Source organism: Salvia hispanica, chromosome 6 (genome assembly GCF_029641045.1).
Source record: "Salvia hispanica isolate PSC_SH4W2 chromosome 6, Shi_PSC_v1, whole genome shotgun sequence".
Classification (NCBI taxonomy): Eukaryota; Viridiplantae; Streptophyta; class Magnoliopsida; order Lamiales; family Lamiaceae; genus Salvia; species Salvia hispanica.
In genome coordinates, this window is record NC_142697.1 from 26981439 (window position 1) to 27093205 (window position 111767).

Sequence of the window (111767 nt, forward strand, 5' to 3'; positions counted from 1 at the left end):
TTTAGGCTAAAATTGAAACCGAACCGAATCGAAAAATCGAAAAACCAAAAACCGAAAAGAACTTAAAAAACCAAACCAAACCGAAAAAACCAAAATTTCAAAACAAAACCGAAAAACCGAAAAAAATAGTATATTTTAATATATCTTATTTATTTTATTTTATATATACTAATAGAATATAAATATATATAATATAAAATTAATATAATATATATAATATTTATTATATAAAAATATATTAGAAGAATATATATTATATATATGATATAATATACTAAATTAATAGGATAAAAATATATAATAATATATTTAAAATAGACTTTGGTTTTTCGGTTTTTCGGTTTTTTTTTCCGCCCAAACCGAACCGAACCGAAAAACCGAAATTTTTGTATTTTTAAAACCGAACCGAACCGAAAAACCGAAAAAACCGAACCGAATTTCAAATTTTTGGTTTGGTTCGGTTCGGTTCGGATATTCGGTTTTCGGTTATTTTGCTCACCCCTAGTGATGTTGCAGTAGAATGGGAAGGGCTAGTGCTGACGTGGCAGACAGTTTTTGTGGGAAGGGCTAGTGGAGGTCCTAGTGGGAGAGGCGCCACCGGAGACACCCTAAGAATAACATTTTATACTATTACTTCCCCCGTCCCATAATAATTGTCACTATTTTCCATTTTGATTCGTCACACAATAATTATCACACTTTATTTTTACTATAAATAGTAAGTAGGTCCCATATTCTACTAACTCACTTACTCATATTTAATTATAAATTTAATATAAAAAAATGAATCTCGCGTTTCATTAACTTTTTAAACTAACTTTTTGTTACAATTTTTTAAAATTCTTACCCCTAATGTCGCAGCGACAATTATTGTGGGATGAATTATTAAAAAAGCCCTCCCCTTTTTTTTTTTTCATCTTGTACAACCTCGACTTTCAAGGGTTTCAATTCTAAGAGATATAAAATGAAATTTGTACACCTTCTTCAAAAAACCCCTCCTCGAACAAGAGAAAGACTATCTTCTACTCCATCCCCCAACCTTATCTCCCTCCATCCCTCCTTTCTCTCTCATAAAAATCAAATCTTGCTAGGTTTCTCGAGGAAACCCGTCTGAAACCAGAGCAGCGAGGGAGAGAGAGGGGTCGGTGGAGAAAAAATGCAAGGCGTTCTTCAGTCAAAAGGGCTTCTTTCCCTGCCTTCAAACCCAAAAATCAGAGCTTTCATTCCCCAGCCATCGCAGGGTTTGAGGTACAGATTCAGCCCATTAAACTCCTCTTTAAAACCTAATGTGCCCTCGTTATCCGTCAATGGATTCTCGAGGTTTCAAGGATTTGTGGCAAAGCCTCAATTTTTCGGTCAAAAGAGTAGAAATTATCCCATCTGTAAAGCTGAGGCTGCCGCAGCTTCTGCTGATGGGCAGCCTGTTTTTGGGGAGAAAGATGCATCACCTAAGTTTATGGGAATTGAGGTTGAGACACTCAAGAAAATTGTCCCACTTGGGTTGATGTTTTTCTGTATTCTGTTTAATTACACAATTCTTAGGGATACAAAGGATGTTTTGGTGGTGACAGCACCAGGGTCTAGTGCTGAGATTATACCTTTCTTGAAAACATGGGTGAATTTGCCTATGGCTATTGGGTTCATGCTCTTGTACACAAAGATGTCTAATGTGTTGTCCAAGCAGGCCCTCTTTTATACCACTATCCTCCCCTTTATCGGCTTTTTCGGGGCTTTCGGGTTTGTTCTGTATCCTCTCAGTAAGTATTTCCACCCCACAGCTCTTGCGGATAACCTTCTTAATGTTCTTGGTCCGAGGTTTCTTGGCCCTCTTGCTATTTTGAGGATTTGGAGTTTCTGTCTTTTCTATGTCATGGCTGAGCTCTGGGGGAGTGTGGTTGTCTCAGTTCTGTTTTGGGGATTTGCAAATCAGGTATTGGTTTTTCATCATCTCAGTGCTCTGTTTTTGATGACTTTGTGGTTTCATTTCATCTATGCTTTGCTTCTGAGGGATTTATTTTATTTGTCTCTTTTTATAGTCCTGTGTGTGTGAATCCTAGTTCATGCCTGGATTCTAGTTGGTGAAATGATGGACAGTAAATCGATTATCTTGTGGTGATGGCTTTACTGGTTGTTAGAAAATATATGTGTTGATGAAGTTTTTTCCGTATTGATTTGGGGATGGTGTGATATTCTCATTGATATAGGATCAGAACTGATATAGTTTTGTATGTTTTCCATGTATGTTGAATTGTCTTTATACATATTTGTAACACACTGTTCATCTTGGCAGATTACTACAGTGGACGAAGCAAAGAAATTCTATCCGCTCTTTGGACTTGGTGCGAACATCGCCCTTATCTTCTCTGGCCGGACAGTGAAGTACTTCTCCCAAATGAGGCAGACCCTGGCTCCCGGTGTCGATGGATGGGCCATATCCTTGAAGGGAATGATGAGTATCGTGGTGGCGATGGGATTTGCAATTTGTTTCCTTTACTGGTGGGTGAATAACAATGTTCAGCTTCCCGCCCGTAGTCTGAAGAAGAAGGTATTAGAAGTTACTTTTTTTCCTTTTCATTTCTTTTAGTAGTTCCAAATGGTGGCTTTGAAAGACTAGTTCTAGCTAACATATAACATATATTTCTACATGTTTTCGAGAATTCCCTAATTTTCACGCAGCTCACGCTACTGACAGTTTACATCCGACTATTAACTGTGTCTTTTCCATACGTTTGTCTACTTTTAGAGGTCTATTTTTTCTGCTTCCAGTTGCTTATAACTGTGTCTTTGTCCATATCAGGAGAAGCCGAAAATGGGAACAATGGAGAGCTTGAAGTTTTTGGTATCTTCGAAATATATTAGAGATCTCGCCACTTTGGTGGTAGCATATGGTATAAGCATCAACCTTGTCGAGGTTACATGGAAATCAAAACTTAAAGCCCAGGTAAACCAGGCCTTCTCTCCGAACACACCATTTGTTAGCATTTAAACTAACTTTACAATGTATTCATACTTTTGTTCTCTCTAAATTGCACAGTTCCCAACACCAAATGAATACTCGTCGTTTATGGGTGACTTCTCAACTGCTACTGGAATAGCAACCTTCTCTATGATGCTTTTGAGTCAATGGATCTTTGGCAAATACGGTTGGGGAGTGGCAGCAACTGTTACGCCTACTGTCTTGCTTCTAACTGGAGTTGGATTCTTTTCGTTGATTCTATTTGGTGCCCCTCTCGCTCCCACCCTCGCTCAATTCGGGTTGACTCCACTTTTAGCAGCTGTGTATGTCGGGGCGTTGCAGAACATTTTCAGTAAGAGTGCCAAGTACAGCCTGTTCGATCCGTGCAAGGAAATGGCTTACATTCCTTTGGACGAGGACACTAAGGTATGGTTTCACAAATTTCACTGGACGTGTTGTGATCGTGATTCGTGAAAATGTTATCACTCACTAAAAAAACCTTGGGTTTCAGGTTAAAGGGAAGGCAGCTATCGACGTTGTATGCAATCCGTTGGGGAAATCCGGAGGTGCTCTGATCCAGCAGTTCATGATCTTGAGCTTCGGATCACTAGCAAATTCGACTCCCTATCTCGGTGGGATACTTCTCGTTATTGTTCTCGCGTGGTTAGGAGCTGCCAGGTCATTAGACGGCCAATTCACCGCCTTGAGGAAAGAGGAGGATCTCGAGAAGGAGATGGAAAGAGCTGCAGTGAAGATCCCGGTCGTGTCTTCGACTGATAGTGGTAATGGCTCGCTTAATGGTGAGTCGACCTTGAATGCAGCAGGAGGCGACCCGTCAGGTGCTTCTTCTGAATCCTCGTCTCCTCGAAGCGCGTGAGTGTAGCGTACGTTTCATTCGATAGCGGGAGGAATAAGCAACGATGTTTTCGTAAGATTGGCCAGGTTTGAGTCACCATCGACTTGGGGTTGATTTTCCATCCAGTAATTCTTATATTTAGTTCATTTGTAAGATTTTGTTTTCCTACTTATAAAATAATTAGAGAGCTACTTAGTCATGCTACTTTAATTAAGCCCAATGGTTTAATATATAGAATGTTCACTAAATCTAGTTTTCTTGTTTTCTTTTGCTTTGTTAGTTAAGTTTGGAGAGTATATGATTTATGCATTTCATCTTAGATAAAATAAGTGTTACTAGTATATAAAAGTGAGATTTGCATTTGAATAATTTTTTCAAACTCATGATTATTTACATTTCTTGAAAGGCGTCGAGAAAAAAATAAGACTTTCATTTGAAAACAAATAATAAAATTAAAATGAACACAAAACTTGATGATAAACTCCTAACTTTTAACTATTCCTCAATCGCAAAACTAGGTACAAAAAGTAGTACTCTCCCTGTAATTGTACTACTCCCTCCGTCCTGACTAAGATGACACATTGCTTAGCCGGTACGAAATTTTAGGAGTTATTTGTTAAAGTGTTTAATTGGAGAGAGAGAAGGTGGGTAAAAGTATTAAAGTAGAGAGATGAAGAAAGATGAATATTTTAATAGAAGTGAGAAAAAATGGTTGAGTGTATTAATTGGAGAGAGAAAGTTACCAAAAAAAGGAAATGTGTCATCTTAGTTGAGACAGACTAAAAAGGAAAACGTGTCATCTTAAGCGGGACGGAGGGAGTAGTATTTTGTAGTAGTACATATTTTTATAATGATAATGATACATATTATTCAAATCATAATTATGACGTCGGTAAAAATGACTACATAATCAAATTAGTAGAAAAAAAATAGAAAAATTGTGTTAGATTCGAATTAATCGTGTTATAATTTGTATCATGAATTCCATATCTTTTATATTTGATATTTAAAATATGTTTATTGTAAATCCGTTGAGAAAATACAAAGGCCATAAAAACTCGCGACATTTTTATTAAATGCCACTTCTAATTGGGACAACACTTCGGTCCCAGAGATGACATCGCCAGTTCCACACCACAGGCTTCTCTTATGCAATAAAATCTACTAGTGTAATAAATGTTGAAGTAATTGTAAAATAAATAATCCTTTCCCTATAGCTTTCGTCGAGTTATGAATTTGTATACTAGCTTTATAATCTGTAAATTACAGAATTTCTTGTTCTGTTTTGATGAATTCATGTTTTGTTCTGATTAATAAACTATTAATTTATTTTAATTTTTGCAATAGAGCATACCCTGATTTTTTTTTCGACGAATGATGTCATACTTATTCATATTGATTCTCATGTCAAAATTGTGAACAATTTAACTCAACATTTACACACTCGCTATCAATATTAGGCATGCCCCAATTGCAAAAATCTATAAGAACTAAGTAATGATAGGGAACTTGATAACGCACAAATTAACAAAGCATGTTATTGATAGAGTACTTCATCAGCACTATTCTACAAAGTGTAACAGCGCTCTATAGAGCGCTTAAGCATTACATGACCAAATCTCGTTATTGACTATACACTTCATATAGTGTTTTACACTTTGCGAAGTGTAAAAGAACTTTACATAATGATTAAGTGTCGTCTTTATAAAGCGTGTCATGTTTTTTTTTTGTTTTTTTTTTATCAATATTCGAATCAGATTATTAGTATTAAGTTAATAAGAATGAAATGGCTTGGTTGTTGACTATTGAGTGTAACAATACTATAGTATATATAAATATATGTAAACTATGTGTTTTTTTTTTCTTCAATTATGTAATATTTTAATATTTTAACCATGTAATTTTCATTTTTAATGAAATTTTAGTATTTTTCATTATTCAAAAAGTACCCAATTAAAGTATATAAATAAGAAATAAGAAATAATTTCTTAGTGCTCAATGTTGCGAATGACGTTATATAAGGAAATGGCCAAAATTGCAAAATGTATATATTTAAAATTTACCATTGGGAATTTTTACATGGAAGAATACTCGTGAAAAAGATAGAGAGGACAATGGATTTTAATGCAAACTTTCCATGAAAAGACGTATACCATGGCTTATTCTATTTTGCCTTAGATGGAAAGAGAGAAGACAATGCAAACACCCCACATCATATTACCACCCCTCCTTACAATCTTATCCTTCTCTCTCTTACCACCAACGCCAAAAAACAATGATAACTCTCTTCACAATTAAACATCTATTATACCATTTCACAGTGTCTCGTCAATTTCCCCATCCTCTCTTCATAATTGGCAATCATTTATTCTTAGATATTGGCTTATTTAAGATTAACTTGCTCCGAAATTCCTAAGCTTAAATTTGACAAATAATTATCCGAAATTAATTTTGTCACACGAGAAAGTCATAGTCCAACCGAAGAATAATCTTACATGTCAAATACTTATCGATCTCTATAAACTAATCGAAAACATTTGTAAGTCTCAATATTATCTAATCCATCAAACCGAACCATTACTACGTAACATAACTATATAAAGCATTTCCATTACACATGTTATTCCCCAACAAAATGCAGTCGAGCCCGAGCCTGAGCCCATCTTCCGGCAAGCAAGCGGCGTTCTCGGACGAATGCTGGTCCGAGGACGCCTCCGCCTCCGACACCGAAAACTTCGTCAAAACCCTAAACCAAATCCGAGGGAAGGGCGTCCGGCCCGACCTCATCGCCTCAATCATCACACACTACGCCTCCAAATGCCTCCCCGCCCTAGCCGACGACGACGACACTCAACCCGTCGCGGCGGCGTCGCGGCGGAAGAAGAGGCGGTTCATCGAGACTCTGGTCGGAATCCTGCCACAGGAGAAGGACGCCGTCCCCTGCGGCTTCCTGCTGAGGGCAATGCGCGTCGCGGGCGAGGCCGGGGCAGAGGCCGGCTGCCGCGAGGAGATCGAGAGGCGCGCAGCGCGGCAGCTCGACCAGGCTCCGCTGAAGGAGCTGGCGGCGCTGGGCATCGAGGCGGTGGTGCGGCTGGTGAGGAGGTTCTTGAGCGAGGAGGAAGTTTCTAGAAGCGGGGCGGCGCTTTGCAAAGTGGCTAGGCTCGTCCATAGCTACCTCGCCGAGGCGGCGAGTGATCGGAATCTCACGCTGCCGCAGTTTGTTGCTCTTGCTACCGCCGTCCCGTGCCATGCACGCGCCACTGATGATGGGATTTATCGCGCCATCGATATTTACATCAAAGTAAGCTATCTAATTATGTGGAATATTTGGTCAAATTGCCGGAACTTTGGTTGAATTCGGGTCTATCCCTCAATTTTAAAAATTAGTCGAAAAACACTCAAGTTTAAGGAAATCGTGACTACATATATTTGAGTTTATATCTCCCTAAATCTTAAGAGCACTCCCAATGGAGTTCCCTAAAAACTCCCTTATTTCTCCCTAACTCCTGCCACATCAGCGCCACATCAGCACCAAAATTTATCCCCAGTTTTTAGCCAAGTGCTACATTGGTTTCTCCCTTATTTCTCCCTTATTTCTCCCTAACTCAACATTTCATTTTTACATCATTATTTTTTATATTATTTAATTTTCCCTACAAATGTATTTAATAAATAGACTAATAATGAACAATTCATCGTTGTATTAATCATTGGAAAATATAATACAACGAGAAAAAAAAAACTACAAATAAAAAACGCAAATAAACAAAGATTTAAAAAAAAAAAATCTAAGACGGAGGGGCCGGAGGGGCGTCGGGATCGAGCCCCAGCGTACTCTGCAGGTGTTGGATGCATTTCCAGAGGGCCGCCTTTTCTTCAGGGGTCCCGCCGCCGGTGAAGTACAGCGTGTACATCTGGGTCAGATTGGCGACATTGCTCGAATAAGTGGCTTTTTCTAAGTCGATGACGGATTCCGACGCGACTTCCGACGTTGCGCCCTTCCCCTTCCGCCTCCCCTTCGCCTTCTTCACTCCCTCCGGGCGCTCGTGCGGACCATCCCCACTCAAGTCGATGTGGGCCGCGCTCCCCTCGCTCTCCGAAACGCTAAGTCGCGAGCGCACCGATTTCCCGTGCAGCGCGTCGTGCATTCCCGTCCGGAATTTGGGGAGATCCTTCAGCTTATCGTAGATGTTCCAATACTTGAAGCCCTTCGTCGACAAGTACTGGCTACTATACATCCGGATGGCCTCATCTCGGACCATGTGCTCGTTCTGGCCACTCGTCATGTGAGTCATCAAGTTAGAATAAATACCGTTGAAGTGCCCGCAGTCCCTCATGAGGCGCTCCCAATGCCGACGGATCGCCTCGCTGCCATGGTCCTTCATTGAGGCAGTCTTGTGGCTCCTGTACTTCGCGGCAATCCGCTCCCAGAATATGATCTCAGTCTGGTAGTTGCTGCGCTCCGCGTCCTGTGACGTGTCCGCCCAGCAGTCGGCTATCAGCTCGGACTCTTGCAGAGTGTAAGTAGTCCTTACCCGCTTCGGCCTCTCATCGGAACCCGTATCAGTCGCAGCCGACGACGCCGGCGCCTTCCCCCTCCCGCTCCTAGAAGGCGGCTCGGTGGGCGTTTCTTCCACCTCGAAGTCCTCCGCGCTCAGTGTCGCGGCCTGAGATTCTTGGTCGCCTGGGGTTGATCCGGGGGTGTCGAACTGGGGCCGATACACATCGTCGGCTGGAAAGGGCATTCTGCCGGCAGAGTTGAAGTACGGAGAAAGTCTCCGCGCCGGAGGAGTCTGCAAAGGAGACGGACCCCCGTATGGAAGTTGGCCGGGAGGAGAACCCATCGCCAACAACGACTGCATCCACTGCTCGTTTGCTTCATCCGTGTTGGGAATTTGTGAACTCGACTCTTTCCCCTTACCCTTATCCTTACCCGATCGGGAACTTTTCTTCCAAAAGCTCATAATTTTGATGAAAATTGAAGATTGGGAGAAGAGATTGAAAATGGAGAGAATGAAGATTGTGGGTGATGAATGGAGGAAGTGGAGGAAATATTTATAGGGGTGGAATGTAAAATAGCCGTTGGGTTCAAAAAAAAAAAAAAAAAATTTTAATTATCGCCGATTATCGCCGAGCGTCGCCACAGTGGCCGGCGATCGCTCGGCGATAATCCGGCGTTAGAACGCCACTCGGCGAAGCAACGGCAACATTATCGCCGAATTATCGCCGACTTCGCCACAATGGCCGGCGATAATTCGGCGATAACCGGCGATTTATCGCCGAGAATTCGCCACCTCCATTGGGAATGCTCTAACACCTATTTAACCGGTCATCAATTTGAGATATGCACATACCACATCAACAATATACTACAGGCAGAGCATCTGAAAATTCAAAACAATGTGAACTTTAATGATTTTTCTTGTCGATTTTAAAGTTACGGGCCGAATTAGAATTTAACTACTTTCTATGATTTGTTATGACATTTTACCCTTTATATTTTGTGATTATGTCACAAAATCTTGAGTGTACTACATTTCGTTTAGTCCTTTTTCTTTTCTCAGAAACATCACTTTCTGTTATTTACTCCCTCCGTTTCTTCATAGTTGAGTCATTTTTTCATTTCGGGAAGTTTCTTCATAGTTGAGTCATTTCCATATATGGTAACTTTTTTCTCTTTCTTACTTTACTCTCTCTTACTTTTTCTCTCTACTTTATTCACTTTATACTTTATCCTCTCTACATTTTCTTCTCTCTTACTTTTTTATCTATTTATTTAACACATCCAACATTCATTTCTAAAACTCCGTGCCAAAAGGTTTCACCTCAACTATGGAAAAACGGAGGGAGTACTACTTTTGAGTGTCATTGGCACAAGATTCTCATATAAAGATTTAAGTAGAAAATGAAATATCATATGCTACATATCTTTCAACCTCTCTTGCAACTCTGTATATACTTTTCTAGGATACGTGGATAGGAAGTTTACTATATTTAAACTGGATAGATATAAAATGGTATATAAAGTATTTATGCTCTAATTAAGATGGATTGAAAACTTAAGATATCCTAAAGCCCTTAACTATTTACATAATACTACATGATTTATATCCAATTGATAATGCTTGAATTACAGAAATCTTGCAATGAAGATAAAAATTATGGAGTAGTAAATCAAAGAGAAGTCTATTCGGGTGTCAGACTAATATTATACATGCATAACTAAGTACTCCCTCCGTCCACCAATATAAGGTTAATTTTAACCGGATACGGGTTTAAAGAAATGTAGTTGCCAAAGTGAGTGGAAAATATTAGTGTAAGATGGGTCCTACTTTTGTACTTTTATATTGAAATGTGAGTGAAATAAAGTTATTGAATGTAGGACCCATTATCAAAAGTAGTAAAAAAAACAAATGAGACATTAGACACTTGTTGGGATGGAGGGAGTACAAATATTTTCATACAAAGATATCTTCAATTGCAAGAATTATGATTGTAATTTCAGTTATGAATATTTTTTTTGTGCAGGCACATCCAGGATTGTCAAAGCAAGAGAGAAAGAATCTATGTATGTTAATGGAGAGCAGAAAGCTATCGACAGAGGCATGCCTCCACGCGGCGCAAAACGAGAGGCTCCCGGTCCGGGCCGTCATCCGGGTGCTCCTGTCCGAGCAGGACAAGCTGAGCAAGCACATGGACTGGAGCGGGTCCCTTCGCAGCCCGGGAGTGGGGTTAGCCGCTCCAGCCCGGTGCCTCTCGAAGCGTGAGGTGAGGCAGCAGATAGAGATCAGGAGGCTCAAGGAGGATGTGGCCATTCTGCAGGGGCAGTGCCTGATCATGGAGAGGCAGATTGAGAAGTTGTTGGAGAAAAAGAAGGGATATTTCAGCTGGAAGAGGCTCGGCGGCACCGTGTTCAAGGCGAGTAAGATTGGCGAAACTGTGGCCGGAGCGAGTTCCCCATTTTACAGTGGCGGATCCAGAACATAATCTTTTCTTGGGGGACGGATCCACTGGGTGAAAATGATTTGCAGCCTGAAGTGAACGACACGATAGGAGAGAAGGAAAAAATCATTTTTCTCTTTCTTTTTTTACTTTAACTAGGGGTAAAATTGTTATTTTTCGATACAGGTTAAAAAACTTAAACCAATCTCGTTTGACATTTTACTCTACTTTTTCCTTTTGGGGTTATGCCGTTTCCAGCTGACCCTATATGGAAAAACTAGGCCCTCTTAACGGGCCGGGAAGCGAATGATCCTCCTAACCGCTAACGTTGTCGATGCCCTTGCAGGTGATGAACGGAGGGACGACTTCTAAGTTTAGATAGTTCATTTATGTTTGCACGCTCGACTTACTTTTTATATTGACAGTAGATAGGTCACGTTTCTCTATTTTGGATTGCCAATAAAATTAATTAAACACTTTTTTTACATGTGCTAAGCTTTTATCTCTAATTCTACTCCTATAACTAAACTATTTCACATTAAAACTTGTAATGTTCATCGCCAAAAATATTGGCTAGAGTTTGTGCACGTAATAATTTTGGCTCAATAGATATTTTCTTGAAAAGGTGGCAAATATGGCGAGGTAAAAGTAAATGAACATTATATTTTAATAAATTTGTATACTCTAGGGTTTGTAGATGTAATAATTTTGGCTCAATAGATATTTTCTTGAAAAGGTGGCAAATATGGCTGAGGTAAAAGTAAATGAACATTATAATTTAATAAATTTGTAGTACTCTAGTTATACTTCATCTCATTCAATGTGAGATAGAGTCCCTTCCCTATTAGGTCTTCACCATTTATGAGAGTGATTAAGTTTAAGGTCCCCTATCTGACCAAGGATCACATTAATTGCTATAGTAGTGTGTGGCAAATTCATATCAAAAGCTTTTGAAAATATTTCGTAATTATAGTAGTTGTTAGTAAAGTTACATACTTTGTTCTATCTGATCATACTCATAACAATCTCATACTTTGCACTCTTTCGTAGATTAATTAATTACCTATGTTTGGGTTTAATGAGATGGTTCATCTTGATTTAATTATAAGACAGTTCCATCTTTTACCTTAAAATGAAAATTAACAAACTAGGATTATTAACAACGTACTTATATTACTTAGAAAATAACAATAAGATAGTTCCATCTTTGATTTTTCTTTTCTTTTTTGAAAGCACCAACTTGAGTGTAAAAGAAAAGCATATGCATGACGATATACAATAAGATAATATTGTGATAATATTCAATTGTCAATAAAAGTGGAGTTAAAAATGGTACAAGAGTATATATCAAAAACAGAATTTATTGAGGCTCGGTTTTTGTTTCGGTTTTATTCGAAAAGAATGTATTGGCAGGTTTAAAATTATAACTATAGTCTATAGTTATTAATTTTGCTAAAAAATTTCATATTTTATATATACCATGTATATTAATTTATCATCATTATCTATTTGTCATATTAATTTTTCTATCCATAATGAATCATTTTCTTGATCTAACTAGAATATGTATTTGTAAGTAACTACAGTATTTCGTAGCTAGCTATATACATATTAAATATATTAATCTACTCTAGATTACCCAAAATATGATTCTCTAAAAATTTTAGGGACTGCGTGGAACAACCTACGAGCACAAATATTAATCCCAATTAAATATTAGTAGAGTACTCCATTATCAATCCTATATATACAAATAACTAATCCAAATTAAATATTCATAGTTGTCCATTATCAGTACTACATACAGTTACAAACTATCTACTTTGTTGTCCATTATTAAATCAAGTGGTTATGATATATACACATTAGATACATATAAGGTTGGGGATGTGATCAAATGCAAACTGTAAATTTTGTACAAACTATAAACTATAATCTGGACCGTTAGAAAATATGAACAGATGACAAATTTATATCAACAGAAAATGTCAACACAATATCAACGGTTGATGTTGTGTTGAAAATATGTTGAAACTGTGTTGACATTTTATGTTGATGTATTTTAATCATCTGTTGACATTTTCTAACGGTTCAGATCATAGTTTGAAGTTTGTACAATATATAAGTTTGCATTTTATCACTACCCACTATAAGATTAATAGCAATTCTTGATAAAAAGGCTTAAATATAATTTTAATTTATTACTAGTAGAAATCTATGTATATTTATAATTATTAGAGGCATTTATAATTAATTACAACCACACAAATTTATAATGAATTACTACAATTATAATATTAACCCTATATGTATCATGTATGTAATGTATATCACACTCTTTTACAATTATAAGTTGTATACTAGTAACAATTAGGCACTTAGATTTTATTTTGTGAGATCTTGCTTTCCTTTTGTGCGATCGAAGAGCGGAAGGGATCATCTCATACATAGCATAATACATTTTATAATACACTACTAAATCTTTGACAAGTGTATACCATTTTATAGTAAAAAAATTATTTCTAAAAATTATTTCCTTAACTTTCTCACTACTATATCTAATTAAAATAAATTTGTTAAACTCTTGTTAAAAAATATCGCAGGTCAAATTTTACTTTTTTAAAAGATCTATATAAAAAAAGTGTAATTTTTACGAATTCCAAAAATGTAAAAAATTTTCCTTTTTATTTCTTTTTTTTTATTATGATGATTTACTTTTAATATCACTAAAGAACGTCCATAGCTCTTATATAAAATTGTAATAAATAAAGCTTGATCAAATACTATGTTTTTTATATAGCTTTTATCTCAATATAAAATAATATAAAATTTTATTATATATATTTTATAAAAACTATTGCAAAATTTTAATAAGTTAAAAAAAAAGTTGACATAATTAATTAGTTGACTATGTTTTTGTAAAACTTGGTCTCATTATAATAGAATCAACTAATCATGTTAAACTTTTTTAATTAATTAAATATTCAAAATTACTTTTATGGAATACTATATTTTGTATGTATATTATTTTATATTTCGATAATAGTTATATAAAACATGAAATTTGGTCAATATATAGTTAATTACATTTTCTTTATAAGATTATCATCTTTTACATATATTAACAATTAAATAATCTCAATAAAATTAGAAAAGAAATAAAAAGGAAAATTTTTAATTTTGTTGGAATACATAAAAATTTAATCTTTTTATATAAATATTTTGAAGTAAATAAAAATTTAACTTATTAAATATTTTTAACAACATACGTAACTTCCTTGATTAATGTAATAAGTAAAAGTGCATGAATATAGTAGTGAGAAAGTTAAGGAAATAATTTTTAGAAATAACTTTTTTACCATAAAATGGGATACACTTGTCAAATATTTAGTAGGTATTATAAAATGTATTATGCTATATATGAGGTGATCGCTTCCGATCAACGAGATAACTACACCGCCGGTTTCTACTAACAAGAATAGAAATTTATCATAATGGCTTCCACTAAATAGTCTCATCCTTGTCCTAAATGTTGTGTAGTTACGTTATTCAGAAAAACAAAAAAAGGATAGTGAAATTAAACAACAATAACTAACCATAATGAAGTTGCTTCATTGTATTAGCCCCTAACTTATGTAGACTGGAAAATTTCCCTGTTCTAGGAGAGGGACAGACGCAGCATGACTTTCTATCTACAAATAAATACACTACTAACTAATTACAAAACTGTTTAAGGCTATACATATCGAAAAACGTGAATAACACATTTGATTTAATTTATGGTCATTAAAAGAAATTGGATTTTTTTTGTAAAATCAGTAATATTTGTAAATTACTATCATGATTTATTCTAATTTCACAACTAATCAAGATTTTGGTGCTCATATGTCTTAATATAAACCTAATTAACCAATGAAATTATTTTTGGTTTGTTCAAACAAAAAATGTGACTTTATTTTAATATGGTAAAATCCCGTGCCGTCCGAGGAAGGGGTCATCCTTCTTGGGACGGAAGGAGTATAATATGATATTGTTTCACTGCTTAAAATGTGACTTTATTTTAATTTGCATCCTAGTGTCACAAAGTGTCATAAGTAAGTAATCAAACTATGTCAGCATTGAAATCTTGAACAGTTACAAATTAGAACAAATTAATAATTTACGAGCAAATTTTAAAGTTGATATGCAAACCAGAATTTGAAATTTTTTTATGAATTTAGATGCATATTACCCAAAGAGAAATACTATATATATATCCTTCCCTAATTAAGATTAGACGTTTTCAACGGAGCCACGTTTTATCCTTCTATATTTGCATGACAATCTTGTTTGTATCTTGGAAAAGGTTGAGAGAGAGAAATGGAGATCAGCAACAGCTTGAGAAGAAGTTCCTCGGCATGGAGGAGCAGCCGGCTGGAGATGTTTTCTCAGTCGTCGCGAGACGAAGACGACGAAGAAGCTCTGAAGTGGGCTGCCCTTGAGAAGCTCCCCACGTTCGACCGTTTAAGGAGAGGCATCTTGCTCGGGTCACGGGGTGGGGCCAACGAGGTTGAAGTGGCTGATATCGGGTATCAAGAGAGGGCGAAGCTGGTTGACCGGCTTGTTAAGGTCGCGGAGGAAGACAACGAGAAGTTCTTGATGAAATTCAAGAACAGAATAGACAGGTAGAAGATGATGGCTTAGTTGATGCTTCCATTTGTGTTCTTGTTTGGTGTTTTGTTGATATGTTTTTCTCTGTTTGTTGCAGAGTTGGGATTGATTTGCCGACAGTTGAGGTTAGGTTCGAGAATGTTAAGATTGAAGCAGAAGCTTATGTTGGAAGTAGGGCTCTGCCTACTTTCCTCAACTTCTTCATCAATATTGCTGAGGTATGTGTACGATTTTCTAATCTAGTGCAAATCGATTGTGTTTATATCTCCTGATCATAGGATGAGTTGTCTTGTTTGGTCTGTAAAACGCTTTAGTTGAGAGGTTGGACGAATGATATTGCCTCATGTTACATACACCAAACAGGGGAACACATTCCATAAGATTAGCCTATTAGGAGAGGGAACCCGATTCCTACATATGCAGCCTTACACAATCGATGATCTATAAACCCCATATAAGTTGCACAAATTAAATTGAACATCTTGTGGAAACATCCTAATGGATTTTTTGTGTGTTGAAGGACTTCTTGAACTCTATTCATATCCTCCCCAGCAAAAAGAGGCCCTTGACAATCCTAGACAACATCAGTGGAGTCTTGAAGCCTAGGCGGTAATAACTAGCTAGTTCATTTATTTGTGGAAAATTTCTTCATATTTCATGCTTTATTCATTTATTGGTCGTGGGCGCAGTATGACGCTTCTTTTAGGACCTCCGAGTTCCGGAAAAACAACACTATTGTTGGCTTTGGCTGGAATGCTTGATCCTTCTTTAAAGGTAATAATTAATACAAACACAACCTATGTAACTTTTTTTTTTTTAATGTTCTTATGCCAAGAAATTAAAATTTAATTGCAATTCATGATGATCAGTTTTCAGGAAGTGTGACATATAATGGACATGGGATGAATGAATTTGTGCCTCAAAGAACTGCAGCATACATAAGTCAGTATGATGTACACATGGGAGAATTGACAGTGAGAGAGACATTAGCTTTCTCTGCAAGATGTCAAGGAGTCGGAAGCAATCATGGTTCGTACCGTGTTTTTTTTTACACGTACTATACTGATGATGTCATATTATACACGCGATTTCTATGTGCAGATATGCTGGCGGAATTGTCAAGAAGGGAAAAAGAGGCGAATATTAAGCCTGATCCTGATTTAGATTTTTACATGAAAGTAAGATTTTTGTAACTCCAATAAATGGATTTTCCTTTATAACTGAATTGTAGTACTAATGTTGTAATCATGTAGGCAGCAGCTACCGAGGGCCAAGAAGCAAATATTGTGACAGATTATATTATTAAGGTAATCACACATGAAAATAGTTTTAAGGGTTAATTTCATGCATGTACTATAAGAATTGGTCTAGCTAGCCACAGAAACTAGAAATAGTGTTTACTTTTGGTAATATGATGTATAGATTAATTTATTTTATTATGTTAAGTGAGATGATTTGTTTTGTAGATATTGGGATTGGATGTTTGTGCTGATACTCTTGTAGGAGATAGCATGATCAGGGGAATTTCTGGTGGGCAGAAAAAACGAGTTACGACAGGTTCGTTTTTATAATTGATGGTAAAATTTAATCTGATTATTGCACCAATTTTATCCAAAATAGTAATTTATAAACATGAGACAGCAAGATTAATTATTAATTAATTAGTTATTAATTTGAGGTCAAATAAAGTCTAGTAAAATTAATACTTCTACTAGTACGTATTTATTGAACCAACTACTAGACTATATAGAATTCAATTTCGACGATTGCATGCCGCCGTTTTCATTACATGCAATTTAAAATGAGTGATCATAATTCTGTTTGAAATAAATATCAGTTAATTTAGTAAAATATGAAATTCACTTGGAAAAATTTAATATTCTCTCCGTCCGCGGATTTGAGTCTCATTTCGGCACGGATTTTAGAAAATGTAAAAAAAGGTGGGTGAGAAAAAGTTAATGAAATATGAGTCTCACTTAGTTTTAAATGAAACGTGAGCAGAATGAGTTAAAGAATATGAGATCTATATTCCAATTATAATAAAAGTGAACCAGGACTCTTATTCATGAATGGACCAAAATGGAAAAACGAGACTTTCATTCGCAGACAAGGGGAGTATTTCTCATGAATTTTACTACACCGAATAAATTTTCGTCAATTATATAACTGTTCTAGAACCGAGAACATATGATTAATTAATTCGGTTTCAAATATTGTTTCACACAGAAAATAGGTTTATGTTGTGTTTTTAGGATAAAGTTGTTTATACAAGTAATAATTGAATAAAATATAAATAAAAAACTGCGTGCATGATGCACGCCTTTGTGTGAAAGCACGCTGAGAAGGGCCGGGTACCCGCACATGATTTTTACGTTATGACGCATTGAGACGTGAAAAACATCCGACGTTGCTAATACACTTGTACATTTTTTTCCTGAAATAATGCAGGGGAGATGCTTGTGGGACCGGCGAAAGCGCTATTCATGGACGAGATATCGACCGGGTTGGACAGTTCGACGACTTACCAAGTGGTGAACTCGATCCGACAATCCGTCCACATTCTCAAAGGCACAATCCTCATGTCACTCCTGCAGCCCGAACCCGAAACCTACAACCTCTTCGACGATATCATTCTCATCGCCGAAGGCCATCTTGTCTACCAAGGCCCCCGCCACCACGTCCTCGAGTTCTTCGAATCCATGGGCTTCAAATGCCCCGAACGAAAAGGGGCAGCAGATTTCTTGCAAGAAGTACGCCCATTTCTCAATATTTTATGTTCACACTACTTTAAGTACCGCTCTTAAATTTTCAGTATTTGAATCGCTGTGCAAACTCCCTATCATCACCACAAAATTTAAGAAAATAGTAACTAAAAAAATTAAGAATATATAGTCCCTATCAAATTAAAACAATTTTTCATAACTGTAGAAATATATAGTCCCTATTAAATTAATTTTTATTTTGCAGTCATAACTGTAGAAAGGGTAAGAGGCTTAACCCTCATTTTTTTTTTCATAGACTTTTCAAAATTATGTAAATTGTTAGGTAAAAGCCTCTAAATCACCTAAAAAATTATTATTGAATAAATTTTAGAAAACATACTCATACCAATATTTTTTTCTGCGTCCGCTCATAACTGCAGGTGACATCAAAGAAGGATCAACAACAGTACTGGGCAGAGTCCGAGAAGCCATACCGATACATCACGGTGAGAGAGTTTGCGGAAGCGTTCAAATCATTCCACGTGGGCCTGCAGCTGGCGTCGGATCTCGCCACCCCTTACGACAAGAGCAAGAGCCACCCAGCCGCCCTCACCACCAAGAACTACGGCGTCAGCAAGATGGAGCTGCTCAAAGCCTGCGCCGCCCGAGAGATCCTCTTGATGAAGAGGAACTCCTTTCTTTACACCTTCAAGCTCACCCAAGTTAGTACTCATCACCATTATATAAATTATTTTTTATTTTTAGTTTTTGTAAAAAAAAAAAAAAAAAACTGTTTTTATGATTGGGGGGTGCTGCAGCCCCCCAAGCACCCGATGCCGATATTGATGGTGCTTTTGCTCCTTTCTCAGCTTAGCGTGATGGCTCTGATCGCGATGACGCTCTTCATTCGCCCGAAGATGGATAAGGACAACTTGACGGACGGGAGGATATTCGCGGGATCGTTGTTCTACTCAATCACGACCGTCACGTTTAACGGAATGGCTGAGATCGCCATGACCATCCAGAAGCTTCCGGTCTTCTACAAGCAGAGGAACTTCTACTTTTTTCCGGCGTGGACGTATTCGCTCCCCTTGTGGCTCGTCAGCATCCCCATCAGCGTTGTCGAAGTCTTCTCATACACTGTCTTAACTTACTATGAAATCGGATACGATCCCAATGTCGGAAGGTACCAATTCCAAAAAACCGAATATTCGATCCGAACCAAACTAAAATTTAAGCTTTGGTTTGTTTTTTTATGGATATGTTAATTGTCCAATTTTTATTATTTTTTTGGAAATATTTTTGCAATTTGGATCTTTCATCAGTTTTTGGAGTTTAGATTTTGGTTTCACTTTTTCGGATAATTCGGTTCGATTCAATCTTAATTTTCTAAAAAATTAGTTTTTCCATTCATTTCGATTCAATGTTGGATGTGTGGCAGATTTATCAAGTATTATCTGGTGCTGTTAGTCCAGATGCAAGCAGCTTCGTCCATGTTCAAAGTGATTGGGGCGGTGGGGAGGAACATGATCATCGCGAACACGTACGGGTTCTTCGTGCTGCTCATGATGTTCGCCATGAGCGGTTTTGTCCTTGCCCGGAGTATGTAAAAATACCGCATTCTCGTATTTGATCAAATAGGAATAAAGATATGACATTTTCTCTAATATGCAGAGAGTGTGAAGAAGTGGTGGTTGTGGGGATATTATGCTTCCCCTATGATGTATGGAGACAATGCCATCATTGTGAATGAGTTCAGAGGCCACAGCTGGAAACATGTGTGTTTTTTTCTTCATCATATGTGTGTGTGTGTTTATTGAACTGTGGATGTGATGGTTGATCTGTTTTTTTTCTCTTGACAGGCTTCTCCCGAGGCAAATGTGACGCGTTCTTTGGGGGTCGCGGTTATAGAGTCGATTGGCTACTTCCCGGGCTCGTATTGGTACTGGATCGGAATAGGTGCATTGATTGGCATGATTCTGTTGTTCAATGTCTTATCCACTCTTGCTCTTACCTATCTCAACCGTGAGTAAATCTTTTGTTTTTTGTTTATACTATGATTTGGTGTCTTTGGGAAAATTGGAAGGATTTTGGGTGACATACTGTTGTTGATGTGGTGACAGCTTTGGGAAAAACAGTTGCTATGATAAGTGAAGATGATAATGAGACATCAATTGGTAAGTTTTAGCATTATAGAATGATTTAGTAACTCAATTTGTTTATGAGTGTGTTCACTTGAGTTAAAATGATGCAGAGAGAAAAGATGAGAGAAGACAGGGAAATGTGGTTCTTCCCTTTGAACCACACTCCATAGCATTTGATAATGTCAAGTACTCTGTAGACATGCCACAGGTACTCGATAAGTCAGATTCGAGATCTCACAGCAGTAAAATTTGATTATTTATGTAGTTCACTCTTTTAAATAAAATGCAGGAAATGAAGAATCAAGGGGTGAGTGAGGATAGACTAGTCCTCCTCAAGGAGGTAAGTGGCGCTTTCCGGCCGGGCGTCCTGACCGCTCTAATGGGCGTCAGTGGCGCCGGGAAAACGACGCTTATGGACGTGTTGGCCGGCCGGAAAACAGGTGGCTATATCGAGGGAAGTATCACCATCTCCGGATATCCCAAACGACAGGAGACATTCGCTCGGATTTCAGGATACTGCGAGCAGACCGACATCCATTCTCCCTGTGTCACGGTTTACGAGTCCTTACTTTTTTCAGCTTGGTTGCGCCTGCCCCAAGACGTGGATGATGAAACCAGAAAGGTTCAGACACGTATTGAACTTGTCTGATCATGTAACCTTCATATATTCAATTTTTTGCCATATTGTGGTGACAGGCGTTTGTGGAGAATGTGATGGAACTCGTGGAGCTGACTACATTGAGAGACGGGCTGGTTGGGCTACCCGGTGTGAGCGGTCTATCGACAGAGCAGCGGAAGAGGCTGACCATAGCCGTGGAGCTGGTGGCGAACCCTTCCATCATATTTATGGATGAGCCGACTTCGGGTTTGGATGCCCGAGCTGCGCAGATTGTGATGAGAACGGTCAGGAACACGGTAGACACGGGTAGGACCGTGGTCTGCACCATTCATCAGCCCAGCATTGACATATTTGAAGCTTTTGATGAGGTGAGACTCTGTTACTTACACTAATATGATTCAATCCTTTTCATTTTATTGATTGTTACATAGTTTTGGTGGGAAATTTTGCAGTTGTTCTTGATGAAGCGAGGTGGACAAGAGATCTATGTAGGACCAGTTGGGCGGCAGTCCTCCCAATTGATCCAGTACTTTGAGGTTGGACCAAATTTCGTGATTTAAATGGCTATTAACCTTAATTTTTAAAAAATTGAGTTAATGCTGTGCTATCAAAATCCAGGCAATTCCAGGAGTCACAAAAATTAGGGCCGGCTATAATCCAGCGGCCTGGATGCTTGAAGTGTCGTCTTCGGCCCAAGAAAGCGTGCTGGGCGTAGATTTTTCCGAGCTTTATAGAAACTCCGAACTTTATAGGAGAAACAAAGCTCTGATCAGCGAGCTGAGCAACCCGCGTCCGGGCACAAATGACCTACACTTCCCAACGCAGTTTGCTCAGCCTTTCTGGACTCAGTGTGTGGCCTGCCTCTGGAAGCAACACTGGTCCTATTGGCGTAACCCTCTCTACTCCGCTGTCCGGATCATCTACACCGCCTTCCTCGCTATCATCTTTGGATCCATGTTTTGGAATCTCGGTGACAAAAAGTAAGAAAACATAGCAAACACATTTTGGGGCTTGCGGGGGCTCGAGCCCCCGACAATATTTTTTTTCTTCTTATACAAATAAAATTGCCAAATTTTGTTATTTGCCCGAAACATATCAAAATCATAGGAAAATTAAAATTTATAAAATACATCCGCAGTCGAAATTAATTTTTTCCTGCATTCGACCCTGCTCGTTACATTGCAACATGTATTGGCGTTTAGGGATTCTCAGCAGCACATTTTCAACGCCATGGGCTCTATGTATGCCGCGGTCTTCTTCCTCGGCGTCCAGCTGGCGTCGTCTGTGCAGCCGGTGGTGGCGGTGGAACGGACCGTCTTTTACCGCGAGAGGGCTGCAGGGCTGTACTCTGCCCTCCCCTACGCCTTCGGACAGGTGCCACATGGTTCAATCATAGTTAGATTCTGATTAATCAATGTTGTTGTTTAATCTCAATTTTTTTGCAGGCTGTGATAGAGATACCTTATTGTTTCATCCAAGCGATTGTGTACGGAACCATAGTGTATGCAATGATTGGGTTTGATTGGACGGCTAAGAAGTACTTTTGGTATATATACTTCATGTTCTTCACACTCGTCTACTTCACCTACTATGGCATGATGGCGGTGGCGCTCACGCCCAACGAGAACATCGCCAACATCGTCTCCTACTCGTTCTACGCTCTCTGGAACCTCTTCTCAGGATTCATCATCCCACGACCCGTAAGTTCGAATTTCACCAATACATTTAGTGCTTAACCAAACAAATTTTCATCGACAACTCTAGTAGTACTATGTTAGAATTAGACTATTGTATACAATAAGTCATGTTGTTTATATAGTAACTATTTTACGATATACTAGTAGGAGTAGTATTAATTTATTTATCATTTCTATAATATAACATGCCACTTTATTCACCTACATACATTTTTTTTTGTTAATAACACCATTTTTAAGGCGAGAGTCATTTTTCTACTTAATAGAATATTTCTATCCACTTTTTACTGAAATTCCGTGGGATATCATTTGATGTACTTTTTAATAGAGAACACCGGGTTGGTGGAGATGGTACCATTGGGCGAACCCCGTGGCTTGGACATTGTATGGTTTAATTGTGTCGCAATACGGTGAAGAGATGGATGTGTTGGAAGACACGCATGTGACTGTCCGACGTTTTCTGAGAAGTTACTTTGGATTCCGACACGAGTTTATCGGAGCCGTGGCTGCCATGGTTGCCGGATTTGGAATTGTTTTTGGTGTGATATTTGCTTTTGCTATAAAGGTGTTTAATTTCCAAAAAAGGTAGTGTATTGAAATATACTCCATATTTATAATTTTGTACTCCTTGATTCATAAATAATAGTAGCATTAATTATGGTATAAATGTTCCGAATGGAAAATGAGTTCCATCGTAAATGTAGTAGTATTAGAAATGGAAAAACAAAATATTGATTTTTGAAGATAGCGCTTGTGGAGTGCCATTGTCTTGAGAAAAATACTAGACTTAAATATACAAATGAATTAGAATGAAGTATAATTTTGACTAAAGTCATTAAGAATAATAAGAAAGACTTAAATATACAAATTAATTTAAATAAAGTCAGTACGTACGGACGTACCTAACAAATTATGTTAGAACTTAGAAGGCTTAATTACAAATATTGTTCATAGAACAAATAGTCACGAACTTTGCATTCAAAGGGCAACTAAGAAAAATACATTAAAAAAACAGTAACAAAACCAAATTACCAAAATTTCTAAAACAAATTACACTAATTAGGCTCTATTGTGTTTCAAAAGATTAACATAAAGAATACAAATAAAATTCACCAACAAAAATAACACATTGTAAAATCAGATAATTAATTGATCAGCGAATGCATAGAGGCATGAGAATTCGATATGTACATTTATATCAAATAAATTCGAATTAGGCTTGTTGGACCGGGCTACTAGTTTCAGGCTATTAGACAAAATAGGCCCATATCCTACCCATTGACAACAAGCCCACTTCATCTATTTAGGTAAAGTTATAGAGAAAATTAAACAGTCCGAGCTTTGTTTATGAAGTGTTAATAACGCCAATAATAATTTTCATAGACAATGCTTATCATGGCTAGTGTAACTCCAAGTTAGCGACGATTTCTGCTAACGTTTGAAACCCGAGATGCACCTAGACATGTGTTCACATGCATGGTCGCTCGAGGGACGTACCTAGAAATGGGTCATGTCTGATTGGGTGTTTGTTGTGCGACGTACCAAGTGCTAACATGAACTAATTAAAGACCAATAATAGTATGATTAAAGTATGTAGCGTAATATTTCTCTATATATATCCGAGACCCATGACCAAGCTAGATCAATTTGACTAATTAGCATATACCATCAAATTAAATGCAATCAACCTAAGGAGTGTGGTCAAGTGTATAAGACTTATCCATCCGAATTCAAATGGTTAGGTTGTTCGATTCCTGTCTTGGGTTACGAAGCAACCTTAAATTCCTTGGTCTAGCTAGCAACAAAAAAATGTGATCACGTAAAATATATTACACCTTGTATAGCATACATGTAGCAATTAAAACCAAGTAGTATTATTGATGAGAGCATTTACACAAGAAGTTTGCTATAAATCAATGCAAGCAATTAATATTTAGCAAATCCAAGATTAAATATTCCAAAAAGTCTGCACCAGAATGTATTTATGCCATAGGCTTTGCATTACCTAAAAACTAGAATATTCAATACTAATAGCTTTGAGAATTCACACGATGCTACAAATAAATGAATCATTATTCTTAAAACACATAATTATGTTAGGGTTTGAATAGTTGTGCTTCAAGAGATGGACATGAGTGAAAGTTTCAGAAGAAACTCTTCTCTTTGGAGAAACAATGGGCTGCAGATGTTCTCAACCTCGTCGCGGGGAGAAGACGACGACGAAGAAGCTCTGATATGGGCTGCCATAGAAAGGCTTCCGACGTTTGATCGTCTGAGAAGAGGAATCCTTGTGGGATCAGAAGGTGGTTTTGGAGAAATTGATGATGTAAGGAATCTTGAATTTCAAGAGAGGAAGAACTTGCTTGATAGGCTTGTTAGGGATGCTAGAGAAGACAATGAGAAGTTCTTGTTAAAGCTCAAGAATCGAATTGATGCGTAAGTATATTTTTTACTATTATAGCATTGATTAAGCTTGAATTTTTATGCAAGTTGTTAAATTAGTTATGTTAATATTAAGATATTAAAATCAAATTTAATATTTAAAACAAAACAAATAATGTAAACTACACAAAACCGATATGTATATCATAACATTTTTTCTCTATATGATTTATGTTCATAAATTTTACAACTCATAAACACTTTATTTTAATTTGTCAACATAGATTCTTATGTTTTGCATGTGATTATAGTGTGGGAATTGATCTACCAAGTATTGAAGTTAGATTCGAGAACTTAAAGGTTGAAGCAGAAGCTTATGTAGGCCGCAGAAGTTTGCCTACTTTGATCAACTTCTTTGCCAATATTTTTGAGGTAATAATATTACATTCATTGATAATATAAGATCAATTAATTTTAAAAAAAAGAAAATTAAATTTTTTATATGATCACACTAGGAACTATCAAGCTACACTCGTGTTCTTTCAACTAGAAAAAGGCCGTTCACGATCCTAAAGGACATTAATGGAATCTTGAAACCCGGACGGATGACTCTTCTCTTAGGGCCGCCAAGTTCCGGAAAGACAACGTTGTTGTTAACTTTGGCGGGAATGCCTCATCCCGATATGAAGGTAATCCAACTTTCTATTTATACTCATTCGCCCGTTGTTAAATACGCGTATTGATATTATATTGATAATTGGGATGTACGCTATTAAATGTGTCATTTCACTTACTTTTACTATTTTCAGTAAATGAATCTCAACTCCCACTTACTCATTTTACTCACATTTATTGAAATTTATGAAACCGAAAAAATAATAAATTGATTGGAATATTCAAAATTGCTTGTATTGTGCCACAATTTTATTTTGAAAATTTTCAACTGGTGTAAAATTTGCTAGTGATTTTTATACTCTAAAAAGTTTCTACTAGCTACAAATTAAACACAAAATGATTTTTTGTGAGCAGGTTAAGGGAAATGTGACATATAATGGACATGAGTTGAAAGAATTTGTGCCTCAAAGAAGTGCTGCATACATAAGCCAACATGATGTCCATTTGGGAGAAATGACTGTCAGAGAAACCTTGGCATTCTCAGCCAGATGCCAAGGAGTTGGAACCAATCTTGGTCCAAATTCATCCTTCACTTACAAAAATCAAATCTTTGATTTTTATAACCAATGAGTAATCACCATTGAGCTATTAATGAATGGTTTTTGTATGTCAAAATTCTGCAGAAATGCTGGCAGAGCTGTCAAGAAGAGAAAAAGAAGCTAACATCAGACCTGATCCTGATGTGGATATTTACATGAAGGTAAAGCCTTTACTTTTATTCAAAAAAAAAAAAATCTTGCTTTTATTGAATAATAATGTAGAAAACTATATCAGAAAGAGGCTATTACAAGGCCAAATTCTTTTTTGTAGGCAGCCTATTTGAAAGGTCAAGAAATAAGTATTGTCACAGACTATATTCTCAAGGTAAAAAATCTTGATTTTGTTCTTACAAGCAATGTTGTTATTAGTACATATATATAAACTTAATCAAATTTGCAGATACTAGGATTGGACATGTGTGCTGATACTGCTGTAGGAGATGACATGACTAGGGGCATCTCTGGAGGACAAAAAAAGAGAGTTACATTAGGTAAGATAAAAAAAAACAGTTAAGTTAGTTATGAACACATCTTGTTCATGTGTAATTTGTGAAAATATATCTCAGGGGAGATGTTGGTGGGACCAGCAAAGGCTTTCTTCATGGATGAAATCACAACAGGATTGGACAGTTCCACAGCTTACCAAGTGGTGAATTGCATAAGAGAATCCACACACATTCTGAAAGGGACAGTTCTGATGTCACTCCTCCAGCCGGAGCCAGAGACGTACGAGCTCTTTGACGACATCATGCTCATCTCCGAGGGCCAGATCGTCTACCAAGGCCCCCGTGAGCATGTCATTGGCTTCTTCAGATCCATGGGGTTCAAATGCCCGGAGAGGAAGGGCGTGGCCGACTTCTTGCAAGAAGTGAGCTTTCTGTAAAAGCCAGCCTTGTCTGATTTGGGAGGGGCAGAGGTTTTGTTCTAGAACTTTCTTTTTTCGTTGTGCAGGTGACCTCGAGGAGAGATCAATGGCAGTATTGGGCGGATAAGGACAGGCTTTACAGGTTTGTTACAGCGAGGGAGTTTGCTGAATCCTTCAGGTCGTTCCATGTAGGCCAGAGGCTAACGGCTGATCTGGCAATCCCGTTTGACAAGAGGGAGAGCCACCCGGCTGCTTTGACAACGAAGCACAGTGGCGTGAGCAGAAAGGAGATCTTGAAAGCTTGTGCCTCAAGAGAGCTCTTGCTGATGAAGAGGAACTCTTTTATGTATATATTCAGGCTCTTTCAGCAATGTTTCATGGCTTTTGTTACAATGACACTCTTCTTTCGGACAAAGATGAGGCGAGACAGCCTCGTGGATGGAAGGAAGTTTGCTAGCGCGATCTACTTTGTTTTGGTCACTGTGATGTTTGGTGGGCTGGCGGAGATGGTGATGGGGATTCTCAGGCTGCCGGTATTCTATAGGCAGAGGAATTTCTTCTTTTTTCCTGCTTGGGCATATGTTCTTCCTCAGTGGATATTCTCCATTCCTCTGAATGCTTTTGAAATGCTTGTGTTTACTGTTCTCACTTACTACGAAATCGGATTTGATGCAAATTTTGGAAGGTAAGAGTAGTAAGAGTCTGTCTCTTTCTCTTGTACAAATGAGTACTAATGTAGTGTGTTTTTGCCACAGATGTGTTAAATATTACCTGCTGCTATTGATGCTATTGCAAGCCTCGACTTCACTGTTTCGTTTGATTGGAGCGATTGGTAGGGATATGATCGTTGCTTTCCTGTACGCCTACTTCATATTACTCCTGGTTATGTCTCTGTGCGGATTTGTCCTGCCTCGAGGTATTGAATGTGTTCCTTCTCGAGGTGCTGCTCGTTTCATATTTGAGGCTTTCATGAATTACGTTCTCGACAGGGGCCATCAAGAACTGGTGGATTTGGGGTTACTATATTTCACCAATGATGTATGCAGAAAATGCACTGATGGTTAATGAATTCCGAGGTCATAGTTGGAGACATGTAAGTTTAGATATCGATATCATCCATTTAGTAGCATTGTAGGAATACTGATATCTGCTTTTTATTACTGTATTTCAAAGGCTTCTCCGGATGCAAACATGTCGTTGGGAGTCGAGGTTTTGAAGTCTCAAGGTTACTTCCCAGGCTCGTATTGGTATTGGATCGGAATAGGGGCATTGATAGGGATGGCCTTTCTGTTCTACTCTTGTTACATTCTTGCTCTTACATATCTTAACCGTGAGTGTGGATAACATTTTTCGGCTATTTTTTTTAGCATAACATGAATCCCACTTGTAATCAAATGGTGTCATGTTTTTTGTAGCTATGGGAAGATCTCAAACCATATTACCAGAAGATGAGAATGAGGTTTTAACTGACAAAAATGGTGAGTAGAATTATTTTACTACTTCAAGTTTGATTTTGTCTGAAAAAAAAACTTGTTTCTTACATGTGATTATCTCATGATTTTGCAGAGAGAAAAGAGGAAGGAAAGAAGAGAGATGTGGTTTTACCTTTTGAACCTCACTCCATGGCTTTTGATGATGTGAAGTACTCAGTTGACATGCCACAGGTAACTGAAAAACACACAAAGTGTGTGAAGACTAGGAAGAATTGACTCATTTGAATTCGGCTTGCAGGAGATGAAAAACCAAGGCGCGAATGAGGACAGATTGGTGCTCCTGAAGGGCGTGAGTGGGGTGTTCAGGCCAGGCGTGCTCACTGCCTTGATGGGGGTCAGCGGGGCTGGGAAAACCACGCTTATGGACGTGCTGGCTGGTCGGAAAACAGGTGGGTATATCGAAGGAAACATTACTGTCTCTGGCTATCCGAAGAAGCAGGAGACCTTTGCTCGGATTTCAGGATACTGTGAGCAAAACGACATCCATTCCCCATGTGTCACGGTCTATGAGTCCCTTCTTTTCTCAGCTTGGCTGCGTCTCCCGCCTGAAGTCAATTCTGCAACCAGAAAGGTAATGCCATTGTGTGTGATGAGAATTTTGGGTTAGTAAGTATGTTGATTCTGTGTGGTGGTGTTGCAGCTGTTTGTCGAGAATGTGATGGAGCTCGTTGAGCTGACTCCGATAAGAGACGGACTGGTTGGGCTGCCCGGGGTGAGCGGCCTGTCAACAGAGCAGCGCAAGAGGCTGACAATAGCAGTGGAGCTCGTGGCGAATCCTTCCATCATATTCATGGATGAGCCTACTTCGGGGCTGGACGCGAGAGCTGCTCAGATCGTGATGAGGACGGTCCGGAACACTGTGGAAACCGGGAGGACTGTGGTCTGCACCATCCATCAGCCTAGTATTGACATCTTTGAAGCTTTTGATGAGGTAAGTCTGTGTTATACATTCATACATTGATTTTCTTGTTTCTCCATCTTCTGCTCGTTGTTTCTGCAGCTGTTCTTGATGAAGCGAGGCGGGCAGGAGATATACGTTGGCCCGGTGGGGCAACATTCGTGCAACTTGATTCACTACTTTGAGGCGATACAAGGAACTCAGAAGATCAGAGATGGATATAATCCAGCAACTTGGATGTTGGAGGTGTCGTCTTCGTCCCAGGAACAGATTCTCGGGATCGATTTTGCTGAGATTTACAGAAACTCGGAGCTGTATAGGTGCAACAAAGCTCTGGTGAAAGAGCTTAGCACGCCTCGCCCTGGGACGAAGGACCTACATTTCCAAACCAAGTATTCTCAGCCTTTCTTCACTCAGTGCTTGGCATGTTTATGGAAACAGCATTGGTCGTACTGGCGCAATCCTACTTACTCCGCAGTAAGAATGGTGTACACCGTCTTCCTAGCCATCATGTTCGGGTTGCTCTTCTGGGATCTCGGGTCCAAACGGTAAGCAGAGACGATATCCTTTTGGTCATAGCCTCATCAAGTTTTAATCTTTGTTTTTGAACTGTTACATATCAGGGGTTCTTACCAGGACATTTTGAACGCTATGGGGTCGATGTATAGTTCCGTCTTCTTTCTAGGGGTTCAGATCGCTACATCGGTGCAGCCAGTGGTGGTGGTGGAACGGACTGTGTTCTACCGCGAGAGGGCTGCAGGGCTGTACTCGGCCTTGCCATACGCATTAGGACAGGTGAAGTCTTGATCATTTTGTGTTGTTTGGAGAAATGGAACTCATTCATAAACTTTGCAGATGGTGATGGAGATTCCATACTGTTTCGGCCAAGCTGTCGTGTATGGACTCATCGTGTATGCAATGATCGGTTTCGAATGGACTGCTGCTAAATTCTTCTGGTTCTTGTATTTCATGTTCTTCACCCTTCTATACTTTGTGTTCTACGGCATGATGGCTGTGGCTATGACGCCTAACCACCACATCGCCAACATCGTGTCCTACACGTTCTACGGAATCTGGAATGTGTTTTCAGGGTTCATAGTGTCCAGACCGGTAAGTCTGATAACGAGAACTTGGTTGACGACACATGGACAATGAAAGTAACAGTTTTTTTTTTTTTTTTGGAATGACAGTTGACGCCGGTTTGGTGGAGATGGTACCACTGGGTGAACCCTGTTGCTTGGACTGTGTACGGTCTATCTGCATCTCAGTTTGGTGACGTGACGGATCAGTTCGCGTCTGGACAGTCCGTTCGAGAGTTTGTGCGAAGTTACTTCGGATTCCGACACGATTTCATCGGTGTTGCTGTTGCTGTTGTTGCTGGTTTTGGGGTTGTGTTTGCTGTTACATTTGCTTTTGCTATCAAAGTATTCAATTACCAGAGGAGATGAGAGTTTAGCAGAATGCAAGATTTTTATAATATGTGCAAATCAGGCTAATATATTTGTAATTGATGAACATTTAGAGATCAAATTCTAAAACAATGTGTGTAATTTGTTATTGATAAAGTACATCTATTCAGTAACTGTAATACTGAAATAAATCAAGGCATACACTGTCAACAACTGAATCTAATCCCCTAAATACAAGAAAAGTCTAAATGATGTGACAAAAGTAATACAATTTTGACATGTATAGAAAAAAAATACAGAAAACTCCCAGATCTAAATAAGGTATTGCAAAAGATTCTATAATGAGAGGATTATAAGTTTATAACAAAGGCCTTTTTTCATCCATATGAGGGCGCAAGGCATTCAGCGACCATATCAACGAGGTTAGGATTTTCTAAAGCTGCTGCCACGCGTTCTTTGTCGTTTAGCTGTTTGTTTACTGCAGATAAGCAAATTATCTTTAGATTATTTTTTAGAACATGTAACAAAGTGTGAATTACAGTTATAATAGTAGTAAACCAGATTTGAATGTCAATAACTGAGTAAATGGCAGGAGCAACTAGGATTAGTCGAAGGATACCAAGATTGCAGTTCATGCTCAATGGAGAGAAAAATATTACTACATCTTATCGGTTTACTTCTACAATTCTTATTTAGCTTAGCGTGACCACATATCAGTGTACTAACAGTATCCAGAATCGCAGATGTGAGAGAGAGAGCGGACATGTTAATGCATATACACAAAGAATCGATAAAAAACGGGAGGGCAATATGACTAGATCAAAGAGAGAAAGAGAAAGAGAGACAACCTGCAGCTTCAGAGGCATGAGAACCAGGTGCTACTCTAATATCCACCTGGCAACAACATAAAAATTGAAACACCATGATTGGAAGAATAGTATCCTCAGAAATCATGCGGTGATTAACATATTATAATTAAACATTTAAATTCAGGAGGCTGAAATTACTATAAGTAGAACAATAGAACTCCCAATATGACATTACAGGCACTCTTTTAAATACAGATGGTTCAAATTACTAACATTCATCAGGTTAGATTCCAAATTATCCTTCACTAGATGGATTTTATGATATTTACCTTGTAACGTTGTGGCAAAGAGCGCATGAGTTTGACCCGCAAGCATAAGCCAATTACTGTCGCCATGCTGCAATGCTCTACGGTCGGAGTAAATGTGACCCTAAAGCAGATCATTTCTAGTAAGTTGACATAAACTAGACACAGTCAACTAAATGAATACACATAGGATGTACTTTTCACTTTTATACCTCACGTAGCTACGCTTGTCATCAACCTCAATTGCATCTTCCGTTATCACTTTCAACTCTTCCAATGAATAAGGATGCTCTGGATCTTTTACGTCTCTAATATGCTGTAATAACATTAAGGATACAAAACTCTAGCAACTAAAAAGTTCCCAAGAAACCCATTCGTGTAAAACAAAATAAGGTTCTCATGTCTAAACTCCTCAATAATTACATTTCACATATTTGAGGAACAGTGTAAAACATCTCCATCTTTATACTGTAATATCCTTTTAGTGATTTTCCCTCAGCATGTTTTTGCTTCATACATTAGATTATTGGTAGATTAGTCCACCAAAACCAAACACGAAAAAGAAACTGGAATGGTTATGGATTAAATTCAGCCTAGGTAAGGGATTAATAACTGCAGATTACGGTTCTCGTTTCTCATTCAGCATTTTGAGTCTACCAAAAAAAGATATCTAATTCTAACTCGTGTCAAAGGATATCAAAAATTTCTAGCTGGTCAATTGCCTCAACTGCGTATTCATCCACATCACCTGGTGCACTTCGAGTTTGTCGCTCCTTTCTCTCATAGACAACAGGGTTCGCGTTTATTAATCCCGACACCATATTGCTAACCTGAATCACAGTTAAATTAGATAAACAGAACACAATGAACTTACAGAATACTAATTCCCCAATAACTAGGGCAAAATTCCATTGTTTTAATTGCATCATTCAATTGAGAACTTAACCACCATCTTCTACAACGCAATGTTGACTCCTTACAACAAAAGAGGCCTAACTAAACTCTTCAGTCATCACGAAAACAGGTAAAAAGGTGAGAATTACTACCGATTGTTTTCCATTTACAGAAAGCAAAAGATTTCAATTTAGCAACTCGAACCAATTAAGTGAGCTTGATTGATCATAAACGAGCCCGAATAAACAAATATTCGGCTGCAGATGCTACCAACGTCCTAATTCATAAGATTTTCAATTGCAGATTTCAAATTAAGCAAGCCCTAGCAAGCAAAATTCTAATACACCTCAAAACAAAGATCGATTTACCAATAATTACATCTTAGAATACGCCAAATTAAGAAAAACACAAAGAAAGATGAATATGCGACGATAGCCAACCTTGGAGCTATTCAAAAATTCACTGACGGCGGCGCGTGAAAGGGTTGGCGGCGAAAGGAGACGGAGAACGCCGCTGGCGTCTTCTGATAAAGGATGAATAAATTAGTCAATACAAATATACTCCGTATCATATTTTTTCTCTTTTATTAAGCATACGAAATGAAATAAAAATAACTTTATTCTAAAAAAGCAAGAAAATAAAACCAATAATAATCCCTGTCCTCTAAATACTCCCTCCATCCAAGAAAGATGGCTCCTTCCTTGGATGGCACGAGATTTTATGTAACTTTATTTTGTGCCGTTAAGTGGAGAGAGTAAAGTAAGAGAGAGAATAAAATAAAGATAAAAGAGTTTCCATTTTAAGTAATGAGTCATCTTGATTGGGACAAATCAAAAGGAAAAGTGAGTCATCTTCAATAGGACAGAGGGAGTATAATATTTTTTGAAACGTCAAAATTAATACTAACTCCGTCCCCCAAAATTTGCTACACTTTGACCCGATACAGGTTTTAAGAAATGTAATGGAAAGTGAGTTGAAAAAGTTGGTGGGATGTTGGTCCTACTTTTAAAGTATTAGTTTTATAATAAAATGTGAGTAAGAATGAGTTAGTGGAATATGGGGTCCACTACCAAAAATAGTAAAAGTGAAAGTGTATCAAATTTTCAGGGACGGACCGAAATGGTAATATGTATCAAATTTTCAGGGACAGAGGTAGTAAAATAAAAGAAAAATAAAAAGGAAAATGTGTTATGCCTGAATTACCGAAAAATGAGTCTCGTTTATTAAAGAGAGATAAATTTAAGAAGAGTTATGTCTGAATAAATTCATTAACAATTTTAATCGATCCCATCTAATAAAGTATAAAACCGAACCAAATTTGAATTTACTTCTGTCATTTTGACTTAAATTACACTTTACTAAAAAATTAGTTATGCAATTAAGTGCAAACTAAATGAGGAAAAATGATTAGGAAGGAAAGAGAAAAACAATAATGAAACTAAGTTGACTAAAGCTTTTTATGTCGAAAATGGAGTTGCCTTGACTTGAACTCCACACTTTTGTCAGCCTCTGATCCCTATCCAGTCACTGTTCACTTGCAAAAATCTCACCAACTAAACATCTTCAACCTCAAGTCGATTTCATTTTTCATTTTAAACCCATCTTTTCACAAAAATGAGTTTCACTCCAGCAACGGCGATTGTAGAAAATTGCACCGGTAAGTCTTGAAATCTCGGAATTTAGCAGCGTTTTTAATTTATTCTTGTCGAATCTCGATGGGAGTGTTAAAGATTTGATTTTGTATACCAATGTGCAGTTGAAACATCTTGAAAACACCATTCCCCCTTTTCCTGCGGTGTTAATTGATTAATGATGCCTGCATCTTGGATTCTACTTGGGTTTTGGTTGATTTCATGTTTTAGGTTTTCGAATTCTGATAGTTTTGGAGATAGAGGGAGTAAGCATTCTGTGAGCTACAGCTATGATAGGATTGGTGAAGTGAATAAAGCTTGTGCATTTGTATTGAAATCTGCTGCTGTGTTGAAACCTGATGATAGCCGTTTGTATACAATAAAAGAGGAGCTCTCTTTCTTGAATGGTGATTGGTGGCAGGAATTGAAAGGGGGAGCTGCTCCATTGATGCCCTTTGATGATAGGGGGGTTTCTGCTGATGATGATCTTCGGTCCCCTATAAACTTGGCCTCCTTTTGGGTTACCGACGTTGGTCGTCGTCTTCATTCGAAGAATTCGATACTTGTTAGTGGGATTTTGCAGTTGGGGATGACTCTTGAAGGTTTGCTCTCAGAAAAGCCCTTTGAAGGGAGCCCTAGGTTTGATATATGGCCTGGCCATTCGCAGCTCTCTGTTATCTTTCAGGGGATCTACACTGAATCAGATGGGGAGAGGGTGATGTGCTTGTTAGGGAGTGCAGTGCTGCCCTCTCGTCAGCCTGATTCGGGTGATCCATGGGGGTGGGTGAAGGAGTCTGGTTATACTAACCAGCCACTTCTCTCACAGGATGATCGGATCGTGCTCGTGCTTCGTTACCCTAAGATGGTGTCATTGAGGAGCAGGGCGGTCCATGGCAGCGTGAGAAGCTTGAATCCAAAGTCGAACCTCAAGTACTTTGATGAGGTTCACATCTCTTCTTGGTTGAGATCTTCTGCGAATTATCAGTTTGATTCTGGAAATCTCGTCTCCAAAGCGTGTGAGCCTTATCCGTATAAGGATAGCTCGGTTAGTGGTGATGTTGATGTGTACAAAGGGCTTGACTTCTGCGACATACTCGGGAGGTTCACTCACCAAGAGGCTCTCACTATTCTGCCAAACTGGAAGTGCAATGGCACGGATGAGTTCTGCAGTAGGTTAGGTCCGTTTGTGTCGGATAAGGAGATTAACGCCACGGATGGGAGCTTCAAAGATGCCAAGCTTGTTCTTCAGGACGTTCGCTGTGAGAATATGACTTCAAGTGACAATAGTAGGCTTACGAGGGTGTCTTCCGTGTTCAGAGCTGTTCCTCCCTCCGAGAATCGTTTCACTGCAGCACAGAGGACAGGGCTTGGTAACATGACTCTTTCTGCTGAAGGGATATGGAAGTCTTCGTCCGGACAGCTCTGTATGGTTGGTTGCTTGGACGGAAGTGGCTGTGATACGCGCATTTGCTTGTATGTTCCTCTTTCTTTCTCCATAAAACAGCGTAGCATAATTATTGGTACTATGTCGAGCATTGATATCTCTCATTCGCCATATTTCCCTTTGGCATTCGAGAAGCTAGTCCGTCCTGCTGAGTTATGGGACCAGTTCACTTCCACTCATCCATATTACAAGTACTCGAAAATTGACTCTGCTGGTGCTATACTCGAAAGAGACGAACCTTTTAACTTTGGGACTGTGATCAAGAAGTCACTCTTGAAGTTTCCAAAAATGGAAGACATGGGAAACTTTCATTACAGTCTCTCTCTTTTAGCTGAAGACCTAACTCTTCACATAGCTGCTGTACCCGATCCGTTTCCTAAAACTTATTTGGCAAAAGCCGACTTGGAGATGGAGATTCTGTCGCTCGGCCCTTTGTTCGGGCGTTATTGGCCGGGAAAATATGATTCAACTTTACAGAAAGAAATCCCTTACTCTGATAAAGGTGAATACACAGAAAGCCAGCTCCTCCTCAACGTTTCCGGCCAGCTTACTCTCGTTGGAAACAAGTATTCCAACTTCTCTTCACTATTCGTGGAGGGGATATACGATCCACACGTTGGAAAGATGTATCTTGTTGGTTGCAGGGATGTTCGAGCCTCGTGGAAGACCTTATATGAAAGCATGGACCTTGAGGCCGGGCTGGATTGTTTGGTTGATGTGATGATTTCATATCCCCCGACTACAGCCCGGTGGCTAGTCAATCCGACTGCCAGGATTTCCATCACTAGCCACCGGACTGAAGACGATCCACTCTACTTTATCCCGGTGAAACTCCAAACAGTTCCCATTATGTACAGAAGGCAACGCGAGGACATCATATCACGTAGAGGCGTGGAGGGAATCCTCCGCGTTTTGACACTCTCCGTTGCAATCGCTTGCATTCTGAGCCAGTTGTTTTACATCAGAGATAACTCGGAATCCATTCCGTATGTATCTCTCGTGATGCTGGGAGTACAAGCTCTCGGGTACAGCTTCCCGCTCGTTACAGGGGCGGAAGCTCTGTTAAGAAAGGCATCGACCGAGTTCAGTGAAAACCAAACCGATGACCTACAGAACAGCCAATGGCTGCACGTTATCGACTACACGGTAAAGATTCTAGTACTCGTAGCATTTTCGTTAACCCTCCGGCTCTGTCAGAAGGTGTGGAAATCGCGCATCAGACTACAAACACGCGCCCCTCTCGAGCCTCACCGTGTCCCAAGTGACAAGAAAGTACTTATCACAACCTTAACTCTACATGTTGTTGGATACATCATTGCTCTCACTGTCCACTATATGAGTACAAGCTACAAACCTCTTCAAACAGCGCAATTTGTCGATTCCACGGGATATTCACACGTGATACGTGAATGGGAGACCGAGCTGGAGGAGTATCTCGGCCTAGTTCAGGATTTCTTCCTCCTTCCACAGGTCATTGCTAACTTGATGTGGAGAATCCACGTCAAACCCCTCCGGAAACTTTACTATATCGGGATAACCTCAGTCCGGTTCCTCCCCCACGCGTATGACTACATAACATCACCCATACCGAACCCTTACTTCTCTGAGGAGTACGAGTTTGTGAATCCGCGGATGGATTTCTTTTCCAAGTTTGGTGACATTGCTATACCTGCTATCGCAGTTCTTCTAGCGGTTGCTGTTTATGTTCAGCAGAGATGGAACTATGAGAAGCTCAGCGAAACGCTTCGGTTGGGCCGAGCAAAGTTTCTGCCTTTGGGTTCCAAAGTGTATGAGAGGCTGCCCTCTGTTTCTCATGAGGCTGAGCTTTCTTCGGGTGTTAACAAGAACTCGAGGCACGAGGAAGGGCGCGGAGTGATCAAGATTGATGTCTGACTTGTCTGACTAAGGTGAGGTTTACATGTAAATGAAATCAGTTCTAGCTTTAAGAGCATGGCCAGTTTCATTCTCTTTTGCTTTCTTAAAATGTGCTTTATAGGTCATGAGATATATTTATATCTTCTAATTGCTGGCCTAATTCCACACTGGAACATGTTGTTTTTAATGATGTCTGTAAATTGAAATGGTGGTTATGAGATTTTAGTTTTCTCCTTCATTTACCTTTGATCACCCTGAATTTGGTGACTTGTGTCTGAAATCTTATAGTACATAGAAGGGTAATTTTGTCAAACTGTAAATTTAGAAAAAAAAAGGAAAGACTAATACTTAGATTTATGGGGGATGTTATATTACTAACTCATAACTTAATTGCTAACTATAACTAAATAATAGCCATTAGATATTCAAATTAAGGGCTTAGATCATCAATCCTTAAATGTCAATACGATAAACGAAAAACGTCAATAAGGCCATAGGATTAATTTAAAAAAATAGTAGGGGTATTAATGTCAATTAACTACATGTTTAGTTATAACTAATTTTTAAAAGAAATCCCAAAACGGTAAATTCATATAACATATATCAAATTAAAGATAATTTCATAAGGATTCCAACGATATCCTACATGCATATGTTCCGACGTCAAAATTTGAAAAAAAATTCAAAAATTTTTAATTTTTTCGTACAAGCAGAAATGTCAACATACTATATAAAATATGTCAATATAATACATGTAGAATGTCAATATAAACAATGGGTTAACATTCTTAAAGCATTGTGTTGACATTCTCAAAGCATCGTGTTGATATTTTCGAAACACTATATTGATACTTTCATCCAAAACCCTAATTTGAAGTTTTTTTTTTATCTTTTTTTATTTTATTAATAAAAACGAAAATTACACGTGGCAAATTGTAGACCACACGTTTTTTAAAATCCTATGGCCTTAAATTAGTTGTAGTTAGCAATTAAATGATGAGTTAGCAATTGACCACTCCCTTAGATTATTACCGAGTGAACAACTATTATAAATATGGAATTAAATTGGAATAAAGGTAAATATGGAATTAAATTACATTCCGTCGTACCAAGCATATCTTTAGTGACTAAGTTACGTAGTTTTCAGCTCCTAATCTATTATTTCACCTAGAAATTGCACAATTTGCGTCTTGGTAAATAAATGTATAGTACTGCATGTTCCTATTCAAATACTCCCTCTATACACCAAGAACTGTCTCATATGTCATTTTGGGACTTTCAACATTAAATATTTCATTTCACTTTTGTTTTTTTTTAAATGCATCTTACATTCCACTAATCTTTTACATCTATTTTATTTATATTTTTTAAAATATGTTTGGAGTCAAAGTCGGACGACGGATGGAATATATGTTTTCTTTGATTTTTAGTGAAGTTATTGCAAGATGTCACAATTATAAATGTGTTTTTTAGCAATCAATCCTTTTCTTTTGGTGGAAAAAATATTTCAAAGAATTGCGTCATATTTTTTTTATTTAATTAATAGTACTATTTCAATTTTTTAAAGGGCAATATTACAAATCGTACCAACTTACCAACCGAGTCAAACAAAAGCGATAAGATATGTATGTTTAAAACCTTCATGTTGTTTTCACTCATATAACGACCTACCAATTATATAACCCAGAAATTATCATTTTCAATTTTTACATTTCTAATCTATCAGCCCATCATAATAATTTAACTATGGTATCTAGTTATAAATAGGTGTTGTTTCTTGAAATTGATCGAAAACACACTCTCTCTCTCACACACACACACAACATCAATCAATCAACCATGGGATCGGAGACAGTTCACAAACTTGCTGTGATAGAATTCACAGACGAGAACACAAACCCTGAGACAGAATCATGGTCGGAGACATGTAAAAAAGTAGTTGATGCTCTTGAAAAATATGGTTGCTTTGTAGCAATTTACGACAAACTCACCAAAGAAATACACGAACAAGTGTTCGAATCCTTGCAAAGCCTATTTTCTCTCCCAACTCAAACCAAGGTCCAAAACAAGTCCTCCAAGCCCCTCTACGGCTACGTCGGCCAGATCCCCTTCCTTCCTCTCTTCGAAAGCATGGGCATCGACGACGCCCACACCATCCGAGGAATTCAAGATTTCTCAAACGTCATGTGGCCTAACGGAAACCCCACCTTCTGGTACGTAAGTGTGTTCTTGTTGCTTGTTAGTTAGTCACTTTGAAATTTCAATTTTTTCGTAATTGTTTCATCAGCATACGAAATAACATCTTTTGGTGATGCTCAATACAACGTTAACATAAGTACTTTGGATTTTCTTTTTTTTTCGTTGTTACTTTATTTTCTTCTCTTTTTTTTATGAAACGACTTTTATTATAGCATCACCAATAGACTGTTTTCAACCGTTATAGGACAGAACAAAATTTGACCAAATTTCATGACTTAAATGACTATTCAGTGAAAACCTAGTTGCGTACACAAAGTTGGCAGCGGAACTGGAGAAGATCGTGGTGCGAATGGTGTTCGAGAGCTATGGTGTCGGAAAACACCACGAGTGGTACGTGGGATCTGCCAACTACCTCTGCAAAGTGATGAAGTACAGAGAGCCCAAGATCGGTGAGAACAAAATGGCATTTGTTTCACACACTGACAAAAGTTTCATGTCAACTATCCATCAAAACCAAGTTGATGGCCTCGAGATCAAAGCCAAAGATGGCGAATGGTTTGGCGTCCGCGGGCTTCCTCTCTCCTCCATCGTTGTCATGGCCGGTGATGCAATCATGGTCAGTTTATCAACTTGGCAGTTATCATGTCTCTTCTATATATTCGTCAATAATCTTTTCTTCTTATGAGGCATTTTAAGGGGATGAGTTACTCATTTTACGAACTTTGTTTTGGAATAGGCATGGAGCAACAATAGGATAAAGTCCCCTCATCACAGAGTGACTATGGAAGGGAGTGAAGCAGCAAGATACTCAGTTGGGCAGTTCTCATTCATGGAGAAAGATATGGTGGAGACGCCCGAAGAGTTCGTGGACGATGAACATCCTCTGAGATACAAGCCATTTGATCATCTCAAGTATCTTGATTTTTTCAGCCAAGAAGAAAACAGAAGGCTGGAGAGTGCTATAACTACCTATTGTGGTGTTTCACAATGAGAGTGTGTCATTTGTATAATAAATTTGTGTGGTTTTTACATAAGTTGAATGTTGTGTTTAAGGAAATAAACTGTTGTGTGTATTGGTTGATTTCCAGTGTTGTTGTTTGAAAAATGTAAGTCAAGTATTGCTATTGATAATATTGTTTTGGAAACATTATGAATGACAATTTTGTTTTCATTAAAATGAAGGATATTGTAGATTTCTAAGAAAATAAAATTTAAGGGAAGTAATTTAACAAGTCTAAAATTACATCTAATACTCATGTATGGTCATAAGTTCTTTTATTTCAAATTACGAATTACTTACATCACCTTAAACTGCCAATTTTCCTCGTAAACAAACTTGTAATTAGTCTTAACTAAAATAAATAAATTTTATAGTAAACTGCCATTTTTGTTATCTAAAAAGTAGTACAAGTATTATTTTGCTTTTTTAAAAAGAAACGCTTTTTAACTATGCATTCGAATAAAAATAGTATTCCCTTAACTTAAGCGAATCAACTACTAGTATAATATGCAAAAAGTAATTACTCCACATAATTTTCTTGACAATTACATTTATCCTAACAAACCGGCCGATCTCATTAAATTTCAATTAAATTAATTTGAAGATCTCTTGCAATTGTATTTTACCCAAGCATGCATGGACAGATATATACCAATCGCTGCATTTTTAATTATTAATCAATAATGCTAATTTAAAAATTGGTGTCATGTTTGTCCTTTTATCTTCGTCTACTTTGATATTGTTCTACAGGCCAGCGTTTAATGTTACCTTTGATTATTGATTAATACTATCATTTAATTAGAAAAATTCACAATTATGTCCCGCTTCTCAATTCTAGTTCTGGATAGACCTTAGAGCATCCGCAGCGGCGCTCTTACCGCTGTCTGTCCGTCCGTGCCGCTGAGCAGGCGGCGTCCGTCCGCCGCTGCATCTCGTCTGTTCGTGCCAACGGCACGGCGCTGCTCTTAGCTAAGAGCACGTCCGTGCCGCTGAGCAGCCCTACGTGGCGTCTTCTTATTGGCTAACGGCATAGCCGTTGGCAAATTAGATTTTTTATTTTTATTTTTTTAAAAAATTCAAAATTTATTTAAAAAAATGTTTTTAAATAAAAAAAAATTATTTTCCCACTTCCCAAAAAATTATATCCGTTTTCTACCCACTTTTAATTTATTTTCCCCAAAATTCACATTTTCATCTATAAATACCCCCACTTCAACACAAAAAAAATCACATTCTCATCTATTCTATCATCTACATTCTCTCATCTTTTTTCTCATATTCTCTCATCGAAATTCCCACCACACTATTGGGTCAACTCTATTTGAACGATACATCTAAGATGACTCCGGATCAACTTGCAACACATGAGCAAATGATCCGGGGTCTCAAGAGGCAATTGGGGATATAGGACTAGTCTTCCACGTGTGTAATTTTTAATTTGTAGGATTTTAATTATATATTTTTTTATTTTCTAGGATTTTAATTATGTATTTTTATTTTTTAAGATTTTGATTATGTAATTTTTATTTTTTAAGATTTTAATTATGTAATTTTAAATTTTTAATGCAATTTAATATCGTGGAAATGTTTTTATTTAAATTAACTAATAAAATGATGGGACCCTTGAGCTTGTCCTTAGCTAAAAGCACGGTGTGGGTATTATGCTCTTAGCTAAGAATAAGGAGTAAAAGTGGACTCGAGTCCACTTCCGTGCTCTTAGCTAAGAGCACGGATGAGGATGCTCTTAAAGGGCCCGCTAAATGTTAATAGTGATACTCAATAATTGTCGTTTTAATAGTGATACTCAATAATTGTCGTTTTTTTTCTAGTGTACGTGGCACATGCATGTGATGTGGAAATAGGCTCTTATTTTCTTTGTTTTTAGTGAAGTCACTCAAATATCACAATTTTAAATATGTCTTTAATCAATCAATCTACACACAAACTCACCCAAGAAATATAACTACAATTTTCTCGACAACTACTTTCCTCCTAACAACTACGTATGCATCACTAAAATTCACTTAAATTGATTTGAGGAAGATCTCTTACGCTACTGAGTTATTCATACATGGACAAAGCTATTTTGTTTCATCGTACAATACGACCCTAGGCTGTTATATGTCATTTTCTAGATGATATCTCGTATCAAATAGATAATATATACATGTCCCTTAATGTTTGGCTTCTAGTAAAGTGACATCTTAATAAAAAGGAACTCGTGCTTCACATTTGATATAACTATTAAGTCTAGCTAGCTAGTATTTTTCATTTTCAATATCTTACCATATAAACCCATAACAATCTACCATTTTTTCAAACCAAACTTGCATCTCCAAAATCAGAAACAAAGTAATAATAATGGGTTCCGAAACTACCCCTGAGCTTCTAGTAGTAGACTTCAACAATCCAGAAATGAAGCCAGGCTCAAATTCTTGGTCATCTGCCTCCAAAAACATAAGAGAAGCATTTGAAAACCATGGTTGTTTTGTAGCATTATATGACAAAATCTCACCCCAACTCCACAAATCCTTCCTCAAAGCAACTGCTGACGCGTTCAATCTTCCCGTCCAAACCAAAATCCGAAACATCAACGAAAAACCCTACCATGGACACATTGCTCAAATTCCCATGGCACCCCGCCACGAAGCCTTAGGCATCGACTACGCAGACACTCTCGAAGGAGCTCAGAGCTTCACCACTCTCATGTGGCCTCAGGGCAACCAATCTTTCTGGTTACTATTTTTTTTTTCATAAACCCTAATTTTCTTTTTTGGAAACCCTAATTTTTTTAAGTTAACTCTAGTGAGACCATGATGAGCTTTGCAAAGACGGTCGCAGAGCTAGATAAAATGGTGGTGGCTATGCTGTTTGAGAGCTACGGCGTGGAGAAGCACACAAAGTCATATGGCGACGCGACCACTTATCTTCTCCGGTTGATGAAGTATGGGGTCCCAGACGAGGGAGAGAATACGTTGGGTCTTCCGCCACACTCGGACAAGAGCTTCATCACCATACTCTATCAAAATCACATCTCCGGCCTCCAAACTAGGGCAAGAGACGGGCAGTGGATTAATGTCCAGTTCCCGCCCGCCTCTTTTGTAGTCATGGCCGGAGATGCTTGCAAGGTTAGTATATTCGTACATAACCAGCAGTCTTATTTTTCTATTTTGGCCTGTACATGTATAACAATTAGCCCCCTTAAAATTTTGGTAACCTATTTTCTTTCAACTACTCCCTCTGTCCCTAAAATTTTGTCACATTTTTCCATTTCCGTCCGTCCCACAAAATTTGTCACATTTCAGTTTTTACCATTTTTGGTAGTAGACCCACATTCCACTAACTTATTCTCACTCATATTTTATTATAAAACTAATACTTTAAAAGTAGGACCCACACCCTACCAACTTTTTCAACCCACTTTGCATTACATTTCTTAAAACCCGTGCTCGGTCAATCTGTGACAAAATTTGGGGGATGGAGGGTGTACTAATTAACAATACTTCAATAATTTTTTCTGATTTCGTCTGGTGATAAAATAGGCGTGGAGTAATGATCGGGTGCTTTCTCCGATCCACAAAGTTACGATGGACAGTGAGGGAAAGGAAACAAGATACACAGCTGGGCTGTTTACTTTCGTTACCAAGACTGTGGAAGTTCCAGAGGAGTTGGTTGATGGTCAACATCCTTTGAAATTCAAACCCTTCCTTCACATGGATTTGCTCAAGTTTTACGAAACAGAACAAGGTCGTCGATCCCAGAATCTGCTCCAAGATTTTTGTGGTGTTTGATTAAAGTAACCATGTATTTTTATATTTATGGTGATTGAACTGCAATAAGTCAAATATTGTGTGTTTGATTTGGTGGTTTATATATCAAAGTTAATGTCAGTTTTTTGCTTCTATATATGGCTATCTCTTACCGAGTAAAATATAGTACTGAATATTTCTAGATTTATTCACAAGCATAATAAAAATGACTAGTAATATCACTCTTATTAATTTCATGTGTTTATTTCTAAAATGGGTCATGAGATGGATTTGGCCATTTGGGTTAGCTTGGGCCGCGCTTTATTCGGATTTGGGTCTGTGCCAATAAAAATATGAACTAATTTAGTTTGAGTTCGTGGTCCTGAGTTGATACCGTTACTTTCTCTCGAACCATAGTAATAATACTTTTTTATTGAATTATTTATTCCTCTTGAAATTATTCCTTGTTTCTTCTTTTATTGCTTTCCTCGTGGAGTCGGCCGACCCCACCGCCGGTCCGTGAATACCTCCGAGAACCTCTCAGAATAGGCCGTCGACCCATGGCTGCTCCGGCTCCGACCCCATGCTATGGCTGCTTCATCGACATGAAAGAGAGAAGAGGAAGAGAATTAGAAGAATAAGCTTCTTGAAAAGTTTGAAAAAGAAGAGAGATGTGACGATAATGGAGAACGAAGAGCGGCGGCGCAGTGCTCTAATTTTCTTTTAGTAAACCTAGGTAGTTGAAATAGTTTCTAATATTGATTAATGCAACGTTATTTTATTTCTTTGTTTAAGTGTAAATGTAATTAATAAGATAAGATATGCTTGATTAGTTTAAATTATATTTTATCATTAGAGTCTTAAGTAATAAATGAGAGTGATTGCTAACTCATCACTTAATTGCTAACTATAACTAATTTAAGGCCATAGAATTTTAGAAAATATGTGGTCAACAATTTGCTATGTGTAATTTTTGTTATTATTAATAAAATAAAAAAAGATAAAAAAAACGCCAAATTAGGGTTTTAGATGAAAATATCAATATATTGTTTCGGAAATATCAACACAATGCTTTGAGAATGTCAACACAATGCTTTAAGAATGTTAACCCATTGCTTATATTGACATTCTACATGTATTATATTGACATATTTTATATAGTATGTTGACATTTCTGCTTACCGAAAAAATAGAAAAATTTTTAATTTTTTTTTTAAAAATTTTGACGTCGGAACATAGCATGTATGATATCGTTGGAATCCTTATAAAATTATCTTTAATTTGATATATGTTATATGAATTTAACGTTTTGGGATTTCTTTTAAAAGTTAGTTATAACTAAATGTAGTTAATTGACATTAATACCCCTATTGATATTTTATGGAATTAATCCTATGGCTTTATTGACGTTTTTTGTTGATCGTATTGACATTTCGTGATTAATGATCTAGGCCCTTAATTTGAATATCTAATGGCTATTATTTAGTTGTAGTTAGCAATTAGGTATTGAGTTAGCAATATAACACTCCCCCTTAAGTAAATTGGTCTAAAATATTTATTACAACTAAATAAGTATGATTGATTTAGAGTTAAATTTTTATTTGTAGTTGCAAATAAAAATAATATTTGTAAAATTACAAATAAAACTAAATAGTAAACTTAGACGCTAGCTAAGACATATTTTTGATAATATAAATGATACATGGAACATTAAAAAAAATTATAGTAACAGTCTAAAAAATTAAATTTTATAAAGTTTTTGATGTGGTTTTTCTATTTTAAAAAATTATGTTACTCGCATTTAATCCTCCCGTCTATGAATAAATGTCCCATATTTGACCGATACGGATTTTAAGAAATTATTTAACTTTATGTGGTAAAGTGGGTAGAAAAATTATTAGAATATGGAGCCTACTTTTATATATTAGTTTTATAATAAAATGTAAGTTGAATTAGTTAGTGAAATGTAGAGTCTACTTACCAAATATAGTAAAAGTGGAATAGAACATTTATTCGCGGATAGATGAAAAAGGAAAATGAGACATTTAATGACGGAGGGAGTGTTAAATACCTTGCAAAACGAAAAATAATGCAATATTCAAATTTTACTAATATATATAATAATTATTTAAATATTATATTATATTTATTAATTAGTTTTCGACCCCACGAATTGGATTTTATGGGTCCGTCATTGCTGGGAGTGGGAGTACAAGCTCTCGGGTACAGCTTCCCGCTCGTTACAGGGGCGGAAGCTCTGTTAAGAAAGGCATCGACCGAGTTAAGTGAAAACCAATCCGATGACCTACAGAACAGCCAATGGCTGAACGTTATCGACTACACGGTGAAGATTCTAGTACTCGTAGCATTTTCGTTAACCCTCCGCCTCTGTCAGAAGATGTGGAAATCGCGCGTCAGACTACTTACACGAGCCCCTCTCGAGCCTCACCGTGTCCCAAGTGACAAGAAATTACTTATCACAACCTTAACTCTACATGTTGTTGGATACATCATTGCTCTCACTGTCCACTATATAAGTACAAGCTACAAACCTCTTCAAACATAGCAGTTTGTCGATTCCACGGGATATTCACACGTGATACGTGAATGGAAAACCGAGCTGGAGGAGTATCTCGGCCTAGTTCAGGATTTCTTCCTCCTTCCATAGGTCATTGCTAACTTGATGTGGAGAATCCACGTCAAACCCCTCCAGAAACTTTACTACATCGGGATAACCTCAGTCCGGCTCCTCCCCCACGCGTATGATTACATAATGATACGAGCATATCTCCTAAAATATTCCCCACATCTTATTATTTATTTAGTTATTGATTTCCCATATCTTTTCATAATTATTAGGATTATTTCCCGGCCAAGGACATTGGACTGCCGTAAAGAACATACTCAAGTACCTTAATCGGACTAAGGACTATGTTCTAGTTTACAATGCAGCCGAGCTCTGTCCCTTCAATACCTCCTTTAGGACCTCCTCTCGCATGTTCGGGTTCAGCTTCCGTTGTGCATCTCGATGAGCCTTTGCACTTTCTTCTAAACGGATGTGGTGCATGCAAAGATCTGGACTTATTCCCACCAAATCTGAGAGAGTCCATCCTATTGCCTTCTTGTTCCTTTTGATGACCTCCAACAACTCCTTCTCTTGTTCCTTGGTCAAGTTGCTGTTGACTATTACTGGAAATGTCTCGTCCTTCTCCAAGTAAGCGTACTTAAGGCCTGGTGGAAGTGTTTTTAGCTCTTTTTTCGTTCCATTAGTCTCCTGAGGCAAGGGATTTTTTTTTGAATTTTCCGGTAAAGTCTCTTTCCCCTACCCAGGAGATTTTTCCAAACTGGCCACATAAACCGATCCCCTGGACCTAGCTGATTCCGGGTTTCTGCAGAATTCCATAATGGCCTCTGTGAGCTCTTCATCTGTCAATTCCTCTGTGTTCACTGCTGCACACCATCCCACAACCTCTTTGTCAATCGAATGGCTCAACTCCGATTTGTCGATTTGTTCCTGTATCAATTATGTCTCAAGATATTCTTGGACTAAAGGGTTAATAACATCAATAGCGTAGAGATTCTCGACATCTAAAGGTCTTTTCATCCCCTCATCTATGCTAAAGGTATAATTTTTCCCCATTATAGTCCAAGCAAATTGTTCCATCAAACACATCGATAATGGTCTTAGCCGTACGCAAAAATGGCCTCCCCAAAAGTACCCCACTAGACTCAGCAGACTCATTATCATTCATCTTGATCACGTAAAAATCAGCAGGATATAGAAATTCATGCACTTTGACTATAATATTTTCCAACACTCCTTCAGGGCAAATGCAAGTTCTATCTGCTAGCTGGATTACTACCTTGGTAGCAACCATTCTTACCCCGGTTAGCTTCTTATAGATCGAAAGTGGCAAAACATTTATTGACGCCCCTAGATCACACATGGCATGCTCAACTTTGATATCCCCTAAAGAGATGGGTAATGTGAACATACCTGGGTCGGTGCATTTCGAGGGCATCCTTCTCTTCTGTATCACAGCAGTCACAGTTTCTCCAATCACAATCTTCCCATCTAGCTTGGTTTTCCCTGCAATAAACTCCTTGATGAACTTACTGAATGTGGGCATTTTCAAGGCCTGCAAGAATGGCAAGTTGATTTCCAACTTGCTGAAGATCTCCATGAGATCCTCTGTATCATCATTTTTTTTCTTTGCCTCCCCTCGATATGGAAATGGTTTTGCTCGCTTGACTGCATTTGTGGAAGTCCCAGCCTGGGTTTCATCAACTGCTTTGTTTCCTTCCCTACTTCCTTCCTCAGGTTCGGGGTCTAGGAAAAACGGGTCCCTTGATCGAGGTAGACATCCCCCTACATCTTCCTTCTGGAGGTCTCTCTGAACAATGATCTCCTTCGGTCCAGCGCCTTCCTCTCGCTGTTTCTGACTCTGTTTCCCTTCTTTGGTTTGCATAAGCACTTCCTCCTCAGTTTCCAACGTCGGCCCTTCGTAACCCCGTCCAGATCTCAAGGTGATTTGACTAATGTTTGCTCGGTCTGGCGGCTTGACAGTAGCAGGAAGTTTTCCTTCATTCCCTCGCATCTCATTCAAGGAAACTGCGATATGGGAAAGTTGTTTCACCATCATGTCCATGGCGGCTTTTTGTTCTGACTGAGCATCTTGCAATTTATGCACCATGTCATTGTTGGAGTGTAGGTTACCTTGCATGAACTGCTGTGAATTCACTTGATCATGGACCATGTCATCCAAACTCCGTTGTGGTCTGAAGTTGGATTGACCAAAGTTTTGTCCTTGACCTTGGTTCTGTCGAAAATTTCCTTGATGATTATTGTTTTGGTTATTTGACCCTTGACTATTGTACTGGCTACCAGACCCTTGATTCCCTTGGTGGTTCTGTTGGGAATTCTGAAAGTTGCCTTGGTTATTCCTTTGGTGAGGTGGCACATAGGAGTTTCCCGGGTTGTTTTGATTTTTGTTCCCCCAATTAGTTTGGTCCTGATTCCTATACCCCAGCTGCAATTGTCCTTCTTGACCTTTCCCTGACCAGTTGGACTGCCTCTCCGGAGGGTGTGCAAAATTCGTGAGCTGCAGAGGAGATGGCCGGCTTTGATCATGGTCAGCCCATCTAAAGTTTGAGTGAGTCCTCCATGGAGCGTCCCTCTGTCTTCCTTGATTCCAACTTCCATCGGGATTCCAACTTCCCATCGAATTTGCTTGAGCTTGGCACTCCCCTTCGCAGGGCTGACTGTAGTATGGTTGCAGTTGCCTTTCTTCTTGACCAGGGGATTTCTCATTTTCCACTGGAGCATGCGGATTGTATTTCTCGATCGCTTTTAGCAAGGCCTTTTCCAGTTTATCGATCCTATCTTCCACCTTCTTGTCTTCTTGATCCATCACTGCATTAGCTGATCCTCTCCTCAATATGCTTCGTGGGTTATCATAGGCCTTCTTTGCCTCAATTAGTCTCCCTAAGGTTTCCCGAGCTTCACTTGCCTTATTCTTTGTAAAATTTCCCCCGCTCGAGGAGTTCATCAAATCTTTTGATTCAGGGTTTGCACCCTCATAGAACAGATAATAAGTTTCTGCCTCGATCATCCGATGATAAGGACAAGCATCCAACAACTCTTTGAAACAGGACCAATAAGAACTCAGAGACTCATCGTATTCTTGCTTGCACTCCTGAATCTCCTTCTTCAAGGCATTCGTCTTGTTAGATGGAAAAAAGTAATCCAGAAATTCCAGTTTAAAATCTTTCCACGTGTTGATCGAGTCGGGTGGAAGCCTCAGCAGCCAAGTGTTCGCCTCCCCTTTGAGAGCAAACGGAATTGCTCGAAGACGGTAGTCCTCTTCTGTTGCCTCGTTGGGTCGCTTCTGAATGCTGCATAGTTTACTGAACTCGTTCAAAAATTCGTAGGGGCATTCGTTCCTACGCCCAGAAAAAGTAGGTAGAACTCCAAGTACATTTGTCTTGATGTCGATCGACCTCCGTCGTGGGTTCGAAACTATAGCATGATCGGGTTCACCATCAAGATGTGCGGTGAGCGACCCTATTTCCGGATCGGGGTCAAGTAGATGAGCCATATCTGGGTCCTTCTCCTCCTCGGTCTCGGAATACTCTGGTTCGGTTGATGTCTCTGGGTTCTCCTCTGTCGATGAATTCCACTCCTTTTCACTCTCTGACTCGAACGGGAATGGATCTTCCGTTCTCAATCCTGATCTAGTGGTGATGGTAGATGTAGATTCCTTGATTCGCCACTCGTACTGGCCACTCCCTGACCCAGATGAGCTTGCCCAACTTCCAGATTGGAAGCCTGTTCTCATAAATTGTCAAGGGAAAAAAGAAATGACAGAAATTAAAATATTTACACCAAATCCCTAAATGAAATAACAACAAACGCCATCCATCCCCGGCAACGGCGCCACTTGAAAAGCCTGTAAATGCATGCTGTGTGTTCAAATGGGAAAATAGCAGGTTCCCTAGCTCCAGCAAGTCCACCAGATCACTCGGTCTAGGAACTCGTGGGTCGCGAGGAATCCCGGTCGTCGGACACACAAAGCACTTTTCCTTTCAAAAACCCTCAACCACTTTACTAAACCTAGTATAGGGAAGTAGGGATCAATCCCACAGAGAAGGATGCGTAATACTCATGTTCAAGGATTTGGGAGTGTTTTTGGTGTTGGCTGCTGCCACGCATTTTCTTGGGTTGAGGAAAATTAAAATTAACTTGACTTGGGAACTTTCAAAATATTCTTAAACTAACAGCTAGACCTAGGAAATAAACCTACTGTGGGGACCATGTCTGAAAAAGCAAGGTACGACAGAAAAGTTGGCAGAATAACTAACTCTCGTACTAACTGACAATGACATCCATCGTCTTCTACAACCAAATTTGCGTAAAAAACTTCTTAAGAGAAACAACATGAGTAAAACAAAAACAGAGCTACTGACTTGAAATCAAATTAATGCATAATAAACGAAGAACTTAGCAAATCTGCATACCCTAGACGAAGTGAAATAGAAACCAAGAAGAAATAAAACAAATCTATCGAACTACTGTCTTTCCACACGCCAAATCCAACCTCAGACGCTAAATCCACTCCGGATCCAAGCGTCCGACATGAACTCCAAACAGAAGAAACTCTCCATCACGTCAGATTTTACAAATAAGAACTCCGAATACTCAAACAACCACAGATCTGTCACCAAATTCCACATCAAACAACTTAACAACAAAATAAACAGAGATTGACATAGCAATTGAAGAATTAAGCTAAAAGCAGAGAGATCTATGCAAAATGACTTGAAATTAAACAACTAAACGCAGATCCATGAACGGTAAAACAGTTAAACATCATCAACATCAAGGTCGACTCCCAAAAGTGAAGTTCGACGGCGGAAATTAACAAAAACAACTGAAATTAAAAGTAATTGTATCTTCGCCCTCACTAGGACGGTGTTGCCAAGCACGAAATCTCCTAGAAAGTACCCTCCCAATCACGATTCCCCCAGATTCATTCCCAAGTGTGTGTAAAGTGTATGAGCTAAGAAGAGTAAAAAAAACTATCTCTTCTGCGTTGCATGCTCTTCTCTATATATAGGCGTTTGAATGGGCCCAGCGAGGTATAGATAATGACTTTATTGCCCCCAGCTGTAAACTCCTCTGTCACGCCACTTTTCCTTGTAAATTCTGCTCATTTCATTCCTTTCTCTCGCTAGACCATCTCCTCCATTACTTCCTTGATCTAGCGATTTTCTTCTCACACCTGGCTTAGGAAATGTGTTAGACCCAGCAAATTATAACATTTTTTCGCACATACCGATGCATGAAATTAGCCTTATCACCTACATATCCATGTATATGATAAATTTCTAGACCTTTCTATATACTTCTAAGAATTAAAAAGAACTCTTCTCATGGTATTACTTGTAAGAATAAAATCGCCGTACTTAGATCAAGTCATCAGAGTAGTGTATTTCATGCGAATTACAAATTTGCCCTTCTCTAAATTCTTATACAAACATCAATCAAATTCTAATTTCTTGCATAATATTTACTCATATTATACTTTTAATACTCATTAAGAAAGACATAATGACACTCATTAACCGTCACTTATTATTTAAATTTATTCAGCTCTCTCGGCATCAACACCATTGGCGAAAACCTAATTCGTAAACTTTATTTATCCTGATTATAAACCTTCTAATTCCCTTTCATTTCCAACCATATATGATTTTCACTATTATTTTATATAGAATTATTTGTCGTAAGGTCTGATTCTACTATTTCTAAGCCGGAATGGAAAATCCCGTCTAGGGTCATTTTTGGGATATTACAAGGCTGAAGTTGCCTTTCCTCCGGACCAGGGGGTTTCTCATTTTCCGATGGAGCATGAGGGTTGTACTTCTCAATTGCATTCAGCAGTGCTTTCTCCAATTTATCTATCCTGTCTTCCACCTTCTTGTCATCTTGTTCTGTTACTGCATTGGCTGATCCCCTTCTCAAAATGCTCCGCGGGTTATCATAGGCCTTCTTCGCCTCGATCAATCTTCCCAAAGTTTCTCTGGCTTCACTTGCTTTATTCTTGGTAAAATTTCCCCCGCTCGAGGAATTTATCAAGTCTTTTGATTCAGGGTTTGCACCTTCGTAAAATAGATAGTAAGTCTCTGCCTCGATCATCATGTGGTTCGGACAAGCATCTAACAGTCCCTTGAACCGGGACCAATAAGAGCTCAGAGACTCATCATATACTTGCTTGCACTCCTGGATCTCCTTCTTCAAGGCGTTTGTCTTGATGGACGGAAAAAAATAATCCAATAACTCCAGCTTGAAGTCCTTCCATGTGTTGATCGAGTCTGGTGGGAGCCTCAATAGCCAAGTATTAACCTCCCCCTTGAGGGCAAACGGGACTGCACGCAAGCGGTAGTCCTCCTCAGTCGCCTCGTTGGACCTCTTTTAAATGTTGCACAGCTTACTAAACTCGTTTAGGAATTCGTAAGGACATTCGTTCCTTCGTCCAGAGAATGTGGGCAAAACCCCGAGCACATTTGTCTTGATATCGATAGACCTCCGGCGCGGGTTTGAGACTATGGCATGGACGGGCTCACCGTCTAGATGCGCGGTGAGTGAACCTATCTCCGGATCGGGATCCACTAAATGTGCCATATTCACGTCTTCCTCTTCCTCAATCTCGGAATGCTCTGTTTCTGTGGACGACTTCGGGTCCTCTTCTCCTGACGAGTTCCACTCCTTCTCACTTTCTGATTCGAACGGAAACGGGTCTACTGTCCTTAACCCTGATCTGGTAGTGACGGTGGACGTAGACTCCTTGACTTGCCACTTGTATCGGGTGTTTCCTGACCCAGATGAACTAGCCCAACTTCAAGAATGGAAGCCCGTGTTCATAAACTGTCAAGAAAAACCAAATAACAGAAATTAAACTATTTACACCAAATCCCCAAACGCATAAACAATTAACGCCATCCATCCCCGGCAACGGCGCCATTTGAAGCCTGGTATTTTGCTAAGTACTGTGTGCACGGAAAGGAATAACAAGTCTCCTAGGTCCAGCGAATCCACTAGATCACAAGGTCTAGGAACTCACGGATCGTTGGAAGATCTCGGTCGTCGGACACACAATAAATCGCTTCAAAAACCTTCAACCACGTATACTAAAATTAGCACAAGGAAGTAGAGATCGATCCCACAGAGATGAATGCGTAATAATGCATGCTCAAGGATTTGGGACTATTTTTGGGTTGGCTGCTGCCACGCATTTTTGGGTTGAGGAAATTAAACTAACTTGGAGCGAAATCTGCTACGCTAACAACTATATCTAGGCAGAACAGATATCATGCATGAAAACCGAAAAACGAGACAATCACTAGATCTAAGAAACTATTTCCTAAATTACCTAGACCTGGGAAATAAACTGACGGTGGGGACCATTTGCTGAAAAGGTAAAGTACGGATGAAAAGCCGGAAAACAACTAACTAAAGTACTAACTAACAGCGACATCATCTTCTCCAATCAATTTGCATAAAATTTCAGTAGAAACAGGGATGAAACGTGAATCGGAAACGAAGCAGACTGAATTTAAAACAATTTAACGAAGAACAATTAAAAACTAAGCAGATCTACGGCTACTAGACGGAGTAAAATGAAAAGAGAGCAAAGAGTTCGAAATCCATGCAAAACTTGATTCCACTGTTCAGATCCAACCTCGGATGCTAAATCCACTCCGGATCCAAGCATCCGACCAAACTCCGACCAAAAGTATATCCATAGCTACAGATTCGCCAAACAACCACCGATCAACAACAACAATTCAGATCCACAACCTCTTTCTCAGATCAAGCACAGAATTATCCAAAACAGAGAATAACATTCAACTGCCGAAATAAAACCTCAAACAAAAACTCAGAATCGTAAATCAACACAAGATAAACACCAACATGACATAAACTAAATGCATAAATAACCGATAAGTAGCAACAACCAAATCAACTTCCAAAACAATGAAGTTCGACGGAATAAAAGTGCGAAAAGCTGAATGAAAAACAGATTGTTTCTTCGCCCTCCGAGAGGACGGTGTTACCACTGACTCTCGCCGAAGATGAACCCCTTAGAAACCCTAAACTATCCCAGAATTCCCATTTCCCAAGTGTGTGTGTGAGTGTGTGAGCTAAGAGCAAAAAATCATGTCTATGGCGTGTGCTGCATGCTCCTTTATTCATAGGCGTTGAAGTGGGTCCAACGAGGTATGAATAGTATTTGTTGCCCTCAGCTATTGACTTCCTTGTTCTAGCCATTTTTTTTCTTTTCAATTCTACTCACTTTCCTTCATTTTTCCTTTGCTAGTCCATTGCCTCTAGCTCTTCCTGGATCTAGCGTCTCCTTCACACACCTGGCTTAAAAACTGCGTTAGACCCAGCAAAATATAGCGTCTCCTTCACACACCTGGCTTAAAAACTGCGTTAGACCCAGCAAAATAAAGTATTTTTCACCATATAACCGATGCATGAAATTAGCCTTATCAACTACCTATGGTGGTGTTTCACAATGAGAGTGTGTCATTGTGTAATAAATTTGTGTGGTTTTTACATAAGTTGACTGTTGTGTTTAAGGAAATAAACTGTACGTTCTGTGTATCGGTTAATTTCCAGTTTGTTGTTTGAAAAATGTAACTCATGTATTGCTATTGGAAACATTGTTTTGGAACATTTTGAATGGCATTTTTTGTTTGCATTAAATTGAAGGAAATTACGGTTCCAATAAAATAAAATAAAATAGAGAAGTAATTAAACAAGTTCAAATTACATCTAATGTATGGTCCTCGTAATTTAACAAGTTTTAAAGAATTTTTTATCCCCTTGATCTGATTCAGGCCTCTGCTCAGTAATAATGTTGTGATTAATTTAACTAAATTAAGTATATTTTCTAGTAATTCTGCCATTTTTTTTCTCGAAAAAAGTATTACTCCCTCCGTCCCAGAGAAGTTGGCACACTTTCCTTTTTAGTTTGTCCCACAAAAGATGTCACATTTCCCTTTTTGGAAAAAGTTCTCTCTCACATGAATATAAAAATTATATTTTCTCTCTCCATTTAACACACAAAATAAAACCTCCTAAAATTCCGTGCCATTTTCAAAGTATGCCAACTTCTCTGGAACGGAGGGAGTACTATTTTGCTTTTTCGAAAGGAAACATTTTTATTAACCATTCGAATCAACAATTTCCTTTACCATATAACGTTAAAATATATACTCCCTCCGTTCTTTAAAAATATGAACTATTCTAGTCCCTCTATATTATATTTTATTCTCCACTAATAATATGTTAATAATTTTTTCTTTCTATCTCACTTACTTTACCAATCGTACATCAAAATATGTGTCTGTTTTAAAATTCTTATTTTTAAAGGACGGAAGGAGTCTTAATTTTGAAAAAAAATAAAATAAAGCAGAAAGTAATCACATTATTGTTGACAGGAACATTTATCCTAATAAACCAGCCGATCTAATTAAATTTAAATTAAATTGATTTGAAGATCTCTTGCAATATTAATTTACTTCTACTATCATGCATGCATGGACAAATATATACCAACCGCTGTTTTTTTTTATTATCCATTTGAATCTCGTGTTGTGAAATTGATAAAGAAATTCAAATAGATGATAGGTTTAGAATAAGAACTAATAATGCTAATTTATAAATTGGTGTCATATTTGTACATTTATATTCGTCTACTTTGATAATGTTGTAAAGGCAAATGATAACATTTTATATGCCAACGGTTTTTTATATATGATTAATGACAATTGACAAATATCTTTTAAAAATTCACAATGTCCCGCTTCACATGTCTAGACTCTAGTGCTCGATAGATGATGGCTCGTCGCCCGTCGAGCATATGTGGACATAGGCTCTTAATTATTTTCTTTCTTTTTACACTACTTTTTAGTGAAGTACTTATAATGTTATCCATACATCTTAATTATTAAATAAATATTTTAAATATTTTTGAAATCTAAATATTTATGGCTCTACTTATATCACTTTAATATATCAATCACTTTATTTATAATTATTCAGTTGATAATAATACTAATTTAAAATTGATATGTTTGTCTTTTTATCTTCGTCTACTTTGATATTGTTTTATAGGCGATTAGTATCATTTTATGTGCTAGCGTTTAATGTTACCTTTGAATGAGTGATCAATATGTAAGTACAACTGTACAATATATAGGAGTAATATGATTGCGGGAGACACCCGATGCTCAATAATTGTCGTTTTTTTGCAGTGTATGTGGCACAGGCACTATATGCATGTGTAAGAATACCATTGTAGCAAGATTTGTCTTTCCATTGCCAACTACGCTGCTACTGCGGGCAGTGACGAAGCCACACTGGGGGCGGGGGGGCATGTGCCCCTCAGTAATTTGGATTATAAGTAGATATAATATATTCATGATCTGATTACTCGTAATATATCTAGCGCAGATCGTCTCAGCTTTTGCCTCACAACATGCATGACCTGAGTTCTAAACCTTCTGACCTCAATTTCTGCCAATTTTAAACTGTTCTTTTGATTACTTGTAGTAAGTAGCGCAGCAAAAAAAAATCACAAATACACTATCTTTTGTTGCATTGTATTTTGTTTTGTTTCAATGTTTTCACTTTCTTATTTTCATATATACATTTTGTTTACTTTCATTCTTGTGTGAAATATATTATTTCACACATCCCACCTAGTATTAATGTACTTTCAAACTCTTATTGTTTATGCTTTAACTGTATTCAGCGACATCGATACTAAAAGTCCATAACTATTACTCCTTTCGTCCACGATTAATATTCTCAATTTGACTTGGTACGTGTTTTATGAAATATAATGGAAACTAAATAGAAAAATAGTGGAATGTGGTGTATATAGTTTTATAATAAGATACGAGTGAGATAAAGTTAGTAGAATATGGAACCATTATAAATAAATAAAAATAAATAAATGAGGCATTTATTGGTGGACAGATGAAAATTACAAAATGAAACATTTATTGATAGACGAGTGGAGTAATAACGGAATGGGTCCCCCAGTGACAAAATCCTGGCTTCGTCACTGCCTGCGGGCATGTGTAAAAATACCATGCATTCATGTGATGTGGAAATAGGCTCTTATTTTCTTTGTTTTTAGTGAAGTCACTCAAATATCACAATTTTAAATACTCCCTCCGTCCCATAGAGATAGGCCATTTGATATAGGCACAAGTATAATTGCATAATTGGTAAAGTAAAAGAGAAGGAAAAAAAATAGTTGAAATTGTGTAGTGGATAGTGGGGCTCATAAATAATAAAATAAAAGAGAAGGAGAAAAATGTTACTATAAATGAATATGAACTATTTGTAGAGCATAGACGGAAAAAAAAATATGACCTATTTTTATGGGACAAGCAGAGAATGTTTTGTAGCAATCAATCCACACACAATAATACTTGTACAATTTTCTGAAGTACTTTCCTCCTAACAACTATGACTCATTAAATTTCACTTAAATTGATTTGGGAAGATCTCTTACATCACTGAGTTATTCATACGTGGTCAAAGCTATTTTGTTTCATCGTACAATACGTGTTGCATTTCATTTTCTAGATGATATCTCGAATCAAATAGAGAATTATATATACATGTCCCTTAATATTCGGCTTCTGGTAAAGTGACGTCTTCACTACAAGAAATCCATCTTAATAAAAAGGAACTCGTGCATCACATTTGATATAACTATTACTCTCTCTTTCCCAGATAGTTTGTCTCACTTTCACTGTGTCGGACACGAGTTTTAAGAAATGTAATGAAAAGTGAGTTGAAAAAATTAGTGGAATGTGGATCCTACTTTTACATATTAGTTTTACAATAAAGTATGAGTAGGAATGAGTTAGTGAAATATGAGGTCTATTGCAAAAAATGATAAACAAATGTATACTACATGTCCAGAGAGTATTTCACTTAGAAATTGCACATTTTGCATCTTGATAACAATGAGTTAGTTGAAACCTAAGTCCACTACTAAAAATGATAAATAAATGTATACTACCTGTTCAAGAGAGTATTTCAATTAGAAATTGCACATTTTGCATCTTGATAAATAAATGTATACAACAAGTTCCTATCCAAATATTCTTTCTATACGCCATGAAAGGTCTCATATCCCATTTTGGAACTTTCATTGTTTTACGTTTCATTTTATTTTTACTTTTTTATAAATGCGTCTTACATTCCACAAATTTTTTACATCTATTTTATTTATATTTTTTAAAATATGTGTTGAGTCAATTCAACAGATGGAATATATGTTTTCTTTAATTTTTAGTGAAGTTGTTGCAAGAGTTATAGGTGTGTTTTTTAGCAATCAATCCTTTTATTTTCGGTGGAAAAAATATCTTAAAAATTGCATCATATTTTTTATTTTTTTATTATTCAACTATTCAATTATTTAAAGGGCAAAATTACAAAACTTACCAACCGAGACAAACAAAATCTTCATGTTGGTTTCACGTATAACACGACCAACCATTTATATAACTCAGAAATTGTCATTTTCAATTTTTACATTTCTAATCAATCAGCCCATCATAATAATTTAACTATAATATCAAGTTATAAATAAGTGTTAATTGTTTCTTGAAATTGATCGAAAACACACACTCTCTCTCTCTCTCACACACACAAGATCAATCAATCAACCATGGGATCGGAGACAGTTCACAAACTTGCTGTGATAGAATTCACAGACGAGAACACAAACCCTGAGACAGAATCATGGTCGGAGACATGTAAAAAAAGTAGTTGATGCTCTAGAAAAATATGGTTGTTTTGTAGCAATTTACGACAAACTCACCCAAGAATTACACAAACAAGTGTTCGAATCCTTGCAAAGCCTCTTCTCTCTCCCAACTCAAACCAAGGTCCTAAACAAGTCCCCTAATAAGTCCCTCTACGGCTACGTCGGCCAGATGCCCTTCCTTCCTCTCTTCGAAAGCATGGGCATCAACGATGCCCACACCAACCGAGGAGTTCAAGATTTCTCAAATGTCATGTGGCCTAACGGAAACCCCACCTTCTGGTACGTGCATGTTTTCGTGTTGCTTGTTCGAATTCAAAATAGTATCAAATGGTAAAATTTCAATTTTTTCGTAATTGTCTAATCTGCGTGCGAAATAATATCTTTTGGTGATATTCTTTCGTAATTGTCCTTCCTTCCTCTCTTTTGATTTTCTTTTTTTTTGCGTCGTTACTTTTATTAATTTTCTTCTCTTTTATTTAATGAAACGACTTTTATTTTAGCATCACCAATGGACTGTTTTCAAATCTTATAGGACAGAACTAAATTTGACCAAATTTCATGATTTAAATGACTGTCCAGTGAAAATATAGTTGCGTACACAAAGTTGGCAGTGGAACTGGAGAAGATCGTTGTGCGAATGGTGTTCGAGGGCTATGGTGTTGGAAAACACTACGAGTGGTACAAGGGATCTGCCAACTACCTCTGCAAACTGATGAAGTACAGAGAGCCCAAGATTGGTGAGACCAAAATGGGATTTGTGTCTCACACAGACAAAAGTTTCATGTCAACTATCCATCAAAACCAAGTTGATGGCCTCGAGATCAAAGCCAAAGATGGCGAATGGTTTAGCGTCCGCGGCCTCCCTCTCTCCTCCATCGTTGTCATGGCCGGTGATGCAATCATGGTCAGTTTATCAACTTGGCAGTGATCATGTCTCTTCTATATATTCGTCAATATTATTTCTTCTTATGCGGCATTTTAAGGGAATGAGTGACTCGTTTTAACGAACTTTTTTTGGAATAGGCGTGGAGCAACAATAGGATAAAGTCCCCTCATCACAAAGTGACTATGGAAGGGAGTGAAGCAGCAAGATACTCACTTGGGCAGTTCTCATTCATGGAGAAGGAGATGGTGGAGACGCCCGATGAGTTCGTGGATGATGAACATCCTCTGAGATACAAGCCATTTGATCATCTCAAGTATGTTGATTTTTACAGCCAAGAAGAAAACAGAAAGCTAGAGAGTGCTATTGCTACCTATTGTGGGGTTTAACAATAATATTATCTTTTGTGTGGTTTAATTTTACATAATTGAATGTTGTGTTTAAGGAAATAATAAACTGTTGTGTGTATTGGTTAATCTAGTGTTGGTTGCAAGTTGTTTTCTAGTGTTGGTTGCAAGTTGATTTCCAGTGTTGTTGTTTGAAAAATGTAAGTCAAGTATTGCTATTGGAAATATTGTTTTGGAAACATTATGAATGACAATTTTGTTTTCATTAAGTTGAAGGATATTGTAGGATTTCCAAGAAAATAAAATTCAATGGATCAGGTAATTTGACAAGTCTAAAATTACATCTAATAATCTATATATGGTCCTCATAAGTTCTTTTATCTCAAATTAAGAATTACACTAATAAACTTTTATCACCTTGATTTTGTTTCAGGTTTTAAACTGCCAATTTTCCTAGTAAATATTAGTCTTAACTAAAATAAGTGAATTTATAGTAAACTGCCATTTTTGTTATTTTAAAAGTAGAATTATTTTGCTTTTTCAGAAACGTTTTTATTAAGCATTCGAATAAATTAATAGTATTCCCTCAAGCGAATCGACTGATATTATTTTTGACAAAAAAAAAAATAATATGCAAAAAGTAAATTAATACTACTAGTATTTTTTTTTCAATATCTTACCATATAAACCCATAACAATCTACCATTTTTCTGAAACCAAACTTACATATTCAAAATCAGAAACAAAAAAAAAAAAGAAACAAAGTAGTAGTAATAATAATGGGTTCCGAAACTACCCCTAATCAGCTTCTAGTAGTAGACTTCAATCCAGAAATGAAGCCAGACTCAAATTGTTGGACATCTGCCTCCAAAAAACATAAGAAAAGCCTTTGAAAACTATGGTTGTTTGTAGCATTATACGACAAGATCTCACACGTATAACTCCACAAATCCATCTTCAAAGCAACTCCATACCTTCTTGATCTTCCTCTTCAAATTAAAATCCAAAACATCAATGAAAAACCATGCCATATACATGGGTCAAATCCCCATTGCGCCCCTTCACGAAGCCTTAGGCATCAACTATGCGGACACTCTCGAGTCTCGAAGGAGCTCAGAGCTTCACCACCCTCAAGTGGCCTCAGGGCAACCAATCTTTCAAGTACTCCATCCGTCCCGACTAAGATGACACATTTTTTAGTCGACATGATATTTCAGGAAAAAGTAAATAAAAAATATATTGAATAGTAAATATTTTCTAGAATCTCAGGTGTGTAAGTTTATAGAATAGTAGATGAATGAATACTTCTTCATTCCTGCAGTGGGGAAACTTATTTAGTTATGACACAAGTTTTAAAAAATGTAAAGATGAGTGAGTTGGATAAGTTATTGGAATCTAAATCTCATTTATTTATATATTTCGTACTAATTTCATAATAAAATGTGATTAAAATAAATTGGTGAAATGTGAAGCCTTATTATCATTTATTGCAAAAGTGAAATATGACATTTTTTATGGGATGGATTGAAATGACAAAATAGGACTCTTATCATGGGACGAATGGACTATGAAAAAGAGGACTGAATGAGAAATGATATATAAAAAGATAACGAATTTTTTATGGGATGGATTGAAATGACAAAATAGGACTCTTATCATGGGACGAATGGACTATGAAAAAGAGGACTGAATGAGAAATGATATATAAAAAGATAACGAAAAAGGAAATTAAGGGAGTAATTGAATACGAAAAAAGCAAGATAAAAGTGATTGGAAAAGGATGGTTCTCCTCGAAGGGTTATGTTCATTTATAACCAATTTCCTCACTTGAATGAAGAAGCACGAAATTTATTATGCCCATTTTTGTGACAAGTGGGAAATTGAGATAATCTTCCTCAACCTTTTTAGGGGAATTTGTTTATATATATTTTAAATATTTACCGAATTTTAGTTTTATAATAATTTTAAAATTTCTTTATAAATATTTAAACTAATAATTTATTCTAATTTAAATATACAATTATTAATTTATTTTAATTATGTAATTAGTCAACAACTTTGGTGCTTGTGGGGAAGGACGGCATTCGTGCCGTTGGCACGACATGCCCCTGTCCGCCGCTCTGCTCTTGCCGACGGCACGGCTCTGCTCGATGCATCGAGCACGTCCGTGCCGCTGAGTAGGGCAACGTGGCGTGTTTCTATTGGCCGTTGGCATTTTCTTTCATTTTTTAAAAAAAATCAAAAATAATACCAAATATAAAAAAAATTCGGATTCCCAAAAATATTGCCGTTTTATTACCCTTTTTTTTAAAAAAAATTTGAATTTTTTTAATCCCAAAATCATCTATAAATACATGCATTCATCATCCATTTTTTCATACAACTCATCTATATCTTTCTCTCTTACTCAAATCCTCTCTAAATTAAAAAATGGATATCAACGATATCATTTCGGCCATGAGTAGTAGTTTTTTTTTTTTTAATTTTATGAATTTAATTATGTAATTTTTAATTTATAGGATTTTAATTATGTAATTTTTACTTTTTTAGTAATTAGTAATACTATTTTGGATATTTTTAATGCATTTTAATATTTTGAAAATGTTTTTATTTAAATTGAATAATATAATGGTGGAACCCTTGAGCATATCCTTGTGAAAGAGCATGGATGTGGGTGTTGTGCTCTTGCCAAAGAGCATGGATGAGATGCTCTAAGAGCATCCCTTCCGTGCTCTTATTTAAGAGCACGGAAGTGGGTCCGGACCCACTTTTACTCATTGTCCTTAGCTAAGAGCACAACACCCACATCTGTGCTCTTAGCCTTTGTGGCCGCTTAAGTATTGGCCCCTCCAAGCAGTCGGGCAATTCTTCCATTTCCAATGCATGCAGTCAATGCTGCTTAGCATACCGGGAAAACCGTGGACTGTTTCGTGAAGATGAAGCAACCGTTGACAATTTTCGGTGGTGGGTGCTCGAAGGAATTCCTCGCCGAAAGCAGAACGAACGCCGTCGCAAAAAAATTTTAGGCATAGGATTCCAGTTGACTCACCTACATGCAAATACTCATCGAAGAGGTCAGCCGTTTGCCCAGTAGCAAGTATCTGGATGGCACAAGTACACTTTTGCAATACCGAGAGACTTTGCCGACCGGTTGCGTCTACACCTGATTGAAAGTATTCAACACGGGTGGACAACGTGTCGACAATACGCATAAACAAAAATTTTGACAGGTAAAAACGGCGCCGAAAGTAATCTTCTAGATACCGCGGCTGGTCGGAAAAATAGTCGGCAACGAGCCTTTCGTGGGCTCCCTCCCGATCAAGATGGATGTAGCGACGTTTTGATCTAGTTGGTTGAGGAGGAGGGGCGGGGTTATTGGCGGCGACATAGGCTTCATAGGCGGCACGATATTGTTTATGGTATTCTTGTTCTTCGCGCTCCGCTTCCGCAATGAGATCGGTGAAATCTATTTTTGAATTTTTTAGAGAGGGTTTGGGTGAGAGAGGAAGATGTAGATGATTTAGTATGAAAAAGTATGAATAAGAGATAATTTGATGTGAAAAGTGGATGATGAATGTGTGTATTTATAGATGATTTTGAGATAAAAAAAATCAAAAAAATCCAAAAAAAACGTCCATAAACGGCTCTATTTTTTGGGAATCCAAAAATATATATTTTTTAATTTTTGGTATTATTTTGAATTATTTATTTTTTTTAAAAAAAGAGAAAAGTTAATTTTGCCATTGGCTAAGCCGTTGACCAATCAAATCGTGTCATGTAGGGTTGATCAGCAGTACGGACGTGCTATTAACTAAGAGCAGCGCCGTGTCTCGGACTTTTTTTGTACCGCTGCTGCAGATGCTCTGACCTATCAAACTTTAAATAAAATGACATCACTTTATAAATTTATTCTGTGTACCTTATTCATTAAAAAATACCCACAGCTAAGCCCGAAATACTACATAAATATGCAAGATTATAGACATAGGCATAGCTACTTTACACAGTAAACGAAGGTCAAATTGCATGCATTCATGCATGACCAACTTTTCAATTTGAGCCGTTCATACAACCATCATGATAGATTCTTAATCCCACCCCTACACGTGTCCGCTACTGATTGGATTGCTGCAGTTTCCTTCCCTCCAACTCATCTTTCGCCCATCTTTTCTTCACCATACCATTTTCTGCAAAACCCAAAACCTCCGATTTCGTCTGCATTTTTTCTCCTCCAACGAGAGCTTTTCCACTCCGTTTCTCTCTCTACTTCTCCAAAAATTCAAGGTACCGTTTCTCTCTCTCTCTCTGTTTCTCCGAAATTTCCAGGCATCGTTTCTCACTCTCTCTCTACTGCTAGAAAATTTCAGGTGCAATTTCTCACCTTTTTCTCTCTCTGCTTCTCGAGAAATTTCAGGTATCATTTCTCACTACTTCTCTCAATTTCATGATTCATCATAGCTCGTAAAAACTAGCCATCAAAACCCTAGGATCATGCGTGGTGAAGAACAATCGTTTGAGAAAACCGCCATAGATCTGGAAAAACTCACATCACAGCTGCGAAATCCTCCCAAATTTCACATAGAATGCCCTAGCTCCGACGATAGGCCTTCCGATGCAGAGCCTCCCGCCATGGTATTCTGGCAGAAACAAATCGACGCCGGCCTCCGTTTCCCAATCTGCCCCTTTCTCTCAGATCTGTCTCGTCTCTACCAAATTCCGATAAATCAGCTCCATCCTTCCTCCATTCGCCGAGCTCTCTTCTTCCACATTCTCCTCAGAGAGCACGGCCTCGCCGACACCTCTCGCCTCTTCCACATCTGCCACGGCGTCAAAGTCATGGGCGAATTCTACTGCTTCAAGACAAATTCGGAAAGCCCCGCCCATTTCTACGGCCAAATCCCCAGCGTTGGTAGCGGCTGGATGAAGAATTACTTCTTCGTCAGGCCTCGGAGCGGCCATAGCTGGCCGTTTCATGAGGTTCGGTGGCATGTGAAGCTTAGGGAGATACATACTCCGAGTGTAGATAATCTTAGTAAGCATGAATGGTCAGTTCTGGCTGCCATTAACGCCTCTTTTGATGAGAAGCATCTCTGTTTGCTTCGTGTTGTCACAGATGAGAACGCTCTCATCTATCATGGCCTCTTCGTGAACCATAACTGGTCTGTCGATATGGGTAATCCGAATGCAAATGCATACCAAATTCTGTTTAATTTGGTGGGGAATAATAGCCTTTTATGCTTGCTTTCTTTTTGGGTGGGAATAGCCTTTTATGCTTTACTTTCTTATCAACAATGTCTCTGTTTTGCTTTCTTTTCAACACTGTTTTGGCAAAAGATCATTGCAGAGTTGAATATAGAAATTAAAAACATGCACAATTTTGGTGTATTTTCTGTATTTAGGTGTCAATAACACTTTCATCTTTTCCTTTCATTTTCAGCAATGTCTTGGCAAAAGATCCTTGCTGATAAACGGAGGCTTGCCCACGCTGAACTGCAGCCTCTTCCTCCTCTCACCAAGGATCTTGAACTGGTGGATTTGTCAAACGAACCGTCACCTAGTCCTCGAGCGCCCGAGCTCATGTTGGGTGAAGACACTTCTCCTTCTGCCATTCGGGAGGAGAGACACTCGGAGAGGAAGAAGGCCCTCTCTGGCCAAAAGAGGTCATTGGTGATATCTGTTGAGAGGGAGTCCTCTGCTTTCCAAGGAAAAAGGCCGTCACACCTGCAGCCGGTGGCTCTTAACAAGCCCTTTAATAGTATCTTCCCCGGCCATGCCTTAAGGTTATCGGATGCACAATACACGGCCTTCTGGGAGACCGTTCCTCGAGACGAGGATTTGGCAGAGTTGAGGAAACTACCCTCCTCCAAGCTAAAAGACATGGTATCTGGTTACCGGATGAAGGTAAAAATTTCCTTCGGTTTTTCTCGTTTGGTTTGCTTGCCTTGATATGACAAATTGAAGATAATTTGTAGATTTTTATAACACTATGTTGCGAGCATTTAAGGATCTTTTTATTGGCAAAACTAGGAAACTAAACAGGCCTAACATTTCGCTTACTTTCATCATTGCTTCTTGTAGACCACCGTGGCCTCGGAAGTGCTGTATGAACGCGCAGAGGAGTACAAGAGCCTAAAGGACGAGATCAAGGAGCTAAAATCTCATCTTGAGCAACAGAACCAGTGCACCCTTTCCAAGGACAAAGATCTCGTCTCTGCTGCGACAGCTTTGCATATGGCCGGGGCTGAAATCAGGGCATTGTCGACTACTTTGGAAAAGGAACGAGCCGATCACATGGAGGAGCTAGAGAGGGTGAGGATTCAAGCCTACAGCCAAGGGCGGGAGGAGGGGAAGGTGATTGGGAGGGGCGTAGGGATCAAGCTCTGTCGTCGGCATATCCTGATGACCCCAATTGGCCAAGCGTTCCTCAAGACACTCCACGAGAAAATGATCAAGGCGTATCTCCGGACGCCGGCTTTCATGATCAGGATCGGGGATGCCATCAGCCATTTCGTGGTGGAGGGGGCGAAGGGGGCTTGTGATCTTCTTGGTGCTTCGGAGAAGTTTAAGGATCTTGATGTGGACGGTATCATAGAGAGGATTTCGCCATCACCGGATCTGCCTATAGACGAGCAGCAAGAGCAGAACTACTGGTGGTGGATGCCCGTGATGAAGGAGGCGGCCCGTGGGTTGGTTTATGAGAGGACGGATCATCCGGATTTGCCTTCGGTTGGGCAGATTGAGTATCCGGTCATGGCGTTTGATGCGTACGCGGTGGACTTGTTTGCGGGGACTCATGCTGATGAAGAAGCAGAGCTTTGAAGGTTTTAATTTAATTAATCGAATATGACGATGAAACGGAACTGAGTTGGTATATAAATTTATAAGCGATCCACCTAGTATTAGTATTATGAATACAAGAACATAGTAGGAGTATCAGTATTAGTATTGCGAATACAAGTTGATGGGTTAGGAACTGATGATTCTCCAAAAAATGATTGGGCTTATAGATTTGGGTCACATTGGTCTCCAAAAAAGAAAATACTGGAATGATTAGAGCTAAGATTTGGAAAACTCACCGGATTCACATTTATTATATATATCTAGCATGTGAACTTATAAGTAGCACAATTTATTATCCAATAGCTAAAATGAAATACTATCATGTTTGGTAGGATAGATAACTCATCTATATTTGGTCTGATTGTTCTTGGTGAGCTTAAACTTTATTCAACCGCTTTAGTTATGCAGCGAGGTGAGGGATAGATCGATCCCATCGCTAGACCATTATGGTAACAAAAATAATTTCATTAAATTTACGTTTAGAGTTGCTGATTTCACAACCGCAGTTGAGACTTGAGACTGATTGTAAAGGTTCTATTGTATATGTAACTGGACCCCTTACTCTCTTGTAAAGTTAAATGAGCCCATGGAGAGTTTAATGGATTTGATGATTTGGATCCCAATTATGAGGTATGGTATGCACTATACACACTGTGGATACTTTGCAAAATTTTGATCCCTTTCACTTAAATACCATTTTATACATCACAACGGACAATTTTCAGTTTGATTGCATCTTAACTTATATAATTATAAGCAATTTAAATATTCAGTAATCATGTAGTAATCGAGTATTTAATTATTAGTTATTCCATAATCTATTCATAATAATTGTACGAAAGTGGTCCAAAAATCTAACGTTGTTTTATCTTTTGCCATGTAGTCTAAATGATATTTAAAGTTTCGATTTCCACTCTTCACCTATTAAGGATTCACGGTTAAATCAGAACTATCGGTTCGGTTTAAAATCAGAATAGTGGTTCCGGTTTTTAAATGAAACCGCGTCTCTCAAGGTTAAAATGAAATACTATCATGTTTGGTAGGATAGATAATTCATCTATATTTGCTCCATTATAGATTGATCCCATCGCTAGACCATTATGGTAAAAAAAAAACTCCATTAAATTTACGTTTAGAGTCGCTGATTTCACAACCGCAGTTGAGACTGATTGTAAAGGTTCTATAGTATGTGTAAAGGTTACAATATTATAAGATCGATGTACTTCTGCCTCATTATTAACTTCTTTGAAAATGTGTCGCAGCTCTAAGTTTAATTATCTTATAAAGACAGTCTCATAAGCTTATAAAATAAATGTATGTAATAAAATTAATAATACTCCATCCGCCTATGATTAAATGTCACATGATTGATCGGTTCAGATTTTAAGAAATTATTAGACTTTATAAAGAAAAATGGATAGTAAAAGCTAATGAAGTGTGAGTCCTACTTTTATATTTAACTAGTGTTAACACTCGTGCTGTGCACGGAACAAAAGATTTTCAAGTAATGAAGATATATTAACAGCCAAATATATTAAAATAATAGAGTAAATAATATAAAGATTATATATATACATAATATAAACTAATTATAAAGAGTATCCATAACATTATAAACAACATCGAAAAGAAATTTGTACTTCCATCAAGATACTGTACTGAACCATTTCATGTGCAGTATACAATTTTAATATATAATATGACTGTAGTAATATTAAACAAAAGAATTAGCACCAATAAGATATGCGTGGATGAAAAAGAATAAGAGATATAAATAAAGAAAAATATACTATTACATCCAATAGAAAAAAAAAAACAAATAATTTGATCAAATAAATAATTTTAAATTTTGAATTTGAAATGCTATCAGAACTCAAAAATACTCGACCCTGAAACTAATCCAACGAAATCAAGAACTTGTTAACCTCATCAACAACGTCCAGTATAGGAGTGAGTATAGCACGATCTTGCAAACAATTGCTCAAGTCTTCAGATCTATATAAGAAGGATAAATCTTTTTTAAGAGAATCTTCAGCATAAGATAAAACAATATCAGAAGGAAGATGAATATTCACTTCACTGTCATTTAGCAAACGATTTAAAAGTCAAAAAAAATATTTAAAAAATTACATTATACAATAAAAGTAAAAAAAATAAAAGCTTTCACACTCTCTTCTATTTTCCGTCGCCAAATGGAAACCTTAAAACATACTATTACAAATAGAATTTAAATCGTTCCATTTCGCAAATTAAAACAACTTTATTTCCCAAAAGGTTCGGTTCCCACATTTTATAATAAAATATTAGTAAAATGGATTAGTTGAATGTGAAATTCACTTATTAAAAAATTAAAAATGAAATGAGATTTCATTGGCGGAAGAATTAAAAAAAAAGATATTTAATAACGAAAGGAAGAAAAGAGTATACTATAATGACATCAATTGAGATCACAACACCGTCTTTTTAAGGTGCAAAATTCTACATTGGACCACATGAGATGAAAACTACATGGACACATGCAATTTGAACCCAAGATCAATATTACATTCATTTGTTTCTTAAAAATAATTTTTATTAGTTGCATTTACTGAATATAGAAATTTTTCATTTTAGAAAATGAATCCCACAATCCACTAACACTAATTTCACTACTTTTTCCTTCCTCTTTCTTCCATTATCTATTTTTTCTCTTTTTCTCTCTTACTTTATTAATTTTGTATTAAAGCTCGTACCATTTCCAAAGTTCTTATTTTTTAGAAAACAGAATGAGTTATATTTTTATTTAAACTGATTAGTTATCCACCTCTAATATAGCAAGCAATGGCTTAAGAAAGTAAACTCCACCGTTCAAATTATAGATTTTTCTAGGAAAAACACATCTCATGTCCTTGTACTAATACATTTTATTTTATTAAGTCTTTATACAAATTTTTGGTTAGATCCTTGTATCAGCATTCTTTTTTCATTAAATCCTTTTTTTTCATTAGGTTTTATACTATTGCATTTTAAATTAAGAGGTTTTATATATTTTTTTCATTTTTATTTGATGAATTTTACAGTTAATTAATTTTTTTTGAGTTAGTTAAATTCATTTATTTTTTTTCTCTAACTTATTTTAAAATTAACTCAATCGCAATATTAACACAAGAATCATTGAAAAGAAATCGATATTGTCATTTTTCTAAATGCTTGATATATAGATATGACAATGACAGAAATTATATAATTAATAAACCAATGTAATTAAGTTTAATATTTTTTGTCACTTAGTATTGATTGCTGCAATACTTCACGATTTAGAATTAGATCCATGGATTTAATTAACTGTACGAATCATCAACATATATACGTCCCATGCATTTAATTCAGTTTTGTTTTTACCAGCAAGAGTGTGGAGTCCTTCTCGGAGAAACTGTCGGAATTGGAAGATTAAGTGTGCAGGCATGGACAATTCTCGTGTGGTGGTTGTACGATCCAAATTACTATAAGATTGAAATATAAAGTATATTACAATATAGTATGAGGCGTTGTCTTAAAAGAAAAATGAAATAGTTCTCATAAACACAAAAATAGGTAGTAACTTTAATACTAGTATTATTGAATATTGAAGGAATACCTTTTGAAATAAGTTCAAGTTTTAGGAATAGTAGGAACGATTTGTATACATTAAATAGTTATAAGTATTGATTCTACGGTAGGGGTGATCATTCGGGTTTCGGTTCGGTTTTTGCTCAAACCGAACCAAACCCGAAAAACATAATTTAGTTTAAAATCCAAACCGAACCAAACCCAAAAAATATAAAAATCGAAACCGAAAATTGAATTTCAAATTTACGTAACTCTCTCGATTTAAATTATTTTTCTCGCAAAAAATATATCCAATTAAAGGTAATTTTATAAGGATTCTAACGAGATGTTAATTGCATATGATCCGACGACGATCGAATGATAAAATTTGCTGATATTTATTTCAATAAAACTGCACATGGTAGATATTTTCTGTTACTTGTGCTGAGATTCTCATGTCATTTTGTTGATATTTGTAATGTACTATGTTTTTTATATATATAAAATTCTCATGTCACTTTGTTGATATTCGCAACGTACTATGTTTTTTTATATATAAAATAAACTCCTATATAAAGGAGGGAATTACTAATAAATTCCTATAGAAAGGAGGAAATTACAACTGATGTCAAGAGGGCTTGAATTCGACACCTCATACAATAATGTCTAAACTCTTTGCCCCTAGGACAAAGGCTCTGGACTTGTAATACACTATATTGATATAAAAAAAACATGAAAATTATGATATGATAACAGAATGACGATCTTACCATTTTGGTGACTTTTTGGTTTATAACGGAACACTTAATAAATTATTCACAAACAAGTTAAAATCGTATGTTAAATGAATTGTTACACAAATCTGTTATAAAGTAAAAATTTTATTATATTAAATGATATTGTAATTGTAAAAGTTCTTTTATAAATTAAAAACAAACTTATGATGTCCTACTCATTATAGTTAGTTCATGAAAAATGGATTGGATAAATAATTGTAGATTCAAAGTCACGGTTTAAACATTTAAATATTTCAGAAAACAGAGCTCGCAAATCTAACACCGTTTAACTAAAAATGACTCAATGTTTCAAACTATTTTAATTTAATTCAATTAAATTAGATTTATTAGTATATTATATTATAAAAAAATAAAATTGAATTATAATTCGGTTCTGGTAGGAATCGGTCGGCTCCGGTTCTATTTAAAAAGTTGGAACCGGAACCGAATTTCCGGTTTCACAATTAACCGGACAGTTCCGATTTTAATTCCGAATAACCAAGAACTGAAGAACCGTTTAAGCCCCCCTAGTCACCACTTTAGTTTGGTTTATACGTGAGGTATTTATTGAAGGTCTCAATTACTAGTCTCATTATATGCAAGAGAAATAGTTAGCCAAGAATTTAAAGTTGTTCAATTTCCAAAATTGGAGATCAATATATTAACCTCTGATTAAGAAAAAATGTCCTATTTTCACAATATTAATACGATATTTGAAAACAATGTAATAATGTCACCACTTTCTTTTGGTTTATAACTGAGGCATTTATTGAAGGTCTCAATTACGAACATAATGTGTAGTCAATATTAGAACCAAACCCATATTAATGTGTATACTAAATTACACAAGACAAAATATGCCTACTAAATTATAACCCAAAAGGCCAAACCATTCAGAACAGCTTAATCAATATCTTATTTTAATGCAATAAAATATTAACCTATTCTAAATTCAGGCCTATGACTAAAGTAGGCGAAACCGGCTGAATAATTTTAAATATTTTTTTAAAAAAATAGTACGATAAATTAAAAAAAATTATTTAGAGAATTAAATCATTTATATTCCTATTATTTTAATTGTAGTAATGGATGATTTTCAAATAATATAAATTATTTGAGGGAATGTAATTTAAACAAGATTAAATTAAAGTATAAATTATTAAAACAGTATAGAGTTGGTTGTGGTAATTCCTATCTATGTTTGGCAAGTATTCATGCTTACCCATCCCTACCAAATAAGCTTTTAATGCATAATTAACCCGCCAAACTAGTTCATTTTGTGATCTATAAATAGTCCTATAAAATGGAAATTATACCATAACTACAACCAAGATCATTTGAGTTTTCCTACAAGAAGAGAGCTATCTAGGGTTTTATTCATAAAAATGGGTTGTGTAAGAATGAATTTCCCTTTGATTGATTTGAGCAATCTAGGAGAAAATGATTCTCCAAGGTGGGAATCAACCAAATTCCAAATTCGAGAATTCCTTCAAGAATATGGGTGTTTTGAAGCTACATTCAATAACATTATTCCTCTTGAGTTGAGGAAATTAATTAGTGATGGAATTCGACAACTTTTCGATCTCCCTTTAGCCATCAAACTACTTAACAAAAATTCACACAAACCTTTACATGGCTATGTTGGCTAAAACAATATCGGTCCACTCATAGAAAGTATGGGCATCGATGGCGCCCTCTCGTCTCACGTAGTCGACACCTTCACCAATCTCATGTGGCAAGGCAATCCTACTTTCAGGTTTAATCCTTTTTTTGTTTAATTTATTAATATTATCATATTGATCACCATTTTTAATACACGTGGATATACTAAAAAGGTTAATGTTGCTAACTTTTGATGAATTGACTACTGAGATTCATATAATAGTTTCGCTTATGATACTTATGTACTAGTGTTCTGCATAGTTTCTTTTTTACTTTAATTTTTGTTGAATATTGTTTGTGTTTATTTGCAAATATCAATTGGGGTGCCTTATATTTTATGTTTTCATCTAACATTAAATTTTGACTAAAAAATTTGTGCATTAAGACATATTATTTCCTTCTTGATTGTACTATTGTAACAACAAAGATATACAGTTATACTGTGAGAAACTGTTTGAACTAGACAAGATTGTGAGGCGGATGGTTCTGGAGAGTCTTGGACTGGAAAAATACATAGACGAACACATCAACTCCACAGATTACGTCTGTCGTTTCCAGAAGTACGAGGCACCTCGAACGCCTCACTCAACGCTCGGATTATTTTCCCATACAGAAAGAACATCATCAACACATTGCATCAGCTCAATCATGTTAACGGTTTGGAGTTTCTTACCAAAGATGGCAAAACTTGGATCCCTGCAGATCCAACATCACTCGATTTATTCGTTGTCATAGTCGGGACCACTTTCCATGTATGTTACTACAATCCTCGTTTACAAAAAATAATCTTATTTTTCCACTTTTTTACAACGTACTCATAACATGTATTTCCTTCATTTCATTAATTTCTCGTTAAAATATGCGTCATCTACTGTTGAGACTATTTTTTCATAAATGGAGATCATAATTTTTTTATAATTTTTTGGCCTTTTCATTTGTAATGAATCTCGTATTTTAATTCATCGATACACGTCATTTAAAGGCATGGATAAATGGGCGACTGCATGCTCCAATCCATAGGGTGGTGGTGAGCGGGGATGAAGCTCGATACTCTATCGGATTGTTTACGGTTGCGAAAGAAGGGTGCATGATTAAGACTCCAGAATAGTTGGTGAATGAAGATCACTCTTTGCTCTACAAGCCTTTTGATTACTACTAGTATATCCCCCGCGCGTTGCGCAGCTGAAAAAAATCGTAGTAAATCATATAATTCGTGCTAGATATGAATAAAGGAAATTATTTAACACACTCCGTGCCCAAAATTTTTGTACCAACTTAATTGGGACAAAGGGAGTACAATATTTAAGAATACATATTTTCTTATAAATTTATAAGAAAAACATACTCTCTCTAGTTAAGACTAAGGAGATTATTTTAAGATATCCCCATGGCGTTGCGCAGCTGATGAAATTCATAGTAAATCATATAATTCGTGCGAGATATGAATAAAGGAAATTATTTTAACACACTCTGCGCCCATAAGTTTTGTACCAACATAATTGAGACAAAGAGAGTACAATATTTATGAATACAATATTTAAGAATATATATTTTCTTATAAATTTATAAGAAAAACATACTCTCTCTAGTTAAGACTGGAGAGATTACTTTAAGATTTCATATAAAAAAGTTATGTACCAACTAAGTTAGTACAAACAGAGTACAAAACTTAAGAATAAATATTCACCTACAAATCTATAAAAGCAATAACTACTACAATTACACAAAATCAATTACTACTCCGAATCTTCTCTCAAGTCTTACACCAATTACACTTTCCAAACTTTCTCTTTGGCAACGGATGATTAAATCAACAAAAGATGTATATTTCGACGTTGATATGCGAAAATTCTTCAGAGTATTTCCCCTAGAAGATCAATAATAAGGTATGCATTTGTTAATCATAAACATATGATAAAAAATTCCTTTCGAAATAGATTATCATTTTTATTGCAATTTGTTTAGCATAGTAATATTTTTGCATGTATCATATTATGACATTAACATTCCCTACTATACAAAACTCTACGATAATACATCAATAATACAATTTTATTAATCCCTTCCCATTCTTCCGTTTTTTTAATTTTCTTAATGACACCTTTCCACAATATTTCTTCCAAATTTAGAGTAGTACTATTCTTTAAATATTAATGATATCTCTTCACGATAAGTTTTATAAAATATTATGAGTAGTACTACTATTACTTTTTGTCATAAAAATAAATGATTTAGTCACTTTGAAACTTTACAATATAGGAAAATTACTATTAATATACAAAGTACAACGAATTGAATTTTTAATTTTCTTAATGACACATTTCCACAATATTTCTTCCAAATTTAGAGTAGTATTATTCTTTAAATATGAATGATATCTATTCACGATAAGTTTTATAAAATATTGTGAGTAGTACTACTATTACTTTTTGTCGTAAAAATAAATGATTTAGTCACTTTGAAACTTTACAATATAGGAAAATTACTATTAATATACAATGTACAACGAATTGAATATAAGTTATTAACGATTAATATTACTTTGATATATCACGATGAAATATGTAATATAAACGTATGACTACAGTCGAATCCCGTTAAAATATGTAATTTTGATTTTGTTTCTTTAATTTTTAAATTTTCAATTTCTTTAATTTGTTTTATGTTTGGAATGCTACAGTCGAATCTCGTTAAAATAATTCTTGTATTCTTAAATCATCTATTTCACATTTTATAGCTATATGATTGATGCTTTCTCCGTTTCTTTATAAAATACACTTTGCAACAAAATCAATTGTTTATACTAAATATATCATATTAATATTAATTTAGTTTACCGTTGTGATTTTAATAATTTCATAATTTTAATTCTCCATTATATTTATATCTTTTAAGCTCTCTAATCAAAATCAATAAAAACATAATCAAATCTTGCAATATATAATAAAGTGATTTGAATTTCATGAAATTTTAATTTTTGAACATTACAATCGAACATCGCTTAAAAAATCACATGTTCTTAACTCATCTATTTAATATTTTAAATCTATATAGTTAATATTTTATATTTTATATAGAATATTGCATAGCAAAAAGTACATTACACAGTGTTGTTAAATTGTAAACTATGTTGCTAAGTCGGTACTACAACCGAACCCTATGGATTACTAAACCCTTTGGGGATTGATTTAACTTCGATCACCAGTGAACACTATGTCATTGAGTCGGTGCTACACTTTAGCCTCATGGACTAAACTCTTGGAGTGTTGTGCCCAAATCACATTAAATTGTCAATCAAATGACATTCATATGATTAGTAAATTTGTACTTCAGCCCAGCGCGATGCGCATATGACAATATTTATAGTAATCAAATAAGTACGTAATCATGTATTATTGATACATGTGAACTTTAGTACTATTATATAGTACTATCAAATTGTTATACCTGTGAACTTTTTGATTGCACATTGGAACTTTCGTAAATTCACATTCACAATAAAAGGTCTTTAATTACTAATATGTTTAACTTTATTGCACATAATTACAAAAGACATAAAACTTTTTTCACCAACAACATTTGGTACACCGATTACATTATTTTAAATCAAAAGGTTAAATTAAATCATAGTTTCAACTTTCAACTCACCGTAGAATTGTTACAGATTGTATAACCAAAAATTAAATATTAAAATGTCGCACACATTTTTCTATTTTTCATAGTATTATATCATACTTCAGTGACACATATAAACTTTGTATACATATAAATTTAAGTTTTGTATATAAATTCAATTTATTACAAAATAAAAAATTTTACAAATTTATTGGTAAAACATTAAATGGGATACATAATTAAATTGACTTAATCATGGAATATGAGTATAATTATGTGTACAGATATGGGTATTATGTGGATTATGTGTGTAGTTCAATATTAAAAACAAAATTTTCAAATTTATTAATAAAAAATTAAATGCAGTACATAATTAAATTAAGTAAATTGACTTTATAGTGGAATGTGTATAATATGAAATATGGAGATATGGAATAATTATGTTGATTAAAAAAAATAAAAGAATATGGAATGCATATGATGTGGTTGATATAATTTGAAATTTGGTATAATGTAAATTATGACTGATTTAATGTAAAATATTGAAGGCGTATAATGTAAATCGTGACTTATTTAATTTGCAACGAATCAATTATAAACAAAATGCTATATTTTTCTTTTATTAATTCCATCAAGCCCCAAAAGATGAAAACTCAACTAAATATTGGAAACCATTTCCTTTTTATATAATTTGAAAATTAAATTAAATAGAGAGACTATCTTGTCATATCTTTTAATGCTAGTAATGTTAATTAGTGACAAATTAAGTAATTTAATATATAATCCATAAAACTATAGAATAATATACTCCATATATACACTATTTTCTCAATTTTGAAACGAAAGATTACATAGTAAATTGTAAGATTGACAACGTTTTGTAGGGATAAATTTTAGGAATATTTCCTTTCATATTTATTTAATTATATATATGTTTTAATCATGTAATTTGCTAATTAATTTTATAGTACTGTTTAATTATTAATACTATTAAGTAATACAAAAGGATCAGTTAAAGATAATCATTAACTATCTATACATGTATAAACGGCGAGTTTTGGGAATATTTACAATAATGCCTTTTTAAATTAAAAATTTAATTTAATTAGAACTAAATCTATTAATAAATTTGTACATTTAAACGCCGTCAGTTTTCATATACATATTTAGTCAAGTAACATTACAATACATTTAATGAGATTAAAAGAATAATTTTTTTCCATGCACTAAAGTTTTAATCAGCAGTTTCATACTGATATGCATTAATCAAGAATTGAGACTGTTCTCATTCTAACACGAAAACTGAATAAAAAGTTAAAAACGCTATGTGAAAGGGATTTACGTGGAACACGTAATGTCATTTTTAATTATGACAATAGGAAGAGTTTGTATATTTGAATTCAAGAGACTCTTAATTATGAATGGAATGACAAGAGTCTTGCACATTTGAATCCAAGAGACGCTTAATTAAATATATTCATATCACCATCCAACAATATATATAAACGAGTCCATACATACACATCCTCAACCTAAAAATTAAGAGGAACGGACAAACGGTGGTGGAGAATAAAAGGGAATGGGTGAAGGAAGATAGATTTGGGAATTGGGGATGAAGCAGCGCCGCTGCAAAACTCATTTCTCTTGACGCTAGAATGAAATTCTATTGACTACGTATGGTTTGTACATTTAGGGTCGAATAAATAAAGTTATACTTTTAATTTTGTTCTCTATATTTGTATAATGTAGATTTTAGGAGCTACTTGGTATGATGGAATGGAATGTGATTCATACTTCCATTCTATTTATTTGCTTGGTGTGATGAAATGAATGAGTGAATGGATGAAAATGCAAAGGAAATCCAAGGAAATTGATATTTCATTCCTATCTTCATTCCATTCCACCCTCATTCCATTCTATCATACCAAGCATGACCTTAGTGTTTGGTAGAAATCCACCACCACCATCCTCTTCTCATATTGTTCTATAAATTCCAATTAAAGAAATATTGAACTGGGACGGAAGGAGAATTTTATTGATATTTTGCATATTTGTTAGTCATGATTAGCACATTTTAAAGTTATTTAGGATTTAGGTTTCAAGGTTTGGATTTTTAGTGTATAGGATCACTATATTGTAATGAAATGAATGTTTTGAAAGATGATTGAGAGAAGTTAAAAAACTATAATGAATATTATAGTGGTAATAATCTAATTTTAAAGATTTATTTTAATACTATAAAATTATCTATTTGATAATATCAGTATACTATTGTAGTGAAATATATAATTAAGTTAACTAGTAATTTATATTTTCTATCTTCTATCAATAAAAAATTATTGTATTGATAAACTCACTTTTGTACGTCTGCGTGAATGTTATTTAATACTAATAATTTATTTATTTTTATTATAATTATAATCTTTCTAAATTGATATGTACACTTTAATTTAATTTCAGGTTTATTATCACAAATAATTATGGTGAATAGTGTTTAGTATGCACCATACATAAATATATTTTTCCGTTTCTTGATTCTCAATAATTAAATAAATTTTCATTCACATTAACTATAATTAGTAATTCATTAAATTTATTTAAAAATTTAAAAAGTTAAATTCACAATTGTTTATAATTTAAACAAAATATTTCATAATTGGAAGAAAATAAAATGGACCGTGCATAGCACGGCGGTGATACTAGTTAAAGATAAACATTAAGATTATAGAGACATAAAAATAAACTGTAAAATATGGAGTAAATCTTAGAGTTCTTAGCTCTATTCACTACTAATATCAGTATTATACTTCTTTTTCTTTTCTCTGACACTTGTCACTAATTTTGTTATTGTCTCTATGACTATATGAAGAAATGCTACATTGTTGCAACATATACAAAAAATAGTATTCTGGGATGAATATAAAAAAACAATTATTGTATATTACATGCTCGATCGTGTTTTAGATTACCACCCATTTTTACTTATATAATAAATATATAAAAAATAATCGACCAACATATCATATTGAAATCATATTTAAAATATAGTTGATTAAATCATTCGATTATATTATTTTTCTAATTTTGAAAATTCAAGGTTACCAATTTAATTTTAATTTCTAATTAAAAATTCATGGATCAACGAACAAAGTCAATACTCATGGATAAATATAAAATAATGATTATAGGAGTACATATTTAAACATATTTTAGACTATTGCCAATTATGTTATAAGAACAAAATCAATACTCTATTCTTGGGGTAATTTTGATATACTAAAAATCATATCGGAAATATGATCGATTAATCTATCATTTAGATTTTTTAATTTTAAAAATCGAATGAGAGAAATTCAATTTCATATTTTAAAGTTCATGATTACCTGAATGGAACCAAAATCCATATATAATTATAAAAAATAATGACTATAGTTTATAATAAAATAAAGAATGCTATTAATGATCATGGTCACACTAATAATAACTATAGGTTACAATAAAATAAAGAGTGCTATTAAACTTTAGGGAAATTAGAAGTTAATATCAAATAATTTGATTTGGGCTTATTAAAGGTTAGAATAAATAAATAGATGAAAACCATAATTTAAGGATCTTATTGAAACCTATTACAACTATGCAATACAATTTAGGTAATTAATTGTAGGTATAGTTACTGATATTTTAAATAATCTATTAACTAATAGTCTGATATATTGAATAATTACTAAAAATTAGTATTTTCTTGTGATGGATGGTAAAAAGAAAATATAATTTTTGAAAATGCAAGAAACACATGTTCTTAGCTCATCTATTTAATATTTTAAATCAATATAGTTAATATTTTTAAATTTCATATAGAATATTACATAGAAAAAAGTATATTGCACAATGTTGTTAAATTGTAAACTATGTTGCTAAGTCGGCACTACAACCTAGCCCTATGGATTACTAAACCCTTTGGAGATGGATTTAACTTCGCTTACATAGCGAACGGTATTTTATTGAGTCGGTATTATACCCTAACCCCATGTACTACTAAACATTTGGAGTGTTGGATTTACACTTCAGCCCCAGCGCGATGCGCAACTTACGATATTTTTAGCAATCAAATAAGTACATAATCATGTATTATCGATACATGTGAACTTTAAGAATCGAATTATTATATGCTCCATCCGTCTAATGTAATATTGTCCATATATTCAATCCCAGTGCGATGCACTATTTTATTAATTGAATAAGTATATAATTAAGTATTGTTAATAACGTTAAATTTTGATATCACTATATAGTATTAAGATTGATTTCTATTCCACAAAAATAAACAATTAATGATTGAAATGAAGAGAGAAAAAGAGCTCGATATTTTAATTGGAATGAGAAACGTGGTTAAGTGTATTAATTGAAGAAGGAAAGTTTTAAAAAGGAGAAAAGTGTCATTTTATTTGGGACAAACTAAAAAATAAAATGTTTCATCTTAAGTGGATGATAAAATTTACTAAAACTAATACTCCTACATGGCCATAATTAAAATTTTAAAACTAATACACCTACATGGCCATAATTAAAATTTTACTAAAACTAATACCTTCAATTTACTAAAAAAAATATTCCTACACGGCTATAATTAAAATTTACTAAAACTAATACCTTCAATTTACTAAAACTTATAACCATAAATTAAATTTTAAATTATCATTTATTAATTCGAAGTAGGGTTTTAGGCCCCACATTCTATAAATGGTATTAGGCCTCACATCCCACTATCCTTTTTCCACTCACATTTTATTATAAAACTAATATTAAAAAGTAGGACCCACATTCCACTATATTTTTTCACCAACTTTCCTTTACATTTCTTAATACCCGTGCCGAACTCAACCGGGACTCCTAAGGTGAGACGGAGGGAGTATAATGTATCAAAGTAAACAAAAAAATCATTTCAAATAAATAAAAACTTCACTAAGACTAAAAATAAATATGATCGAATAAACACAAAACAACATTTTTTGGAAAAACTCTATAGAATTTACAAATACATTATCTTTAGAACCAATAAAAATGCAATTACATTATCTTTAGAACCAAGAAAGATGCAAATACATTATCTTTAGAACCAATAAACATGTGAAAACATCTTTTGGGGTAGAAGAAAATAAATTTCCTCCAAAATACATAACAACATCCACAATGATAGGTATTTGATTGCATTTATTCAAGGTTTAAATCTTAGCACCTCCAATAGAATACATAAATATAAAAATAAAGATTGGTATATATATAATTACTAAATTGGGTGAAAAAATAATAATATAAAAATTATCATTTATAACAATCCTATTGTGAATTGTCCAAATCTATAACCGAACAAACTTCATTGGATTCAAATAAAGCTTAAATCCGAGCACCTACAACTAAATAACAAAAGGTTAACAAAAACTATTATATAGAAGTATAATACATGCAAAAATTATTATTTAAAATAATACAAAAATTTCAAAATAACTACCATCTATGACAACACTATTCATTGAAACTATTGTAACATTTCAAATAGATAAAAAAAAATTCAGGCCATAAAACAAAATAAGACATATAAAATTTTAAATTACTTCTGTTGTTGTATATTATTTTTATTCAATGTTTTAAGATATTAATTATTTTCAAAGTACAAATAATAATTTTATTAGAGATAAATGAAATAAATGCAATAGAAAGAAAACCGAAAAAGTATAAAAAAGGGAATAGAAATCGTAAATAAATTGGAAGTGTTGAAATAAAACATTTGTTCAAATAATGTTGGTGCAATCTATCTTCACAAAGTATCGCAAATATGAACTATATATTTTTTAAAAGACCATTTTTGCAATTCAAATCACTTTTAAGTTTTGAATCAAAATTTGTCCACTCAAAATAAAGCAAGGAGCATATGCCTTTAACTCAAATGTCCAAAAATAATGAAAATTTATATCAAAGGGAATAAAAGCTTTGTTCAAATAATTCTGGTGCAATTTATTATTAAAAAAAAAATTCTCAATAAAGGTAAGAATTAGTTTTTACATTACACACAGTTCTGTTAAATTGTAAACTATGTTCCAAAGTCGATACTACAACCTAGCCTTATGGACTACTAAACCCTTTGAGGATGGATTCAACTTCGATCACTTAGTAAACACTATGTTACTGAGTCGGTATTACACCCTATCCTCATGAACTACTAAACCCCTGGAGTTTTGTGCCCAAAACACATAGAATTGTTATCAAACGACGTTCGTATGATAAGTGAATTTGCACTTCAGCCCCGACGCGATGCGCAGCTGACGATATTTATAGTAATCAAATAAGTACGTAATGATATACTATTAGTACCTATGAACTTTAGTACTATTATACATTATCGAATTGTTATATACTCCATCTGTCTATTAATAATTGTCCATATTTTCAATTCCAGTATGATGCAATATTTTATTAATTAAATGAGTACATAATTAAATATTATTAACAACGTTAAATTTTGATATCGTTGTATAGTATTAAAATTGATTAGTAGTAATAACTTTAATAACTTTAATTAACGTTAAATTGATTAGTTGGCAGGTGATTCAATTTGTTTTATGCAACATGTACGTAAAAGATAACTTTAAAGCAGTATAGTAAACTTAAAAAAAAGTAACATAATAATACTAATTAAGTTTATGATTGCATGTTCTTTAACTCATTTATTTAATATTTTAGGGAACAAATCATCTATTTCATATTTTAAAGCTATATAATTGATATTTTCTCTGTTTCTTTATAAAATACACTTAGCAACAAATCAATTATTTATACTAAATAAAAAATGTTTACAATTTTATTAGTAGAACATTAAATGCGATACCTAATTAAGTAAATAGACTTAATCATGGAATATGCGTATAATTATGTGTACAGTTATGCGTATTATGTGGATTATGTGTAGTTAAATATTAAAAACAAATTTTATACACTTATTAATAAAATTTTAAATGCAATACAAAATTAAATTAAGTAAATTGACTTTATTATGGAATGTGTATAATATTAAATATAGAGATATGGAATAATTATGTTGATTAAAAAAACAAAAGAATATGGAATGCTTATGATGTGTCTGATATAATTTGGAATTTCGTTTAGTTTATATTATGACTGATTTAATATAAAATATAAAAAGCCTATAATGTAAATCATGACTTAGTTAATTTGCAATGAATCAATTATAATACAAAATGCTATATTTTTCTTTCATTAATTCCATCAAGCCCAAAAGGTGATGCTATGTGTTTGAGAGAATAAACACTAACATTTGAATTTCAAAATGCTCAACTCTTCTGCATTTGACGTATTTTGATGATACGATTGCATGTCTTGGCAAAATGTTGTATTCGTAGTCGATACTCTACTAATTAATTAATGGTAGATCTATACCCTTGGTATGTAGATATTTTCAGGTAATAATGGTAAATCTATATTCTTGGCGCGTAGAGTTATCCAATAATGTAGATATCAATACTCTTGGCACGTAGATAGTCATGGATTATCTATCTCTATCTATCTCACTTGGCAGAGATCTCCTTTTAGTTGTTCGCATACAAATCTTTTGGTAAAGATTTGTGCATGCAACTGTAGGTTATGAATCAAACTCATAATTACTCCGTCTGTCCCTAAATTTTGTCCCATTTTTTTCATTTCCGTCCGTCCCACAAAATTTTCGCATTTCACTTTTTACCATTTTTGGTAGCGGACCTCACATTCCATTAACTTATTAGCACTCACATTTTATTATAAAACTAATACTTTAAAAGTAGGACCCACATCCTACCAACTTTTTCAACCCACTTTCCATTACATTTCTTAAAACTTGAGTCCGGTCAAACTATGACAAAATTTGGGGAACGGAGAGAGTATTTTTTTTATCGGCACTTCTGGTGTTTGATCTGAGTAATCTATCTCCCCTCAACCAATTACCTAAATAATTGCCTGTACATTAATTGCAAATTAACTTTTACATGTTTGTATTGTATTTGTTCTTGTGCAGTTCAGAAGCAATGGAAAATGAGAGGCTCAATTATCAGTCAGTAATAAAGTTTTTGTAAATTTTCAAAAAATTTGCACGTGAAGAAAGGTTTACTTTGTTATATTTTTATTTTAACTTTGTAGACACCATGTAATTTTTTTTTTATTTCTTTTATAAAATATTAATTTGTCAGTATAAGCAGGAAAAACATTTGACCATATGGTATCAAATTTTTGAATCACCCAATTTGTGTCGACCCAGATTCATCAATATCTTAACTAATGTATAGCAATAGCTGTGAGGAAGGTGAATGAAAATGCATGATGGTACTTGTGTTTATCTTTTTGTAACATCAACTTTTAATCTATTTTCTTACACATGTCAATTTTATATCTTTTTTCTTTCTTTTTGTCATTTTATCATGCACTTCAACTTTCTTTACGTTGTAATCAACTACTATTGTCATTATAATCATACTAATTTATCTTTAATGTTAAAATAAATATTCATTAACATATGTTAATAATTCTTACTAAGGTTTGATTACTTAAATATAAAAAACAAATATATCTAATGGAAACTTGAATATAAATGAATTTGTTATTTTTGGATTTATTTTATAAACTGTCACTAATCTAGATCCTAATTATTTTTTTATAGTACATCTTCACTTAATTTTTAAATTCGGAAAGATATTCACTATCCTTGATTCTAGGATTGAGAAATGTTTGTTATTGGAATGAATATTTATAGGGCAACTTCTAGTTGAGTTTTGGCTCTTAAAATTTAAATTTTAAATTTTTAGCTCTGAAAAATGATCAAATTTTCCTCCCATTGTTTTGGAGGGAAAGAAAACCTGCTCTTTTTTTAAAGGGGAAAACCTGCTCTTTTTTTAGGGGGGAAATTCCTCCCATTATTTTGTGGTGAAAACTTGCTCTATTTTTTAGGGGGGGAATACCTACTCTTTTTTTTAGGTGGGAAATCCTTGTTATGTAGAAGTCACGCTCATTATTTTTGGGAAAAAACCTTGTTATGTAAAATTGGTTTTGTATCTATATTCAAAAGTTGATGCGTAGCAATAGTTATGAGGAAAGGTGAATGAAAATGTATGATGGTACTACTATTTGTCTTTTTTGTCACATCAACATTCAATCTTTTCTTACACATGTCAACTCTATGTCTTTTTTATTTTACATGTGTCAACTTTTTGTCATTTTATCACACACTTCAACTTTCTTTACGTAGTAATCAACAACTATTGTCATACTCCTAAAACAAAATAAATACTCCACATGATTACATAACATGATACATATATGATTAGTATTTAATCAGCTCAGTCCACTAACTATATTCTACTACGTAATTTAAACCTAATTTTATCTATCTGCAACGCTGCTATCTTCTTTCCCTTCTCTTTTTTTTTCATTTTCTTCTCTGGCTTTGCATCTCAAAATTTTATTCCCAAGTACTTCAACCATCAACAACTCTCCAGGTAAATCCTTGCTTCCATTTGGAGGCGAAATCTACCCCCAAAGATGAGTTTTGCATCATTGTTGCCCTGCGTTTCAATGAACAATAAGTTAGAGAGAAGAAATTGTAGGGAGATAAAAAAAGTCACTCTAAGAATATAGAGAGAAAAATAAGAACCTGGGATTGAGAAACGCTTATTATTTGTCCTATAATTTATAGGGCAAATTGTATTGGAAATAAGAGATAAAGTTTCTCTACTTTCTTTGTTGTGCAGTGTGCTTAAGATGTTGAAAGAAATTTGTCTATGTTTCTTTATTGATTTATGCAGTGTAAATGTAATAGGTAGAATTATAAATAAATACAATAATATAAGGAAGTAACAAACCAAAAAATAATAAAAGTGAAGCAATGTAAAATAGAAAATTGTTAGGTAGTGTTCACAAACCTTAATTATTTGCAAATACACATAATACTCCATGCATGCAGTCTTTTTGACGTTAACATTAAAATGATTATCATAATTTATTCACCAAATGATTTCCACCTTACAAATTTATTTTATTTCATATTTTATAAAAGATGAAAAGACATAAAAGATTGAAAACATTCATTTCCAGACATTGAGGATTGTGCAAAGAGTGCAAGTTGCTTCCCATTTTCAAAGAGAAAAGATTGAAAAAAGATTTCAACAATCAATAATTAGTGTAGTATAATATTAATAGGTACTAATATATACATTTTCGCCCCCAACTTAATGAGTTCATGTGTTTAAATTGTGAGATATACTCCCTTGTGACATTGAAGATGACTCACTTTCTTTTTAGTTTGTCCCAACCAAGATAACTAATTACTAAAAATGGAACAATCCTATCTTTATTTTATTTTCTCTCTCTTACTTTGCTCTCTACATGTCACACACAAAATAAAATTACATAAAATTATCAATTTTTATCATGCAATAATAAATATTTCATGCAATAATATTATTACAAAAAATTAATAAAAATAAATATATAATGGTGTGGTTGGATAGACACAAATAAATCATAAAAAAAATGTATAGTTGAGTGGGTTAAATATTGAGCCTATCTTAAAATATTATAATTATTATTTTGCTACATAATTCAATCCTAGAACTTATCATATCTGAATCCTAGATTGTACTCGTTTTAAGATATGTCAATTGTAAGATCTCACAATTCAATTCTAAATTGTATCTTGATATTATTTTATGTAGGAAACCGAACATCATCATAGTAAATAAGTCATCGAATAATGACACATTGTAGTTTATAACTTATCACATCTAAATCAATACATCACATTTTATGAGATCTTACTATTGGATGATTCACTTTTGTTTTTAGCTTGTCCCAACCAAAATGACTCATTACTAAAAAATAGAAATACTTCTATCTTTATTTTATTCTCTCTCTCTTACTTTACTCTCTTCACTTCACGCACGAAATAAAATTACATAAAAATATCAATTATTATTATGCAATAATGTAATAATATTATTATAAAATTAATAAAAATAAATATATAATGGTGTGGTTGGATAGTCACTGATAAATCATAAAAAAATGTATAGTTGAGTTGGTTAAATATTCAACATATCTTAAAATATTATAATTTATTATTTTGGGTTCTCTTATACATATATGATACAAAAAGTAATTGTCCATTGTACAAAACAAAAGCTTGATTGATCAATCAAACACACTAAAAAAAAGTCCAAAAGTTACATCAATTATATAGCTTCTTTTAAAAGCTTTGCATAAAACCTAAATAAAATGCAAAAGTATAAATTGAACCAAATTGATTAAATTTATATACTCCATATATCAATACGTGGAACGATTTTTAATTTATATGACCACACCTGATATAAAGTACATAACATTAGACTAAGGTAACAAATTTTTACTTTGTATTCTTAATTAATTTTTGACAAAATTCAATAAACCATTCAAACGATTAAAATCTAAGAAATAGTTGGATAAATACCATCGTTATGACCTATTTAATATATTCTTTTTTTGGAAAACTACTTGTTTGATAATACTAATATCTAAGTAATGTTTTTAAGACGGCTAATTAATACTAATATCTTTCATTTAAATTTCATTTCAGTAATTATTTTATTTTAAAATGGTAGTTGAGATTTATTTGTGATTGGATTTTGTAGCAGTGTGTTTCGAGGACTAATACTATTTAAGATAAAAACAAAGATTAAAGAATGTTTAAAAGAATAAAATATTATTTTGTGAATGACAAATGTTTTTTCTATATAGCAGGGTTTGGTAATTATATTTCGAAATGATAATCATACTATATTATTTTTTTTAGTTTTGTTCTATTCAAAGCATGAAAATGATGAAAAAGAAAGAAAGAAAATGTCCTATGTTTAATGCTTAAAATTACCAAAATAAAATAAAACTGAAAGATATTAAAATTAATTACCCATAAAAAAATATCCTATAAAAATAATTAACAAAGAAAGTAAAATTAAAGCTGACAAAGTGACAAGTATCACAATAAATAAACAATAAATCTATATAACCAAATTTTGTACAACCAAAATCTAGTTTATTTGAAAAAAAATAGATTTATTTATGCATTTAATTAAAATATTTAGATACATATATTACATGGAAAATGTATAATATTGTGGTCATATATTTATGATTTTTGTATAATTTTTTTTATTTTTTTAGAACTATAAATGTAATTAGTACATACTTTAATTCAAATTTTAAAAATAATAGAAAGAAAATTTAAATATAAATATAAAAAATGAGTTTAAAGGCTAATAAGTCTTTTTAACTTATCCACTTACCATATTTTAATATATAATTAATAATCAAATTATTAATATAATCTTATTTTGGTTGTACAAAATTTAGCTGTTTATCATTACTCAAATGCAATGATGACTTTACAATAGTCCTAGGACATACCTATTATTTCTACCTATTTACTTTTACAATTTCCTTTCAATTGGTAATCTCTTCATCTTCACATAGACATTCTCTCTCACATACACAAATCTATGGGCTGCCATGGCGGAGAACTGAGGCTGGCTACGCTTGTTCCGTCAGTGGACTTGTTTTCTTTTGTTCCATGAACAAATTGGCTATCACATTACCTCACATCAATTCAGCAGAAGTAGCATCGAAACATTAATAAATAAATAAATAAAGGCTTCAAAAGGGGAGAAATCTAGCATCAAAATTACACGTTTTTCCTTCTGATTTTTCCCTTGCCGTGGGACTTTTTCTTGACAATCTTAATCTTCTTCTTGAGCTTGTTTCCAATAGGTTTGAGGAATTTGGAACTCTGATTATCATCCGCAGCAGTCTCGACTTCCATGGCGGCGATAGAGACGGAGGCATCGTCGTCGGCGCGGGTGGGTTTAACTGGGAGCTTGGGAGCGGCGAGGGCGGCCTCCTGGATGGCTAGCTTGGCGGCGTCCTTCTTGTCGTTAATCGGCTCAACCATCTCCCTCCTAATCGACCTCAGCCTCTTCTCCCTCTTCGATCTAATCGATTTTCCCATTGCTTCGGCGGCGCCCAAATTTGCTGCTCAATAAAATATTTGCACAGCCATAGTGAGCTTTGATAGAAAGTATACTCTAGCAGTTAGAGCATGAACTGTATGTATTATGTTTTCATGTTTACAAATTTATGTATGGTTTTTCAAAAATGAACTTGTATTGCTGTTGTCTTCTTCTTATTCTGAAATCTGATTCTGTTTTGTGTTGATCTATGTCGTGTAAATGTAATAGCTAGAATCATAAAAAACAAATACAACAATAAACACAAATAACTAACTAAAAAAATACAAAGTGAAGCAATGTAAAAAGGAAAAATGTTAATTAAAGCTAACGTACCTTAATAATCTGCAAAATAAACACAAACTAAAAATCAATAAAGAGTTAAGCTATGTAAAAAAGAAAAATATTAGATAACATTCATATACCTTAAATATTTGCAAAATATAAATAAAAAATGTTGATAATATTCACATACCTTAAATATCTGCAAAATATAAATGGTGAAAATAAGCAGTGAAATATTAAAATAAAAAAAAATAAAAAGATGAAGAAAGATATGAAAGCAAATGTAAAGAGTGAGAGAAGAACCTGCAATTTATGAATGTGTGTTGTTGCCACTGATATTTATAGAGCAACTTTCTAAATAACTCATGGGTTTTAAATTTTAAATTACAATTTTTTTTTACTCTAAAATGAACTGATTTCCTCCCATTTTTTTGGCTCCAAGAAACCCCTCCATTTTGGAGGGAGGAAAACCCACATTATTTTTGGGAGGGAAAACCTACTTTTTATTTAGGTGGGAAAACGTTCTCATGTTATGGGTTTCATATGCATACAAATTGTAAATTGTGTATATATAAATGATGTGATGTTTAGTCAGTTTTACAATTAAAAATGATCCTATTAACTATAGGTTTTAATGCATGATGTTGGTGGAGTCATTTTAACTTTTGGTCAAAGAATGGAAGTGTGAGTTGCCTCTACCACTTGCAAAATTCTCCCCAAATCAAAAATTTGAAAACAGGGGGGAATTCCCTTTGATTTCCCCCAAAAAAAAACTGAGCTTTTAGAGCATCCGCAATGGTGCTTAGGCCAGCCATAGGCCAGCAATAGGTCAGCCATTCTCTCCCCTGCCACGTCAGCAACACTAAAAAATCCACCTGCCACATCAGATTTAGACCAGCCATAGACCAGCCGCAATAAAAATAATTCAAAATATACTACATTTACGGAATTAAAATTACGATTAAAATACGGAATTAAATTTACGAGACATATACGGGAAAATTCATTAATTTTATTTAAATAAAAAAAAGTACATTAACTAAAAATCATAAAAATAACATAATAAAAAAAAAATCCGGGCTTCCACACACGAGCCACCTTGAATCTGTTATAGTTTGCCGCTAGTTGTTGTTGTCCATCGCTAGATGTTGCTCTTGTACTGAAATTTAGAGATAGAGAAAATCGCGTTTATATAGTTTTTCAAAAATTAAAAAAAAAATTAAATTTTTTTTTTAAAAAAAGAATTAAAAAAAATTAAAAAAAAGAATTAAAAAAAAAAAACAAAATTCGGCGCTGGCCGATCAGGCCGCCACAATGGCGGCCAGCGCCGAGCGATCGGCCAGCCCACGCCGATCGGCTCGCCGATTTCGCGCTGGCCGACTCCAATGGTTCGGCTAGCCGATCGGCCAGCGCGACGAATCGGCTAGCCGGTCGCTAGCCGACCATTGCGGATGCTCTTAATGATAGTATAGATAGATAAGTTCATTGATTTTACCTCCACAGATGCTGGTAGGGCTTCACCGGATCCTCTCAAAGAATATTGTGGAGCCTAAATTCCATGATTATCAGCTCTATATATCTGCTTGTTTGAGTGTTTAATTTCTTGTTAATTTACTGCTATAATAATAGAAACTTCTGATGCTTCAAATAAATGTGACAGATAAGTTTTCTTTGTTGGTTCTTTTCCGAATCACGAAAGAAGAGTCGAACCGCATATTAGGTAGATGGTATATATTTGGAGTTCGTAATCATTCATAATGTTGAAATACATCCTCTTATTCTCCAATTCTCTCTCCTCTAAAAAATTATTTTTAACATTATTTGGTTTTTGATATTTTGTAAAAATAAATATGAAAAAGTTCTTTGCTTCAAAAAAGAAATAACTTGACACAACGGAAAGAGTAATATAATTCATGTTTTAATATTTCATTTATTTTTAAAAGAATCACAATTAATTTGAAAACCTCCTCCTATATGTATAACTCTATTTTTTTACTTTTAAACTAGTTTCACACCCTTGTATATGGATACATGGATTAAGATATTTTTTAACATTGATATATATAAGTTAATAAATTAATTAAATGAAATTAAAAATATAATAAATATGAAACAATTTAATCACAAATTATAATGTTCCAATATTGATGCCACAATCTGTTGAGAAGGAGTCCACTGCTCACTCCGGAAAAAGGCCGTCACACCTGCAGCCGGTGGCTCTTAATAAGCCCTTTAGTAGTATCTTCCCCATTATGGGGCTAGATCGATCCCATCGCTAGACCATTATGGTAAAAAAAAAAAAATCATTAAATTTACGTTTAGAGTTGTTGCTGATTTCACAACCGTAGTTTAAGTTATGAGGTATGGTATGTAAGTTTTATGTCTCACATATGTGACATGTGATAGAATCCTAAATAGAATTGGATTTTTGGTATAATACATATAATTGGTATAAGACACATTTTTCCCTAATTAATTTACTATCAATTAATTATCGTATTAATTGGAATGAAAAGGGACGATCAATTAGCTATAATATGTTCTCTAAATTATTAGTTGATCACTAATATATACAGTACATTTCCTTTTCTATAGTAATTCCAATATGGAAAAGGGCGTATACATGTAGTTGTTCAAATTAGAGCACATATATATAAATGGCAATGATTACAATTAAATTATAACCAATTGGTAATACGATTGATTTAGGAATTATATTCCTATAATTATGATCAATATATTACAATATTAATGTAAAGAATCGTCCATATTATTACATGGCCTCTTTGATGGAAAGGGCTTTTAGGGTTTGATAATTAGGGTTTGTCCTCTCTCTGCCTATAAATACAAGTGTGGGATCCCATCAAATCACACACATTACAGAGAACACATAAATGAGGGAAAGAGAGAGAAACAAATCCTTGGAGTTGCGCCACTACGCCGGAAAAGGTTCAAGGAAATCGTCTCCTCCTTCCTCAATCGCTTCCGCTATGGATCGCCAAGGTATATCTCGATCCTATTATGCTTATGGTTTACGTGAAATACATGTAGTTCGAAAATCTTACTTTATTTATATTCAATTATGTATTCTTAAATATATTATGATAAATAATGTCCAACATGGTATACATACACTATACACACTGTGGATACTGTGCATAAATTTTGATCCCTTTCACTTAAATACCTTGATTTCAGTGATCAGCTACCTCTTTTGGTAGTGAAAGCAAATCCCATTTGTAAAAGTGAAAATAAAAGGGAATTTCAAATCTGTTTAAGCCCACACTTAATGATGCCATTATTATTCCCATAATTTGCAACAACAAAATCTGAAATCACGAAAAAAGGAAAATAAAAGTTAAATTCTTTTTCCATGAAATGAAGAAGGGAAACCGAAATTTTAGAAAGAAAATAAACCAAAGGAGAAAAGAAAGAAAAATGAAAAACAAAATCGATTTATTCATAAAAGAGGAGAGAGAAGTATTTTAAGTTTTAAACTTTTAATCATTATAATTTTACATATCAATCCGATTTTTTTATAAAATATAGTATCACATACTTATTAATTACGAATAAAAAAAATTCAGTTACAGACTTCAAACTGATTTTAAATTGACATTATTCTGATTTTCACATAAGTAATATAACTGACAGAAAAAAGAAAACATGAAGGTAACAAAATTATTAAAAGTAAATACGAAAATCATCGTGAAAAGTATATACTAATACCATTATCGAAACTATAAATGAAAATTGTGTCCACAATTACTGAAAATAATATTAAGAAAATCATAGTGGAAAGATAAATTATTAATTAATGACCAAAAATGCGGTGAACGTGGATCGAACACGTGACCTTCAGATCTTCAGTCTGACGCTCTCCCAACTGAGCTATCCCCGCATGTTGTTTAAATCGAAAACTATTTTTAATTATATCTCATGTTATATCATTTTAAATGATTCTATATATATAGTATATTATCATAATTTGTGAAGTTTGTAATAAATGCATAAACGTTCTTGTGTATGTTCCATAATATTAACCACAATTTTGTTTTTATGAAATGTATAATCATCAATAGATAAAGAATTCCTAAATCATACACGAGAGCCAATTTTTCTTTAGGATTGGCGGAAAACGCTATAGCCGCTATTCCGATTTGGATAATTAATTTGGGAAATGAAGAAGACATCAAACAATATAGGTCTGAAATTTGTATAATTTAGTTTCTAAAGTTACATTATAGTAAAAAAAGATCCCCGTTTCCTCATTATTCGATCACTTACTATTCTATATAAGTACAAAAATATGAAGCTATACCTTCACTCGATCAGCATGATACACGATTAATTGTTAATTTCAACATCAATCGAAACTTGATCGTATAATCAATTAATTGCCCACAAAAATCGAAGACCACACATACATATCTTATTTGATACAAACAAGAATGTAATTACTACAATCTCAAATTGTTGGACCATCCCCTGTCTATTTCAAATATTTGTCATGTGCATAAAACTTAAAGTCGTGGATATATCCAATAACGAAATAACGAAAGTTATGTGACAACACAAATTATTTGGTAGTATAACTGAGGGGACCAAAATTAAATATATATAGTCACAAAGAGGACCAAATTGCTGATAATGAAATTATGAAAACCATCTTTATGTATCCGCCCAATTATATATATGATACATCATCCACACAAATTCAAAATCAAATACCCCAAAGTATTTTACTAAATACAATTTAATTTAAATTTTTTTAGTTAAATTATATTCACCATTACCAGAGTGTTACTAAATAAGGACGATGTATTTGGTTAAAGTGTTGACTAGATATCAATATTAATAACTAATGTTCACTTTCAACTTTTAATCAGTTAGATTTTAAACAATTAACTATTTGTTTAATTAATTGAGTCTTAATAATATATACCAACTAGAGGTTAAATTAATCCCAATCAATTCATTATCGGTTCAACATCACAAGAAATTAGACTATATAGACTCCATAAAGGATCATAAAAATCAAAAGTGAATCATGCTTACTAATGACGAATATGATATCAACATAAACAACAATTATGTCACACCACTTTTCCTAATTTGACTTGATCAGGAATGTACTCGATCGTCAAATAATTAATCTAGTTTAGGACCACTTTGGTCTGTATCAAGCATTTTGATTTAGAAAGATATACATAAAGATTGAAAAGGGAACCCTTAATTGTTTATTCTCGACCCGTGAATAGTTGTGAAAGAGACAAAAAAGAATATATTATTTCAAAATTGAAAAGTTCATTTTCAATCTAATTAAAAAACAAATTAGGTTAACAACTTTGCCATTGGTCCGACAAGTAATTGATTAAGAAACCCTTTTCTAGATAAGTGACACCTTTTTATATCGACCGAACTACAAAATTAGCCCCTATGTATAGTTAATCGAACGTTGAAGGTACTCATATTTCATAAAATGCACCAGACGCCTCTACGTATAGGTATAATATCATTTGAAGTCCATCTTCCCTATTTACGGTCTTTCATGCCCTTCTCATCCTCAATTTATTTCCAAAATGCCACTCCAAGGGCATTAATGTCTTTCCATTATTTCACATATTCCTAGTATAAATTAGTTTTAAAAGAATGTGGGAAAAATAACTTTTATATATTATTAGTATACTTTAATATTTTTTAGTATTTCTTAAAGAAAAATAATTGGAGAATTAAATATATTTAATTACCATTAAAACATTCGATAATAATACGTGTATTATAATTACTAGTATAATTTATTAGTATTATGTTTATATATATATAAGAGTGAATATATATATATATATAGGGGTGCGTTAGGCTCCTTTGTACTCTAAGTGTCCTATTTCCTTCTTAATCTCAGCCCTTGGATCCTTGAATTGGATGGTTGTGATCAATGCATTATTAGTCTATAATGTTGCATTATTAGCCGTTGTGCATTATTAGAATGAAAATGTGCATTATTAAATGACACGTGACATTAATCTAACCGTCAGATGACAAAATCGTGGGGCTAGGATTAAGAAGGAAAAAGGACAAAAGATATGAAAAGGATTTGAATACATCCCTATATATATATATATATATATATATATATATATATATATATATAGGGGAGCACTAGGGTGCCCCCTTATTTAGAGTCACAACGTACATCCAATCTGGTGCTGCCATGTGGCACAAAACATGCAATATTTTAAACACAAAAATGCAATCTAGTTGTATATGCATTTTCGCAGATTGCATTTTTGTTGTATGTAAATTGCATTTTATAGTGTTGAGTTTTGCATTTTCACATAAATTGCATTTTTTATTGTTAAGTTTTGCATTTTCACATATAAAAATGCAATCCGTCTATATATAAAATGCAATTTAAACAGTCAATATCTAAAATGCAAAACTTAACAATAAAAAATGCAATCTGCATATAACAAAAATGCAATCTGCCGAAATTCATTTATAGCTTCTACAACTGTGTATTGCATTTTTCTGTATACAATATTGCATTTTTCGTGCCATTTAGCAGCACGTGGTTGGATGTACGTTGTAACTTTAAAATTAGTTGCTATACTAGTACACCCCTATATATATATATATATATATATATAATATCATTTGAAGTCCATCTTCCCTATTTACGGTCTTTCATGCCCTTCTCATCCTCAATTTATTTCCAAAATGCCACTCCAAGGGCATTAATGTCTTTCCATTATTTCACATATTCCTAGTATAAATTAGTTTTAAAAGAGTGTGGGAAAAATAATTTTTATATATTATTAGTATACTTTAATATTTGTTAGTATTTCTTAAAGAAAAATAATTGGAGAATTAAATATATTTAATTACCATTAAAACATTCGATAATAATACGTGTATTATAATTACTAGTATAATTTATTAGTATTATGTTTATATAAAAATTAATGTTTTAATAATTTATTTTACAATATTCATAAATTTAAATTTATTTATATTAATGAAATGTAATGATGAAATATTAGAAAGACTAAAATGTCCTTAGTGGCATTTTGGAAAAAAAATGAGGGTGAGAAGGGCATGGAACACCGTAAATAATGAAAAAGGACTTCAAATGATATTATACTCATACGTAGAGGTGTCTGGTGCATTTTTTGAAACACGGATACCTCCAGCGTTCGATTAGCCATACATAGAAGCTAATTTTGTAGTTCACTCTTATATATATATAATATATATATATATATATATATATATATATATTAATATATATATATATATATATATCAATTTTTTTTAAAAAAAGTAGTATATACTACATTCTTTACTATATATTTATGACATATATGGAATATTTATCGCTCCTTCCGTCCTATAAAAATATGTGCACTTTCCATTTTCATCGGTTCCACAAAAATATGTGCATTCCATTTTTGGAAAGTTATATCAATTTAATAATGTATGTCCCACTATCCGCTAACACTAATTTAACTACCATTCTCCTCCTCTCTCTTACATTTTAATATACCATTCTCCTCATCTCTCTTATTTTACCAATTTTGTCTTAATTCTTGTGTCATAGTCATTGCCCATATTTTCATGGGACGGAGGGAGTATTAAAAAAATATTTAATGATAGACTAAAATGTAATAGTATTAAGTACTCTCTGCGTCTCAGCTAAGATGATACATTTCTTGGCCAACACGGAGTTTTAGGAATTATTGGTTAAAGTGTTTAATTGGAGAACGAAATGGTGGATGTAAATATTAAAGTAGAGAGATAAAGAAAGATGAATATTTTAATATGAGTGTGAAAAATTGGTTGGATGTATTAATTGGAGAGAAAAAGTTTCCAAAAAGGAAAAATGTCTCATCTTAGTTGAAACAAATTAAAAATGAAAACGTGTCATTTTAAGCGGGACGGAGGGAGTAACGTAATGGTTTACTAAACTTATATTAATAACAATGATCCCATTTAATTATTTGGAGGAAGGAGACAATATATATATCACCAATGAAATTATTATATACTGTTTTATACTTTTGTTATATGACCAGGCTGTGAGATTTTTATTTGCCTAATATTATTTTATGATACTATTGTTTTATCAACCAATAATTTTTCTCTAGGCAGCAAATAATTGCATATGACAAACTTCAACTAACAATCATATATCTCTATTCCCTACAAATCAAATCGATCATATTTCAAAACCAAAACCACTTTCAAATAACTAAAAACAAACATATCCCATCCATGGGTTCTCTTGCAAATCAAACACTCCCCACGATAGCCTTCTCATCCCAAAATCTTGAAGTAGGATCATCTTCTTGGCTTTCCACAAGCAAACAAGTGGTTCTTGCACTAGAAGAATTCGGTTGTTTCATCGCCACTTACACCAACTTCTCCCCCCAACTCCACCATGCCATCTTCCAAGCTTCCGAGGAGCTCTTCGATCTCCCAACTCCTGTCAAAATGCTCAACACTTCCGACACACCTTCTCACGGCTATGTCGGCCAAGAGCCCATCGTTCCACTCTACGAAGGGCTAGGGATCGAAAACTCCACCACCGAACAAGGCATGGAACGCTTCACTAGTCTCCTATGGCCTTCCGGAAATGAAACTTTCCGGTAACTAATTTTTTAGGGGTTTGTTAATTTTTTTTAGGGTTTTATTAGGGTTTTTAGGGTTTTTTTTCCCCAATTCTTTGGTTGATTTTGATCTTTGTGTGCAGTGAAGCAGCCTTTGAATACTCTAAGGTTGTGGCGGAATTGGATAAGGTGGTGATGACGATGGTGTCGGAGGTTTATGGGATAAGGAATGCATATGAATCGTTAGTCGAAGCGACGTCGTATCTTCTCCGTTTCATAAAGTATCTTGCTCCGGTGGGAGATGAGGCTGGTTTAGGGATTGTCCCTCACACTGACAAGAGCTTCACCTCCATTCTTCACCAGCGCCAAGTGAAGGGACTCCAAATTATGACAAAAACCGGCGATTGGGTCGGTGTCGATCCCTCGCCGTCGGCTTTTGTTGTCATGGCCGGCGACGCTTGTATGGTATGCATATAGGAAAAAAAAATATATGTCACATCGATAACGACTATATAAGTTTTATGGGCTACAGAACCCACTTGCGGACACAAGTGGGCCCGACAAGGGCCTTAAGCCCCTACCCAAAATATATTATTCTTATGCTGTTAAATATTTTTATAATTTTGTGTAAATTATTTTATAAAAACCCATATAATCAAATTGCATCATAAAAAAATTATACTTTCATATTTGGAATACAAAATATAGATTACGTGGCCCCTGTGGTTTAACTTACATTGGATGATCTTGTTTTATGGTAGGGATTCACAAATGGAAGAATAGAGCCTTCATATCATAGAGTGATGATTGAAGGGAGTGAAGAAAGGTATTCACTTGGGGTGTTTACTTTTATTAGGGATGTGGTAATACAAGTGCCGGAAGAGCTAGTTGATGAAGATCATCCTTTGCAATTTAAGCCTTTTGACAACTACAAATATATCCATTTTTATTACACCGAGGAAGGAAGGAGATCAAAGTGTCCAATTAGGGCTTATTGTGGAGTTTGAGATGCAATTTCATATTATAATTATGCTTACTATCTAGTGTGGTTTGTACTTTGTATGTTAATTAAAACTTATTTACCTCTCGTTAATTTGAATAAAGTTTTTGTGTGATTCAATATTTTTTCTACCCTCAAGTCAATTCCATTTCTTCATTACTAATTTAATAGTGATGAACTAATTCATGGTTATAATCAATTACTACAAGATTACAACTAATAGCTTATGACCTTTACTATTTATGATATCAATCTAATTTAATTTAATTTACTTGTTTTATTTGTCATCAAAAATTTTGTAGCATTTATTTGATTTATTTCTATGGTAGACTCATCGAAAAATGATAAGACTAACATAAAAATCCAGAAAAAAAACAATAGCAAAATCTCAACAAAGGAAAACCCAAACACAACCCTGACAACTTAATTAATTAATATATATATATAACACACACAAACCAATAACAAAAAATACTGCAACAAAATCAAACTCTGGGGGACCTAACATCGCAGAAACAAAAGCAAAAGCTAGAAAAGGCATAGGGACCGTGACAACATATCTAGTAACAATCTTCACACCAATATCTGATATCACTAACTTGATCATTCGAAAATTCCATTTGCTGAAGGGAAATTTGAATACCAGGTTCTAATCCACAATTGTGGTAATTTAAAAAAAAATAAACAAATTAAATATTTATTGTAAATCTTACTCCATTATCTTATACTAACTTATTTTAGAACAAACTTACCAATAATATATTTATATTAGTTGATTCAATAATTTACGTGGACCAAACTAAACCTACCAAATACCAATAGAAATAAATAATTAACGTATCAAAATATTTTTTTATTATAATATTGAAGGAAGATTGCATAATCGCTACTCGACATTGAGATGGTCCTGCATGTGACTCACCATATTTATGAAATTATTATCAAGATGGAGACTTATTCGACGTTTTTCATGATGTTTTTGGAACATTTAATCTTCTTTCTTACTGATATTAATGTCAATTATTATCAAGTGAAATAAAGTTATAACTCGTCGCATTCAGTTGGACGCTGCTTGATTGAAGACTGAGATCTAATAAGCATTTTTTTTTATATCAACGTTTGAAATTTGATTCGCAACATCCAAAAAATGTCGAAATTTTATTAATCAGCGATTAAATCTATAATAGAAAAGTTGATTTAGACAAGGTTTATATTTAGTGTACAATAGAAATATATATATTAATTTCACCATAAATTTGAGATCATTAATTTGTGTTCTTTTGTATGGAAAGCTACCTTAATTCTTTAAGAAATCTTTCTGGACCACTGTTTAAACTACTTATTAATCTTAGTATTTCATTTACGTATAGTGATCGCTCATTAATATATTAGTGATATGTAAATCGAACCCTGTCGATCTAATTCAATTTCTTACCATTAATGATTTCATATGGTTCTTTTTATACTCAATATATTATTTAGAGTATACCGACCATTTTACACTAAACTCAAACTAATACTCAAACTAATATTAGTGTAAATATCACATGAAATAGTGATTTTATTCGTATTTCAGTCGGTCATAAATAGCCTTTAGTTGGTCATGCAATAGAAATTATTGATAACCCTTATTGAAACATCATATCTTAAATATCTATTTTGCACTAAAACTCGTAAAAATCTCACGTATCAAACATGTCCACCATAAAATCCCACACAACTCAGCTTGCACATCGAGCATTGCCCCAACACGAGGTCTGATCTTATATATAATTCCATCGATTAAAAAATGTAAAAAATCATGAAATTAAATATTTTATATCAAACAAAAATTAAAACTAGTTGTCATATAATGGTTTTATCTAGCCATATAAATAGTTGTAGTATCAAGAAGCATGGCACTCAACTCAATCAATAGAAATTTACAAAAATAATCAAAATCAGTAAAAATTTCTTTAGATGGATTCCCCCTCCCAATCTCAGCTCCCCACAATCAAATTCAAGTTGAAGAATTTGAAAAATGGAAGCACAGATTCGTTCAATTCGACCTCGGATTCAGTCCGTGCGGCTCTGGAGACGTACGGGTGCTTCGTGATCGAGTACGAGGAGATGAGTCCACAGCTGTACGAGGCGATGTACGGGCTTTCGGAGGAACTGTTCCGCCTCCCCATTGAAACTAAACGCAACCACACTTCTCAACTTCCAGGTTTCGGCTATGGCGGAAATTATGCTGCGATGCCTCTCTTTGAATATTTCGGCATCGAACATGCTCAAACTGATCTCGAATCAATGAGAAAGTTCACCGGCTTGTTCTGGCCCGACGGCAACCACTACTTTTGGTATGTTACCTTTCCAAATGCTAAATATACACGAGTCATCTATTGTGACACTTTTCAATTTCACTATAGATATTTAACCAATTTATATATAGTTTAAATGTCACATTAGATGCTGTGCATTATCAATTGTGACATTTTTGAAGCGTCAAAATACATATTTTACCTATTGTGATCAAATTTGAAAGTGTAATAGTAATAGTATTTTACCTATTGTGATCAAATTTGAAAGTGTAATAGTAATAGATAGCTTGCATGTCAGACCTCCTTTTTAGTTAAGGATTGTAGTCATAAAAATCACAAAGTTTGTCGAATTTGAAAACGATCCATGCACAAAACGAATTCTTTAGTAGTGAAACAAGTGTTTTTGCTTTTCACTGTTAAATATTTTTTTTCTTATTTTAAAGATGTCATTTTGAACATTAATTGAACAACCGAGAAAAATTAAAATTTCAAAATATTATCATAATTTTATTCATGATTAAAGTAATTACTATGCCTTTAACTAATAGAGGAATAAATAGTAGTATATTTTTGATTTGATGATATTGGAATAAAATAAGTAACCCATTATTTGTCGTCGTCGGTTTTGATGTAAAGTGAGACGCTACAGTCATACTGCAATTTGCTGTCGGAATTGTATTGGACGGTGATGAAGATGGTTACAAGCAGTTATGGATTAGAAAGATACTACAGCCCCCTTGAAACGGCGTCGTTTTATATGACACGATTGATGAGGTATCACGCCCCAGGTGAAGGCAAATCTAACATCGGCATCTTGCCTCACAGAGACAAGAGTTTCTTGTCTGTAATTGGGACTAACGAGGTACGAGGTTTGGAGATCGAAACTCGTGATGGTGACTGGATCCATTTTGAGCCAGCTCCCACAAAGTTCATCGTTGTTGTTGGTGAAGCTCTCATGGTCAGAACTCCCAATTCATTCATCCATTTATTATTACCTATATTTCTTTTTTTTATAAGCTCTCGTATTCTATAAAGAGTAAATTGTCGAGAAAATCATGAAATTTAGTCAAATTATGTGTGTCCGATAATTTTTTAAATAACTTTAAAAAATCATCAATTTTGAAATTTGTTTGCAGTTTTCTAACTATTAAACTTTTGGTGAATTGAATCAATATAACGACTAGAAAATTATACTCTATCAGTGAGTTAAACAATATCGCCTAGTCATTGAGAAAACAATACAAGTAGCATGTTTGAAAAACATTAACAACATACTGCATATAAATGACCATATTTTTCACACAGAGATAAGTGTGATCCAAAATCAACCTAATGACATTTTTCAGCTGATTACCAAACTTGAGGGATAACAAATCAAAATTTGAACAAAATTCAAGGCTGTTCTTTTAATTTACCTCTATAAATGGTCAACTAATAAGGTTTATTAATTGTTAGTTTAATTGTTGAATTGCCGTGATGTTATTTGTTCACCAAATTATATAGAATCAACAAACAATTGGAAGTGCGCATGAAACGTGAATTGTAATGTTGATTGCAGGCATGGAGCAATGGTAGGATATACTGTCCCCTTCACAAAGTGGTGGCGCGAGGAATGAAAGAAAAATATTCTATTGGTACATTTTCTTTTGTTAGGGGAATATTGGAAGTACCTCAAGAATTGGTGAATGACAAAAATCCACTCCAATTTAAACCTTTCAACCATTTGGATTTTCTTGACTACTGCCGTGAAGGGGGCCCGAAGATGTATGGAGCCATTCAAAGATACTGCGAAGAGTCGAACCGAATAGAATCCTAGATCGAACCCGCCCCCATGGAGATATGGAGACTATGTTTATAAGTTACCTTTATTGTTTTCTTTTATTAGTAGTTAAATGTAATTTAATAAGTATCTCTTTCCGGGTTTTCTAACGGTTCTTTCCCGGATCCTATCAAGAGAGTCGAACCGGTTATATATGTTCCTAGTTCATTTATTTAAAGGGTCTTTCAATGTTAAATTAAATAAGTAAAAATTAAAACTTTTCTCTTTCCTTTAAACATCTCTCCCTCTTGAACCTTCAAATCCTATTTACAAGCAATGGCTGAAAATCTTTTATTTATATACTACACCGCCGTTCAAATTATTGATTTTTCGAATGCTAGATATAGATATGAAAGTGAACTATACAAGAAAAACAATGGCTAAGGATGCTTTTGGTAATCAACTTTATAAATAAATTTAATGTCACATTCAACCCACGAAAAAAAGGGAATAAATCACCTCACGAATAGAAAAGAAAATGGGTTCTGAACCAATTAAACTCCCAATCATAGATTTCTCTAACCATAAAAATCAAACTGAAACCTGGGAATCCACGAAAGCCCAAGCCTGGCAAGCCATAGTAGAATACGGCTGCTTCGAAGCAACATTCGATCACATTCCTCTTCATCTTCAAAAATCAGTCATTCATGAAACGAAACAACTCTTCGATCTCCCTTTATCCATCAAAATTACGCAACAGGTCCAACAAACCCTTCCATGGCTACGTTGGCCAGTACTCGATAGTTCCGCTCTTGTAAACACACATTGGAAGACAATCCCTCGTTCAGGTAACCTTAGCCAAAAAAATTTCAGAGTTCAAGATTTCGAAAAAACACACATTGGAAGACACATGTGGCTTAAATCTGAATCATCTGAAAAAATACTACTATGTTTTTGAATAAAATCTTGTAAATGTATTCCCTGAAGGTTTTTTTTTTTTTCTTTTGCGTCTGCTCCTGTTTATGCGTATGTCTAAATTACCGGCAAGACTGTGGAGTCCTTCTAGGAGAAGCTGTCAGAATTGGACAAGATTGTGAGGAAAATGATTGTGGAGAGCCTTGGGTTACACAAGTACATGGATGAACACATGGATTCGTCGGATAGGCCTCGAAGCGGTGAGAGTAAGCTAGGGTTAACATCCCACACGGACAAGAACATCGTAACGATCTTGAATATTGAATATTATTCAAAATATTTAATTTATAGGGGGCGAGTGGTCGAGGTAGGCATGAAGGTCCAAAATCATTTAAAATTATTTATTTTTCATTTTCTTAATTTGTGCGAAAAAAAAATGTCTCATCTATCATGAAAGCGGAGAGAGTAGTATTTTTTTAATTTTACAGTACTATCAGAGAAAGGAATTATCATTTCAACTTATATTCGTTTTGATTTCAACTTAAAGAATCAGAGAGGAATTATCATTCTAGTTTCGTTTTGGAATTAGTACTATACTCCCTCTGTAACATCCCGCTTTTTCGAACCCTAATTTTTGTGACGTGGAAATTTTTGCATTAAATGCTTTTAATGCTATGATTATGTGGAATTAAATGACGAGTGATTTATTGCAATGTTCTTGTGACCTAATTGCGATATGGAGTTGAGTTTGAGTTGAATAGTCAAACTTGTTGAATATGTGACGTGGCCGTGGAATGGTGAAAGTCGTTGGAAAATGTGAAGTGGAGGTAAAATGCGAATATGTGAATACTTTGATGCGGGGTGAAATAATATTGTGGTGAATTATTTTCTTAAGGGATGAGTGAGAATTTAATAGGAGCATTATTTAATAAAGTGGAATTTTCGACCCCTCCTATTTATTGGAAAGAAATCCTATTTTTCTTGGATTTAATTATTGCTTGGGATAATTATCCGAATTAAATCCAAAGTCCGAATATTCCTAATTATTTGATGAAATTTTTCGGCCCATATGATTGTGTCTAGGGGGATTTTCGAAAATCCCTTATTTTATGGGAGAAGGGAATTTTTATTATATTATTTGATCCCTTATTTATTCTCTTCCATAAATAAATTCAAATATCCTAGCATATCTTGCCAAATCTAAGAAGATCTTGCCATATCCTATTTAAATAAGATTTTAATTAAATTCCTTGTGGAAGGAATGAAAATCACGCCTATTTCCTTTTAATTGGGGAAAATTATTATTTTTATTTTGCTCTGTGATATCTTATTCTACTCCGTGAAATATTCAAATTAAATCATAGGCTAATTAAATAGCCAAAAATTCGAAACCCCCTTATTTCTCCTAGTAAATCACGCCAACTTCAACCAACAAATCTCTTCCAAATCTTTATTTATTTAATTATTGGATTATATCTTGCACTCTATAAATACATGAGAAATCCTAAACCCTAGCATCACAAAATCACGCCCCCACTCTCCCAAAATTTCAATCTCTCTCTCTCCTACTCTCTCAAATTTTTCTTCTACTTTCTCCATTAATTCTTCATCTTTTGGAGAAGAATTGAAGCTTCAATTCGAGAATTTGTTGAAGAATCAAGATCCTACTTGTTTCCTACCGATTGTTCTATTGAAAATGTATTTTTATTTTGATCTTCTCTTCTACCAATCAATCGGTGTTCTTGAGTCCACATGCATTTAGAATGAGTGAAGGGGAAATTAATCGATGAATTTGGGATGCATATGTGTATGTGTGTGTGACCGTGTGTGTGTGTGTGCATGCCTCGGGATGCGTGCACATGCGTTGTGTGTGTGTGCGTGTGTTGTGTGTGGAAAACACTCATGCGTGTCACGATTTGATGATAAATGTGGAGTTGTTGTGTGAATAAAAACGATATGATAATCGTACTTTGATTTTGAATGGGAATATTGAAAATAATCGATGGGTAAAGGGAAATGTGAGAACATGCATGATTTTGATCCATGATTGAGACTTATTTGAAATACATGAACTAAAGGTGATAGCTCGCGTTCTCGGTGTGAAAACAAGAAGAAGTACGTACTTGAAATCGAAGGAAATCGAGGTGGGCTTTATTCTTAACTCTCTCTTATGTTGCAAATTATGATAGTGGAGCAATAAGGGTGGATTAAACTGTTATGCCATGCCTATGATTATTTTGGATATTGTGTGTGCCTGATGCCTAGTTTGCGAGTGCGCTCCATTAGGCTAAAGGGCTATATAAACGAATTTGGGTCTGAGTAGGGCCGCAAACCCTATCAAGCTAGTGTACACGGGAGATCGGGAGCCGTCCTTGCTAGTCGGCCGGTCTCGTGGGCGAAAGTGTGGCCACACTTCGTCGCACCATGATATTGTTGATTGATGAGAAAATGGGAGGTATTGTTTGACTGGCCAGTCCATGAAATATATTTTGTGATACTCGATGCTTATCTTTAAATAAATACAAAAACTCGAGTTCGCTATGGTAAGGGTGGCATAACTATAAAATGTTTTGGCATGAGTCCACTGAGTATGCTTAAAATACTTAGCCCTGCATGTGTTTTCCCTATGTGCAGGTTGAGCGGCGATGGGCGGTCGGTGGTGTTGAGACTGTAACATCTCGGAATTTAGAACCCTAATTTTAGAGCCCTAAAATTTATTATTGATGACGTGGAGTCGTGAATGCATTTATTGCATGTGATGCTATGGCCGAGTTGAGTCTAGGGTTTGCGTTGAATGTTTGAAAAGTCAAACTTATTGATTTTATGATGTGGCATGTGATTTATTAAATTATGAGATTATGTGGTAAATTAATTGTCTAAGGGTGAGTGAGAATATTAGAGAAAATTTCCATAAATACTTGTCACCCTAATTCTTGAGGTTTTCGACCCCTTGGCCTTTTGGAGAAGGAATTCTATTTTTTCCGGTTTTAATTTAATTCTTGGGATATGTATCCAAATTAAATCCAAGACCCAATTATTTTCCTTTTGAAGAGAGAAAAATCGAGCCCCTTTGTTTCTTGGTGATTTTCGAAAATCACCTATTGTGGGAAGGAAGGAATTATTTTATTTTAGTTAATCCCTTATTTGATTTCCTTTCATACCTAGAATTTAAATATTCTACCAAATCTTTCCATACCTCAAGAGATCTTGCCTTAACTTATTCTAGACAATATTTAAAAATCCATGCCTTATTTAAAGGACATAGGAAACGCCACTTTTTACTCCAAGATTGGGAGAATTCTTATTTTTATTTTGCTCCGTGATATTTTGTTCTACTCCGTAAAATATACCAAAACAAAGTCTTGGTTATTTTAGAAGCCTAATTTTCGAAACCTAGAGGATCTTACCCTAGGATCTATTTTTGTTAACTCTTCTTCCCTACTTCATAATATTTATTTATTTAATTGTGGAGAATAAGATCTTACCAAATATTCTATTATTTACCTAAAGATTTTATTTGACTCTATAAATAAGGAGCCAAAAACCTAACCCTAGCCATCACAAATTTTCGCCCCCTACCCTAATTTTGGCCCCTCTCATCTTTTCCATACTCTCTCAATTTTCTTCTACTTTACTCCATTAATCCTTCATCCTTTGAGAAGAAATTGAAGTTTAATCCGAGGATTTTGAAGAACTGAGTTTAATACTTTGTTTCTACCGATCATTTTTCTCTAAAGAGGTATTTTGTTTATGAGTTCTTCTTATTCTTCTTTTTCTCATTCTTTTTCTTCTTCTAACCGATTAATCGGTCTTCTTGAACCCACATGCATCTTAGTTGAGTGAAAGAGGGATAAAAGGGGTGTGGGAATACGTTCATGTGTGTGTGTGTGTGTGTGTGGCGTGTGGTGTGTGTGTGTGTGTGTCGTGTATGTGTGTGTTGTTGTGTTGTGTGGTGTGTGTTTGATGGCTAAATAATCTTGTGTGATAAACATGATCTTGATTAATTAGTAATGATAAGATAAATCGATGGGAAAAGGGAAAAATAATGAGACATGCATGAGTAAGAGTAGTATTGAACCTAATTTGTGATATGTGCCTATGTGATTAAAAGGTGAAACTTTGGTTGCGAAGCCGGATAACGGAAAAACGAAACTACTTGAAAACTAAGCAGTCGAGGTGGGCTTTACTCTAAAAACTCTCTTTTATTTTATCAAAATGTTGTTTGGTGTTATAAGGGTGGTTTAACTGTTATGCCATGCCTATGTCTGTTTTATTGTGATATTGTGCGTCCGATGCCTAGTTTGTGAGTTCGCTCCATTGGGCTAGGGCTATAGATATGTTTATACGAATTCGGGTCTGAGTATGAGCCGCAAGCCCTACCAGGCTGTGTACACGATGGGATCGGGAGCCGTCCTTGCTAGTCGGTCGGTCTCGTGGGCGTAAAGTGTGGCCACACTTTCGTCACACCATGGAATGATTATGATTGTTGATTTTGTTGAGGAAAATGGGGAGTTATTTTGACTGGTCAGTCTATGAAAATATATTTTTGTGATACTCGTTATATTTCTTTTATAACTGCTTAAAACTCGAGTTCACTTGGTAAGGGTGACATAATTTATAAAATGTTTTGGCAATGAGCTCACTGAGTATTTCAAAATACTCAGCCCTGCATGTGTTTTCCTTATGTGCAGGTTGAACGATGACGAGCGGTGGCGGGTGTTGAGCATGATAACTAATTAATATGGATATGTTGAACTTCAAGCGTAGTTGTGTCTTCATACATAGCTATTCTTTCTCTTGGTCGCCTTCCGCTGAATTTTGATACACTTTAGAATTTGTTTTGGAATATTTGCATCTTGCCTTCGGTTTGAGGCCTTAGCCTTTCCTTGTGATTTTCTCTTGGATATTATGTCGTACTCTTAAGATAGTTGATCGTCATTTATGATACTTTCTTTTTCTTTTAAACTTCTAGGTTAAGTAGTTGCTTTAAATGCTCTGATGGTTCCTTTATTAATTTGGCCAACATTCTTTAAATGAAATCCCATCCTATGCATTTATTGTACCCTAGGAGGGCGGACTGTTACAGTTGGTATCAGAGCCTCAGTTCTTTCCACTCTGGATCCAAGAGTCTTTTCAAAATAAGTTTGTCTCGTAATCTTTTGCTAATAAACTGATCATAAATATTTTACGACATTCATACTTTTATACTTGAAAAACACAAAAGAATAATAATAATAATAATAATAAAAGAACATGAATATGAAAATTTAGAACACTGTTCCATAAGCATGCAAAAATACTTCTTACTAATATTTTAGAACACTGTTCCATAAACATGCAAAAATATTATTTTTCGTATATAAATGGGTAAATGGTCAAGATCTCTTATTTATTATTCATATTAATTGAATAATCAAATCTATTACAAAAAAAAATCCAAAATTCCAACAAATAAACAAGAAATGTAGAAAAATCATTATGTTTAGTCAAACTATGATCATCCCGCAACTTGTAACATCGAAAAAAAAAAAATAGATGCTTGCATGTAATTCAAATCAAACATCGTCTTCATACTAGATGAATATACGACATTGTTTAACTCGCTGTGTCTAAATCCATTTACTATTTCCAACTACCATATTTTCATTATTTTTCAAGTAACTAACTTATAAAATTGTGGTAGGAAGTTTTGCACCAGAAACAAAAACAAAATGGTACCAATAGTAGATAATTGAAAAACAGAGCATTTGCATTTCCAAAAATTTAAACAAAAACCTGATTTAAAACCTGATATATCGTAATTTTCGAATACGATACGATATCGTATCGTAAGTTTTCGATACGATAACGATATGAATTTCCTTATATCGCGATATATCGTTTTATATCGAAAATACGATATATATCGAAAATTTTCGATATATCGATATTTTCGATATATATCGATATTTTATTTTCGATATATATCAATATATATCGAAATTTTCGATATATATCGATATTTAACGATATATCGAATTTCGGTACGATATATCGAAATA

The 111767-nt window shown here is 34.8% G+C and overlaps 12 protein-coding genes, 1 non-coding gene and 2 pseudogenes across 17 annotated transcripts; 12 read left to right on the forward strand and 3 right to left on the reverse strand.

Annotated features, from left to right (window-relative positions):
- The first annotated feature begins 977 nt into the window (after window positions 1-977).
- Window positions 978-4060, forward strand: LOC125205463 (plastidic ATP/ADP-transporter-like). The gene is made up of 5 exons (XM_048104407.2): window positions 978-1930; window positions 2291-2545; window positions 2798-2941; window positions 3035-3382; window positions 3468-4060. Exons 1-5 carry the CDS (start codon window positions 1157-1159, stop codon window positions 3831-3833), a joined length of 1887 nt encoding a protein of 628 aa, XP_047960364.1. The 5' UTR covers window positions 978-1156; the 3' UTR covers window positions 3834-4060.
- A 2307-nt stretch (window positions 4061-6367) lies between these two features.
- LOC125204895 (Phototropic-responsive NPH3 family protein) lies at window positions 6368-11212 on the forward strand. Its single transcript, XM_048103658.2, has 2 exons — window positions 6368-7113; window positions 10341-11212. The coding sequence occupies exons 1-2, from the start codon at window positions 6430-6432 to the stop codon at window positions 10797-10799; spliced, it is 1143 nt and encodes a 380-aa protein (XP_047959615.1). The 5' UTR covers window positions 6368-6429; the 3' UTR covers window positions 10800-11212.
- Window positions 11213-15002: 3790 nt separating this feature from the next.
- LOC125205876 (pleiotropic drug resistance protein 1-like) lies at window positions 15003-23309 on the forward strand. 2 transcript variants are annotated; one of them, XM_048105050.2, is made up of 23 exons: window positions 15012-15418; window positions 15502-15622; window positions 15925-16013; window positions 16094-16178; window positions 16274-16433; window positions 16506-16582; window positions 16658-16711; window positions 16871-16961; window positions 17853-18154; window positions 18547-18828; window positions 18976-19292; window positions 19548-19708; window positions 19781-19884; window positions 19969-20131; window positions 20230-20283; window positions 20361-20458; window positions 20540-20872; window positions 20947-21237; window positions 21322-21405; window positions 21488-21849; window positions 22072-22243; window positions 22315-22569; window positions 22895-23309. In XM_048105050.2, the coding sequence occupies exons 1-23, from the start codon at window positions 15114-15116 to the stop codon at window positions 23153-23155; spliced, it is 4221 nt and encodes a 1406-aa protein (XP_047961007.1). In that variant the 5' UTR covers window positions 15012-15113; the 3' UTR covers window positions 23156-23309. The 2 variants fall into 2 exon arrangements, with proteins under 2 accessions (XP_047961006.1, XP_047961007.1); XM_048105049.2 differs by having other exon boundaries at window positions 15003-15418; window positions 16274-16582.
- Window positions 23310-24676: 1367 nt separating this feature from the next.
- Window positions 24677-31000, forward strand: LOC125205806 (pleiotropic drug resistance protein 1-like). Its single transcript, XM_048104944.2, has 20 exons — window positions 24677-25002; window positions 25260-25380; window positions 25464-25637; window positions 25978-26137; window positions 26247-26323; window positions 26434-26487; window positions 26563-26653; window positions 26729-27030; window positions 27114-27712; window positions 27783-27943; window positions 28017-28120; window positions 28201-28357; window positions 28443-28505; window positions 28594-28691; window positions 28759-29091; window positions 29161-29451; window positions 29521-29966; window positions 30042-30213; window positions 30274-30528; window positions 30609-31000. The coding sequence occupies exons 1-20, from the start codon at window positions 24692-24694 to the stop codon at window positions 30864-30866; spliced, it is 4227 nt and encodes a 1408-aa protein (XP_047960901.1). The 5' UTR covers window positions 24677-24691; the 3' UTR covers window positions 30867-31000.
- LOC125205807 (protein AE7-like) lies at window positions 30949-33429 on the reverse strand. The gene is made up of 6 exons (XM_089060056.1): window positions 33276-33429; window positions 32638-32771; window positions 32154-32258; window positions 31966-32065; window positions 31676-31721; window positions 30949-31305 (listed from the first exon to the last, which is right to left on the reverse strand). Exons 2-6 carry the CDS (start codon window positions 32760-32762, stop codon window positions 31205-31207), a joined length of 477 nt encoding a protein of 158 aa, XP_088916182.1. The 5' UTR covers window positions 32763-32771; window positions 33276-33429; the 3' UTR covers window positions 30949-31204.
- Window positions 33430-34330: 901 nt separating this feature from the next.
- Window positions 34331-38023, forward strand: LOC125205283 (PII, uridylyltransferase (DUF2921)). Its single transcript, XM_048104120.2, has 2 exons — window positions 34331-34492; window positions 34592-38023. Exon 2 carries the CDS (start codon window positions 34645-34647, stop codon window positions 37801-37803), a length of 3159 nt encoding a protein of 1052 aa, XP_047960077.1. The 5' UTR covers window positions 34331-34492; window positions 34592-34644; the 3' UTR covers window positions 37804-38023.
- A 1531-nt stretch (window positions 38024-39554) lies between these two features.
- Window positions 39555-41129, forward strand: LOC125205284 (putative 2-oxoglutarate-dependent dioxygenase AOP1). The gene is made up of 3 exons (XM_048104121.2): window positions 39555-39998; window positions 40276-40600; window positions 40721-41129. The coding sequence occupies exons 1-3, from the start codon at window positions 39625-39627 to the stop codon at window positions 40973-40975; spliced, it is 954 nt and encodes a 317-aa protein (XP_047960078.1). The 5' UTR covers window positions 39555-39624; the 3' UTR covers window positions 40976-41129.
- A 2114-nt stretch (window positions 41130-43243) lies between these two features.
- LOC125205285 (putative 2-oxoglutarate-dependent dioxygenase AOP1) lies at window positions 43244-44886 on the forward strand. The gene is made up of 3 exons (XM_048104122.2): window positions 43244-43719; window positions 43791-44112; window positions 44527-44886. Exons 1-3 carry the CDS (start codon window positions 43346-43348, stop codon window positions 44773-44775), a joined length of 945 nt encoding a protein of 314 aa, XP_047960079.1. The 5' UTR covers window positions 43244-43345; the 3' UTR covers window positions 44776-44886.
- Window positions 44887-59961: 15075 nt separating this feature from the next.
- Window positions 59962-61564, forward strand: LOC125207927 (putative 2-oxoglutarate-dependent dioxygenase AOP1; annotated as a pseudogene). Its single transcript, XR_016133040.1, has 3 exons — window positions 59962-60374; window positions 60675-60999; window positions 61119-61564. The product of XR_016133040.1 is annotated as a putative 2-oxoglutarate-dependent dioxygenase AOP1 (transcript).
- Window positions 61565-65508: 3944 nt separating this feature from the next.
- On the forward strand, window positions 65509-68282 carry LOC125205005 (uncharacterized). 3 transcript variants are annotated; one of them, XM_089060363.1, is made up of 4 exons: window positions 65509-65609; window positions 65693-65739; window positions 66763-67226; window positions 67404-68282. In XM_089060363.1, exons 3-4 carry the CDS (start codon window positions 66765-66767, stop codon window positions 68142-68144), a joined length of 1203 nt encoding a protein of 400 aa, XP_088916489.1. In that variant the 5' UTR covers window positions 65509-65609; window positions 65693-65739; window positions 66763-66764; the 3' UTR covers window positions 68145-68282. The 3 variants fall into 3 exon arrangements, with proteins under 3 accessions (XP_088916489.1, XP_088916490.1, XP_047959744.1); XM_089060364.1 differs by having other exon boundaries at window positions 65530-65609; window positions 65683-65739; XM_048103787.2 differs by lacking the exons at window positions 65509-65609; window positions 65693-65739 and adding an exon at window positions 65747-66498.
- A 5611-nt stretch (window positions 68283-73893) lies between these two features.
- On the forward strand, window positions 73894-75329 carry LOC125203616 (putative 2-oxoglutarate-dependent dioxygenase AOP1.2; annotated as a pseudogene).
- A 14898-nt stretch (window positions 75330-90227) lies between these two features.
- Window positions 90228-90983, reverse strand: LOC125197884 (uncharacterized). The gene has a single exon (XM_048096400.2). It carries the CDS (start codon window positions 90858-90860, stop codon window positions 90537-90539), a length of 324 nt encoding a protein of 107 aa, XP_047952357.1. The 5' UTR covers window positions 90861-90983; the 3' UTR covers window positions 90228-90536.
- Window positions 90984-94971: 3988 nt separating this feature from the next.
- TRNAF-GAA (transfer RNA phenylalanine (anticodon GAA)) lies at window positions 94972-95044 on the reverse strand. The gene has a single exon. It is a non-coding gene; the product is annotated as a tRNA-Phe (tRNA).
- A 4289-nt stretch (window positions 95045-99333) lies between these two features.
- Window positions 99334-100872, forward strand: LOC148923437 (putative 2-oxoglutarate-dependent dioxygenase AOP1). The gene is made up of 3 exons (XM_089060584.1): window positions 99334-99791; window positions 99896-100217; window positions 100514-100872. Exons 1-3 carry the CDS (start codon window positions 99418-99420, stop codon window positions 100757-100759), a joined length of 942 nt encoding a protein of 313 aa, XP_088916710.1. The 5' UTR covers window positions 99334-99417; the 3' UTR covers window positions 100760-100872.
- Window positions 100873-102648: 1776 nt separating this feature from the next.
- On the forward strand, window positions 102649-105107 carry LOC125204824 (deoxypodophyllotoxin synthase-like). Its single transcript, XM_048103563.2, has 3 exons — window positions 102649-103091; window positions 103689-104010; window positions 104611-105107. Exons 1-3 carry the CDS (start codon window positions 102712-102714, stop codon window positions 104866-104868), a joined length of 960 nt encoding a protein of 319 aa, XP_047959520.1. The 5' UTR covers window positions 102649-102711; the 3' UTR covers window positions 104869-105107.
- Window positions 105108-111767: the final 6660 nt, after the last annotated feature.

What these genes read in the sequence shown, in the direction of transcription:
- LOC125205463 (XM_048104407.2), top strand. Translation starts at nt 1,157, where the DNA reads ATGCAAGGCGTTCTTCAGTCAAAAGGGCTTCTTTCCCTGCCTTCAAAC. An exon ending in CCCGTAGTCTGAAGAAGAAG is followed by an intron (nt 2,546 to 2,797) that starts GTATTAGAAGTT and finishes TGTCCATATCAG; the next exon opens with GAGAAGCCGAAAATGGGAAC. An exon ending in AATCAAAACTTAAAGCCCAG is followed by an intron (nt 2,942 to 3,034) that starts GTAAACCAGGCC and finishes TAAATTGCACAG; the next exon opens with TTCCCAACACCAAATGAATA.
- LOC125204895 (XM_048103658.2), top strand. Translation starts at nt 6,430, where the DNA reads ATGTTATTCCCCAACAAAATGCAGTCGAGCCCGAGCCTGAGCCCATCT. An exon ending in CCATCGATATTTACATCAAA is followed by an intron (nt 7,114 to 10,340) that starts GTAAGCTATCTA and finishes TTTTTTGTGCAG; the next exon opens with GCACATCCAGGATTGTCAAA.
- LOC125205876 (XM_048105049.2), top strand. Translation starts at nt 15,114, where the DNA reads ATGGAGATCAGCAACAGCTTGAGAAGAAGTTCCTCGGCATGGAGGAGC. An exon ending in TCTTCATCAATATTGCTGAG is followed by an intron (nt 15,623 to 15,924) that starts GTATGTGTACGA and finishes TGTGTGTTGAAG; the next exon opens with GACTTCTTGAACTCTATTCA. An exon ending in GAAAAAACGAGTTACGACAG is followed by an intron (nt 16,962 to 17,852) that starts GTTCGTTTTTAT and finishes GAAATAATGCAG; the next exon opens with GGGAGATGCTTGTGGGACCG.
- LOC125205806 (XM_048104944.2), top strand. Translation starts at nt 24,692, where the DNA reads ATGGACATGAGTGAAAGTTTCAGAAGAAACTCTTCTCTTTGGAGAAAC. An exon ending in GGTTTTAACTGACAAAAATG is followed by an intron (nt 28,506 to 28,593) that starts GTGAGTAGAATT and finishes ATGATTTTGCAG; the next exon opens with AGAGAAAAGAGGAAGGAAAG. An exon ending in TCAATTCTGCAACCAGAAAG is followed by an intron (nt 29,092 to 29,160) that starts GTAATGCCATTG and finishes GTGGTGTTGCAG; the next exon opens with CTGTTTGTCGAGAATGTGAT.
- LOC125205807 (XM_089060056.1), bottom strand. Translation starts at nt 32,762, where the DNA reads ATGGTGTCGGGATTAATAAACGCGAACCCTGTTGTCTATGAGAGAAAG. An exon ending in GACCAGCTAGAAATTTTTGA is followed by an intron (nt 32,259 to 32,637) that starts TATCCTTTGACA and finishes AATGTTATTACA; the next exon opens with GCATATTAGAGACGTAAAAG. An exon ending in CTTTGCCACAACGTTACAAG is followed by an intron (nt 31,722 to 31,965) that starts GTAAATATCATA and finishes TGTTGTTGCCAG; the next exon opens with GTGGATATTAGAGTAGCACC.
- LOC125205283 (XM_048104120.2), top strand. Translation starts at nt 34,645, where the DNA reads ATGATGCCTGCATCTTGGATTCTACTTGGGTTTTGGTTGATTTCATGT.
- LOC125205284 (XM_048104121.2), top strand. Translation starts at nt 39,625, where the DNA reads ATGGGATCGGAGACAGTTCACAAACTTGCTGTGATAGAATTCACAGAC. An exon ending in AACGGAAACCCCACCTTCTG is followed by an intron (nt 39,999 to 40,275) that starts GTACGTAAGTGT and finishes ATGACTATTCAG; the next exon opens with TGAAAACCTAGTTGCGTACA. An exon ending in TGGCCGGTGATGCAATCATG is followed by an intron (nt 40,601 to 40,720) that starts GTCAGTTTATCA and finishes GTTTTGGAATAG; the next exon opens with GCATGGAGCAACAATAGGAT.
- LOC125205285 (XM_048104122.2), top strand. Translation starts at nt 43,346, where the DNA reads ATGGGTTCCGAAACTACCCCTGAGCTTCTAGTAGTAGACTTCAACAAT. An exon ending in CAGGGCAACCAATCTTTCTG is followed by an intron (nt 43,720 to 43,790) that starts GTTACTATTTTT and finishes AGTTAACTCTAG; the next exon opens with TGAGACCATGATGAGCTTTG. An exon ending in TGGCCGGAGATGCTTGCAAG is followed by an intron (nt 44,113 to 44,526) that starts GTTAGTATATTC and finishes GTGATAAAATAG; the next exon opens with GCGTGGAGTAATGATCGGGT.
- LOC125205005 (XM_048103787.2), top strand. Translation starts at nt 65,817, where the DNA reads ATGCGTGGTGAAGAACAATCGTTTGAGAAAACCGCCATAGATCTGGAA. An exon ending in TAACTGGTCTGTCGATATGG is followed by an intron (nt 66,499 to 66,762) that starts GTAATCCGAATG and finishes TTTCATTTTCAG; the next exon opens with CAATGTCTTGGCAAAAGATC. An exon ending in TATCTGGTTACCGGATGAAG is followed by an intron (nt 67,227 to 67,403) that starts GTAAAAATTTCC and finishes TGCTTCTTGTAG; the next exon opens with ACCACCGTGGCCTCGGAAGT.
- LOC125197884 (XM_048096400.2), bottom strand. Translation starts at nt 90,860, where the DNA reads ATGGGAAAATCGATTAGATCGAAGAGGGAGAAGAGGCTGAGGTCGATT.
- LOC148923437 (XM_089060584.1), top strand. Translation starts at nt 99,418, where the DNA reads ATGGGTTCTCTTGCAAATCAAACACTCCCCACGATAGCCTTCTCATCC. An exon ending in TCCGGAAATGAAACTTTCCG is followed by an intron (nt 99,792 to 99,895) that starts GTAACTAATTTT and finishes CTTTGTGTGCAG; the next exon opens with TGAAGCAGCCTTTGAATACT. An exon ending in TGGCCGGCGACGCTTGTATG is followed by an intron (nt 100,218 to 100,513) that starts GTATGCATATAG and finishes GTTTTATGGTAG; the next exon opens with GGATTCACAAATGGAAGAAT.
- LOC125204824 (XM_048103563.2), top strand. Translation starts at nt 102,712, where the DNA reads ATGGATTCCCCCTCCCAATCTCAGCTCCCCACAATCAAATTCAAGTTG. An exon ending in GACGGCAACCACTACTTTTG is followed by an intron (nt 103,092 to 103,688) that starts GTATGTTACCTT and finishes TTTGATGTAAAG; the next exon opens with TGAGACGCTACAGTCATACT. An exon ending in TTGTTGGTGAAGCTCTCATG is followed by an intron (nt 104,011 to 104,610) that starts GTCAGAACTCCC and finishes TGTTGATTGCAG; the next exon opens with GCATGGAGCAATGGTAGGAT.